Source organism: Cryptomeria japonica, chromosome 11 (genome assembly GCF_030272615.1).
Source record: "Cryptomeria japonica chromosome 11, Sugi_1.0, whole genome shotgun sequence".
In the NCBI taxonomy this organism is placed as follows: domain Eukaryota; kingdom Viridiplantae; phylum Streptophyta; class Pinopsida; order Cupressales; family Cupressaceae; genus Cryptomeria; species Cryptomeria japonica.
Window position 1 is genome coordinate 537,933,914 of NC_081415.1, and position 144,179 is coordinate 538,078,092.

The 144,179-nt window shown below is 36.6% G+C and overlaps 1 protein-coding gene across 3 annotated transcripts; it reads right to left on the reverse strand.

Annotated features, from left to right (window-relative positions):
* Positions 1-29,000: 29,000 nt before the first annotated feature.
* LOC131048703 (zinc finger CCCH domain-containing protein 63) lies at positions 29,001-109,110 on the reverse strand. Of its 3 annotated transcripts, XM_057982769.2 has the most exons (10): positions 108,785-109,110; positions 107,861-108,432; positions 107,670-107,768; positions 106,911-107,000; positions 106,694-106,795; positions 106,350-106,496; positions 77,796-77,915; positions 77,637-77,696; positions 35,372-35,469; positions 29,001-29,627 (listed from the first exon to the last, which is right to left on the reverse strand). In XM_057982769.2, the coding sequence occupies exons 2-10, from the start codon at positions 108,302-108,304 to the stop codon at positions 29,495-29,497; spliced, it is 1,293 nt and encodes a 430-aa protein (XP_057838752.2). In that variant the 5' UTR covers positions 108,305-108,432; positions 108,785-109,110; the 3' UTR covers positions 29,001-29,494. The 3 variants fall into 3 exon arrangements, with proteins under 3 accessions (XP_057838752.2, XP_057838751.2, XP_057838754.2); XM_057982768.2 differs by having other exon boundaries at positions 107,861-109,110; XM_057982771.2 differs by having other exon boundaries at positions 107,670-107,765; positions 107,861-109,109.
* Positions 109,111-144,179: the final 35,069 nt, after the last annotated feature.

The window sequence follows — 144,179 nt, forward strand, 5'->3', positions numbered from 1 at the left end:
AGGATCACATCTAGTGTCCTAAGGGGTCATACGTGGTTCTAAGGTGTCACACATGTTATAACACATGCGGGACCCCTTAGAATCGCATATGACCCCTTATAAAATTGTAGGGTGAATGACATACCCCTTAGTCCATCAAATAGTGTCTTAACACATACGTGACCCATTAAAATCGCATATGACCCTTTATAAAATCAATCTTAGTGTGAACGACATATCCCAAAACCCATCACATAGCGTCTTAAGGGGTCGTATGTGGTCCTAAGGGGTCACGCATGCTTTAACACATGCGTGACACCTTAGTAGGTCACATAGGACCCCTTATAACATCCTACTATACATATGACATTCCCCTTAGGATCACATAGTGTCATAAGGGGTCATATGTGGTTCTGAGGGGTCATGCATTTGTTATAACATATGCATGACCCCTTAGAACTGCATATGACCCCTTATAAAATCCTAGTGTGAACGACATACCCCTTAGTCCATCACATAGTGTCTTAAGGGGTCCTATGTTGTCCTAAGGGGTCACGCATGCATTAACACATGTGTGACCCCTTAGTAGGTCACATATGACCCCTTATAACATCCTACTGTACATATGACATTCCCCTTAGGATCATATAGTGTCCTAAGGGGTCATATGTGGTTAGACCCACATATGACCCCTTATAAAATCCTATAACCAAATATGACCCCTTGTAAAATCCTAGTGTGAACGACATACCCTTTAGTTCATCACATAGCGTCTTAAGGGTCGTATGTGGTCCTAGGGGCCACGCATGCATTGACACATACCTGACCCCTTAGTAGGTCACATGTATGACCCCTAATAACATCCTACTGTACATATGACATTTCCTATGTGTCCTAAGGGGTTGAATATGTGGTCCTAAGGGCTCACGCATGCATTAACACATGCGTGACCCCTTATAGAATCCTAGTGTGAACGACATACCCCTTAGTCCATCACATACTATCTTAAGGGGTCGTATGTGGTCCTAAGGGGTCAACATGCATTAACACATGCGTGACCCCTTATAACATCCTACTGTACATATGACATTCCCCTTAGGATCATATAGTGTCCTAAGGGGTCATATGTGGTTAGACCCACATATGACCCCTTATAACATCCTACTGTACATATGACATTCCCCTTAGGATCATATAGTGTCCTAAGGGGTCATATGTGGTTAGACCCACGTATGACCCCTTATAACATCCTACTATACATATGACATTCCCCTTAGGATCATATAGTGTCCTAACATACATATGACGTGTTAGATCTCTCTATTCTTGAATTTTTTATGTATGTCAAAGATTTAAATATGTACATGTACATTAGATCTCTCTATCTCTTTGAAATATATGTTATCTCTAGATCTAAAATATATGAACTCTCTCTCTCTCTCACTGAAATATTTGAAATTTTTACATGTATTTTTTGAAAATGAAAATGATCTCTCTCTCTCTGTCATGAAGATTTATATGTATATAATCTCTCTCTCTCTCTCTCTCATGAAAATGATCTCTCTCTCTCTCTCTCTCATGAAAATGATCTCTCTCTCTCTGCTTACGTATTTATTTTAACTTTATGACATGTACCTAGATAGATGGCATCCCAGGATATACCTTCGCAGGCTCCTGATCAGGATCCACCTTTGCAGGCTCCTGATCAGGATCCACCTTCACAGGCTCCTGATCAGGATCCACCTGCGCAGGCTCCACATCAGGAGCCACCACAGCAGGATCCTCCACAGCAGGATCCCCCCTTGCCCGATATTGCCACTATTTTTCATTATAGTGATCGAGAGCTGCATAGGTTGAGGGCCATACTAGATGACCCTCGTACTGATGGCGTGTACAAGAGTACATGCACATCCATTTTTGACAGTTTGCAGACATTGAGGGATCGCTTAGTATCTCATACCTCATTCTCACCTGAGGTTATAGAGGATATATATAGACAGTTGAGGAGTGAGGTGAGGGGTCCTCATTCTTTTGCTGATGTGGTGGGGGTGGTCTCGAAGGAGACCATCAAGGAGAGATGCTTCCCACAATATCAGGAGAAGAGTAAGGTGAGGGGATATCAGGTTACCAGATGTATTGACCCACAGGTTGCGTCACTGATTTACCCACGATTCTTAGCAGCCCATGGTCGTTATCCTAATAACGACCAGATTCCATTATACTTTGCACAGCAGGTATTTGCTGAGGTTCATTGTCAGATGAAACCAAACTACCTTGATATTCCGGGATATTATGGACAGGGGAGGGGCAGGATTGCTGATAGAGATGCATACCGTAGGCGTGATAGAGCTCCGCCAAGACACAGGGACCTTGTTGGCCAGAGATTTCCTGCAGTAGTCCCAGCCATGGCACCCATAGCAGATCACGTTGTGATTGCTTCTCAGAGAGAAGCAATTGATAGGATTGGACATATTGCATCAGCAGCAGCCACCATATCTTCTGACAGGGTGGGCAGATATATGATGACTCGACCACGTTCGCGATCATCCATAGATCATGCATCTTCTAGTCATGGGGGGGCTTCAGATTCAGATGATCGGTATATTTCTGCTGGCATCCCCTCCCCAGATGAGGTAGCAGCTATAGTCGGAGGTAGTAGACATGTACAGATGTCGCAGTATTTAGTCGAGGACCTGCTACATGCTTATAGTTTTATTTCATCTCGACTTGGGATACCATTGGGTGATGTTAGAGAGGAGATTCTCAGAGATGTTCAGGCTACAGCGGCATCGACGCATACCCCGAGGCAGTCACAGCATTCTCATCACTCTACGCATGCTCCAGGCACTGACCCACCTACAGATCACTCTGTTGCTGCAGAGGAGGAGCTACGAGCTGATGAGCTCCATATCACAGATGAGGGCCGGTTGGATTCATGTGAGGAGATACGAGCTGATCAGGTACATATCACAGATGAGGGTTTGGACTCATTTGAGGATCAGCTGAGAGATTTGAGCCATACTGGATTTATGGACATGCTACTACAGTCAGACACTTCATCCACGATGCCCACTCATCTAGTTAGCCCCTTGCACTCCTCAGTGATACGTACAGCTAGAGAGAGATATACTGGCACGAGTGATGTTGTTGATATGATTACGGGACAGGATCAGTCTACTATATAGCCTACTCCAGGTGATACACAGGTATGTACATGTACATGTGCGTTTAAAATTTTAGAAGATATGTATACTTACATTGCAAATTTGTACCTAATAAATCTATATATATATATAGATCTCATGTTTAATTTAAATAATCTAGAACTTTCTAAGTTTTAATTTGTAGATCATTTAAATTGATTGTGGACTAATCCTTAAATTGACAGTTAGCTCATGTCACTCCTTCCTTGAGCTCTGAGCATGTGCGTAGGAGAGATTCTTTAGATGCTGACATTAGTGTACAGGTTAGTTATGGTTTTTGGTATATATATATTTGATGTACATGCACGTCTAGAGAGATCTATATATATTATATTTAATATTTAAATAAATTCTACTTTTGCAGGACTCCCCCTCAGATGGTCGCTCAGTTCGTAGCCGACATGATGATCCCCAGTGTTGATTTGCTCCAGACTTTATAGCTCATTTACATTTATCTTTTTATATACTTTCATATTATATATATATTCATGCACGTACATGGAGTTTAGACTCTAGATTATACTTTATACCTGATTTATGTTTGACTCTGGATTATACTTTATACTTTATACATGGAGTTTAGACTCTAGATTATACTTTATACCTGGTTTGTGTTTGACTAGAGCTAGATTATACTTTATACATGGAGTTTAGACTATAGATTATACATGTTATAAGTTTTATACATGTTTGATTATATTATATTTATACACATGTTTGATTATATTCTAGATTTATGTACATGATGTTTGATTAAATTAGATTTAAATACATGATTGATTAGATTGTATATTTCATGCATGTGTACAACGACTTGTTTAGACTCTAGATTATACTTTATACCTGGTTTGTGTTTGATCAAGATCTATTATACATGTTTGATTATATTAGATTTATACACATGTTTGATTAAAGATTAGATTTAAATTCATGTTCAAGATTAGATTGTATATTTCATGCATGTACAATGACTTGTTTAGACTCTAGATTATACTTTATACCTGGTTTGTGTTTGATTGATCTATTATACATGTTTGATTATATTAGATTTATACACATGTTTGATTAAAGATTAGATTTAAATTCATGTTTGATTAGATTGTATATTTCATGCATGTACAACGACTTATTTAGACTCTAGATTATTCTGTATACCTGGTTTGTGTTTGATCATCTATTATACATGTTTGATTATATTAGATTTATACATGTTTGATTAGATTAGATTTAAATACATGTTTGATTTTCAAACAAACTTGATTTAAATGTATTCAATTATAAATGTTTGATTTTCAAACAAAAGAGTATGTATGAAATGAACAAACTAAACTAAGATAGGTCATGTATTGAATAGTTCACATCCAGTACATGTATATTACATAGGTATGTATATTTGTAGGTATGTGAGCTTCTAGGTATGTATATTGTAGTTAAATAGTTCACAACATGTACATGTCCTAATTCCATATTAAATATATCAATTTTACAAATGTACATATTATGTATTCTAATTTAAATATGCATTTTTTAATTAAATACAAATACAATTACATACAATTAAACACGTGCACATTTAAATACATCCTAATTTGATATAATGTATAAATAAACTTAAAAAAATATTTATCCTAAATAGTTTCAAAACAAGTTACTTGAGATCTAGAATTTATAGATTGAACTTTTACATTAAAATTCAATTCAAGTGGATTACTAAATTATGTATATATAGTTCATACCACATCAAGTGGTTCACAATGCTCTTCAATAACACTTAATATTTTGTCATGATCTTCACTATCTAGTCTCCACTTTTGAGTCCGCCCTCGACGTGGAACTGTTTGAAGAATTAGGCCAACAGCAATGACCAAGTGACTATACTGATATACCTTGTTATCAATTTGGTATTCAGTGAAATGAATCCCATGTTGAACAATTTTAACTTGTTTGAAATATGTCCCTTGCACTACAACTGATCCTGCATGTACATGTATATAAGAAACATGAGAAATTAAAAAAATTCACAGAAGCGATTTGTATGTATGTACATATTCAAATCAGAACTCAAACCTGTGGGAAATGACATTCCATCACTCATCTCAGATTTTGATAACTTCTTTCTCTCTTCTGTGCAACGCAATAAATAATAACTAACACCTTCTATATTTCCATCTTTTGCTATGACTGCAAAAATATCTCCTGCAATTTGACACAATTTAAATAAATTCTAAGTTATATGTCATTTTTAAGGAAATGTTTACATGTGTACGTCATGTACATACATACCTTTTTTAATCAATCCTGAAATATGATCGTAATCACCAGAAATCAAAGGAATGTCTTCAAAGTTTTCATCCTCATTTGAATCCTCGTATGTGTCAGAAACATCTAGTGGCACCATTTTCCATTCACTAACATATCCAAGCTCTTGGTTCTTGCAATCAACATAGTTTTCGAAAATGCATTCAGAACAAAAACATGAATAATCTCTAGTGTATAATGTCCATGGGCGATTATCTGTACTCATGACACAATGCAAAGATCTTGTCCTCTCCACACTCTTGCATCCATGCATTGATTTTCTATCCACATCTGTAAAATGTACATGTGTACAAGAATACATACATGTAGATCAAGTTGTTAAATTAAAAAAAAATAGAATAAAATACTAAAAGAGAACACGTACCGGTTATCTCCCAAAACACTCTATATGGAATGGGCTTATATGTTCTTGATGATGATTCCCCAGGATAATTAGGTTGTTCAAAGTGTTTCTTACACCATTCAACAACATCATGTGCATTTTCTATACGTTCTCCTGTGTACTTTATTTGATGCTTTCTTATAGCACGTTTGATACAAGCTCCTGCACCATCATGTTCACCCTTTCCATGACCACTCTCAAAAAAACTCCAAACATGTGGTATTTTGTCATTTCGATGATATCTACATAGTGCATAAAATGGCCTCGAAGATTTGAATTGTGTCGCACATCCATCAGACCAAACAAAATGTTTAACTATTGTTATGCCTCTATCTTTCAAATATTCAAAAAACTTCTTAAAGCAATGTTGTACAAAAAGTGTGTCATGCTCCTTATCATCACTGATATAGAAGTGGTACTCTTTCTTAATGACACGATTTTCAAATGTACTATCAACACCATCTAAATTCATCTGTGCATGTCGATAACACACATGCACGAAAATAGTGATTTGCTTTGAAAAATAATACTCTGATTGAATCTCTTTTTGATGCACAAAAGAGTAATTCTCTGCGAAGTCAACTACAGATAAAATAGTTCCAAGTGGGAAAGTGTCTCTTAATCTTTTAAATTGTTTTGCTTGCCACTTGGCAAAAAAACCATGGCATATGTATGGTTTTATCAACTTACGAAAATTTTCCATAAATGTTCCAATAGGTATTTCTTCTTCTACATAATCTAGTCTTGTAGATTCCTTTCCAAATTTTGTTTCAATTTTTTTGTACTTATAACTCTTGCAATTTACCATCTTCCTCATGTCAGTATCTTCATCTATCAAAGGCAATTTAGCCAAGTCCCCGCATGTTCCACAAATTCCTCTTATGCAATTTATTTGACCGGTTGCATTATCATCTGATTTATCACATAAGATGGATGCTATAAATTGACTTGTTCGTTTAGGAGGAGCATTTTCATAACCATCATTATCTTCTCTAATCTTTCGAAACACCTGATAGTACAAGTCAAATTCGATGTGATAACGACAACAACAAGTTTCGAAAACTTTGTTTAACTTCACATAATATGGCCTTAACCGTTCAAACATGGTTTGTCCAATCTTTATATGAGGGTTTGTTTTAGTAAACAATACATACAATTCATGTTTTGTTGTGTCTAGCCAATGTTTTACATGGAGATCATAACGATCAGGACCAATCCTTTGCTTGATAACATCTCTACTATTTGATGAAGGGCGAGTATTATCATTCCAAAAACTTGTCACAAAGTTCCTAACAACATCTTCAATTCTATCAGAACGAGGAGCTCTACACATAATTGCCCAATTCCCTTCTGAGGTAGTATCATCCAAAATCTTTCTCCTTTTAACATATTTAGATATTGTCCTTCTACTAAAACCAAACTCAGATGACAGTGAAGAGATTTGTCTTTTTTGAGGCAATCTTTCATTTACTAAAGATGTCAACATCACTCTTCTTGAAATGGTCTTATCTAGTTTTCGAGATTTTTTACCAATGTTCACCAAACCTTTCTTAACATTATCAACAATAGATTTTTGTAGCTGAGAATATTTCCTCTTTTGATTTGTTGTATCTATACCCAACAATTTCATTGGATCTATTAAGTCTTTATGAGTAAGTACAATTGATAACAATTGAGCTTTTTCTAGTGTAGTATCAAGATTGTTGAAATGCGACATTATTTCTTTTGCACTTTTATTCATTGACCTCCTTTTAGTATGTCTAGGTTCTTCACTGAGACGTTTCAACTCATCCACATCCATTTCAAGTAAATGATCTAAATTTTTATAAGAAATATTTCTCTTCACCTGTTTAGCTAGATCCACAATATGCTCATCCATATCAGTGGTAGGAGGTAAGGAGCCTGACCCCTCTCCTTCAAAGGTCTCCATTGGTTCAACTTGGACAATCTCCTCCCTATGTTCATCAACTATATTGTGTTCTTCAACAGGTTCATTTGCCCGTTCTGCACATAATTTAAGAGTTTGTGTAAGGTTCTTGAATTAATCAGAGATTATTCAATTAGGATTAAGAATAGGGGTGAATTTGGCTTAAAGCTTTACATGTTAAAATTAAAGCCCATTCAATTTGGTTTATTAAATTTAAATACTTTTTTAAGACCTTATTGTTATAACTCTAATTAAATTACTTGTTTAGGTTTAAAGTTCAATTTGTTCTCAGGTTAGGATTAAAGTTCAATCTCTAATTTTGAGCACTAATTTAACACATAAAATAAAATTTTGATAAATTAGAAATTCCAATTTTGAAAATTAAAAGTACAAATATTTTGATGCATGCATACGATAACTTAGGTGACCTCATATTAATTTGTTATGGACCATAATGTAAGTGGACTATAATTTGTCACATGTGAGTATATTTAAGACCTATTATTGCATAATAGACCTCCTAATCTGAAATGTTTTTGCATGTACGTGAAGTTGAATATAAATAGTTCACCTAAATTATTCAACATGTTTAATAGGAGAAAAATGCAATTACACAACAAGCAAGTTGATGGAAATTGAAATTTGCAAATACACATGTATTATCTCAAATTAATTATGTTTTCCAATTAAAACAAAATTATTTTTAATCCTATTAAAAATATTAGATAAAAAATATTGAATTCTAATTAATTGATACGTAATACATATTAAATTAAATATCTTCTTTGTTATAAATTTATGTCACATTGAAGAACTATAATCAATGTAATAGTCCTAATAGGCCTTATTATTAAAATCAATATGACCACATTTGAAAAAACATTTCACAAAATTAATATGCTTAACTACCCTTAAGACAAATATATTATGTGATATTAAAGGACCTATCACATGAAATTACTTGTACATGTAGATTAAATATTCAATATATATAATTTAGAACCTAAAAATTATGACATAATAGGTCTTATCTATTATAAATGAACTTAATTATATAGGAGAAAAATGCAATTACACAACAAGCAAGTTGATGGAAATTGAAATTTGCAAATACACATGTATTATCTCAAATTAATTATGTTTTCCAATTAAAACAAAATTATTTTTAATCCTATTAAAAATATTAGATAAAAAATATTGAATTCTAATTAATTGATACGTAATACATATTAAATTAAATAGAAATAAAATTAAAAATACATACTTGCATCATGATATCTTTGTCTTCTTTGTTCTCGATATCTTTCTTCCGTTTCGGGAGAATAATTCCTTGTAGTTTTATTTTGCCTTCTCTTCTTGTTCCCCATGCTTTTACAAAAAACCTTCAAATTATTCGCTTTCAAAATAATTTTCAAATATCTTCTCTCATCCAAAAGTGCGAATTATTTTAATCATTTGAGTGATAAAAAGCGAAAAAAAATTATAGATATTTATACGATTCCACAAATGAAAAAAAAAAAAAAAATGCGTCGGCCCGTGTTCGAACGAAAGCCGACAGTTAAAAATTGTTGGGTTCGCTCGAACATGGCAGTTACCAAAAAATGCGTGCCAAAATTTAGCTCGGGGGTTCGCTCGAACCCACTTTGGTTCGAGCGAACCCAATCCGATCGAACATGTGTTCGATCGAAACCCCAAAATTGGAAGTTTCTCCCAAAAAATTTCAGAGTTCTGAAGAATTAATGACTTCGGAGCTCTGGTTCAGTACACGAATGAAATAATCTTCATAACCCAAAAATATTAGATGGTAGTACTCGAAACAAGCTTTCCAACGGATATAATTTTGTTATATTTTGAATTTATTATGTTCTTGATTTTTTAATTTTATTAAAAGTTGGTTTTTAAACGAACATGAACTTCTCTGTTCAACGCATTGGGAAAAATAAGAAACTAATTCAAAAAAATTTTGAAAAATATCTATGCCCTTGGTATTGATGTCTTCTTTCTAACAAAAAAAAAAAAATTGAATTTCGATTTATATAGAACAAGTTATGTGTTCAAACGTAAACCTATGTTTGAATTATGACTAGTCGGACTTCAAAACTTTATAAAATAAAAAATATTGAACATATCACTATAAAACCAAATGCATGCCCTGGATATTGATGTTACAAACCAAAATTCGAAAGAATTGAGTTTTTATCATTTATAGAAAAAAAGTTATGCGTTACGGAAGGCACATCACTCTTAAAAAATGTAGTTTGTTGTAAAAAACTACTTTTCGAGGGAGATGGAAAATTTTTTAAAAAATCTTTCAAAAAAAATTGAAAAAAATGTATATAGAATCTACAAACAAAATTCTAGAAATCACTAATTTACATCATCTTCAAATTTTTAATAGTTTAAAAGTTATAGTTCTCGGAAGTTGAAGATTATTTTAAAAATGTACATCTCAGTGTCAAAAGTGGCAAAAAAGTGGGAACCATTATTGTGAGTTCACCCCCAAATGTAAAATGTATTTAGATTAATGTCCATGAAAATCCAATAATTACCTCTCACTTTCCTCAATCTACCTTTCCCCATCAAGTACTTCCCTTCAAATTTGTTAATGGAGTTGGGATCCCAAATGCGATTTACATGGATCTTTGCTGCAAACTTAGGAATATATTCAGTAATGTACACCATACTCTAGTATACCATATATCCCTCCACGATAGAACCCTCAGGATGTGCTCTTTGTTGAACCAAAACCTTCAAAAATTTCAAGTGCCTCTCAACCATCCACATTGACCTTGTATGTACAAGTCCACACAATTCAATCTCCTCAACTTGGTGTATGAGGTAGTGTTCTTGTGCATTGAAAAATGTCAAAGGAAGACACTTTTGCATTTCACACATTAGACGAAGAATTTTTCTCTTCCATATTTTATATCTTCTTTATGGATTTCTTTAGATGACAACCATCTACAAGTGATTCAAGACGCAAATATATTAATGAGAATTGACAAAATAATATACAATATATTACATAACAAGTAAAAAAAAATGGCAAATATAATATCTATACAACAAATTGAACAAATAACACTACTTACCTCATGTATTTTCCAAGATCATGTATAACTTGCTTGACATTATTGTCGAAGTGGTCTGGGAGAGAGAGAGGTAGAATGTAATGCAACAATTATAAAATGATCTTTTCATTGTTTTTCCAAAACTAGTACTAAGCATAATACAATGAAAAGTACATGCAGTATACAAATATATAGAAAATATACAAGAACATGAATTACCTTAATGAAGGTATGCCAATCATGCATTTTCATCCCTGGCCCAAATTCACTTTTCTTTGTTATGAGATTGTTTATGTTCGCAGCAAATCCTGTGGGAAATCGAATTTTTTCGTATGACCTCTTTTATAGCATTGCTTTGTTTCTCTATTAATAACCAAGGAAGGGCACTTATATTAACTTGGTCTTCATCGCTATTTAATTGAATGATATTTTTCATTGCATGATTGGATTCCTAAATGTCACTAAAAATTTTGATAATTTTTTCTTTGTCACACCTTCCATCCAATAGTTTCCATAATGTCTCTATTATATTCTTTCCAATATGCATCGTATCAAAAAAAATGCACAATTTGTAGCTAATCATAGTAGGGCAACCTCCTAAATTTTTTTGGATAGTTTTTTAGTCCCTTTGGAAGTTGGTAGTTAATGCCTTGACAACCTTCATGAAGCTTATAAGTTTAAAAAATTAATAACGATAATCATCGTCAATTACATCATGAGTAAACAAAACACTATATAAAAATATAAATTCCAAACATATCATATATGATAGATAAATAATTAGATTGAATGACATTACCTTGATGATTAATTCTATTATATTCCAACTTCCATAGGCGAGGTGTCATTCTTCGTGGTTTTGATGTAGTCTCTTTTTTCCCAATTAAAAAGATGTTTTTCAGTAGTTCGATACTTATGATTTTTGTGGAGGAACTGCCTATACTCATCAAACACCTGATTTCCTAAACTTGTTGAATGACGAGATTTCATCTTTGGACCACAAACTGGACATGCAAATTTTCCCTTTGTTTGAAGACCTGCAAGATCATGTATAATTGGATTAAATATGTTAATTTTTATAATTATATATATTGAATGGATTATTTTTAAAAATGCATGATTTATACTTTAAAAAATTAAACATTATTAAAGTGTGCAAGTTGAACATTATAACATACCACAAAATTGTGTTAGCCCTAGGGCATCATGAATTGTCCATACAAGCATTGCATAGAATTAAAATTGTCTTTGTGTTATTGGTCTAGAGACGTCATACATAGTGACACCATTCCATAACTCTAGCAACTCGTCGATGAGAGGCTCTATATATACATTCATATCTTTAACTTGGTACTTACCTAGTTGAATGAACAAAAACATTACATAATTATTATAAACATTTTATTGCAATATATATAATTTAATGTACATGACTATTAAATGAAAAAGTACCTGGAACAATCATTGCCAACATTGTGTGCTCCCTCTTTATTGACATCCATGGAGGAATGTTATTGTTGATAACAAAAGCAGGCCACACCGAGTAAATAGATCTCAGCTCTCCAAATGGATTGACATCGTTCGCTGCCAATGAAAGCCTGAGATTACGAGGTTCTTATTTAAAGTGTGACCATTTTTCCTCTATGTCCGTAAATGCAGAACCATCTACAAGCATTCGAAGAACGTCATCTCGACTTCTATTGTGTGCATGGTAATCCACAAATTGTGCCAAGCTTTCGCACCTAAATAATTGTTGCAAACGTGGAATAATGAGAATATAACGAAGAACCTTGCGAGGCACCTTTTTTGTTAGTTGATCTATTCGATATCTACTGATATGACATTTAGGGCATTCTGTTGCAAATTCATGTTGTTTATGATATATAATATGATCATTGGGACATGCATCTATTGCTTGATACTCCAATCCAATATCTTTCATAATGGCAAATAATTCTTAGTATGAGCGAGGTAGAATATTTTATCGTGGTAACAAAAAATCACTTATCAATCTAGAACGAAAAAAATAATTTGTTAATATAAATAATATTAATGGTACATATTTCACCTTTTATTTACTAGTGATGAAATAATAACAAAAATAGATGAAAAAGATGATATATATGACATACCTTAACATACGTGAGATTGTTATGTTGGATAAACCATTCATAACCTTCAAGTTCACCAACAACAATACAACAGAGAGAAGAGTTGTTTGGGAGCCTTCGTAAAGGGGCTTGTATGCCTTCTCAAGTACAAGTAAATCATGAACAACATCAAAGTCATCTTGATCATCATGATCAACTGTGTTAGTACTAAATGTGTTTTCAAGCACATGATCATCTTCTTCCACAAGATCATTATCTTCAGCTTCGATATTCACACCTCCATGTTCCTCCACTTGGAAAACCACATTCTTTGGGTCGCGGTAGTCCATATCATGTGCCCTAGGGTGCCCCACCTATATAAAAATGATCAATATAAATAAACCATGACCATGATCTCATTAACAAGTGATTTTTATGTATATAAATTGTTAAAACGATATAAACATTTACAAATGCAATCAATATAAACACATATAATGAACAACTTACCAATGGACGATAATCATGGCCCCCTCCAATGTGACAATGTTGCCTACAATGTTTCTCAGTTGTTGTGATTAAAAGTCTTCTAGTCTTTAAGCCCTTACAATTTTTGTAAAGACAATAACATTTCACATCACCTTTTCTTTTCAAGCTAGACCACAATATAGCAATTGTCTCCTTATTTTGTTCTTCGTTGATATTATCTGACATGATTTTTCTTCACAGGCAAAAAAATCAAGCTATGGAAAATTTGGTCTATAACCTTCACAAACCAAGCAAAACGATGTCGCAAGTACAGAAAACATTGTCCGCATGATTTTTTATATTATTTACTGGACTAACCCTAAGGGTTTTTTTTTTAACTTTTTCACTTTTTTGTTTTTCGTCAGAATTACGATGAACATTCGTCGGACTTCCAACGATAGTTGGTTTCGTCGAAATTCCGACGAACGTCGAGCAAGATTTTAAAATTAAAAAAAAATGGACACAAATTGCCGTGTAAGATCTGACAAAACAAAAGAAATCTCATAGTTCATCAGAAATTTTTCGTCGGAAATTTTTGTCAGAAAATGCACCCAAATGAGTTAGTGTTAATGTTTATCAACAACTTCTCTTCTCTCAATCTCTACAAAACTTGTCTCAAATGCAACATATGTTCTTCTTTTATCTTACTAAATATCAAGATGTCATCTAAGTACACAATAACAAACCCAAGAATTTCTTCAATACCTCATTCGTCAACCTCATGAAAGTACTCGATACATTAGCCAGTCCAAAAGGAATCACCAACCATTCATACAGTCCTTCATTTGTCTTGAATGTTGTCTTCCACTCATCTCCTTCTTTGTATCTGATATGATGGTATCCACTTTTCAAGTCTATCTTTGTGTAGTATCTGGCTCCACTTAAACAATCCATTATGTCATCCATCCTAGGCAAGGTAAATTTGTACTTCACTATGATCTTATTTATTGCTCTAGAGTCAGTACACATCCTCCATTCTCCATTCTTCTTAGGTGTTAATACTGTTGGAACTGCACAAGGGCTCAAACTTTCTCTGATCAAACCTTTCTTCAACAACTCCTACACTTTTCTATTCAACTCCTCATTTTCTATTGGTGTCATATGGTGTGCTACTTTATTAGGTAAACTAGCTCCAAGAATCAGGTCCATGCAATGGCTTATACTTCTCACAGGTGGTAATCTTTCAAGTACATTATCTGAAATAATGTCTCCATATTCTATCAGCTACTCTTTTATCTCCTCCGGTTGTTCCTCTTCATGTTTTGGATTTTTAATCCTCTTAGGGACTAAAGTAAAACACATATTCTCATGTCTCATCCCATCCAGGAATTTCCTTCCATCTACCAAACAAATCCTATCACTTGTACAAACTCCACTCTTAAGAGGCTCCTCCAAGGGCAACAATGTATGTTTCATCACATTTGCAACAACAATGTATATGTTCTTCCTTCCATCATGTATCATTTGTCTATCATACTGCCAAGGCCTACCCAACTGTTGGAATCAAGGAAAATTGAGAGGGGGGTGAATCAGTGTTCTTCGGGTTAACATGTTTTATGATTTAACTTTAAACGACCAGAAGCATAAGCATAAAATTGAAATGCAAAAACTCAAAACAACCAACCACAAAATCATAACACCAAAATTTCTAAGTGGAAACCCAAATGGGAAAAACCATAGTGAGATTTGAACCCACAATATTATTCCACTATGGCTAGTGGAAAAACAATATTACATAAGGGGGAATGCACAAGCATTCAGGCACAATGCCTAGAGCTCACTTCTCAATTACAATAAGGGCTACAACCCTGGAAGGCTCACTGCCTTACTGATCAATTACAATAATAAAATACAATGAAAGAACTCCAAAATAGCATCTAACAATGCTTGGATGAGTTTCGGTTAAGTTTCAAATCTCTGACTGTATTTGCTCTACAACTCTGTTATGTTTCTTGTCTCAGTCAACTACCGGATCAAGAATGCGCATGTAAAACTGCGCTACAAAGGATTGTCAATCACCAGCTCGCTAGCATATCAATAATACCACACACCAAAAAGATCTTCTGCACCAGTCTTATATATCCACAATCACAAAATAATCATTTATCAAGTCGACCTATTGATGTAACGTGTAATCATGAGCCGGCTTGACCAGATCACCAAAAACAAATGTGGATCACCAAATTAATGATAAAATGACATCTCTATGTCGGCCCAATCATCCCATGCATGATTTATAACACCACAATCACCGGAAATATTCCAGACCAAAACTGCTCTACTCAACCTGAAATGTCGGTTAACTGGCTACAGGTTCACATCCACTTCCGGATATCAAGATATGTGATTACCGGATAGGAATCTCAAGAAAAGTTGCCATCAATGACAACCCTAAACCACTAATCAAGCATCGATATCCACCGGATGAGTGCCAATTGCCAACAATATCCCCCTTTGGCATTGATGGCAACACTCATGAAAAATGAGTGTTGAAACTTGTACACCGAATCAAAATTGCTATCAAAATTTTCAAGGCTCCCCCTTAAACAAAGAATTTTGAAACCTATAACATGCTCTGTACATTACACTCTTCTACTGTACATTTTTCACTTTTACTCTCCCCCTTTGACACCAATGCCAAAGATGGGGTGCTATCCAAAACTTATATACAAAGATATCTACCAGAGACTTTACAAGTATTTGAAGATATCAGCAAAAATGGTCTTCAAAAATCCTAGGTGAGTGTCCCACCCACTCTTAAATTTGTCCAAGACTTTAATGAATGCACTGAAAACATATGCATGAATCTTCACATTCTTCAATTTAAATGGAACAGGTTGCCCCATAGCCTTCATGCAATCAACCTATTGCTCAACACGATGTCCAACCGAGGAGCAATCAAATTTCGGAGTTCACCAACTCTTCTCAAAATTTTATCCTTATCTATATTAAGGCTCGAGATCTGTTCATTGAGAGCCATTATTTGCCCTTCTCATTGTTGGTTAAAGATGCATTAGAATCAAAAGATTATGAAATACCAGCTAGTTTACCCTGACAAATACGGATCTGATTGTATATATTTACTATGAACTTTGGAAAAATTAGACAAGACTTTTATATTTTACAACCTTCTGTCAATGTATCTGAAATAATCTGCAGACCTTTATTTAATCTGACTCTGTCATCTTCTATCATTTTCTGGAATGCCTGCATTCTTACCTCCTTGAATCTATCTAATACTCGCTTAGTAGTAGACTTCTCCAAAGAATCAAAATTGGTATTTACATTATTGATCAATTGTAATAATTTATCGGAAGGGTTAGAATTAGGATCTATTTGCACACTCAGAACCACCTTTTGCAACACATCAACAAACATCAAAATAAGCTTTTTGTCTTCGGACTCTAATTTGACCAGATCCTAACTAGTCTGAGCTTGTACAAGTACTACAAGCATCATCTTTTAAGAAGGAGACATTTCTCCAAGATCTAGAGGACCATCAAGATTGATAGAGATTTGGGGTAGGATCCTTATGGCTGAGGGAGTGTCAATTGTCGGATCAATAGCTCCCTTCCCTTTATCTACCTCTGCATCTCACACCTTCGTCTTCTCAGGCTCCTTCATCTCAAAATAATTCCCTTTATTCTATGCACCGGTGTTTCCACTTGGTGCAATATCACCCTTTTGTATCTCGGAATATCTCCAGTACTATCTACCACTAGTTGATTCACATTGATCTCGGCATCAAGTGATATATGGCCTTGGTCTTTCGAATGCTCCTTGGTCTGAGTTTCATCCTTTTGATCATCGAAGACACCTTCCTTTATGTTTAGATGGGAAGTCTGAACTGCATCATTGTACAAGGGTTTGTTCTTCATGATTCTTCTCCAGATATCCTTAGTCTCCTTCCTCACCTCTTCAACCCTTCCAATCATCAACTTGTTCACCCTGTTTCCGCTTTTGAATTCTTTCTTATCAACCGGCTGACTCAACATATGTCGAACATATGCATCAAGGGTAGCACCATCAACTTCCTAACCCATTGGAAGAATCCACACAATCCTTGTCTCAATGGTTTCCATTAGACATTTATCTTTATCAACCATGAAGCAAATTGTTTTCTCATACTTCTCCACTATTTCTTTTGAGATTCTTTCTCTGTTCTTCATTATGGCTTGAATTTTTTTGAAATAACCCCACAGAATGGATATCCTCATTGTGCTATCACCAATCCTCATAATCCCTTCCTTTATTTCCATAGCAACCGGCTTTTCATAGGCCCATTGGACCTTTCCTTGAACACTGTGGATTTCATTCATGAAATATAGAGCCAAACAGATAATAAGGGTGCCAAACTTAAAGGTTTTCTTCCTCTCTTGTTTAATTTTCTTTAAATTGCTTAGTAACTCATTCAAGAGAACCATACATAAATCATACCTCTTATCTTCCTTCAACACATGATAGGCGGAGTATATTGTTGTACTAGAGACAAAGTTTTGTCTGCTTGGCTGGTATAATTTATATCCAAAAACCACTGATGCAAACCTGACATCATGCTCTATAATGTCATTGATTGTCATCGCTCTGCTGTCAAATTGAGAACCAATGGTAGCAATCACAGTGTTGTTTGATATTTTCCTTAAGCTAGGAACTTCATCGAATGCACTCAGACCAGTCACGGCCTGGATTGCTTTCTCTGTGATCTTGTAAGGCTTATCCAACCACATGAATTCATCATGAATTCTACTAAGTACATACTGGATCCATTCTTTCTCATCAAAAGTCAGAAAGTGTACGAACTGAGAGAAACCCTTGACCTGCAAATGCTAATATTCCAGCTTGAGATTCCCCAAGTTTTCCACCAGATGATTGTTGTACAAGGTCAACATGTCAGCGTTGTCGAGTTCTTCAAGATCACAGTGGATATATGCCTCGATATCATCATTATGAAGAACGTCATAGGGTACAGAGGAAAACACTCCTTCCGGATCATCCTCGACTAATTTGAAAGCATGATTATTGAAAATGGGTCGAGCCCTATCCTTGATTTCAAAAACTAACGGGCTAGGAATTCCAGATACAGATGTCATTGAGAACTTAGGGTTTTCAAAAATTGATAGCTTGAAATGGATAAATACCTCAATTTGCAATCGAGAACATAAATTTTCTTTAGGATAATTGTAATAGTTGTTTAGATTGCCAAATTACTTCTCTCTACTTCTCTGCACTTTCTCTTGATCTCATTGTGAGAAATAAAGCTTAGAAATACCTTTTTAACCTTTGAAAACCTAATTTTGCATTGTAATAAATGTTGCAACCGGTTACCTTGATTTTCATGGAGGCGCTTATCGAAGAATCAAATCTTCACTAGATCTTCTAAATAACCTCTGCATATATGATTTAAGCCTTCTACAACCTTCCGGAATTGATTGCAGATCTCCGAAGAGAGGTTTCTTAGAATCTGTATGAAAAGTTCTCCCTAAGGCAAAAAGCCCTAGTTACCGGATGAAGATCATGCACCAGATTCGAGTGCAGATTCATTATCTATCTTGGACTCATCTTTTCTAAACCACATCTTATCATTTTTGTCTCTGATCTCCTCTACCTTTGCCTTTCCTTTCTCATGTGATTTGTTCTTGTCTACCAGAGCACTCTTGTTCACATTTTTGCTTGTGCAATATTTTGCAATGTGACTGGTTTTATTGCATGCACGGCAAACAACATTTTGCATAGGTTTGAAGTTCATCTGATTTGGTCTCACCTTGCACTAGTTAGAGATATGTGCAAACATCCCACAAGCGTAGCATCTCTTATTTTTAAAATTAATCATTACTGCTTTGCACATGTTTGACTTGTGACCAAAATTATTGCATATAAAACATTGACGGGTAAAGGTAGGACCATTGTTCACATTATTCATTCCATTATTCATAATATTTCTACATTAATTGGTCATATGACCAAATTTATTGCAAGTAAAATATCTACCATTTAACTTATGAGCATTGGGTTGTCTTACCGGAGGATTCTTGTTCTTAGGCTTTGCATTGATCTGTCCAGATCCGGAGGATTCGCCTTTCTCAAATCCAAGTCCTTGCATGTCCTTTCCATGTCTCTGACTTTCCAGCATCTAATCAAGCCTTGTTGAGCTAGAATTGAATTTGTCTTTGTATTCATTTGCAGTAGCAATTTCATCTGTTAGGGCAACAATCTATATTTCAAGTTCTTGACCATTATTCCTTGATTGTGTCAACTCAAGCTTCAACTGATCATTCTCATAAGTAAACCTAAACCATTCATCTACTTTTTCCTTCAATGATTGAGTCAAATTCTCTTCATTATTCTTTTGGTCCTCAATCTCTTTAGTCATCCTCATCGCAATGGATTGCATCTTATTCTTCAATGTAGAATTCTCTCTCTCAAGCTTGTCAACTTTGTCTTGATTCTTTGTGGATTGATCTTCTTTCTCCTTCAGCTTGTCCATCAACTCTTTAGTCTTGTCTCTTGAAGTGTTCGCTTGATCCTTCAAGTCATTAATGAAGTCTTCAGTTGCATTCAGGTTTCTCTTTAAGGATGTGAACTTGTTTCTTGTTGTATCAAGATCCTCAAGTGCCACACTAAGTTGTCTCTGAAAAACTGGAATCCATTGATTCAATCTCTCATACCTTCCTCAAGCGGTTAGGCTTCCTCGGAGGAACTAGGATCTGATACCAATTGTTGGAATCAAGGAACACTGAGAGGGGGGGGTGAATCAATGTTCTACCAGTTAACTTATTTTATGATTTAACTTTAAACCACCGGAAGCATAAGCATGAAACTAAAATGCAGAAACTCAAAACAACCAACCACAAAATCATAACACTAAGATTTTTACATGGAAACCCAAATAAGAACCACGGTGGGATTTGAACCCACAATATTATTCCACTATGGCTAGTAGCAAAACAATATTATATAAGGGGGAATGCACAAGCATTTAGCCACACTACCTAGAGCTCACTTCTCAATTACAATAAGGGCTACAACCTCGGAAGGCTCACTGCCTTATTGATCAATTACAGTAATAAAATACAATGAAAGAACTCCAAAATAGCATCTAACAATTCCTGGATGAGCTTCGATTAAGTATCAAATCTCTGATTGTATCTGCTTTGCAACTCTGCTATGTTTCTTGTCTCAATCAGCTACCGGATCAAGAATGTGCACGTGAAACTGTGCTACAAAGGATTCTCAATCACCACTCGCTATCACATCAATAATACCACACACCAAAAAGATCTTCTGCACCGGTCTTTATATATATCCACAATCACTAAATAATCATTTATCAAGTCGACTTGTTGATGTAACGTGTAATCATGAGTCGGCTTGACCGGATCACCAAAAACAAATGTGGATGACGAAATCGATGATAAAATGATGTCTCTATGTTGGCCCAATCATCCCATGCATGATTCATAACACCGCAATCATCGGAAAGCTTCCAGACCAAAATTGCTCTGCTCAACCTGAAATATTAGTTAACTGGCTACAAGTTCACATCCACTTCCAGATATCAAGATCCGTGATTACCGGATAGGAATCTCAAGAAGAATTGCCATCAATGACAACCCTAAACCACTAATTGTGCATCGATATCCACCGGATGAGTGTCAATTGCCAACACCAACAAGATATGAAAAATATCCATAGGCATAATATCACACAAAACTTCATCATGATAAGATCCAATCTTCAATTTTACCAAACATTGTTCATTTACCAAAACCTTATGATCATCTTAAATCCATGCTATCTAATAAGGCCTAGGGTGTTTCAATCTCTCCAATTTCATCTTATTCACCATCTCATCTAAAACAAGGTTATCTAAACTACGACTATCAATTATAACTTTACAACACTTACTAGCTACTTTACATCTTGTCTTGAACAAATTCCTCCTCTGCAAGGGCTCTTAATCATCTCCGATGTGGCACAATGTTCTGCTCATCACCAATAATTCTCCATCTTCTGATCTATTAGTTGATCCAGTACGTTCTTCTTCCACCAATGCTACTCTTCCACTACTCTCTTCCTTCTTGCATCCAAAAGCATGATGTCCTTCTCCGCGCTTAAAGAAGGTTCCTTAAACACTTTATTTTCATGTCTATTGTCTTCTTTTCCATAACCTTCATTTCGGTAACCATCAAGTTTTCTCTTCTCTGATAAAAATTTATGCCATCCCTCTGGTATGAACTACCATCTCTACTAGCTTCCTTGTCTTTGTTCTGATCCGCACAGGGTCCTCTTCCTCCAGTATAGGTCCTTCCTCCTTGAAATATTCCTCCTTGAAATCTTCCTCCACTACCTCTTTGCTTCTGCTCATGTCTTTTGTTCAGCTTCTCTTCTACTTTCAGGGCATATTGATAAGTTTCCTCAACACTCTGTAACTTGATTAGACTGAGTTCATCATATATAGACATCTGCAACCCATTCAAGTATCTAGCAACTTGTTCAATCTCATCATCAGTATGTTCGAATCTAATATTCAACTTGTAGAATGCTTTAGTATATTCCTTCACACTAGATTTTATCTGCTTCAAGTTCTGCAACTTCCAGAATAGATTTACTTGATAATCGGCGAGCATGAACTTCGAATTCAACTTGTTAACCATCCACTCCCAAGATTTAATTTTTTATTTACCTCTTCTTTGTTTATCTACCTGCAAATGTTCCCACCAAAGAGATGCATGTCCATTCAACTTAGTGCAAGCATATCTCACTTTCTTGTATTCGGCAGTGCTCTCAAAATCAAAATACTTTTTCCATCTTCGTAATCCAGTCAAGAAATTCATCTGAATCTAACTTGCCATCATAATCTGATGGGTTAAAATGTGGTCTGGTATTTACTCTTGTCAGGGCTCTTATGAACCTCTCTTCTTTCGAATCGTTCACCAGTGGATTTTCTCATTCTCCCGCTACCTCTTCTTCATCATCGCTTACATCTTCAACATGTCGACCTCTTCTTTGGGACATTTCAACAACTTTCCATCGGGTTGCAATTCCTCTCAGCATTTTCATCGCAGCAGGGTCTGCATGTAGTGCACCTCCTAGACTTGCATTTTGATTTACATTTTGATAGACCTATTTGGACATATGATTGATGCTTAGATGGTTATTCATGACTTTATTACTATCAGAGATGAGATAGATGATGCTAGATATTCTTTATGGATTCATGCTATTTGATATTACTCGTGATGATTGATGATTTACATGATTGATGATGATGGACATATTATATGACTTATGACATTTGATGATTCTTATGGATGTTGGTACATAGGTTTGCCATGATGGATGGATTGATATGATTTATGGATTTATATGTTATCATTATTCATATGTGGTATATTTGATTTATGATGTTTACATTAGTACTAACCTTATTTCATGATTATGATCTCATGTGATGCTTTGATGTTATCTTGTGTGACTGTCTTCGTGAGTGGAGAAGATGTCATATCACTCATAGCGAGCATGATATGGCGTTGCGATTCTCTATCACTTGCCTATTTATCATGATATATGTATGTTGTATATGTATCTTGTTTTGTGGGTGCAAGATCGCAGGTACCAGACACCAACTCCACTTGGTCCCATAGGTATGAGCGTGTCCTATCCCAATGGCAAGTTGTCGGAGATGACATAGTTTCCCTCACACTCTAGGCTTAAGATGTATACCTTGTTAGTATGTCATGATGTTGCTCGTCGGTTAGTGTCTTGTATTGTTGCTTGACCCTTTTGATGGGTTGATTGAAGTTATGTGAGTAGTATGGCATGATTTATTAATGCGGACTTGTCATTATAAATATAATTAGATCATTCATTTATTTATTTAATTGATTAAGTGATATTCATTATTTATTTATTGTTTAATCAATTTAATTTAATTTATTTGATTAATTGTTTGTTTATTTATTTGATATTTATTTATTTTTAATTAGCCTTTATTTACTAGTTCTTATTGAATTATTAAGTTGTGGGGATTATATTTATTTTATTTTATTTTATGGCTTTTATTATTATTATTTATAATTATTCTTTGTGGGAAATTAATTAATTAATGTGTACTAAGGATTAGTATTTATTAACTGGATAAATAATATTATCCATGTTAATAGGTGTTGATAATATATTTTTATTAAATAGTATTCCTCCACCTTTGGTTATTGGGTTTTAATAGATATCCCACCTACCCTTTTAATTGATTGGCCGATTGGGTAAGGTAGGTAGGGAATAAATTTATTTATATGCATTTCTTGAACTTTGGGTTAATCATCCGACAAATTTTGGAAGTGGTTTTGGAATTCGATTGAAGATTTGGCTGGAGGATTTTGGATTGTTTGAAGATTATTCTACTTCAGATTTCTACACCATTTTGGATTGCAGTTGCAGGTTGGTGGATTTCTCTCTTTGAAGTTTTGTTTTCTGGAAAGATTGTCTTCCCTGTGACTGTGCAATTTGGATTCTTGGATGATGTTTGGGGATTGAAATGAGAAATTTTAATTTGTGTTGGTAGATTTTTTAATTGGTTTTGATAATGAATTTGGGAAAGGGGAAATGCATATCATTATTTGCAAGTTTTTGAATGATAATTTGCCGGATATGTTTTCCTGTGCATCCCTGTGAATGTTTGTTTTATTTCGAGAGCCTTTTTCCAACTCTTTATGTTATTTGGATATGACCCATTGCGAAGGGTCTTTGTCACAAGTATTGTCGTACTACCTTCGTACTAGTATCATACAGTATCGTACTTGTCTTCCATCTGGTATCGTACTTGTCTTCCATCTGGTATCATACTTGTTTGCCATCTGGTATCGTACTTGTCTGTCATCTGGTACCGTACCTGTCTGCCATCTGGTATCATAATTGTCTAACATCTAGTACCATACTTGTTTGCCATCTAGTATCGTACCCATCTGGTACTGTACATGTCTGCCATCGTACCACCTAGTACATCAGAAATGTTGTCGTCGGGCAAGTCATTTTAAGTTGATTTTTTTGATCTATTTGACTCCAGAGGCTTTGTTTTTAAGAGTTTGTGGTTTTGCAATGTTGCTCCAACAATATGTATGCATCCCTTACTGTTGAGGATGGGTATATGTAGCTCTAGTGAGAGGTTATGTTGTGCTTCATTATTGAAGACCATATGGTATCATTGGATTCATATCTTTGCCCTATTTATGTGTTTATGTCACTCCTAAGGCTCTCTTTATTGTTGCATTCTGATGCCTTGAACTTATGGCATGATTCTTGTTATATGGTTTTTGGTTGTATGTTGATGGCTATCCTTTATGTTTTAGATTGTATCAGATTTGTAATGGTTTTTGGATAAATTCCTTGATGAGATTCTTGTTGTCATTGTGATGTCCCTTGTTAATGTCTACCTATGGTTTAGATTCATGATTGGGAGAGTGGGCTCTTGCATGTGTAGGACCTAGGTCATGAGCATTAGATCTCTAAGGAAGGGGGTCTAGACCTATGGACCCACATGGAGAGTTTATGGCTTAATTTCAAGTGATAACAATAATAATAAATGATTAGTGTGATGGGTAATTAGGAATTAATTTAACAAGATAAAGAATATGTTGTTGTATGCCCCAATTGGACAAACCTAGGGAGGTGGTTTTGGGATCTTAGATTGGGAAGACCGGTGGAAACGGTAAACCAATATCCCTTGTTTGGCTCAAAGGTTGAGACGGATTCCACATGAGATTAGCATGTGATGACACTCATCCCTACATGTGTTCATTATCCATATGTCTCTGTCGTTGATTTTGCCTCTTGAGGTTTTATTGATTTGCTTAGCCTTGTGATGTGATTTTATTCTTATGTTGGAATCTTGTAAAGTCTTGTTCATCCTTGATTGTTAGGTGTCAACTTAGGTCTCAAGTGTGGGTTGGAACCTTTGTCATCTCCTAGCATGGGGGGTGGTTCCTTTTTGGTTCCACATAATCGGGCAGTTGATGCCTTCTTCCATTGGGATGTTTTCTTGGATGCTAGTGCACGTGGACATGGATTCTTGGATTCTTCTTCATACGTATATTCTTGGAGTTGAACTCTATGTAAATAGATAGCGTTGTATTCTTGATGGCATTGTAATTGTAAGGAAGATTATGCACTCTTCTATCTTGTAGTTGTACCATGAAGATGTAAAGACTTGAAATGTAATGTAATAAAATTATGTGATTTCATATGGATATGATGTATTAATGTTATTTATGTACATATTATGATGATCTAGTGGATGTTAATCTAAATAAAAGCAAGAACTTAGGTTAAGCGGATTCTTGTGAATATGAATCATGTTTATGTAATTGAGTAGTAGTTGATAGTATGTGTTATCTTCTTTAAGGAATGAATTAAGCTTATATGTAGGAATTGTAATGGAAGTTCATTGTAACAATGATAGCTAGGAACATTTGGTTTGGTGCTATGAGAAGAACTTAGAGGTTATGAATGGAAGAGAATTATTATGGTTGCTTGAGATGTTGCTAGTAAGTAGTGACGATGAGATACCCTAGGGAAAAGCTAAGTAATGAATGTGTAGTGGATGTATTGTGCAAAAAAAAAAAATTAGATGATATGTTATCTTTATTCCGCTTGCGTTGAATTATAGTTGCTTATGTTTCATTAGTGCTTATAAGTAGTGTAGTAATGAATGAATGAACAAGATGATTGAGAATCAAATACAAGAGATGATATGATATTCGTTATGGTTAGAATTATGCTTTAAGATATAGTGCATTCATGTTATGTGTAGAATCATTTTAATGAGTATTAAAATATGTAAAAAAAATTATCTCTATTTGTTAGTAAATTTTTGCTTATTTCTCTAGGGTATTATGGCAGGCATTACACTGCATTTCCACGCGCTCCACCACCTCTAACATTTCATCTTCGGGCCATCTTTACACCAATGCTCTGTAGTTGCAAGTCGGATCCTCAATCTGCCACCCCACAACAAAATTTATACTGAACTCTACAATCTCCGGAACGAAAACTCGCTCTAATACCACTTGGTGCAGTCACAGCAGGAGAGTCCTCAAGGAGAATGGTCTAGACCGTGCAGCAAAAATAAACACAACAGAAGCAACCCAATGAAAAGTAATGTAGAAACAGACTATTGTATCAAAGAATTCAAAAACAATCGGTTGGCAACATGCGGGCTTACAAAATTTGGCACACATACCTGATTACAAACATGCTCAAATACAGTATCTAGGCTCAAGCAAGAATGCGGACCAACTCCGAACCTCCCCACCTTCAGATTTGTCTTTTATATTCTATATGCTACTTCTATATGCCTAATTACATTGATTTATATGATATTCATAACTCAAGGATGATCTTCAGATTTGTCTTCTATATTCTATATGCAACTTCTATATGCCTAATTACATTGATTTATATGATATTCATAACTCAAGGATGATCTGCATCGACCCAAGATGAAAACTATCACCGAAGAAGATGTAACGTGCAAAACAAGAAGGTCGGCCCCCATCAAAGGAATCCCTCTGGAAAATACATAGCATGAGGTGCAGACCCCAAAGGAAGGTCAGCCACATGCCAAGGAACATTGGAAGTAACGAAATTAGCCTTTGCAAGCTACGGAAATGATCTGCAAGATTTTCCATTAACAAATAGATCCAAGCGATTCTGGTGCTCTAAGCTAGAAAACTATCTTGAATTTTGGAAGTGATAACTTGCCGAAAAAAAATCCAAACAACCCGTGGACTTAGGATAAGGTAGATGAACATGTCCACAAACAAAATCTAGCTCCACAAAATCTGGTGTGCAATAAAGAAAAACACATAAAGAAATTTTATCTTATTTTGTTGATGCAAGATTGTCAAGAAACAGGGATGTTCCTACATCACTTGACACACTTCAAAAACTTCAAAGAAATTATGACAACATAATGAAATCTATGGTGAGTCCAAGGCATATTAGAGTACGAGGGTGAAGGAGGTAGTAAAAATATGTTTTTAGATTAAGTTAAATATATATTCTCCATCATTACTTCAATCTTCAAATGATTAGATATGAAGATGGTAATGCACTTTACCTTGGATAAGTGTCATAATTCATCGATATTATGCTTGATCAAATGAAAATGGTTGTGCAACAAAAATACTCTACAAATCAATTCTACAACAAAAGTATTTAGTTAATTATCATCGTAGAATTTTGAATATAATATAAATTTTGAATTTGACGATTTTATTGTTAATGTTCAATGCAATTGTTACAATGTGTTTGTTATTTAATAGTTTGCTTGACGTGTCAAAGTTTCATTTGTAAATCTTCTTCTTTATACATCTTTCAATAACTAAGTTTTCAAGTACTAAATATATTTACACAAACCACAACCATATTTTACACACATCTCGCTATCCCCAAACTTAAGCCCTTGGTCCCTCCCTAAAACCCTATAAACTTTCTTTTTCATCAGTGAATCGAATAATTTATTACAATAACCATCCACTAAAAGAGTTGCATAACTGAGCAATATCATACTTACATGCATCATTAACCAATGAGATTGTAAAGCGGGTCTTTACTTCGGAAGGTCCTGCTATGCTTGGTGCCCGTCCAGGGTGTGCTGCGTGTTGTGTTCTTCGTTCGTTTCGTGTTTTGCCGGTGGTGCTGAATATAAAGAAACTACAAACTACAAGTTGAACTGGATCATTACCATCTTTTCTGACTTTTTATGGCTACAAATACTAAGGCTTGGCAATTCACTTTATGTCTCTAATTTTTATGGCTACTCACTGTGCATACCCATTTAGACCACAAATAAAGAAAAGGCATGTCGACACTTCATTTCATATGTGATTCATACCGTCTCAAATTTTACAATACCAGTTCTTTTGGACCACAACCAGAATTTAAAGCACGGTAGAAGCACCCGTCCAAAATACAAATGTAGAAATAACAAAGGGAGAATATTAAATATTCACGAACACAGTTTACCCCCAGCAGAACCAAGGAATGATTATGGCATATCACAACTCACCCCAACAGGACAAAGTGGAATGCTATGACCTGTCTGCTGGGGCGTGAAGGATTCTGCCAGATACACATGGGAAATCTTGGGATGGAAAAGACAATGCACAAGAAAAGAAACTAGAAATCCAGCTATGCAAAATATGTTCACTGATAAACTTCATAATTATTTAAATTATTTAATTATATAAACATTAGAATAATATACATGAGATATTTTCTAAACAAAATTATAAGATTGTACAACCAAAACCATATTTCTATTAGATATGTAGGAAAATCAAGTCGCAAGAAATCTAACTGGACTTAAGTTGAACTACAAGGGGGGAAAATGTTGAAACCAAATGTAATTTTCTCAACTCAATACCATGGAACATCCACTACACTTTCATGCAAGCCGAATTGTATATTTCTGGAAAAAAAACCTCCATTATCTGTTTGAGAAGATTAACGTAACGTATGTTATCTTTTTTGCATATTTTTAAAACCATAGTGTTGATCCAAATACAACACATAAATATTTTTTGGGGACATGGTTCAAGGTTCAACTATAAAGAACTTTCAAAGGTAAAAGCATTCTCAACTCAGAGCTCTAATAGGGTAAGTGGCCTGGTAATATTTAGTGCCAATTTGTGGCACAAATTACAGCGAAGGCCGGGACAAAGCCTAAACAATTTTTCTTTACTGTATAGAAATTCAAAATATTGAATCAGTTGACCTGAAACAATTCATTAATCATACTTTGGCAGAATAACATTTTCCCCTTGAATAGCTCATGATTCATTTAACTTAACAATATTACAGAGAACGTGACATCTTTCAACTGACTTTGCAGCCCAAACCATTGAAAAGCTCCCAACTGGCAATGTACCAGAATTAACATATCAAAAAAGGCCTCTCTTCAAAACGGAAACTCATTGCAAAACGACTTTCGCAGTATCTCATGATGCCTGAGTTGCCCATTTCCATACTTTAAGTTCACCCATTCCATCGCCTGTGAAAAATAATCCACCAGGTCCAACTTGGAATGCACGCACCTCCATCTTGGAAATTATTTTACCTCTTTCACTGAACCTGAAAACATCATTGGAGACTGTTAATATAACAAACATGAGTTAATATAAGTTTCTCAAGCACATCATGATTAATGATCTGTAATCAAATACGGAACAACATTTCAATAGTAATATACAAGAGTTCCCGGCAACAAAAATGTTTTCCAAACTGGAATCACATGAGCTTAAATATCCCAATCTTAGCTTCCACAGGAATTTTAAAGGTGGAACAAAAAAGTATTCTGTCTACTTTCCAACATTATAGATGGTACTTTTCCCAGTTCTGAACATCATTTAATGGTTTTCAATTCTAGCAATATTAGAAGGCTAGGAAATTCAAAAAAACAGATGCCACCTTATGTATGTAGAAAAAAGAAAGCATTTCCCACACCCTTTCCAATGTTAGAGTTAAGAAGACTTTTTTTCGTTGTCCATGAGACTTGAGGACATATCCAATGTGTGGGATTCATACTAAATGCAGACTGAAACTTAACGCCATTTCTAAAAATTCCCTTTAAATTATAATATTATTTGTCTGTGATTTCTTCTTTGATTACATGTTACAATTTCAAGTTCAGTTCCAATCAACTGGACCAGATGCCACCAAAGCATCTACTTGACACACTATAAACTAGCATACACCAGTGATGAGATTATAATTCGATGGTACTGACAGTTATAGAAGCTAGTATCAGATCCTAACACTTGAAATGCATCCTAATCAGCAAGGCACTGCACCAGCTTACCTTATTCTTGATAGAGCTTCCAAAACAACTGACGGTAATTCCACAATAAAAGAACACTAATGTCTTGTCGACAGGTGTGTAGATTATCACAGAAGCCATCAACAGCCTTGCAGAACTAGGCACCACTTTTATCTGTATCAGAATGGCCAACAGTAATTGACAATGATAGATGTACTGCTCATTTAGTGGCCTATACATCAATCCTTTTTAAAGTACATCTTGTAACTACCACAAGGACTGCATGACAGGTAAGTGCCTCATTCTTCACAATTTACGTTATCATACCCTCTCATATCAGTTAAAAATATGAAAGGGGAGATTAACACAAAATCCAAAGGCATAAAATTGAACTTGAAAAACCCATTTAGAATTTATCAAATCAAATGTTAACGTGGGCCAAATACCACTAAGACACAGAAAAGAAGAGGTACAAAGTACAAACAAAAATGACACTTACAAAATTGAGTCCCATCAAAGAGCATACAAGAATTTACAAGATATTACAAAAAAAAAACTTGATGACAGAAACTCTCTAGATTGGGAAGGGGCTTGCCAGATTCAAAACTCTGATACCATGTTGAAGTGAGCATCCAAGATCTTCAATCTAAAACACCAAATAACATTCCACACACAAGAAATATTCGAACAATCAAAAATACAATGCGAATACAACATTCACAAGATGCAAAACATGCAAGAGAAGCCTTGCTTATAAAGCCAAGGAGAGACCTAGCAAGGCATAGGATTAAGACAAGTGTCCATCATATGCAAAGAGTAAAAAAGAGATAAGTATCCTAAGTGTACTATAGAAGCTACCTAAGTTAGCATAACTACTAGGTGTGAATAGGTCCTAGAAAGGAACCTGTTAGGGAATAAGTTAATAACCAATGTTCCACAGAGTTTCCTGATGGAGGGATGCGGGGACAAGTTTCAGGGACGGGGTGACCAATGGCCTAAGTTTGGAGGCGGTGATGGGATGGTAAGGGGACAACGACAGAGTGGTGGTGTGGGGGCAGTGCTTATATAAAAATTGAAGTCAATTGAAATCTTAAAGGCAAAATCTGCAATATAACATCTCTGTGAGTGCCCCATGAAAGGCCAACTAGTTTTCACGAAGTTAAAGGTTGCAATCGGTATGTAATGGCATGTGGCATACAGGAAGCAACCCAACGGCATCCCCAGCAGAGGTGGTGGTGGTGGTGGAAGTGGAAGTGGTGGTGCTGTGGGGGGATGTTTCACCCAAGTCCCCAAGTCTCAGAAACGTCCCCCTACAGGGGACACAGGTTTTTTGGGGGGGGGAGACGTGTCTCTATGGAACATTGAATAAACCTTCTGACACCAACATGATGACTTTAAGTTATACTTAATATTTAACTTCCTATTAATATGGTATAATTTATATTTCAGTTCTAGTTTTACTTTATTTAATTTAATAAGGTTTTATTTTAAATTTAAATTCAAAATTTGAATTTAAAGGTTTATAAGAATTTATTTACTATAAATATCAATGTTTTAGTTTTGTTTTTATTTATTTTATTGATAAGATAATATGATCATCAATTGTTTAAATGTATTGTTCAATATCACTATTTGTCATTAAATTTCTATTCTTTAATATGAAAAAAATAATTTTAAAAATGTATATTTATATTTTTTTAAACTTAATCGCAACTTTTTACCTATTCTTTATCAGCTTACAAACTTATTCCGATTTTCCTCACCTAAAACAATACGAAGCCTGCGACCTAGCATTCCCCAATACCCACCGTCTTACTCTGCCCAGCCTAGCAATTTAAATCTTATGTTATATAATGTTTTAAACAAACATCTATACACACTTCATTGGAATCTATCGACAACTGTTTGAAACACTTCGGTATATATACACATCATTAAATTAATTCTCTTTTAAATATTCATCAGCTTTAAGAGTATGTGACAAATAACATGTAATGTGTTGTAGATTGAAGTTAAATGCAAACTATTTAGAACAGATAATGAAGAAACTTATATATCAACGATATGCTACAAATACTACTGGTCATTAATTATTGGAAGGCAGGAGAAAAACAGAATAGGACAATTCTTGAAATGGACAGAATTATGCTCATAGCTATATGGAAACATATGGACTGAGGTATTCATTAAACACGTTATATGCTCATAACAAGGCCTAGTAAAAAAGATAGATGACACCTGAAGAAGCATGGGATGGGTGAAGCCTACAATTAGAATCTTAAAAGATTGTCAAAACATCAAAACACAGCATCTGCGGATGATCCAAAATGTTAGGGGCACAAATGTCCCTATTCTATCCTTAATGGGTATGGTAGGTGATCTCCTGACTTAGAAGAAAAGAAATAATCTATACACTGGTTTATGACATTTTTTTAAACATGCCAAAGTGATGTAGACAGGTTTTCTGCACCTTGATTCAAACATAATGGAAGAGAGCTATTGTTGAAGAAAAAATAAAATGCAAAAAATCAATTTCATTCATAGTATTCCAATAGATGCCTCAGTAAGACTTGTCAAGTGGCCCTTGGCTTATTGGGGAAGTTGACTCAGAAAGAGACCACTGGAGATGAAGTCTTGCTGAGCAAAAAGGTAAGATGCTTTAAACAGATTTGGCTGGGATAATATGCCCTGGGTGAATTTAGCAATAGATTCCCCTCAGTCCTTAGCACTAAGCCAAAGTAGGTTATAAAAGAATCGGGACATCTATCCTCACAACAAAAAGATATTCAAATAATGCACACATCAAACTATCTGAAACTCAAGGATAACCAAAATTCAACAATAATATTAGCGGAAGAAACATATATTAGGGGACTTCACGGGTGCCACATGCTAAAAGTATCAAAAAATGCTATTTTAATACAGAAAATACATTTAAATATACTCACTCAAGTCCTAGTTCAACTATCGTAAACAAGGTTAGGATTGTCATAATTAACAAATTGAATGTCTTCGTTAATCAATCAACAACACATTAATAATTTAATTATATACCCTAAGTCAAAAATATATTAGATCCATAAAAAAGATTTACTTTCTTATGTAAATGCAAATCGCAGTTCAACAACAAATTATTTTAAATTTATATTAGCATAATTCAACTGATACTTTAAAGCTTTTACAGCTAAAACCAGATAAATTTCAGTCTCATTCTTACAACAAGACTAAAATTTCAACAGTTTACAGCAGAACTGGGAAAGTATGATTGAAATTTCAGCAAAATGCTACTAAAAAGACCATGAAAAAGTTAAATGCTACAGGAAATGTACTTAGAGAGCAGTAATTAATATCTGCAATTTTAAACTATAAGACGTGGAACAGATTGTGTTCAAAAATAGAAAATTACTGGATTATTTAAACAGTCAACATTTCTCTTACTCAAAGTCATGAGTTGATATCTAATAGTTTGGTCCACGCATCAGATTCCTAGTAACACAGAGTCACAGACCACTTAATCAAGCTGTAACATTTTTGTAGTTTGAAAAATAGCAGAATTGCACAGCTTAACCTCAATTTATCTAGTACTGCAGCTTGTGTTCTACCTCGGTTTGAGTCCATGTGTAAATTCTAATGTCTTTTTTGTTGGTATTATGGATGACTTCGTCATGTGTTGCATTGGTTTTGTCATTGATGTCAAAACTTGTCTTCTTGGAGGTCTACATTGTGTTCACCGGTATGGTTAGTGGCTTATGCACAGTCACCGGTATATGTTCACCAGCAAGTTATATGGTTCAACGGCAGCAATGATAACTTGGAGATCATTTGGTTACGTCGAAGACATGGATTGGAAGTTTGGATTTGGTGTTTTGCTTATTGGTCTAATTGGGTTGACAGATTTGCCTTTACCGGCAGATAGGTCTAGGTTAAGGACCAGTACATGATATCTATTCCAGATCAGCACAACACGTAATGGAGATTGTTTATTGATTGGATAATATGGTAAATGTATTGAGACGACATGTTGTATCGCATCAAGACTTATTTGTAATTGATTTAATTGTAATATCTTTAGTGAGCTGACCTATACATTTGGTCTTAGGTTTTGTATATATGATTGTAAGATCTTATTGAAGATCGGGATATGGGATATGGTATGAGTCTGTTCGAATATTGAAGAGCAAAAATAAGCAGATCCTTGTGCGAATCACGCAAACATTATTTGAAGGTTGAAGGAAGGTTATGAAAGTGTTTGACACTCATGTTCAGAGCTTAAACCGATACTGAATCCAGCATTGCAGATGCTATTTTGAGCAGTACATTATCATTGGATTTAACCATCCAATTGTGTAGTCAGTGTGACTCCTATTTTGTGATTGAGCAGTGAGCTCTAGGCGGTTGGCCTTTCTCATCTGCAGACCACATTTGTATACACTTACTATCTACAGTAGTATCATCTGATTGTGGATAAGGTTTCCCACCGTGGTTTTTCCCTTTACCGGGTTTCCACGTCAAAATCTATGTGTCATGTGTTGTGGATGTTGTTTCTCTTTTTGTTTCATGCATTAAGTTACACCGATACTGATATAACTGTTAATCTGTTTTACCGGCATTTAAGTTTGGTTTACCGGCACTAAGTTTAAGTTGGAATAATCTGTTTTGGTTTATAAATTATTGACAACTGGTTCACCCCCACCCCCCCCTCTCTCAGTTGCCCTTCCCAGTTCCTAACATTTTTGTATGTATATCGACATACATTTACTGCCCATTTTACAAGATATAGCCTGATCTACAAATTCTAAAGGCAAACCCATTCATCAATTTTTTAGGTTGATATTCTAGGTTATAGTTTATTTTCACATAAAATTAGAATTTTTGTGACGTGTGTATAAGTACAAGCATTCTTTTTAAACAAATTTAATTTATATGATCAATACCCATAGAAAATAAGTTTTAGCAGTGAGACATTGCATTTTGTAAATAAATAAAATACAACATTATTTGAGCATCTAAATAATGTCCAGGCGAGATACAATAAACTTTCAGCATGTGTAGCACTTACGATGGAAGGTCGTATAGTCGCACACTGTTGTCATTACAAGAACAAAGTAAAACTGGCTTTGCCTGTTCATCATGCATTCCACACAACGCTAGGATACCCTGTGACAAGGCAATAAGAATGTTTCTCTCAGTGAAGCGTATCTTGTTATAGTACTCATTTCTCACTTACAGGATTAACTTGTATGTCAAAATCCAAAAGAACTACATAACATAGGGCTTTGCCTGCTACATTAAAAACTGTAAAATAATTTATCAAATAAAGATCAAAAGACAAGCTCAAAGTAATAGAAATAACAGGTGCATCAAGTCGATATTTCCATCTAAGTCAATGACTACTCTATAACTACAGCTATTTTATATTAGTGTTACAGAAATAACAACAAGTTAAAGCATGGTGACAGCATATTTTAAATTAGTGTTGCATACAAGAGGAGAAGCTACTTTATATGAAAAAGACAAAAACAGTAACCTCATATTGCGCCAAGATGAGAAGCTATTTATAACTACAGCAAACACAAGCTCATGTTTCAAAAAAGCAGGTAACAGCTACACTAGATATAGCTAAGAATAAGTATACACATCATATTCTAAGGGCATGTAACCCCCCACAGACAAAATTTTCTTCTTTCCTTGAAAAACAAATGCAGATGAGACCAAAAACTAGGCGACTGCAACATGCAATTTAGTATACAGTTGTATAAATTGCCTCCAAAGTTTGCATTAGCAATTTCATTTGGTCTCACCTTCTAGTAAGAAATTAGCATTAGCAATTTTTGAATAATAGTAGTGTGTTGCTTAAAAATGCCAGTCAGCTTTAATTTTAAATAACTCATAAAATGGTAACTATAAACCTAAATGCTAGGTAGAGTTCTGTCTTAGTGTTACTAATGAACATTGATTATGAATCCCATCTTGATTCCTCGACCCAATGAGAAAAGTAAAAGATAATGCCCAGATTCAAATTACACCTACACAATACACTCATCGATAATCAGTACCGAATGGGCACACTATGTATCATCACAATGACTAACCAACTTGTATTTCTGATAGAGAATAAATACTCGTAAAAATGAGCTTATGCAACACTATAAAAGGTGATTCATAACAAACAGCACTTAATCTCACATCATCATCCTTCAGGAATCACTCAGAAACATCAACCACAAAGGATGACTTCAAAGTCTCCATCTACTCCAACAATCAATTAACACAACAATGGTTTACAGGAAGCAATTAACAGGCAAGTAGGTCCTAATACGCTGGTGACTTACAAGCATTAAAATCATGGAACAACTTAACAGTGTCAAACACATATAGTATGACCAACAGACACCAAACATTCATAAGATTAACCAAGTATAATAGAATTGTTGAAAATCTAATTTTCAGAATTTCTAAGAATCAACCATTGTGAATTCCAGTCAACTCCATCAAGCTATGGAAAAATGTGGGTGTTAATCTTACCAAAAATTAGAAACAACAGTTATACTAATTCATGGTTAGAAATGGCAGTTGGACTATTTATCAATGTACCAGGGTGCTTCTGGGATGGGCTTGGCATGACGGTAGGGGACACATTTCAGCGAGTTCAGTCCAAAGGCCATTTTTAGGGAACCCAGGGTACTTCAATATATACAAAGTTTAAATATATATAACAGTCTTTTAATGTTATAGACAAATTTTTTTAAACATTATAAAAAATTACGTTGCTACTGAGGATTCTGGTCTCCAATGTCCCCAGCCATCTCAGTAACGGCCAAACATCTGCACAGCATTTCTTACTTTTGAAACACATTTCAGATATATTTCAATGATTGAGGATTTTTGGGGACAGCTAAGGGATGTACCCTGCTGTTCTGCCGTACTCAAAACACCATTTGGGGCAGTGATGTGGTTTGAGGGCCAGGGATGTGTCCCATGGAATTCAGCTATTTGGTAATTTACAGTCACCACAGATAAAAAGTTGTACGGAAGAGCTACATGATCTTGAAACTAACAAAGTAGCATATGTCTTGTGAAGGGTTGTTAAGGAAGAGTAATGATCCCTAAAGTTATTCTGAGAGGCACCAGCGATATGAAAAGTCCAAATATAACAAGGGTTGTAATAAAGTTGTCTTCAGAGTTCAAATTAGTTTTGTCATTGATAAGTACTGTTATTTGCTTCAATTTATTAGCACTGTTATAAAGTATTGATGTCAACCAGCGTAGCCAGATACGCCTATGCCCCTCCCTGGGCACATGTTTTTCTATTTCAGCAACCCATTTTTTGGGTTATCTTCCAATGCAACTCTACTATTTTTTAGATGTTGTAAATTGTTAAATCAATTTATGATTACTTATGTAGCAATTATGTCTATATTACTTTTGAAGTAATGAAATTTCCTCTAATAGCTTAGAAAATTGAGTTAAATATGTGTATGTGTTTTGTGAATGTCATATCCAACCGTATCCATATTGGGGGTCTTCAAAAATGGTCGTATCCATATCTATGTCCATGCAACTTTGATGTCAACAAGTGATTTGTTAAGTCCTGCAGTAGCAGCCCAGCAATGGTCCTTGTGCAAAGCGGTAAGTGTCCAACATCTGGCAGTGCTTTTAGATAGAAATGGCAGAATGCAATCCAAACAAGGTGGCTCTAGAATTTTGAGGTATTCACACATCGCCCCATTGCAAATGGGGACCCCAACTTTTTCGCTTTCTAGGTTAGTCGTCTTAGCTTATTTGTTAGTTGTTGTCGGGTCTTTGCTATTAACCTTTTGTTTGTAGCTGCTCAAAAGCTGGCCAAGTCTCTCTCTTTGAGAAGAAGTGAGGTTCAACACTCCCTTTGCCCATCCAAGGCATAATCCCTTCCACTTCTCCTAGTCCTGTCAGTGGGTGCCCAAACCCAATCACTCCCATTTCCATTCCTCACCGTCGCCACCACCATTTTCACTTCTCCTCGCTGCCTTCCATTTCACTCAATATCGTCTACCCACCTACCTTTCTATACTCCATCTACCCTTCCTTCCACCCATCCCCATATACTAACCCACTTCACCTACATAACCTACCTTATATTTCCTAACTTCCATCCCACATCCTTAACCTACCCCTACCACTACCTTTACCTTTACCTCCACTACCCCTTCCATCTCATTCACCTCCCTAACCCTCTTCCCATCCTAGCATACTCACCCACTAGCCTTCCATCCTTCATTATTAACCACCTATACCGCTACCCTTCCATTTACTACAACATATCCTAAACTTCATTACCCACTTTTACCCCCATCCTAACCTCCCTACCCACTTATCTATCCTCATCTACCTTCATTCCCCAACCCCCATTTTCCTAACTCACAACTCATACTCTTTCCCCCCTATTTCCCTAAGGTTACCTCTACCTCACACCTATTGACCTACCGTCAACCCTTTCACTACCCCTTACACCCTATACCAACCCCTTCCTTATCACCTCCTATCCCCTTATAGCCTTGTTCCATTTTACTCCCCATATATCCTAACCCTTTCACCACCCCCTTTTACCTCCCACATCCTAAACCTCCTTAACCCACTTATATCCTACCTTCATCATCCACACCCTTATGTCTCCCTTTCCCCAACATGCCATTCCTTTCTTTCCCCACGTAGCAGCTTCCCTTACCACTTCCCTCACATTCCTCTCACACATGCTGGGCCCCACAAAATCTGAAATGGAGATTTTAAAAGCTTGTTTTAAGGCATACTGACTTTACCACCGTAGCCTTGATTGGGCCCAACCAAACTCTAAGGTGAAGAAAAAAGTTTTTTAAGACATTTTTTATTTTTTTTTTAAGGGAAGGCAGCCACCTCACCATTTTTTTGACCCCTAATATCCCCACCATGAGCCACGATAAGACACAGTGCAAGGTGTGGCACCAACAAAAAATAACAAGCTGACCTCTGAAGTTAAAGATGTGTCACGTGAACAAAACATTAAGGGGGATTTAAATTCAAAATTAGATCATAGAGAGAGCAGATTGCAGTCGCAGCAGTAAAGGAAAGGTCCAAACAATTATCTCACGGCATGATGCAAATCGACACAGATGCAAGTGCTAGCAGTGGAGGTGAATGTGAAGCAAGGCATTCTGCGTTTTCTACCCCATATTATATGAATCTCTTCAAAGTTCCATCATTCTGCGCACAGCCTCTCCAAAATCTGAAAATGCATACAGAAGTGAATCAGAGAAGCAGGTTACAGCAAAGATACAAATAAATCATGGCAGATCCTGAGATAAGGATATCAGATTTGAGAAGAAATTAAATAGCAGAGCAGCAGATGGAAATTTTTGCTAAGTTTCAATAAAAAGAGGGGCTTATGAGGAAGTCTATTGTCAATGATTTTGGATAGACAATGATGGTCATGAATGTTGTAAAGCTGTTTGCTAACATTTATCTTGTCTCAGTTACTTGTATCTTATTTTCATTCTCAAGTTTTGATTCGGGATGTTCTCTTTTGTGTGATGCAAGGAATACAAGATGATGGCAAACTAAGGATGGAGACTCTTCAACACAAGGGAAAAGATCTAAATGCTCAAGAGGAATTGAATGGTGAATAAAAGAGGAAGGCCATTGCAACATACAGGATTTTCTCAATAAGACAACATGAAGGAAGGACCTCACTAATATAGTGATATAATCACACGAAGGATTAAACAACAATACACTAAGGAAGTTGAAATTCACAAGCAAAGGGAAGTTCTGTTCAAAACAAAGGTGAAAGATGCCACTTTGTGCCCATAAAGCACAGAACACCGATCTGCCTGAGCGAAATAAGGTGAACAATATTGATCAAATAGGCTTACTCCTGCAAATGACGCCCCAAATACCACCTCTCTTGTGCAGTTGGATGTCAAAATGCCAAAATTCTGGTGCACATGAAGCTCAAAATGCCGACTTGATTATGCTAACAAGAGATAAAATTCAGTCATGATGAAAATTTTGTACAAAGATCTTTAAGGTTGTTGGATGCTTGTGCATAAAACGCCAAAATTCTGGCCTGTATGTGCATAACAAAGGTTAATTGCTGCCACATCAAACATGATCCAGGCAAAGGATATTAAGTCCAAAGGAACTTCATGTATATAAAAAGGTTGTAGGGGCAAAATTTGGTCAAGTATATAAAAACTTCATGTGCACCCAAAATAGAGCGAACTTCATGCGCCATCCAAGGGGAGCGAACTTCATGTCCAAACCAAGGAGAGTGAACTTCACGAGCAAGAGTAATTGAGTGAACTTCCTTCATGAGAATGCCTTTGACAGCGAACTTCATGTGCATGGCATTTGGAGCGAAATTTCCCTTCCACTGCTCTTGGCTAGGAACGAGATTAATTTTTTAAGCCTTCCTCAAGGTTGATGTGACACTTTCATATGCATAGATGGCGAATTTCCCAAAAAATGACAAAGCAGATTTACCTAAGGCGAAATTTCAAGTCACATAGATGAGGGTTGGAAAATGAAAGATGAAGCTTTCAAGTCGCATGGATGAAGGTTGATATCAAAGTCAGATTGCAAAAGATGAAAGACATCGAATTACTAATCTAGTGAGATCAAGAGAGGACGCACACACTGGAAGGTTAAAAGAGACAAATTCCAACCTGGGCGGACAGAAGCTGAAGAAATGCTTAATCACATAGATACAAACTGAGACAAAGTAATTTGATTAGACTCAAAGGTGTATTTGCAAGCTACTTCAAGTGCTCTTCATTGAGAACGAAAAGTCACTTCAAATGCTCCCTAGTTGGAGCGAAATTCACTTCAAGTGCTCCATATTGAGAGCGAATTTGTTCCCAGACTGCACATTGAGTATAATTTGAGGCACTTGAATGGATAGATTGAATTGATGAAGCAATTAAAGTGGTTGAGGGCGAGCTCAATTTTGGTTTGAAATTCACTTCATGTGGTGGCCTCCAAGAGTGAGCTTCATGTGCATGGGATCAAGAGCGAAATTGGAAGATTGTTAATAAGAACATTGCTTTGAGCCAATTTAATGCTTGGAAAGAGTGATTTTGGAGTCAAAGTGATGATGAAAGGCGAAATTTAAGACTAACTTCATGTGCCTTGGTCTAAGAGCCAATTTCATGTGCAAGCCAAGAGGAGTGAACTTCATGTGCAAGCCAAGAGGAAAGAACTTCATGCGAAAGGGTTCAGGAGCGAACTTCATGTCAACATCAATAGGAGTGAATTTCATGAGAACCTTTTTGAGAGCAAAATTCCTTATGTTTCAATGCACTTTTACGCCTTTCAAAGACTAATCAAACACATTTAGCGTCGAAAAAACAATTCAAATTCAAAAGGGAAAATATTTTTAATAAGTGGTGAGTCGGCCTCCTTTAGGGAGAAAATTCAATTTTATTTGCTCAAAGGAGACACCTATATAAAGAGACTCCAAGCATTCATTTGAACATCATCTCAAAGCAATTCATTACCCTTGCCAGCGAATCTGATCAGCAGGGCAGCGATTTCAATCAAGCATTGGCAACAAAATTCATCAAGAAGAGGGCAAATTAACTCAGCAAGGAAGCATATTGAGTGAATTTCATCATAAAAATAGCAAATTTAGTCATCAAAAGGAGCGAGCTCCTCTATAGATGCACTTATCAACCTGCAAATCACATAAAATCGAAGATTATATCAAATTAGAGATTGTATAAGTTATGTATCATGTGTGCTTAATACCTTCTTTTGTTTTGCAGGAATAACTAATGAAAAGGATGGAGAAGCGGACTGGAAGTAGCATCAAGAACACTTCAAAGGCACGGAAGAAGACTCAAAATGCTAGGACTTCAAACATTTCAACAGCTGCAACATGAAGCAAGCGCAACAACAAATGGAGTAGGATACCTTCTAAGTTCTCATCCTATCATGATGAAGAGATCAAAGGAGTGCGATGGATGAAGTCATACAATCACCCTAAGGCAAGCAAGTGAGGATAGAGGAATGACTCAATACATCAATGCTTCTCATCACCACTACTTTGAGCGAACTTGAAATGTTGAGTATCAAGAGATATCTCTCCACATCCCTTCATAATGACGAATTGAGTCTACAAGTGCAAAGTCGAGATGGCATCCCAATCACCACTCCGCCAATTAGGGAAGTTCCACATCAACATGTCTAGATCCAACGTACCTGATACATCCATGACAGCACAAACTTCGAGGCATCTACCCCTATTATCTATTGGTCGTGTCAAAATGTTGTAATTATTTCATTGGCCAGAAAAGAGTTTGTTGTAACAAACCCTAATTAGGGTTTTCATTGTAGAATCTCGGCCATTGATCTCAAATTGATTTGAGTCGTTGAATTGTATTGAGAGCATTATAAAAGGCTCAAGCTCTTCATTTGTAAAGGTTAATAGTTAGTAGCAGGAGAATTAGTAAATAGTAGTAGGAGAAGAATAGAAAATAGAATAGAAGTTAGAATAGATTAGGAGGAGAAGAAATTGTTGTTAAAGACTTGCAAATGAGATACTCTTTGCATTGAAGTTATGGTGAAATGTATTATTTCAACAAGTCTCATGGTTTCTACTTCTCATTTGCTTTCATGTTGATTAGGTTGAATGAAGAATTTGTAGAATGCATTTGTGTGGAATTCGTTTAGTCCATACCACTAGCCTCTTGCTGAATGTAAGTGTGCCTTGTGTGGTCAATTGGAATGATATGAGATTAACTTCAAATTGGTATACGTCCATTGTTTATGCATTAACTTGGATGGTAATCAATGTTTGATGATAATGATTTGAACATCTTTGAATCATCCCTTAGAAGATTGCACTGAGCTTGTGTCAAATTGTTCAAGTTGATGGTGATACCTTGCTTAGTAGGATTCCATCTAATCATTCACCTATCTTCTTACATTCTAGATCTTAGAATAGACTCTCTCAACGCTTTCCTTTTGCCCTTTTTTTCAACTCAAGCTAGCTTAGGATAAATAACATCACAAAATTGCAACATCAGATGATCAAGTTCCAGCAATTCAAGCATTCAACAATTTGACGTAAGTCCCCGCGTGATTCCAGCATAATCACATCAAACCACGAGCTTATCCACATGTCGTGACAAGTGATCCTTAAGCTAATCTTCACCATTTGAGTAACTTTGTTCAAGAGAGGATACGATACTTTGGGGTATTTTATTTTGTCTTTGCATGTGCATTAAAAACACATCAACACATTGGTATAATCATAGACCCTCAAGGACAAAATAGAGATCAAAGGGACTACTGAGAATTCAAGTAAACATGCCCCGACTCAAGACGTAGGGGAGAATGTTGCTTGTTCCAAAGGGGTTGTACCTGAATTTAACCATGCGTTAACAAGCAGGCCTTGGTTGACACTTCCGACATCACATGCCATGTCAAAATGTAAGAACACTAGGTCCATAAAGCAGAAATGTGCATGGAAACAGCAGTATGGACTATCTAGAAAGATATGGGGGAAATGGCCAACGCACAAAGGTTACATGGGTGTGGCAACCCATTTAAATTCTATGCATGATCCCCGGCAGGCATGCACCTCAGACAGACATTGTATTCATCCATTGCTCTGGTTTACTTGTTTGACAATTTCATCATTCTTGTTTCAATACTACTTTTAGTTTTGACAACCATGTTGGACCTCATGCTATGTTAGTGATTTTAAACCCATTATGCTCAAGAATTTTGAGGATTACTGTAGACACATAAATTTGTCCATTCTTGACCACACTTCACCTTATCCCATTCTAGCCAATTTAATCTTTACCCCTCAGCCTTAATTAAGTTTAACCTTCATCTTTACCCTTCACCGTTAACTAAATAACTTTACATTTATTTAATTATGTTTAACCTTATCCCACTAAATCAATTAATTGATTCATACTTAATTAACTGATTTAGGCTAATTAACCTCAATTACTATTTTTCCTATCATTAAATTCCGCCTCACCTCAATCCTTGTCCACTCAATCCTAGCCCTTGAATCCATCTACATGGATCAAGATCTAAACTTGCCATCATGTGGAAAGTGTCCCTACCCCGTCCCTACCCCCCGCTTGCTCACACATGTGTGAGCATGAAAAATCACATCACAGCAACCCTACCTATAACACATGTCATAGACATGTCACTTTCACATGCCCTCTACCTCTTACACGTGTCACTTTCAAAAGTCAACCTATCTCTTACACGTCATAGAACACTTAAACCTTATACCTCACTTCTCCTTGTGACACTTGTCACAAAGCTAAGACTCCAAATCTACAACCACACTCCCATTTAATCCTAGCCATCCATTTACCTTTTAATCTTGGCCATTGATTCTATTCATGAAAAATCTATAAACTAAGACCTCTTCTCCCATTTTGATCATCACTTCATATGCTATCCTTAAGCTATCCATTTCATCACTCAATCACCTTCACAATGCCGTCATGTTGCTAGATCAATGAGCAACCACATCCAACCATTCATCAACATACTAATCATTTTGAGGTTTGCATGTTCTTGTTTGAATAGGCTTAAGCTCAGTTACCAGTTCTTCCCTAAAATGCCCAGGTCATGGTCCTAGTTCATGCCCGGTCCTGGTCTGAGCCTAGTTCGACCTAAGTCCCACTCGGGTCCAGCCCAGGCTGTTGGGTTCCCTGTGGGTCCTGCGCAGGACCCACGGGGAACCCAGCCGCCTGGGCAGAACTCGGGTGGGACCCAGGTCGAACCAAGGAGAACTCGGGTGAACCCAAGCCCGTGGGTTCCCAAAACGGGGCCCACGGGTTAGAAAACAAATAAAAACAATTAAAAATCAAATTTTTTAATCCTATTTTAACATCTAAACCCTAATCCGCCCCTTTATGATGCATTTCATGCATCAAAACATGCATTCAACTTATTCAACTTGCATTTTTTAAGATTTTTTCTCTACAATCAGGTTTCTTAATTTTTGTATTTTTCTTCGAAGGTGACGACTACGAAGGTGTGAGACACGCATCAAAGGCGTAGGAATCACTGGAGAAGGAAGATTTAGCCATTAAAGGTAAGTGAATCTGAATTTTTTTCAAGTTTTCAAGAATTTTTCCAAGTTTTTTTCAAGTTTTTTTTAAATTTAAAAAAAAAAAATTCAAGTTTTTTTCAAATTTTAAAATAAGTCTTGTATATTTTTTTACACTTTGTATGCATAGTATGGGGTTATAATGCCGAAATTTTAATAATTTTTTTCAATAATGTTGTGCTTTCTCTTTTCATTTTAGGTGCATTATTCTGATTCATATAATCATACATAATGGCTGGAACTGGAAGTGCAAGTGCAAGCTCTAGTTCAGTTGCAAATGTCCGAACTGAAAATAACACCTTTAAAATTGATCAAGATTCACCACTTTGGCATTACACAACAATGATCAAGCAAGTGTCTGGTGGTGTGGGTTTTGTTTGGCAATGCAACCATTGTGGCACTGAGTATACCAGCTCATACTTTCAAGTGAAAGGCCACCTTTGTTTCATCCTTGGGCGTGGAATAAAATTTTGTAAGGGATCAGATGGCAAGGGGTTTGTCAAAAGCTCTAGTTTTGGGATATATTAGAGAACAAGAGGAAGCTGATAGGATAAGTAGCAAAGCAAAGACTGGTCATCCTCTTGTCCATCCAAGCTCAACGTCTAAGAGGCCTTCTACTAGCATTGGCTCCACAAGACCAGCTGGTTCACATCCTTTCATGCAAAACCCACCAGTTGATGCAGTAGAGAATCAGAATGTTGTGGCTTCATGGAAAAGAGGCCCATTGGATTTTGCCTTCAAAAATGAACTGAGAGAGATTGCAGATTCCAAAATTGGACGTTGCCTTTATGGCAATGGGCTTCCTTTCAACCTTGTTAGATCACCTTACTTTCGGCACATGGTGCATACTCTTTGCAATACACCTTATGATTATGTTTGTCCAGGGTATAAAAAGGTGAGAACCACCTTATTGGCAAAGGAGAAAGCATCCATAGAGTCACAGTTGAAGGTCATCAAAGATATATGGCAGGGAACAGGTGTGACCATTGTTTCTGATGGATGGAAAGATTGTAAAAATAGGCCATTGATCAATGTTATAGCAGTGTGTCCTGAAGGGGCAATGTTTTTGAAAGCAGTGGATTGTGAGGGGCAAGTGAAAGATGCAAGTTTCATAGCCAATATCTTGATGGAATGCATTGACATGGTGGGGCCTCAAAATGTTGTCCAAGTTGTAACGGACAATGCTAAAAATTGTAGGGCAGCAGGGACTATAGTGGAGGCTACATATGGTCACATCTTTTGTACACCATGCACAGTACACTCACTCAATTTAATCAAGCAAAAGCTTGGCACACAAATTGATTGGGTGAAAAAACTGTATGCGGAGGGCAAGGAGATTCAAATGTTTGTGACAAATCAATCATCATATGTCACAAGCCATTTTTAGGACCTTCTCCAAGTTGGAGTTGTTGAAGGTAATTTATAATTACTAATTTTAAATTTTATTTTTTAATTTTTTAGTTTTAAATTTGTATTTTTTATAGACTTACAGTTGATATATGTTGTGTATTTTGTTATGTCATGTTAGGTTGCTAAAACACAATTTGCATCTCACAGGCTCGTCTTAAGACGACTTCTGAAGGTGCGAGACGCCTTGAGTTCTATGGTCGTCAACAGCTTTTGGAGTGTTTGGAAGCAGTCCCACACAGAAAGAGCTCTAAAAGTAAGAGCATTGATCCTTAGTGAGAAATGGTGGGATGATGAGGAATATGTTTTGAATTTCACTGAGCCCATCATGAGCATGATCAGCTATGCTGATACTGATCGCCCATGTTTGGGTGAGATTTATGATGGCATGGATTGCATGGTGGAAAAAATAAAAGAAGTAATAAATAGAAAAGAAAATGACCCAACGCAAACATTTTTCAAAGTTGTGCAGAAAATTGTTGTTGACCATTGGAACAAGATGACCACCCCCTTACATCTCTTCGCATTTGCTTTGACGCCAAAATTTTATAGTGCAGAGATGCTTGGAACACCAAGGAGGGTGCCAACATATAGAGATGCAGAGGTTGCTTCTAGCTATAGGGCTGCCTTTAAAAAGATATATCAAGATGAGGAGACAAGAAATATTGTCTTGAAGGAGTTTGGCCAATTTGTATCTGCAAAAAATCATGATGTTGTGGCTCTTAATACTAGATATGGGATGGATGCTGATGAGTGGTGGTATGTACATGGTCAAGGCTCCGTTTACTTGGAGCCTCTTGCAATTAAACTTAACTCCCTATGCATCTTTTTATTTTTTATTTTTTATTTTTATAGTTTTCCAATTCCATTTGATGCTATCATATTTTTATTTTATGATTTATAAATTTCTAATTATGTTTTAACTTGTAACAGGTTGCAAGTTCTTCTTCAGCTGAGCGGAATTGGAGTACATACTCCTTCATCCACTCAGTCAAACGTAATCATTTGGGTGCAAAGAAAGCTGAGGATTTGGTCTACGTACACTCCAACCTTCGTTTGTTGTCACATAAGGACCCTGGATATAGTGAGGGTGTAACAAGGAATTGGGATCTAGCCCTTGAGTGTGCTGATTTAGATGCTACAGTTGCACAACTTTGCCAAGTCTCCATAGACGAGGCAGTTATGGAATTTGAGAGAGACATGGCTAGTGGGAGTGGCATTCCATTCGATATTGGTTCAATTGATGCTGAATTTGAATCACTTGATGACCTTGGGCTTGGGTTGGATGCTTCAGATGAAGATGAATATGGAATTTAAATCCCACAGATGGCTTGTAATTTGAATGTTTAACTTTATAATTTATTGTGTCATGACATTTTCACATTTTGAAACTTGAATCAGTTGAAACTTGAAACTTGAATATTATCTTTCTTGCAAATTATGAATATGATATTATATTTACGATATATCAATATCAGAATATTTATTGGCTTTGGCAATTATGGATTTATGATTTATGATTTATCTGTTATCATTTATGTATCATTGTATGGGAAAGTTACATTGTATGTTTCATATTTGTATGTTTGGACTGTAAACATATATAATTTTGATGTTTGAAGTTTGAACATATATATATATATATATATGTGTGTGTGTGTGTGTGTGTGTGTGTGTGTGTGTGTGTGTGTGGACGAACCCGTACCCGTACCCAAGAAAAAAACAAATTTGCCGAATCCGTGAATCCGAACCTGAATCTGAACCGGAACTGGTAACTTAGGGCTTAAGTTATTACATTGGCATGCATTCAATTATAACCTGATTGGCATGTTAAATGGACTTTGTTTTTGGTTCTAGTATATGGGTTCAAGTCAGTATACCAGATTTTGCACTCCAGATCAAACACCTAACCTTTGTGATAGATTACAAGTAATGTTTGTGAAGACTATGATTGTAAATATTGACAAGATCACTTATTTTACCGATTCAATGAATTACTACTGTCATACAACATACAAGGCTGGAATTTGGATGATTGACACAACAATTAGCTACTACATTCAGATCTGCAATTAGAATTGAAAATTTCAAACAATATTTACTCCCCATATGAGTTATAGTTAGAACCATTGCTCCAATTACAAATCTGTCAAGTGTTGTTTCTAATCCATAAAACCATTCACCCCAAGATAATTACAATGAAAATTGAAAAACAATAAAGGAAATGAGTTCAAATAGAAAACACATACAAAAAATCTATAATGGGAAAACTTTAGGCAAAAACGACTACTTCTTGGGCTTGGTATTTGTTGATGTGTGTTTTGTGACACCTCGAACATAGAATAAAGTATTGAATACTCTATCCTCTCTTGAACAAAATCTTCCCAAATGCTGAGTTAAATGATCACTTGAGGTGATTCCAAGGTTTATACTGTCAGGTCTTGACATGTGGATAGTCTCAATGGTTGATATTAATTGCCGGTAATCCAAGGGGGCTTACATAATAGTTCTAGGAGATGATCACTTCAAAACAAGGAAAATGCCCTATGAGTCTAATTGTATTTTTCAAATGATTTTCAATGCAATGCCTTGCTTACTACCACAAATGACATGTGAAAAAGGAATAAGGTTTGAGAGAGATCCTAATCTAATCCTAGAATACGAGGGATGATGAATGACTTAGTGAAACTCAACCATGCTTTGTTTTGCCATGCAATGAACAGCTAGGCAAAGCTGGTGCAATCTTGTAAGTAAAGCTTGATGATATTCAAATTACAACTAACAATCATCAATCCATAAAAGGTATGCATATCAATGAGAGTGAAGAAATCAAAGTTAAGCTTATTTTGAAGGTTTAGACTAACCATGCACTACAACTTATTATCAACAAATTGTAAATGGTATAAACATAAGAGTTCCATAATAAACCATCCATAATAACTTTCATTCAACTAAAGTAACTTAAGCAAATCTAAATTGACTTGAGAAGATAGAAAACCATGCAAATGCTCCAAGAAAGCATATAAAATCACCAAGCTTCAATATCTTATATCAATTTGGCAACACTATAGCAACAATTCTCCAAAGTCCCTTATGAATTACAAATGAAATGAGCTAGCTTGTATAGAGCTCTTATTACAAATGAAGGGCCAAGATTGATCCAGAAACAATGGCAAGGATTAAAACACCTTAGCCTTAATTAGGATTTACAAAAAATCATTAAATGCTATACAATGAAAATGGAATATTCTCCCCATCACGAACCATGAGCAAGAGCCAATGAGAAAATCAGATGACACCTAATCATCTAATAAACTATCTTCTAGAATCTGATTTCCCTTATCTCTTCCCCTGGTTCCATATGCAATGAAAGTCTAGATTAATTCAAGCTCATCCATGGCGACATTTGGCAAGGCATCAAGCTGCAACTCTATCATGTCCAATTCTTTTGTGCATGCTTTGAAAAGCTTCTCACACTTCGCCTCTGTCTTTGGAGATGATTCATTAAAATCATGAATGAAAGGATTTCATTCGACTGGCTTTCCTTGATGGACTCTAACCCCTGAAAATAGGTGGCCTTCAATTTCACCTTCAATTCCTTTAAGTTCAAACCATCATCTTCACTCATTTCCGAGCCTAATAATTCCTCCAAGGATGTAAGGATCTTTGATTGTATCCACTTGATGGATCCTTCTATCTTTTCACATTCTCCTTTCACTCTATCAAGTGTTGCTTTTCATTAAGGAAGTATACCAAGAGTGGAAATCATAGATATTTCCTTCCTCAATTACATCTTCTTGTATGAATGTTTGGATAGGAATCCCCCCTCAATACCTTGAGACAAGGAATAGTCTTATCTTGTGCCATCGGAAAGTCTTCCCACTAGTTTTCCATACTTTGGACTCTCCCTTCAAACAATACTATCTCATCATACATTTCGATTTGAACAAATCCTTGTAGAAACTCTTTCGCTTGCCTTGAGATATTTTTCATCCACTTCCTCGCTTCTTGGTTTGTGCTTCCCATGGCTTCAAGACTTTCAAATGATTCTTGTGGAATGGAAATAGGTGGGACAAATATATCAGCCTCTTGCCTCACTAGTTTCATTAACCGTTGTATGAACTCCTTTAATCTCATATTTTCTGCTTCTAGATTATCTTTCTTTTCTTTTGTTGAGTCTTTGTTGGATTGTCATGATAGAATCATTCAACTCCAAGAACTCTTGCTCCATTGTTTGTTCAAGGTCAAGTGTTCTAACCTCATAATCCATTGGAGTGATTTCCCCTCTTGGTTTATCAACCATGGGAACTGCCACTTGTAGAATGCACAATCCTGATTCGTCTCTTGTGATGTGGGATAGCAATTGTACACCTTGAGTTCATTTACTCTTCTATAATGTTCTTTTGCGTGCAATTGCAAGTGTGGATAGCAATTGTACACCTTGAGTTGACCTCTCTTAAGTCCTACTTCACCTTTACATATCAATCCTTTATATCTTATGTTCCCGGCCAACCTGTATACCACATAGGAACTCATGTGGAACATTCTTGTCCTTTCTAAGTTCCTCAACTACACATCTAGGTTCTCACATACCACATAGGAACTCATGTGGAATATTCTTGTCCTTTCTAAGTTCCTCAACTACACATCTAGGTTCTCACTAATCAGCTTCGCCCAATTTATCATCTTCAAACCTAGAGAAATCTCTTCTATATAGTAGAACATCCACGTTTCAAGCGCTGCTCCTTGTGGACTACCCATGATTTTGTTTAAAATGATCACCTTATCGCTATACTCATCCTTGAAGTTAGTGCACATGAGTTTCTTTGGAAGCTTGGATTGTGGTCTCTTTGGTCCGCTCATCCAATCCAAAGTCACAAAGCCCATACATCTTCCAAGTGCCTTTTCAAATATTGTTATCAATTCTTGAATTGTTATGTTCACCATCCCATCATAATGAGGAATACCAAAGGTTTCCCTAATTGCTTCTTCCAAGAGAAATGCAAGAGCTACTATATTAGGTGCCACTATCGTCCTTGTTTAAGGATCATAATGTCTTGCACATTGACCATCAACTCGTTGCATTGAACTGCTAATGAGAAACCAGCGGCTTGGTAGATTCCATCCTTAACCATGTTGTTTGTCAATGTGGATGGCATTTGATCTCAGGTGCCAAACATCCTCCTCTTGAGCTTGACTATATCCAGTTTTTCCAAGTTGGTATCCCTAATTTTCCTACATCTTGATGAAATTTGTGACTCTGAGAAGAAACTTCTAAGCACGTTCAGCATCTGAATTTTCCTTGCGCTACCTCCAATCTTTGATCCTAACTTGTTCCTATCCTAACTTGGTTTGAAAATGAATAATGATTAAACTAGCAATTGCACCTTGGTGTGCAATGGGTACACCGAAGAGGTTTGGAAGATCAATTAGAAAATTGCACGATAAATGAGGTCAAGTGGTAGGTAATTTAGCAAATTATGTTGTCTATGCAACAAAGGCCTAGAACTAGGATTACCTGTCATGTCCCTTCCCTGAACATTATATATATAAAGCCTAATTGAAATAATTATTTTTAATTAGTATAATAATTATTTGAAATTTATTAAATATTATTATTTAATTAATATTTATTATTAAATATGAATAAATAAGTTTTAATTGAAGTTGAAAATTATAAGCATGCACTGTTTATTCACTTAGTAACGGCTACTGAAATCAAAGACAATCAAGTTGATGAATATAAAAGGAGTTCATCGAGACCTTTTCCGAGCTTGCTCCTCCATTTGGAATTATGATAACCATTCCATAAAGGGCAAGTTCGTATAAAACATGATCAAAGAGCAATAAGATATATTACCAGCAATGTAAACAATGATCTGTCAAAGTCCAAAAGCAAGGGCCACATGTCGAGGGAAAAATGTAGAATGATTCAGACTTGATGCACACATATTCATTAAGAATCGCATAAGGTGAAAGACTAATGATCTCTTATTACTATGTGAGACCAAACTAGTATCGAGTGTTCAAAATCAGGCATTCATACTAAGCAAACACTAAAGAAGAATACCAAAAAGGAGATCGCTATAGGCGGAATTCAGTATTCCAATATGGACGATGGTTTTACTCATATTCATCTTTTGGGGCTAATGTGCTAGAGGTGTTTTCGATCATATCAAACAAATATTATAAGATTGATTTCAAACTAAGTCAATGACATTTCGTAGATTGGGAGCATAACGTGCCATTAGTGCTTAGTACTGTGATGACCTGGCAACAGGAGATTATCGTTTGAGTGAAAACCAATGATTAATTATTCAAAGGGGTGTGATGGAGAGAAGAGACACGTCCTTCATACTGTTCGATTAGTCAAATAATTATCAATTCATCTTATAATAAGCAAATAACTAATATTTATGGAGGAGTGGGATTTGGATAACAAGTTGATTAGTATGAGTAATGGAAGGATGCGATTAGGAAAGGGATATATCTATTCCAATCAAGTGTTGCAACCATTCCATACCAAAGGTATTTAAGGAGGGGCAACCATCAACAAAAGAAGGGGGGATTCCAGTTTGGGAAAGAACACATGGACATTATCTGACAACATCGATCAAATCAGGTCAGAACTGTTATTAAGTTACAGGCAGTGACAACCTTGTCCTGAGTGGTATGCATAGGGGATGTGTTTAATAAAGACTGCTTCATATATAGCCTGATAATGTTTGTATGCAGATTTTAATAATAATAATATTAACATAAACTACAATATTTATAATAGTAATACTAATATAAAGGGATTCAAGCTTAATTTCACATACTGTAGCATGTCAGATCTGTCTGCCACTACAGCTACTAGGTGTAACAATGATTGGTGTTTAGTAAATGGGCAGTGTAGTAATTTATATTATAGGGAATATAATCTGTTTTATGTATTTATATATATACATATAAGGGTTGTTCAGTCAAATAATATTTTACAAAGAACTACTCTGCAATAAAACTTATAGTGTGATACTATCTGAACTTAGATAAATAAATATATATAGAAACTGTAATTTGAATGAACAAGTAAACGTGAGATTATAAATCTGATTGAATTATCAATTCAATATCAGGAAGAAGATTATGTTATCACTGATTGAATTCCGGTTAAGATGGTTTTGTCTCCTAATCAACGTAGTTTAAGTCATAAGTATGTTGCGATGGATTAATTATGGTTAAAACAGGCCTAAACCTAGTAGGGAACATTACATTACCTTACGTCTAGAATAAGGGGAGAGGGAGAGAGAGATAAGCATATAAAGAGGAAGAGAGAGAGAGAGAGAGAGAGAGAGAGAGAGAAGGGCAACAATATATATAGTGATTTAGGAAGAGGGAGAAGGGTAGAGATAGGGGAGATAGATGGGGAGACATGAAGATATAGGTAGATATAAAGAAATATTGAGGGGGAGCATATAATGAGAATTAAATAGTGATGAACAAAGGTAAAGGGAGATATAAAGATTGAGAGAGACAAGGAGATAGAGAAAGATAGAGATAGAGAGGAAGAGCGATGGATTGAGATATGTATATGGTGAGATAGAATGATAAAACTACATACATATAAGGAGAGAGAGAGGGAGAGAGAGAGAGAGAGAGAGAGAGAGAGAGAGGGAGAGAGAGAGAGAGAGAGAGAGTGGGATAGGAAGAGAGAGTAGGAGGAGGAGAGGGTGAGAGAGAGATGGAAGAGAAATATAGAAAGGAGTAATAGGGAGATAGGAGAGATAGAGATAGAAATGGGAGGATATAGATATATATCTTTGGAAAGAAAGAGGGGATGAGAGAGACAAGAGAGAGGAAGGAGAGAGAAAAATAGAAGTGGAAAGAGAGAGATAATGAGTGAGGGGAACATGGATAGATAGAAAGATAAAGATATAGGAATTGATATATAGAGAGTAGAGAGAGGGATACAGAGAGAGAGTAGGAGAGATAGAGAGAGGGGAGAGAGATAGAGAGGGAAGGAGAATGAGAGAGAGATATGGAGATAGAGATAGGGGAGAGAGATAGAGAGAAATATAGAGATATCGATTAAAATTAAGACGTAGAGAGAGAGAGAGAGAGAGAGAGAGAGAGAGATAAATCGAGTGAGAGGAGAAAAGGATAGAGGTATTCATTCAACTAACTAATGTTTCTCATATCATATAACTCCACAAAAGGGGAAATTATCTTCATATCATGATTATGGTGGACAAGAAATATGTCTAGATGATAATTGTGTGCACATCAAATTGTTGGTTGTCGAAAGGTGTAGTTGTGTTTTTAATCTCAATGCATGATAATGCCTCATGGAACATGATTATTAAGATTACACTGAAACACTAACCAATGACAATGAAATACACTTTGTAGATATAGATGATTAGATAGATTCAATCATCTTGCATAAGTAAAAATTCCACCATCATGTTAAATTCAATGTCAAAAAATGATAATATTTGTTGTTTTCAATGTGTCTTTTCTTGTTCTTTAAATTAAAAGTAATAGTGTATTGAATAAATATAATTTATATAAAAAGCTACAATTAAAAGTTTAAGTCTCGGATCCCAAATCACCCATACTTGTCTTGGAACCCAAATCACCTATACTTGATAAAGATTTTATTTAATTCCTTGACTATTTCATACCCTTACTTATGAGTAAAACATTCTCAAATTGTTGATGTTATAATGAATAAAATTCCCTAGCAGGCGATAGCAATGTATAGAGTGAATCCCATTAGAAATTGACTATATATTTACCCTACAAGATGCTCTATGGAGTTCTAGTTTATGCATTGTTAAGGTTGCAGGTATCATGGAATGAAAGAATTAACATAGGGAAAAAAATCTAGTCCACGTGGGGTTTACACTGAAATGCATGATATACTTGTATTTATGCTCATTTTTTACATCATAGATTTAGATGAAAAGTAGTGAAGAGTCAAGATAAAATATGTATTGTACAACCTTTATTGTTGAAACAAAAATTGAACTACTTTGGTGAAATATATAAACACAATTTAATTTTTTTTTTACCATTCAACAAAGGAATTCTTCTAAAAAAACCTTTGGAGGGTATAATTTATTTATGATTCAATGTGTGTCAAATGTGTATGTCATGGTGCATGTGCAAATACTATGCTGCAAGATATTAAACTCATAGGGTGAAAACTACATTTGGTATAGGTGTTACTATATAATGGATATGTATGGTACTAATTGTCAAATGTATGACTTACTATGAAACCTACTGTATTTTGTGTCGTATACTTCATGAAATGATCTTCTCATGTCTTTTATAGATTTTGTGTTCTATGAAATGTTGTTGTAGTGTTGGCATATCTATTTGATCATTGAGGACCTTCCAACTATTAGGATTAATTTTATGTTTTGAGGATATGCATGATTTTCATTTACTAGAAATAACTGAAATCAAAGAAAATCTTAACTAATTAATTCATCAATGTTACTATATAATGGATATGTATGGTACTAATTGTCAAATGTATGACTTACTATGAAACCTACTATATTTTGTGTCGTATACTTCATGAAATGATCTTCTCATGTCTTTTATAGATTTTGTGTTCTATGAAATGTGTTGGTGGATTGTTGTAGTGTTGGCATATCTATTTGATCATTGAGGACCTTCCAACTATTAGGATTAATTTTATGTTTTGAGGATATGCATGATTTTCATTTACTAGAAATAACTGAAATCAAAGAAAATCTTAACTAATTAATTCATCAATGCTACTATATAATGGATATGTATGGTACTAATTGTCAAATGTATGACTTACTATGAAACCTACTGTATTTTGTGTCGTATACTTCATGAAATGATCTTCTCATGTCTTTTATAGATTTTGTGTTCTATGAAATGTTGGTGGATTGTTGTAGTGTTGGCATATCTATTTGATCATTGAGGACCTTCCAACTATTAGCATTAATTTTATGTTTTGAGGATATGCATGATTTTCATTTACTAGAAATAACTGAAATCAAAGAAAATCTTAACTAAGTAATTCATCAATGTTCTAATCTTATATTCATTCTATAAAATAGAGTTGTGTATTTTTTAGTAAAATTAAATTATTTTAATTATGTTGGGATGTGAAAATATATTAGTTGAATTAGTCTAATTTACTTGGCTCTTATCTAGAACAGTTGATTTAACTTGATGACTTGAAATAAGAATTTACTCTGCATCGCCCTACTTTCTCATTGCTAGTGTATATTGCAATAATCGTACTCCACATCATCTCATTCTTCTTACTTTCTGGTCAAACAGTTATACGTGTCCACCAAAATTCTACTCTTCACACATGTAAACATGCTTAATTTTGACAAGTTACTATTACTTTTTTGTTTACAATTCCAATTTGTTTACTTTATTGTGATGGAAGATAACCAAATTGGAGGGAGCAAAGTCCTTACCACGACAATATTTATTTTTAGTATTATATATTAAAATATATTTTATATATTCACTATATATTAATTATATTTATTTAATAATTACATATATTAATATATAATATTGAAGTTAAGTAAATATATTGTGTATGAGTTTTATTTATTTGTTCATGAATTTATATATTAATATATTACATATTTACATTATCAAACTACAATTAATTATATAAATACAAAGAAATTTTGTATTTTAAAAATATTTCACAAATCTATTTATCATTTTACAAAAACAAATTAAATATCAATCAAAAATTAAGTTAGACAATTAAAAAGAAGGGGAAAATTTCTTGATGGGATGGAAAGGTTAGTGAGCCTTGTTGTAAATATAAATGTATTTTTAAAATAAGATACTAAAATTCTACATTAAAAATTTTATTTATTGTTTATTTTATTTTATTTTTTTAACAAATCCTTAAATTAAAATAGAGAATACTAAAAGACAACCTCATTTCTTAAAAATAAAAAAGATATTTATTTTATGTAAACATTTTGAAACTTAAAATCCAACAAAATTTTATAAAAAAAATACATATATACTGTATAAAAAATTGAAATTTTAAAAATAACATCATATTAATATTTTGTATTCAAAACTATAAAATATTTAATTAAATAAAATTTGAATATAATAAAAAATGAGCTTATCAATTATACAATATTGTATTTTAATAAAATGGATGATATTAATTTTGTTATTTATTATTGACCGCTCAAAAAATGAATCTAAACATCAATTTTAAAAAGTTGTTTGTTGCCACAAACCAAGTAATTCACCAATCAATATATAATTTGCACATGAAAATAGGTGAAAAGCAATGGTTAGGTTTGTGAAATAACATGAATTTTCACTGACTTGTCCATAAACAAAAGTTAATGGGACCGTTTATTTGTTCACACATGTAGGTAATGAGTATTTCACCCTCCCGTTGCTTGTGAATGACAAGACGAGTGGAAACGATGACTTTGCGAGCAATAAATTATGTAGTTGGGCCATTTGGAAATAAATTCAGTGAGTGTGTGAAAATCAGAGATTCACTGGTAAAATACAATGTCTATTAATTGAGAAAAGATTACAATATATAGGAATTACAAAACATTGTAGATATTAATGGAATCAACTACTTCTAACACCCTACTACTGTAGACATTTAAGATGTCTAACAACTAATTACATTATTGACCATTAACAATATAAAGAAATATTATTCTAACACCCTCCCTTAATGGTCAATCTATCAAAAACACCAAGTTGCCCCCTGAATTTTCCAAACTTATCCGAGCTTCAAGACTTGGTGAGAATATCCACAGTCTAATCCGTTGTTGGAGCACACTACAACTTAACTAATCTGTCTTCTACTAGCTTGCGGATGTAGTGACAATGAAGCTCGACATGCTTGGTAATTCATGGATGACTAGATTTTTGGCCAGTTTGAGCACCCCTTGATTATTAGTATACAAGGGAGAAGGACCTATTTGTGGCATCTACATGTTAGAGAGCATCCTCCGGAGCCAAACTACTTCACATGCGGTGTTGATTGTTCCCCAGTATTCGGCTTCGGTCGAGGAAAGAGCCACAGCTTCTTGCTTCTTGCTACTCCAAGTGACGACACTTGTACCCAAACTGAATACGTACCCAAAAGTGGTTTTTTTATCATCCACTGATCCTACCCAATCTGAGTCAATATAACCAATCACCTTTGGATCATTGCACCTACTATACAGAATGCCATAGTCTAAAGTGCCTTTCACATATCACAACACTCGCTTCGCTGCAATCCAATGATTAGCTTTTGGGGTTGTCATGAAGTGAGAGATGTAGCTGACAACAAAACAAAAGTCATGTCTAGTGGCAGTGAGGTAGATAAGGTTGCCTACTAGTTGCCTAAATTCGGTCTCATCTACTGCAGGTGAATCAGGGCTAATAACTTCAGCCCTTTCTCCATAGGTGTGGAAGCAAGTTTACAATCCTGCATTTGAAACTTATCAAGCAAACTGTGGGCATAATTGGACTGTGAAATAAAGATACTATCATCAGTCTGCCACACTTCGACACCTAAGCAATAATAATAAAGAAGCCCCAAATTTGTCATGTCAAAAGCTTGGCACAAGTCCTTTTTGATGGTTGTAATCAAATGTGTTGAATTCCCAGTAATGATCAAGTCATCCGCGTAGACAACAAGAAAAAGGATATCATCACCGAAGAGTTTGGCATACAAATTAGTGTCAAAGGGACTATGCTGAAAACCATGTTCAACCAAATACTGATCAATCTTGAAGTACCAAGCCTGAGGGGCTTGCTTTAGGCCATAGAGGGCTTTTACCAATTTGCAAATTTGATGTTCCTTACCAAGAACCTTAAAGCCAGGAGATTGAGTCATATAAACTTCTTGCAATTCACCGTTGAGGAATGCACTCTTAACATCCATCTGATGAAGTTTCCATCCAAACTGAGTTGCAATGGCAAGAAGAAGATGAATGGTGCTCATCTTGGCAGTAGGAGCAAAAGTATCCTCCTAGTCAATGCCCTCCCGCTGTGTAAATCCCCGAGCAACCAATCTAGCCTTGTACTTATCCAAAGTACCATCTGCATGATACTTCACTTTATAAACCCATTTACAACTGATAGGTTTCTTCCCAGGAGGCAGATTAGAAAGAACCCAAGTGTTATTACTCAAAAGACTATGGTATTATGTCTCCATAGCCTTTTCCCACTTAGGAATGCCTTTAGCCTCGGAATATGTCTAGGGCTCATGGATGTTGTCGATGTTGGTTATAAGTGCAAAGTTGACTGTATTTTGCTGCTTTCTCTTTTGGCGACCTATTTTATCCTCAAGAAACTCATCATCACAAAGATCTCCTATTGTCTTGGCCCACCATTTAGGCTTGAGGGTAGAAGTACCAACATCTAGCATTGGAGGAACAACATCCCCTGGAGTTTTCGGAATAAAGTCATCTAGATGCGAATTCTATGAAAAACCAGGTGGCGTGGATCGGTAGATTCCTCATCTTCAAAGTCGAAATGCTCTGAAAGCCCTCCCATCATGGGAACCAAAAAAAAGATGAACACCAACATCAGAAGTCTGCACAGACTGAATCGCAGGACTAGGAGTAGTAGAAGGCATAAATGGACCAATAGTATCATCAACCACAACATCATGACTAAAAATGACACGATTTGTCTCCACATCAATCAACATGTAGGCCTTGTGGTTGTGGTTGTCGTTGTAACCAATAAACATAAGTCTTTGGCTCTTTGAATCCAACTTAGCACACTTGGCGTCTGGAATCCATACATGAGCAGTAGAACCGAAGACTTTCAAATGGCCCACTTTAGGCTTGCGTCATGACCAAACTTCTTCAAGAGCCATCTTATTAACAGCACGTGTAAGTAACCAATTCAGGAGGTAGACTGCAGTGTAAACTGCTTCAACCCAGTATTTCTTAGGAACATTTCTATGCTCTATCATAGAACGAGCCATTTCAGTAATGGTGTGATTTCTACGTTCAACGACACCATTCAGTGGAACAAAAATCCCCCCCCATTATCTGACCTTAGAGTGACAATCTGAAAACCAGATTCTTTCTCAACTAAGGCCTTAAATTGCTGAAATGTACTAAACAAATCTGATTTATTTTTCAGAAAATACACCCACATTTTCTGACTGAAATCATCAACAAATAATAAGTACCTGGACCCAGAAACAGATGGAGTGTTCATTGGCCCACATACATCAACGTGAACCACTTGAAGGACCTTGGAGGCTCGCCAAGAATTGCCATTCGAGAATGGTGTCCGATGCTTGACAGGCTCCACATACTCCATGATTTTGAGGGTGGATCTCAAGTAGACCAGCAACCAAACCCTCCCGAGATAACTGAGAGAGATAGTGCACGTTTAAGTGCACATAACGTTGATGCCAAAGTGTTCTGATGGATGTACTCCTAGCAGCTAGAGCATGAACCTGAGAATCGTCAGAATCAGCAAGTCTATACAAACCATGATCCTCAAGTCCCAAAGTGATTGTAGTACGAGACTCCCTATCAACAATGATGCAAAGTCCCGCATGGTAGGTGAATTGGCTTGGGCCGTGGGTTTGCTCCCCATTGGTCTCGGGTTCGATTCCCTACCAGGTTATCCCGACAGATGGGGACTGCGGGCAAACTCATCCGCCTCCAGAGGACTAGTCTCCCCTCGTCTCGCCTCTCCCCTGACCCCAACTTGGCTCCCATAGGCCCAAGGTAAGGCGGGGTTGTGTTGTGACCATTTCACACATCGCCCCATTGCAAATGGGGACCCCTACTTTTTTTTTTTAGGGTTTGTTTTCTAGGTCTTTTAGGGTTTTGTCTGTTAGCCTTTGCATTTTGAGTGTCGCCAAGGGGATCACATGGATAGCAAGTCTGGCTTGAGTGATGTCCTGATCCTGAAATTTGACTAAGTCTGGAAACTGAAAAACCTCAAAAAACTAGATTTTGCAATATAACTCCTGGAGGTCTGAAACCACTCTCAAACATCCTGAAAGTATATATGGAATATAACTTAAAAGTATAAGAAATTCTTCTTTCTTATACTTAAATGTTATATTCCATAAAAATTATCCTGATAGAGAGTTCAAAAAGTCAAATTTCGCTCCTGACCCTTCCTGAGGGTCCAAAGCAGATTTCGCTCCTGACCCTCTCAGGAGGTCCAAAGCGAATCTCGCCCCTAACCCTTCCAGAGGGTCCAAGGCGAAAATCAACCTAGGACTCATTCCTGGCCTTATTCGACCAAATTTTGATTTGCAAAGCATTTTGTTTGGACTTTGGAATTGATTGAACACCTTGAAGAAAATTATGAATTTTGGCCAAGGAAGGCAATTTTGCTCTTGACCCTCTCTGAGGGTCCAGAGCGAAATTCATTGTAGACATCATATGCCAACACGTTTGAATTTGAAACCTTGTTCCTGGCCTTGAAAATGATCTTACCTTGCCTTGTGAAGTGGTTTGAAACTAAAAGATTGAGCAATTTAGCCTAGATTGTAAATTTCGCTCCTGACCCTTGCTGAGGGTCCAGGGCGAAAATGTTGTTCAAATTTATTTCTCGCTAATTTTGGCTAACTCGTTTTGTGCAAGGTTTTCCAGAGAGAAGATTGGACGTTACTGGATGCATTTGAAAGTTTGAAAGTTTGAAAAATGGTGAATTTTGGGCAACAAACACAAAAATCGCTCCTGGCCTTCACTGAAGGTCCAGAGCGAAAATTTCAAAGGCACAATTTTCTTGCAAGGACAAAGCGATTTTATGATTGAAATGAATGAGGAAGGGTGTGTTTTGCCCATTGAAGATAATTTGGAGGGCTAACAAAAGATGGATAAGCTTGAATTTTCAAAATCGCTCCTGACCCTCACTGAAGGCCCAGGGCGAAAAACCTAATATCCAACCTTTTTCTCCAAAATTGAGCAAAGCTAAGCCTAGGCACAAGTCAGAAACGGTGTTTGAAATGCCTTGAAGTGGAATTGAGATGCTGAGAGTGCAAATTTTGATGACAATAGGGAAAATCGCTCCTGACCCTCTCCAAGGGTCCAGGGCGAAATTTCCAAGAGTTCTCACTTTCCTTGTATTTCGAGATGGTATTTTGTTTCCAAGACTCAAAAGGGAGTGAAGAATGATATTCTACGCCTTGAGGGTAATTTGAAGTTGAAGTGATCAAGAATTTGTGCAAAAGACTCAAAATTGCTACTGACCCTCACTGAAGGTCCAGGGCGAAAATCACAAAACCAACATTTTCCTCCCAAGTTTGTGCTAAGGTAGAGAGGGTCCTCCAAAACGTGATGAACAAGGATTTACCTCCAAAACGTGATGAACCTAGCCTAAATTGCAAAAGTCGCTCCTGACCCTCACTGGAGGCCCAGAGCGAAAATCTTTGAAGCCCCTATTTTGCATTGCAAAAGCAAATCAAGCATGCATGGAATGAGTAAAGGAGATCATTGCTTACCCCACAAGGAGAATTGACAATTAAAAGATGAAGGATTAAGAGCAAAATTGAAAAATCGCTCCTGACCCTTGCCAGGGCGAGATTAGTGATATCCTTCATTTTTACATTATTTGAGCGTGATATTCTTAAAAATTCACCAAATTTACTCACTTTGAAGCCTTTGGAAGATTAAATCAAATTCACATTAAATTAAAGGCATTTCAATTTAATAAATTAATTTTGTACCTTGAAATAATCAAAATAAACATCTTAGAGGTATTAATATTTATTTAAATAATTAAAAGATTAAAGGTTGAGCGCACAAGGCATTATTTTGTCTTTATTTATCAAGTCGGCCTTCTTCTTGGTGGTTTTTTTTTTAAGGCTTAATTGCTAGGTCGGCCTCAACAAGAATCAAGGTAAGCGCTCTATATAATGGGAGAGGTTCTTTAGCAAATTCAAATCATTCCTGCATTATCTCTCATGTGAACTTGAAGAGCATATTTTGAGGAGCGAAATCCAGAAGATTGAAGGTGAAATTAAGCAAGTTTGAAGGTGAATTTCCAGATTTTGGAGAAGCTAGTGGAAGGTGAAGCTCTTTTGAAGGCTAAAGGAGGCGTACTTCATCCAAGGGAGGGCTATAAGTCTTGCCCAACGAAATCCAGTCTTCTTCCTTCATTTTTCAAGGTTTTGTACTTAAGTACTCAAGGGAAGGTATGAAGAATTACTTTTTTGAAGATCTCATTCAAGACTTATTATGATCCCATTGCAATTTTGTAAAATCTAAGTCTTGAAAATCCAATTTCCATTCATGATTAATTTGAAAATGTATAGTTCTTGATTTATCATGACTTTTTTCAAATTAATATCTTAAGTTTTACCTTTGAAAGGTCTTAAATTTCATGCTTTGAGGTTTGATGCTCAAAAGACTAACTTTAATATTTTGTGTAGGCATCAAATGGAGATCCCGGAGTTGGAAAATCAAGCCAGATCAACGACGGTCTCCTCCAAGAAGATCAAGCAAGGATAAGGGCGACCTCCTCCAGTCAAGCATTGACAAGGACGGCCTTCTTCGATCCGGCATCATCAGGAATAACTTCTTCCAATCCAGCATTCCAAGGCGAGATACATCATCATCCTGCAAAATCAAAGACAAAAGAAGTCAGAGCAAAGGGTTCGTTGAAGAAGCAGATAGTTCCAGAAGAGTTAATTAAAGCTAGCTTCTCAGCAACATCAAATTGGCATCAACCAAGTGTCAGATGAGGTGGCATCCCAGTCACCACTTCTCCAATTGGATTGGTCCACCTCAGCATGTCCAGATTCAATGTACCTAACTCATGGGGGGTGGCACAAACTTCGATGTACCTACCCCAACTATCTATTGGTCGAATTTTCCAGAGAAGACATGTGTCTTAAAGATATAATTTTATCATTGGTCAAGCATTAATGTTATGTAATGGTTGTAACAAACCCTAATTGGGGTTTTCATTATTGAATCTTGGCCATTGATCTCAAATGGATCTGAGCCATCGAATTGTATTCAAGGCACTATATAAGCCCCGACTCTTCATTTTGTAAAGGCAGTTAATAGAAGACAGATAGAGAGTAGTTAGAAGGTGATTAGCTAGTTGATAGAATAGTAATTAGAGTAGAGTAGAGAGAGAAGGCAAAGATTGTTGCCAAGATGTTGTTGTAACAGACTTGTAAAACTTCATTGAAGAAATGGTGAAATTTATGGGTCGATTCGACAATTTGCATGGTCTCTATATTTCTCATATTTGATTTCATGTTATTAGATGAGTGGAAGAAATGTGCTTGATTAATGGTGAAATTCGTATATCCATACTACTAGCAGTTTGTTGATTGCAGACTTGCCTTGTGTAGTCAACTGGAATCATTCAGCTTAAGCTTAACTTCAATTGTCGCTTCTTCATTGATATGCATCAACCTGATGGTGTCTATGCCTGTAGTGATGATTTGAACACCATAAAGCTTTCCTTCGAAGATCGCACTAACCTTGTGGAGATGGTCCTGGGATGTCAAAACAAGACTTAGTTAGAATTTCATCAAAGATCATTCATTGCTCTTACATTCTTAGTGTTAGGATTAGATCCTTTCCTCGCCCTCGTCTTTTTTCCTTTTTTTTCAAATCTAAGGCAGTAAAATCCTGTGTTCCAGCAATATTCAAAGCAAATCAGAAGTTCAGTCATCAAGTGTAAGTCCCCTTGTGATTCCAGCAAATCACATCAACGACCACTGGTGCTTGTCCACACGTAGAGATCCTACAGCGAAGAACCTTGAAGTCATTCTGATTGATCCTTTTGCGATATCTTCAGCATTCAAAGACTTTACTCAAGAGAGGATAAGGTACCATTTGGGTATTTCATTCTGTGTTTGGCAGTGTACAAAATACACGTCAACAGGTTGGTCGCTGGGACGAGACGCGGGGATACCTCTGGGTTACCAAAAAAAAAAAAAACCAATGATGCAGGTGGACGAACTGAAGACAACATCTAATTGAGGAGAATGCCTCATGATCTGGCTGACAAAGAGGAGGTTATGTTCCATGCCTGGAACATAGTAGACATCAAGAAAAATTAAATTTCTACCTCCGGAGTGAATCTGGACATTGCCCTTACCAACAACTGTGTACTCTTCTCCTCCTCCGAAGATTACTGAATCCGAGAATGGTTCAAATTTTGTAAACCAATCCCGACGATGAGTAAAATGCCGCAAAGCCCCTAAATCAGTATACTAGGCAAAAGAGTATTGGATTTGCTGTTATCTTGGCCATAAAAGCATAGAATGCAGATTCTTTCTGCTCAAAGTGCTCTGCGACATTTGCCTTCTGTTGAGACCCTCTCTGCTTCTTTTGTTGAGAAGCCAATCAAATTCGACACTCGGCCTTCATATGACCAAACTTATGACAATAATTGCACTGAATGTTCTTCTTCTTCTTCTTGTACTAAGAAGAACCAAAGCCTTTCGACTGAGAAGATGGAGCCTTCCCTTTGTTCTTAGCAGAAGATTTGGCAGAGAACGCTTCCTCGGTGTAGGTGGAACTAGTACTACTTCCAAACTATTGTAGCCACCGATCTTGCTGTAAAAGCTTGTTACAAAGATCGGGAAACTTCAAATCGACGTCAGTGGAAGTGATATTGAGCGTTTCGATGAAATGCTCATAAGATATGGGCAAACTCTTCAAAGTGATAACAACCATGTCCTCTTCCTCCATTGTGCGACCAATCGCCTCAAGTTGGTCATGGATGTCCTTGATCTTTGTCAAGTGATCCTGCAAAAGTGTCCTCTTGACCATCATTATCGAAAAGAGCATGTTCTTCAAATGATCCCATATCTCCTTCGCAGTTTTTCCGGACAGTACTTGAGGTAGCTGCTCATCGATGGCAGAGAGTTTAATGAGCTTGACCGCTTCTCGGTTGCGCTCATCCCATTTGTCTTGATCTTTCCGGCAGTAGTTGGACATTGAGACATGCCCAAAACAACTGAACCAAGACATCGGTACTCAAAAATTGTCAACATGCGCTGCTTCCAAGTGTCGTAGTTGCAGTCGTTGAATTTTTGGCTACTTTAGAGCATAATGTTTGTCAGAGAAGCCATCAAGTACCCCAAGGTTGAACTGGTGAAGGCACGAATTCCAATGCACGAAAACCAGCAAATGAAATCAGAGGGCTTTTAAAAAAATTCTACAAGTTGGATTCTAAGGCAAAAACTGAAACCCTAGCACGGCAGATATTTTTTAGGAGTCCCAAAAAAACTGATGACGACCCAGAAAACTTTATGAAAAAACCCAGCTGATAGTTTTTTGAAAAAAAATTCAAAAAACTCTAGCCACAAAAAAAGACTGAGGGTTCGAAAACCCTAGACGGCTGTAAAAGATTCTTAAGTTTGGAAAACCCTTGCCACGGCCGCAGAAATCCTAGTCGGGGCTGTAACAAAAAACCGCGGGTTTGCAAGAATAAACCGCAAAATGCACAGAGAATAGAGAAAACGAGAACAAGGAATCACGCTTGAACAAAAAAACGGCCAGCAATTTGTATAGAGAAGAACAAACCACGAACACACAGAGGGCAGACACGTCGCGCGGGAATACATAATATAGTCGTCGCCACAAAACAAAACATTAGATTGCGCGAAAGAAAAATCGCGATATTTGGAGAGAGGTCGCAATTTATGCCGAAAAGAGGCGCAGATGGTGGTAAAAACGCGAGTGGAGTCACCAAAAACGCGAACAAGAGATCGTGATTGTTACAAACCGCAATCCAAAACAGGCACGAATGTCGCATGGGAAGGGATGGCACCACGAACAGACCCTTGAGCCACGACCACACACAAGCACCTGACAGGTAGCAGAAAACTCTAGTCGAGTTTTTGAAAAAAGCACGAAAAAATTCTTTATGAAAAAATTTCACTAAATAAAAATTTAGGATTATAAAAAAATTTTGCCTGTGCTCTAATACCATGTGAAAATCAGAGATTCACTGGTAAAATACAATGTTTATTAGCTGAGAAAAGATTACAATATATAGGAATTACAAAACACTGTAGATATTAATGGAATCAACTACTTCTAACTACTTGCTACTGTAGACATTTAAGATGTCTAACAGCTAATTACATTATTGACCATTAACAGAATAAAAAAATATTATTCTAACAAACTGGCAGGGAAAAACAAGGGGAAATCTAATGGTTGAAAATGGTTCGATCATCTTGCATGATCCTTCACTACTATGAACCGTAGATCTGGAAAAACGGCTTGTTATTTTCAAGTAAAGAAACACCTTCGGTGTAAAAATGCTTCCAAGTAGTCAATTCCAGAATTGCTTAAGTTCTGATTTTTTGCTTGCAAATCTTGAATTTAAGTCCTAAAATCAGAATTTCAGGCTTTAAATGGCAATTCCAGGAATTGAAATATGCACTTGACAATATTTAACAATAAAATTCCTCACAAGTGACTCTTGAAAAAGTGCAGATTTTAAATCAGATTGCTGAATGTTTTGCTTTAAAGTTCAATTCCTCTCCCTTGGTAGAAGATGATTTGGGCTTTGATCTTTGATCAGCCCTCTTTAATTTCCTCTTCCAACAATTTTTTTCCTTCAACTTCGCCTCTCAATGCTTGGCAAAACTTGCTTGAGTTTTGAATTCCACTAATGCTGGCTTCGATTTATTTTCCTCTTCCTTATGCGATCTTAAAATGCTCTCCTTGGTGCTAGTTTACTTAAGCAGACTTGAATTTGATTTTAAGCACTTTCTCCTTGTTTTATATGACTTGAAATCAAGGATCGCACCCTTCAACTCTCTCTTCTAGCTGACTTGCTTAATAAAAAGGGTTTTTATTTGCTTGTAATTAATCAAACTTCACCTTTGTTTTGCGATTACTGATCAAGTCGGCATCCCTTCAAGCGGTTTCACAATTAAATAATGTGTAGCGCTTAAGTTTATATTGCAAATAAAGGGTGGAAATTTGTCTTGAAGGAGGAAAGGGTGGAAAATCGCACCCCACGAGGAAGGTTTGCTTTTGTTCAAGTTTGCTTTTAAATCACCTTAAATTGCACAAATGTAGAGAGTGGAAAAACGCTATGCACTAGGAAGGTGTGGAAAATTGGGATGCACAAGTACGGTTTTCATCTTGAAAGCTCATTAGCTTTTATCTGGAAATTGACCACGCACGAGGAAGGTGCAGAATTTTACTAGGAAGAAGGTTTTGCTTCTTTAAAATTTTCGTTCAAGGCTTGATCCAAAATGGCAATGGAAAATCGCACTCTACTAGGAAGGTTTGATTCAATGCCTTAGAATTTTATCTTCTTCCATTCATTGTTCTAATTAGCAAGGGTGGAAAATCGCCATGTAGGAGGAAGGAGTGGAAAATGACCACGCACGAGGAAGATTTTGATTTCCATGTTTTTCCACCTTCCTTGATCCATTTTTTACTTGTATTGCTCATCTTTGCTTGAAGAAAAGAAATTCGACCTCTAGGAGGAAGGAGTGGAAAATGACCATGCACGAGGAAGATTTAGAATTCCTTGTTTTTTGACCTTCATCATTCCACTTATCAACAAATTTTCATCTAGAGTGGAAAATCAACCTCTAGGAAGAAGATTTCACCCCTACTCAATTCCTTCTCTTAAAATTTCTCAATTACTCAAAGGAAGATTTTTACCTTCACAAAATTTTGCCTTGAAAATTTTGACAACACATGAGGAAGATTTTTACCTTCACCAAAGTTTGCCTTGAAAATTTCTTCTTGGACTGGAAAATCAACCTCCACTTGGAAGATTTCATTTCCTTCATATTTTGCACTCAATTTCCAAGAGTGGAAATTCGACATGCAGAAGGAAATTTCCAATTTTTGCCAACTAAACTTCATCGCTCAACACCTGATTCCATCAAAAGGGTGGAAAATCAACCCTTGGAGGGAAATTTCTAATTTTGCTCACCTTGAGCACCCCTGACAATCTTGCAACATGACAACTTGACAACATATCTACAAAATTGACAACATTTGACAAAATTTTCAACATTGTGTTTTCGCTTCTACCCTTCAATCTTGAGGACCCTAGCTCAAAGATAGCTCAAATTACCAACTTCTGAAAGTGAATTGCTCTGGAGATCAAAATTTACTGATAAAACCCTAAAAAGAACTTGACGCCTAAGCAAAAAAAATAGGGGGTCCTCATTTGCAATGGGGCAGTGTGAGAAAAAAGTCACTACTGTGCATGGCTTCAATAGAGCAAGAGACAAGTGCAACTCGGCTATGGAATGAATACATGCCTCTCTTACCATGGACTGAAGCTTATCTCTTGGCAAATCTCATATATGATGCTTACTGTTAGCTCCCATAAGCTTCGCTTTCTGCTTTCACCTTCATGATTATGTATTGAAACTGAACAGTAGAGCAATTTGTACTGTAAACCAATGAAAACAATTATTAAACATTTCTTAAACCTTAGCCAGGAAGGAGTAATTTAAGGAATTATTATTACAATCATTATAGCCACAAGGAGACGTGAGGGTACAACAATTACATAGGGGTGGCATTCTAAATCGCAGTATGTGCTACATTAGTAAGGGGACAGCCACAACATATACAAAAATGGTCACTAAACAACGAGGAGGGAAATGTATTTCTTGTCCCTACACTAGTGTTTCCAGCCTACCGTTATTTACTATGTCACTGGTTTAACTAAATGCTAATTTAGTGCAGATAACTACCAAGTCTGTACTATAATAACAGATTATCTCAAGCAAATCAGACAATAATATCAAAAAAAACTTGATGCTGTTACAAATGAATCACAATGTTCATAAATTATAAGCAATGTCATAGTTTGCTCCTTGGTCTTACCTGGACTCTTTCGTACTTTGAGCATACAGGTAACGGCTTCTGACAAATAGAGGACCAGCTAATGCCATAACAATAAACTACCCACCCCTTGAAAGCCTTTTTGCCCTTAACGAGTCCAGCTTAAAGAGGTTGAAAATCTACTAACTTGTATCCTCTAGTAGTTTATGAACAACTTAGTAAAATACAACTTGATACTTCTCTGTTGTTTTTTTTGTCTAAAAAACTGATTAATTAGATAGGTGTATTGGATCAACATCTTCCACATTCGTATTAGGAAAGAACAATAAACCAACATAATGTGCCATGGATTGTGAGGGCAAGAGTTTGTCACAGGTAGTCTGCAGGAAAAAGGGGTTTTGGGAATTGTCCTCATCCTAGATCTGTTAGTACTGATCATGATGCAAGTGCTTTCCATTCCGTGTCAGCCATGAGGAAGGGTAAGTTTCCCAACTAAGTTATCAGTTCAGGTGCAGGATCAGACTTCAGCTACACTTATAGCACTTTAGCCCCCATAATTGAAAACACAGTTGATAGTGATAAAGATAATTAATAATTCTAATAATGAAACCATTTATTAATCAGGTGTAAAAAAACATTTGACCTTATTCAAGTCGTATGTTGGATGTTACAGATACTCTTGCTATATATTTGAAGTCAAGGCCAGTTGCCCCACTTATGATATAGGGTCATCTAATGTCTATGAGCACATAATAATGTTGGGGAATAATTTTTTAAATTAATCATTAGGTGTGAAATGATAATTAGGGACTAAGACAGAGCCAATTTGATAAGTCCAAATAAAAATTACATAAAACATCAAATTGACAATAAATAGCAAGCCCAAGAGAATGAGGTTCTTGGCATATGAGGAGGCATTATCCTCAAAACAATGGAACGAAATCACAATTAATTTAGTTGCTTATTGAATTCAGTAACAATCCCTACACAAGAATTCACTAAATTAAAAGTAAAGAAATGCCAACCAATCCAATTAAATGACAAAATAGTTTAGATCTACTGACATCCAAGAAAAACTATATTGAAAATGAAGGGATCATCATCATGGGAATGGGAAGGGAAAAATAAGGCATCATTAACATTCTGTAAAAAGTATTCAAGCATTATGGTATCATGATTGAAAGCCCTAAGCACTACATAACTGCCCATCATCCTATTTCCCAGCTACATTAGAACAAAATCCAACAAACCCATCACACTAATATACAGCATAGCAGCATCCCACACATCCTACCATGCCATGTTCCTCTTTTTGCACTTCTTCAATGCCTCCACAACTGTTTGCATTGCCAATTTCAATTTCTTCATCAACCAAAAGGTACTCAAGATAGAAAGGTTTTGCACTAACCAAACTCGTTCCCCATCCCATCTCTCTTCCAAACCCATCTCGTTTTGTATAGAAATGATATCAAAAATGAAGGAATTGGTAACTTACTATTTGCCAAATATTCAAATGCCCTAATGTAGGAACCTTGTTAGATGAAGGAGGTTCTCGCTCTATCTCGACATGAATGTCAAAAAACATCTATCCAACTTTGGGGGCTAGTAAGATATTGATGAAAAATGCTCATAAAAGAAGAAAAAATCCTTCTTTGACCAATGCTGATGCGAACTCCCCTCTCCCAAAGTTTGTTCTTCTTTTGTTCAGTCTACAATGGTTAGAGCACACATTAATAGATGGTTCTCCTATGTAGACATAGAAGACAGGATTATGAGTGTTTGGGGGCTAGAACTACATATCTTTACTCTTCCTAAGGGTTTCTTAATTCTACATCTCCCCTCAAATGAAGAAAAGCCAAAGTGTTGTTGATGTGTTCAGCAATAACAGATCATGATGGTTTTTTCACCTTGGAAGTTGTACCTTGTCTATCCTCTTTACCAAACTCCCTTATCTACAAATTGGGTTCAGTCTATGTTCCCCAAAGTTTCAAGGACGAGGATGGGGATGGTAGGGAACAGCGAGACATGTTTCTAATATGAGGGTCCTTTTGGGCCATTTTTTTAGGGGATGGCAGTGGATGGCTGCTAAAAAATACGGAAATTTTACAAATTTATAAAGAAATTTCAAATATTCATAACATTGATAAAGCATACATATTCTATAAGAATTATAACAAAATATCCAAAGGCTCCAAGTTTCAACTATAAAATGACAAGTTTCAATTGGAGCTTGAGCTTGAATCACCGATAGTATAAGGAGCTGTCTTAGGCAAAGCAATCCCAAGTCCCAGAGTCTCCAAAATGTTTCAAGGGCGAGGATTGGGGTCCCCAGGAAAGGGACACATCCCCGAGGAGAATTGAGTTCAATTACATCCCCTAGAATTTGGTGTCAACTGTTTCAAAGAAGATTGGAGTTGATCTTAGCAAGTTGGTGTAGGTCTGTATCAAAATTGGAGCTTGAGCTTGAATCACCGATAGTATAAGGAGTTGTCTTAGGCAAAGCAATCCGAAGTCCCAGAGTCTCCAAAATGTTTCAAGGACGAGGATTGGGGTACCCAGGAAAGGCACACATACCCGAGGAGCATTGAGTTCAATTACATCCCCTAGAATTTGGTGTCAACTGTTTCAAAGAAGATTGGAGTTGATCTTAGCAAGTTGGTGGAAGAAAACCCTAAAATAACCAATAAATGCCATACAATGTATGCCAATTTAAGAAATTGAAAGACCCAAAACTACCACTCCCAAAACATGTTATTCCCTCTTCCCCTCGAGGGATGTTAGTTTGAGAGGCTGATTATGAAAGCCTCCCTTCTCGGTGCTAGAGATGTCATAAGGTTGGGTATATTGATTGATCTTGTAGACTGACTTTTTGCAAGCAACTACCTAGTGCTAAACTTGGCAAGAAGGCTAGGAAGCCTAAAGATGTTTCTAAGGTGCAAACGGCATCTTTTTCTTATAAAAATCATGGTGGTTTTTTTTCAACCTTCCACCCCTCTGCAAATCTTTCCTCAAACTATGACACAGGCCTTCATCTAGTTCTGAGGTTGTTTATGATGTCCTCCTTGGTATTTTGCACAAAACAAGGAAGTTTTTTCTGATCCCAATGCAAGAGCATTGCCTAAAGAAAACTATTATGTCCCCTTTTTGAAAAAGGAATTAATAATAAAATTAAAATATAAAAAAATAAATATAATATATTACAATTAAAATTTAATTGAGTTTGATGAAGGGTCAAAAGGCATGAAGTGAAGATTTGCGACTCCTTCAAAAATGTGATGTAAAAGGGAGAAGGGTTCATTTGAAAGGGTATATGAAGAAAGGAAGGAAAGAAGAATGAAGCATGGGAATCAAGGAAACATTAATGGAAGAAGAAAGGAATGAGAAGAAAATAAGTGACTCTTTCAAAGGGCACAAATGATGAAGGCTTGTACTCTTTCAAAGGGTGGTAGTTGTGAAAAAGTGTGACTATTTCAAAGGGCAGACTGATGAAGGGTTGTAATCTTTCAAAGGGAGGTAATTGTGACAGATTGTGACTCTTTCAAAGGACAGAAATTATGAAGGGTTCTACTCTTTCAAAGGGTGGTTAATGTAAAATGTTGTGACCCTTGGAAAGGGCATATATGATGAAGAGGTGTCACTCTCCCTCGCATTGTAAGATATAAAGGGGAGAAGGTTACATTTGAGGAGGACATCCATGGAAGATCATTTTGGAAATTAATTTATTACTCTCAAAGGCAAAAATGAAAAATGGTGACTCAATTCTTATGAGAGGTGGTGACTCTTCCACCAATAAAGTGTAAAGGAGAAATTGTTCCAAGCTATCAAGGATCACTTATCAAATCAAATGCCTCACCTTGACAAACAAGAAACCCAATTGATAACTCCACAACAAAGAGTGTTCAAATGGTAACAATTGTGAAATGTGTGACCCTTGCAAAGAGCATACATGATGAAGAGGTGTCACTCTCCCTCACATTGTAAGATATAAAGGGGAGAAGGTTACATTTGAGGAGGACATCCACAGAAGATCATTTTGGAAACTAATTTATTATTCTAAAAGGCAAAAATGAAAAGTTGTGACTCAATTCTTATGAAAGGTGGTGACTCTTTCACCAATAAAGTATAAAGGAGAAATTGTTCCAAGCTATCAAGGATCACTTATCAAATCAAATGCCTCACCTTGACAGACAAGAAACCCAATTGATAACCCTTTGCATATCTTTCTCTAGTGGTTGTTGTCATGAAGGTTGCTTGTGAAGATATTTCTCCCCAATGCTGCACATCTCAAAAACCATAAACCTTCAGATCCTTCCATTTTTGTCAATAAGTGGGGTCTTAGAACATTAGTGTTTAATATTATAGTAAAGTGTCTCAGAGGTTTTCCATCCTCACAAGATGATGATCTGAAGCATCCATAATTTCTGGTGTTTAACTGCCTAATTACTATATAATTCACTGATGGGAACTGCAACTATATCCAGCCAAAATTATTTAATTCCATCATTTGTGTAATATAACCCCCTATTTTTTTGGAACATTTTGCCGAATAAAATGATTGCATAGCAACTGGAAATTGAAAGTTTGCTGACTGGAAACTCAAATTTAATTTTTTCAATAATTTAAACACATACTTCTCAATGCTAATGAATTTTTTGATACCTTGAAGCAACAAAAGATTATGAAATATAAATACATTGAAACTAGCAGTCCATAGGACTGCAGTACCTCAATATGGAGCAATTACTTGATTTAACAGACATGTAGCAGCAATTTATTGAAAAGAACACTCTACAGTCCACTGGAATTATGTGTTTCACAGTCTTTGTGAGGTATAATAAAGAACTCAACATTACAGTTCCTTTGTCTCATAAAGAACTCAACATTAGGACTGAAACATACTCAGAAGTTTCTGCAACAACAAGCTCCAAGGGCATCAATGGGAAAATCCACACTCCCAAAGGGAAGTTGCCTATAACCAATCAGACTTAACACCAGCTTACTTAAATGATAAACAATCATTCCCAAGGCACAAAATTAAACTTACTAGCTATAGCTATCTAGGCACTGTCATGTACAGAGACGATTAGTAGAGAAATTCAAATGACCTTCTTCCACCACCCGAAATGCCAAGAAACACCTGCTGACACTTCTACTCACATATGCACCTCAAAAGGTGATATTTTGCAATCATTAATAGCAGGTTTAACCCTTAAAAAAATCCCTCACATGCTACCCAGCAGCTATATGGCCCTTTCCAAGTGAGCGGCTTGAAAATCAAATGTGGACAAACTCTTGCAAAGAACCAATGCAAGAGAAATCCAATGCAAAAATACCCATAAAGATTAAAAAATCAATCTTGAAGATATGAGCAAACATGAATTCCAGGCAGGCTGGAAATGTACAACCAGCACAAGAAAAGATACCTAAAAGTTGCAAGTTTGAGGCAATTCAAAAAACCACTAATCACATCAAAATCTGCAATCCCAATTCAAAATACTTCATATATCTTCATCTTCATCAAACCCTTATCAACAAACTTCAAGCAAACACTAAAAACTCTATCCAAAAATCAACAACCAGCTAGGGTGGATCTTGCACCACCAAAACCAAGTCAATTGTATAGGGTTTTCATCCTCAACAATATTTGAAAGAACTCTCTACGTTCATTTCAACAGCATCTCATTATGTGTGCACAAGCATTATATAGACTTGAAGGGAGAAATTAGGGTAAAGTTGAATATTCAAATATAATATTGCATAGAAAAAGGCCCCTAAATGACTTTTAAAACACAACTCCCCAGCTAGGCGTCCCCTTTTTGAGACAATATAAAATATTTATCACTTTAAGTTAATAAAATTAAAGTCACTTTTCGAACACTTAAGTGAGAAATACAAAAACATTATTTCCCATCACCTTAGAAACTCCACTACAGCACTAAAAAAGAGAACACTTCACATAGAAGTGGAGAGGAACTGATATCGAGGCCTAGTGCCCAAAACATATGCTGTCGAAACACGCTGAAACTACAAGCATGAGCTCCCCACAAAACTCTTAATCCCTTAACCAACTCTGAATAGCCTACGGAAACCCGTGAATAGGCTAATGGGAAGCACAACTGACTAGGTGTGAGAATGGAACATTCAGTATCTAACTGAAACAAAACTGACAATGCTAACTGGGAACTAATTTACCTAGTTCCAGATGAAGACTGAAGACTTGGTCTGAAATATGACTTATCTGTCAACAGGACCTTTATGTCCTAACTACTTGCTGACAGAAACTTCATTAAGCACTCAGATTTAAAAGGGTACATAACAAGTCCTCCCTCCTTGAATTCACTTTCCCTCAAGCATACACAGCTAGGTGATCTAGGATGACAGACAATTCTCAAGCAGGATCATACAACACTTTCTACAATGCCTGTTGATGTTACCTCACCTTTAGCCCAACAGTTTTTCTTCTTTGTTGCACTGAAGATTTCTTCCAGTGACTCAATGAGGTCAACATGTTTGCCAAAGACACTTGAGAACAATTCATCAAGTGGATGAGATAAAGTCTTGGTTTTAAAATCTAAAATTCAAATTTTAAAATCACTCTGGCATTTTAACTGCCCAGTTACCATCTCATTCCTTGATGAGGACTGCAACTATGTCACTCAATGGTAGTTAATTCCACCATGAGTGACAACTAACTGAATATCTAACTGAAACAAAACTAGCAATACTGAGTGGGAACTGATTCACCTTATTCCAGCTGAAGACTGAACACTCAGTCCTATATCTAAGTTACCTGCCAACAGGGCCTTTATTTCCTAACTACTTGCTGACCGAAACTCCATTCAGCATTCAGATAAGAAAAGGCACATTACAAGTTAGTTATATGCATATTGGAAATTTTAATCCTGGTGTTCCACGAGGAGATGGTGATTGGTGCAAATAATCGTTACAGATGCTATGGCCACAAATATGCACGTTAAATTATTGAGCAAACAATGAAAATAAAATATCTGCAACGTTTAATAAAACCAAAAACATAGATGACGTACATGTTCTTCATTATGAGTGTAGGTCACTTCAAGTAAGCCACTTGACATCGCAACCCAAACCTGCATTAAATGAGGTAGAAATCTACTGTCAGCATTTTCAAATTATGCATATCTATATATTGCAAAGAGCATATAATAATATCATACAAGCTTCCCTACCTTCACTGTGTTGTCCAACGAACTTGACAAGAGAAACTGTTCCCACAACAGAAGTGACATGACAACCGATGTGTGACCTCTAAGGGTTTGGATACATTGAAATGTACCAAGGTCCCAAACCTGTGAAATTGTTTACACCATGTCAAATATCAAATAACATATAAATGTTACTTTCCAGTAGAGCAACACATTACAAACCATCAAAACTTGAGCATACAGAAGAAGTGTATATAGCATATATGTATTTGTGAGCATAATATCATTTCTAAACTTAAACAGATAGGGGATAAAAGCAAGCATCTAAATACTGCAAGGTTATAACATGTCATTTTTGAAGAATTTCATAGGTACATCTGAGGATTAATTTATATAGTCTGATTAATCAGATACATTGTGATTGGAGTAACCTAGAATAAAATTTAAATGTCTATGCAAGCAGAAGTTGACAATAGAATTAAGATGTCCACTAGCATTGACTGATGGAACAAATCTTTTCTTCTAATAATTCAGAATGTTGTTATACAATATTACAGCATGTTTATCAGAATCGGTGACATTTGCATTCACAAAATCATAATATTATCCCAAGAAGGGGCTTAAAGATTGTCATTGAACAGACCACCAGATCCTTTATAACCAACTTTTAACCTGCTCACAGTGACTAAACTTTAAAAGCAAAAAAAAGTCAACTCTGAATAAAAACCAAGAAAATGATTTAAAGTTTGATCAAACATTTTAGCTAGAAGATGGAATGTTTTTTGGATGAACTTAAAGTAAATTTCTACCATGACACCTTTACAACCACACTGACAGAAAATAAAGTTCTTTTCTAATTCTTCTCAATGTCAGTGTGAAATATATGCAGTTACATATATGAATCATAAAGCAATCAGCTGTACAAATCACCATTAATAGATTATAAACTATAAAGCCAGCAAAGGTGAAAAGACAAGCTAACCTTTCAAAAAATATATAAGAAGAATTGAAAGAAATTATCTTGATGTCTGCAAATGACCAAATTACATCAATGGGACTTAAAACTACATTCCATAACATTACAAAAGTTGCACATATGAAACTTAGCTATATACTAAACATTAAAACAATGAAAATGTTGCACATATGAGTCTTTGTGGTCATTGATGTCAAACCTATTGTTGTAGTCTGGGATGTCAATCTATTTGCTCTGGTTGACTTATTGGTGGTCTGGTTATTGGTCAAGTTGTTGGTTTGGTCCGATTGTTCGTGCTACTAGTCCAGAAGTGATATGATGCAGAAGTATATGGTCTGACAATGTATTCTGGTTAAGTCTTTGATATTGGTTGTCTGGTTGTTGGTCTGAATGTCTATCAATTAGTACTATTAGTAATATGATGCAGAGTTGTATGCAGATTCTTGTGAAGAGTGATGTGGTGTTTTCAGGAATAGGTGGATATGCTATGTTAACTAACTATAAGTTTTCCGGATGGCTAATGTTGTTGATATGTTGTGTTTCTAATATTAATGTCTTTTATTTAGTCCGGAAACTGTGTAGCTATCTCTGATGACTGTTCTAGTGAACACTATCTTTCTCTGGAAATGTATGGATGTACCGGATATGTATCAGATGGCTATTAGAATGATTATGGCAGACTGATCTCAATTTCTCAATTGGATGGATGTTTCTTTACGAGCGTTATTTATGTCAGTGATCAGTGTTGGTGCAATTTCAAGACTTTGTGAAGGAATGTGTTGCATTCCTCGTCTTGTTGTTTGCTTTGAGCTTGTTGTGAATCATTGGATATTGTCCCTAGCACGTAATGCTTCTTTCATGGTGGACTGAATATTTTATTTTTGGGTCCGGTTTAAAATATTTTGGGTAAAGCAAATTGGTATGAACTAGCTTATATGTTTTGGTACGTGCGGTTGTGTGTAGAACCTTTATGAGGATAATTGAAAGGTGTGCTGACTTGGTGTGAATCTTCACACGTCTTCTTTGCCTTCCGCATGCAATGTTTTGGGTCGATGATGAATATACACACTACATCTTTAAGTTGACCTAATTGAAATTAATGATCCAGTGGATACATAAAGATAGATCAATTAAGCTATTTGGATATAGAACATATAGATCAGATGGACAGAATGTGATAAGCAAATGTATAAGCTATGAAGTGAAGTAGGATGAGAATATGATGCGAAGTTTATGTGATACAAAGGTCCAGATGTGTTACAGAGCAGAGATGAAAGATGAATCAGATGAGTATTAAGCTATAAATTGTTATCTGCATGTTGGTAGATGCCCTTTTGCAGCTCAATTTCTTATTCTCATTGTATCAAAAAAAAATGTTTTGTATCTTGTCCTAAAGAAGTGATCTTCAGTTGTGCAAGTCTCTCTTTTGTATCTTGCTCTAAGGTTGTGCACCTAAGCCTACAAGTCTAGAGCAGTGAGCTCCTTAGCCTATGGCCTAAATCATTGTAAACACTTATTATACATTGTGAGTTTGATCCTCACCGTGGTTTGTCCCAGTTTGGTTTTCCACGTAAAAATCTTGGTGTTCTTTTGTGGATGCATATACTGTTTCAGTTATTTACTCTCATGCACATGTCATAAATGGTTGATGTCGAATAAATGTTTTAATCTAATAAGTGTTAGTATATGCTAATTCACCCCCCCCCCCCCGGCATCCGGTAGTGTTCAACACAAAATATAAATTAAACAAGTAAAGCTAAAGAAAACAATCACAATGCAAATAATTTAACACAGATACAAATAAAACAGCACTCAAATTTGGAACAAAATAATCTTCACCATCAGATCATAGGGCTCGGCCTCAGTAGGCTAATTTTTGTCTCAAAGTCAGACTTAGACTAAGCAAATTTAAATAACCGTGAAATATAAAAAAATTTAACGATTTAAGAAATTGCAGCACTAAAAGCTTGCGGCCTCTGTACTCCATTCGCTGGCCCCTTTTCATTTGTAGATTTTGTACCCTTCAATGCGCCTTTCTCCTAGTTAGCGGCCAATACATAGACACGAAAAAATGGTGGATTCAGCGGCGTGGACCGGTTTGGAGGCTGGGAATCGGGTGAGGAATGGTTTGCTATCCTTAGAGGCAAGTGATTTATGGTGCCTCACCCTCACACGAATGTGCAGTGTTTTTGGCTATCTATAGGCAGCATCCGACAAGCAGCTTTAAGGAAGTTGTGGGTCTTGGTGGTAAAGCTGATTTTGGAAATTGAAGGAGCACTTCAGAAGTATAGGCTTTCCCCAATGGCGGTGTTGTTGCAAGGCTGGGCTCCCCCTTTCATGTTTGCCCTCTCCCACAGCTCCAGAAGTGTGTCTGGACAATCTAGCCATGGACCGGGAGGATTTTCTGCACAATCATTCCCTGATCTGCAGATTCACAAAGATTTGGCCCATGTTAAGTGACCTACATTCTTGGGTTTCTGAAAAATGGAAAGAATGCATGGAGAGAGAAATTAGTATTTACCCCTGTGCTAAGGGGTTTTTCATCCTAGAATTTGATTCTCAGGAGGTTAAGGAACTTGTGCTGGAAAATGGTCCTCAGATCTTTCAAGGATATTTTTTGTGCATGAAACCCTGATTTCATGCCTTTGGCTCACGAACAAAAATCTTCACTATAGCATATTTATGGGTGTGATTATCATATCTTCCCATATAATTCTGGGAATTAGACTATTTGCGGGCTATTGGCAATGGTCTAGGGAAGTATCATTGCTCTTCCAAGGAAACTATCAACTATCAGAATTCTACTTGTGCTTGAATATGTGTTGAAATGGATTTATCCAACAAACTCTCTGCTAAGATATTGTTGAAGATGGGAAACAGGAGCAAGTGTCAATTATGAAAAAATTACCTTCAGATGTAGGAGATGTTTCTCCACAAACCACTTTACATCCCAATGTCATAAATGGCAAGATTTGGGGACTCCAGCAGCAGCAAGCAAACCATCCTGTTGGCTTGGGGCTGAGCCTCAGCACTATGTCATTCCTACCAACACTTTTTAGGAATCAGATCATCTTCAAGCAACTCCTATGTACTACGGCTTGCCCTACTCCTTTACCAGCTACATGTACACCGGTTTTGCCAGTTGCCTGCCCTAAGAATGTCAATTTGGTGGACTTCACATTGCAAAAGATACCCGTTTTGAAGTGTACAAATCAGGAGCATTCTCCTGAGTCACAAGTGGTATCTATGATGATGGGTAGTGAAATGTGTAGAAGGTGAGAGCAACCTTCCAGAGGACCAAGGTTTGACAGATGTGAAGAGGAGGAAACATAATCCTCATCTTCACATGACATTAAGGTCCTTCAAGAAGGGGAATAATGTGGGTAAATTATTTCACCAGCAGAGCCATATGGGTTGGTTAGTAGATTAAGGCCTCTTGCTTAGGAACAAGAGTGTTGAGTAGAGTAGCTAATATGGCACCCCTATTTGAAGGGTGTACAGCTTTTTTTCTTTGGCCCTATGTGGCCTTTTCTTGTGGGCTGTAGGTGGGTAGGGTTATGGTTGCTGGTCCAGCAGAGTAATTCAATTGTACTCATGAACAATGTGTATGAAATCTAAGAATATGATATTATTATATGATCTCTTATATGATATAGGCAATAATGTGTGATTTTTATATGTTTGTTTAAATGCCGCAATCAACGTTAATAGGGATAATAGGGAAATACGAGGAGGGGAAACAATTATGAGGCCCTCTTCTAAGCACGCCACCTCATGGTGATGACTAATAGTCCCATGGGGCCAAGGGGGTGCAAGGAGTGCCCCACCCTTGGGCTTAGAAGGGAAGGATGTTCCAGACACCTTATTGTAGTTTCTCCCAAACCTCTACCAAGGTTGACCATTGGATTAGAGAGCCCCAATCATAGGGAGGAGAATAAAGGCTGTTGAAGAGATGAACGGCTATAGAATTCCTCACTAGGTACACCTGCTGATGTGTTTTTTACGCACATGCGAACACAGAATAAAATACCTAAAAGTATCTTATTCTCTCTTGAACAAAATCTCTCAAATGCTGAAGATTAGCTTAAGGATCACTTGAGAAGACTCCAAGGTTCGTGAATGTAGGGTCACTACGTGTGGATAAGATCAATTGGTTGATGTGATTATGCTAGAATCACAAGGGAACTTACATTTGAATGCCTAAATGCTTGAATTGCTGGAACTTAGATAATTTGATGTTGCGATCTTGTGATGCTTTGTTTTATCCTAAACTAGCTTGAGTTTGAAAAAATGACAAAAGATGAAGGGTTGAGAGAATCTATTCTAAGGCCTAGAATGTAAGAATATGGGTGAATGATTAGATGGAATCCTACTGAGTGAGGTCTCACCATCAACTTGAACAATGTGACACAAGCTCAGTGCAATCTTCTAAAGACATTTCAAAGATATTCGAATAGCGATTTGAAGTTAAGCTCATATTACTCCAGTTGACCACACAAGGCACACTTACAATCAGCAAGAGGCTAGCGGTATGAACAAAACGGATTCCACACAAATGCACTCAACAAATTCTTTCATTCAAACTAATCAACATGAAAGTAAATTGAGAAGTAAAGACCATGCGGGTTGTTGAAGCAACATGTCAAATTCACCATAACTTCAATGAAATCAATTGTTCTCTACAACAAGGTTTGGCAACAATCTTTGCCTTCTCCTAATCTAACTCCTATTCTAATTGCTATTTTATTCTTAACTCTATTCACAATTCACTACTCTATTCACTATTAGCTAACTAGTAACCTTTACAAATGAAGAGATTGAGCTTTATATAGAGAGCACATTTACAATGAACGGCCAGGATTGAATCTCCATCAATGGCCAAGATTTTACAATGAAACCCTAATTAGGGTTTGTTACAACAAACTCTTCTTAGCCAATGAGAAAATTGCATTCAGAGAATGTGGACCAATAGATATTGAGGGCAGTTACATCGGAGTTTGTGCCTTCATATATGAGCTTGATTCATTGAACTTGGACGCGTTGATGTGGACCCCTCGAATTGGTGGAGTAGTGACTGGGATGCCACCTCAATCTTGCACTTTGTAGACTTAATTTGATTCATCAACATGAAGGGATGTTGAGAGATATCTCTTGATACTCAACATTATCTAGTTTGCTTAAAGTGATGATGATGATGAGAAGCAAACTTTGATTAACTCTTCTAAAACTATCTGCTTGAATACCTTGATCATGGAAGTGCAAGGTATAAATCTTAGTTTTGAAGTATTGATGAACTTCTGATGTCACTATTGTCTCTCTCCTTCGGAATTCCTTCTCTAGTGACTCCCTTTATGTCGTTGATGTTGTGGATCATGTCTTTGTGTAAGTGAATGCTTTTTTGTGTGATCTCCTTATTTCTTTCTTCATCTCCTGCAAAACAAACAAGCAAGTATCAAATACACTTGATATATAGACATAATAAGAGCATATAAAGAGAATTCGCCCTCATGAAGAGACACTTGAAGTTGTTTTTTTTCTCTTGGAGAGGAGCTCTTGAAGTTTACTCCACCCTTGATGTTCATTAAGTTGCCCTTGTCCTTTGTGTTGATTTTAGCAATCAGATTAGCAGTAATTAACAGAAAATAAGAATGCAAAGTAAAACAAACACATAACACGATGATACCCTAGGAAAACAAACCTCTTGGAGGTGAAAACCCAGCAACTAATATCTCAGACTGAACCAATCTCAATGCCAGATATACAACTTGGACAACAAGAACAACTTATCTTGTTGTAGATGCCACAGTATGCTGAAGGTTTTATCAATTCACTGTCATAGCAATGGTTGGCCCGCCCTTCAAGATGATTCGTCAACCTGGTATAATGTCCTCCACTTCTCAACAAGAATTCACTATATTTGGATGATTATCCAAGTTAATTTGTTGTCCTAGATCGCTGATAATGTGCAGAACAGACTCGCTGATTGCAGCTAGGGAGATAACTCACTGAATGAGATCTCTAGATGGGATTTGCTGGCACCTATGATCAGATCGCTGACTTTGTCACTGGGTTCGCTGACTTCAGAATGTAGTTCGTTGATCTTTGGAGCAGAACAAATCACATTAAGGCAGATGATATTCGCTTAAGATATATTTCTCGTGACCTCAAGTCACTTCCTTTATATACATGCCCTTAACCCTTATGCCTAGATCGGCTTTGGCGCCAAATTACAAATTCACAAGTTACATTCGCCATTATAGGGTCAGACCAATATCACAAGTTAAATCGGTTAGGACCTGGCCAATAACACTTTACAAGTTACATATTAATAGGTCCTGACCTATTGAATTTACAAGTTACACATGAGGTGTGCCCAAATAGGCCTAGTTAAACAATAAATTTTAAGGCTGAAGGCCACATTAAAATTTACCAAGCTAGGTCGGCCCAATCAAGGGATACGACCTAGCTACATTTTCAACACTCCCTCTTAGCTAGGGAGGATCTCTTGATCAATCAAGTCACATAATGACTACTACCATGGCTACTCGCATGGATGAACAAACTCATCATGGAATTTCATCCATGATACCCACCATGCCTACTTGTAGAGGGTGGAATGAGGGCTCTAACCTCAGACTTCTCCCAGAGAAGATTACAACACCACCATGCCTACTTGCAAAGGGTGGAACGAGGGCTTTCGCCCCAACCTTCTCCCGAAAGATTGCCTTAACCGAGGGCTTTCACCTCAATCTTCTCCCGAAAGATGGCCTTAACCAAGGATATGGCTTCCTCTGAAGTTGAAACAACAAACAAGCTCCCTCTAAAACTAAATACAACAAGCTCCCTCTGCAGCTGAAAACAACAAGCTCCCTCTGAAGCTGAAGCTGATCATAGAATCACCAACTAAGCTATGTCTCTTAGTCTTCAACTTGTGATGCTTCCTCACCAGATGTCTCAAAACCTTCCTCTCTTGAATACAATCATCATCTTTATGCTCCTTAGTCCGTCCTGAAAGCATTTAAGAGAGGTTACTAATATTTCAAGACTATCATACATGATTCACTATCCAATGAATTGATAACAGCATGAAAAATTCAAAAAATACTTATCTCTTATAAGTTAGTTTCCAACATAACCATCCACTTAGATCACACTGAATCATTTGATGATGGCTGCGTGGCCTTCAGCCCTCGCCATCACTCAGAGTCCATTCTCATCCATAAGCACTTCATAAATACCCTCGCCACAGGAGTGAGAATTTAGTTTTAAGTCTGGACACTCCATGACATTAGCAACCAATAGTTGTGAATCATTTCCCAGTATGTATGCGTAGAGCGATAAGCCTGATAGAATTGCATTCATGCTAGTCTTCTTCAACACTTCTCTGTGCTACCTGCTCTAATTTCTCAGTCTGCCAAAAAAAAAAGGACACAGGATATACCTTCAAGCTGTTAGGCTTTATAGAAGGAACCCGCTCTGATACCATGTTGATTTTAGCAATCAAATTAGCAGTAATTAACAGAAAATAAGAATGCAAAAAAAAACACATAACACGATGATACCTGGGAAAACCTCCCTCTTGGAGGTAAAAAACCTAGCAAATAATATCTCAGATTATATTGAACCAATCTCAATGATAGATATACAACTTGGACAACAAGAACAACTTATCTTGTTGTAGATGTGTTGATGTGTATTTTGTACACGACCAAACACAGAATAAAATACCTAAAGGGTACCTTATCCTCTCTTGAATAAAGCCTCCGAATGCTGAAGATGTCGCAAAAAGGATCAATCGGGATGACTTCAAGGTTCTTTGTTGTAGGATCTCTACGTGTGGATAAGCTCTCTGTGGTATGATGTGATTTTGTTGGAATCACAAGGGGACTTACACTTGACGACCTAAACGTCTGATTCGCTTTGAATATTGCTGGAACACAGGATTTCACTAGCCTAGATTTTGAAAAAAAAGGAAAAGGATGAGGGCGAAGAAAGGATCTAATTCTGACACTAAGAATGTAGGAGCAATGAATGATCTTTGATGAAATTCTAACTAAGTCTTGTTTTGACATCCCAGAACCATCTCCACAAGGTTAGTGCGATCTTCGGAGGAAAGCTTTATGATGTTCAAATCATCACTATAGGCATAGACACCATCAGGCTGATGCATATCAATGAAGAAGCGACAATTGAAGTTAAGCTTAAGCTGAATGATTCTAGTTGACTACACAAGGCAAGTCTACAATCAACAAACTGCTAGTAGTATGGATATACAAATTTCACCATCAATCAAACACATTTCTTCCACTCATCTAATAACATGAAATCAAAACTGAGAAGTATAGAGACCATGCAAATTGTTGAATCGACCCATAGATTTCACCATTTCTTCAATTAAGTTTTACAAGCCTTATAACATCTTGGCAACAATCTTTGCCTTCTCTCTCTACTCTACTCTAATTGCTATACTATCAACTGACTATCCACTAATAGCTAACTATTCACCTTCTAACTACTGACTAACTATTTTTTATAGCCTTTACAAATGAAGAGTCGAGGCTTATATAGTGCCCTTAATACAATTCAATGGCTAAGATCAATTTGAGATCAATGGCAAAGATTTTACAATGAAAACCCTAATTAGGGTTTGTTACAACAAACTTAATTCTGACCAATGAAATAATTGTATTAATTGGACACATCTTCTCTGGAAAATTCGACCAATGGATAGCTGGGGTAGGTACATCGAAGTTTGTGCCACCTTTAATGAGTCGGGTACATTGAATCCGGACATGCTGAGGTGGACCAATCCGACTGGAGGAGTGATGACTGGGACGCCACCTTGTCTGATACTTGCAACTTGGTATAAATCCAATTTGATGATGTTGAGAAGCTAGCTTTAATTAATTCATCTGAAACTATCTACTTCTTCAACGAACCCTTGCTCTGACTTCTTTTGTCTTTGATGTGCAGGATGATGGTGTACCTCGCCTTGGAATGCTGGATTGGAAGAGGTTATTCCTAATGATGCTTGACCGGGGAAGTCGTCCTTGTCCTGACTTGATCTTCTTTGATGAGGGTCCTCCAAGTAGTTGATCTTCCAACTCCAGGGCCGCCATTTGATGCCTACACAAAAGATTTAAAGTTAGTCTTTGAGCATCAAACCTTAAAGCATGAAATTTAAGACCCTTCAAGGGTATAACTTAAGATATTAATTTGAAAAAGACATGATAAATCAAGAATCATACATTTTCAAATTAATTATGAATGGAAATTGGATTTTCAAGACTTAGACTTTACAAAATTGCTATGAAATCACAATAAGTCTTGAATAAGAACTTCAAAAAATTCTTCATACCTTCTCCTTTGAAAACCTAACTATACAACCTTGGAAAATGATGAAAGAAGACCGGATTTTGCTAGACAAGGGTTGAATTGTGGTCTTCCTTTGGATGAATTATGCCTCCATAAGCCTCCAAAAGAGCTTCACTTTCCACTAGCCTCCAAACACTTAGCAAATTCTGGAAATTATCCTCCAACTTATCAAGAAATTCGCCTCCAACTCAGCTAGGATTCGCTCTTCAAATTGCTCCTCAATTTCGCACTTAGAAGGATGAATGAATGATTTGAATTTGTCTACAATATACCTCCCTTATATAGGGCGCTCACCCTACCTCTTGTTGAGGCCGACTTGACAATAAGGAGATAAAATGAAATAAAACCCCCTTTTGAAGGATGGCCGACTTGGCAAATAAATGCAAATAACAAATATTGAGCGCTCATTTGTATTTTTAATTTAAAAATTAATTTTAATGCCTCCAAGGTGAATTTTTTAATTATTTCAAGGCCTAAAAATTAACTTATTAAATTAAAAATGCCTTTAATTAATGCGAATTTAATTTAACCTCCCAATGTCTTGAATTTGGCAAATTTGGCAAAATTTGGGAATATCAAGGTTTGATTGAGGCTTAGTGAAGTTTCTTCAAGATTTCGCCCTGGACCCTCTGGAAAGGTCAGGAGCGATTTTTTCAATTTAGGCCAAAATTCACCTTAGCTTGATCGTTGAACTCCTCCAATGCAATCCCCAGGGTCCATTTCCTTGCATCACTGAGCTGGCTCATCAAAACTTTGAAGGAAACATTGCATTTTGGGAATTTCGTTCTGGACCCTTTGGAAGGGTCAGGAGCGAAATTCTCTCCTGAGCTCAAAATTCTCATTTTTTGAAGGTCTAGATTTCTTCAAGGCATTCCAAATAGGTTCTTTCACTGTAATCCAGGCTCAGTTTCATTCAAATGTGGAGGAAAAAGGTGACTTTGATGTTTTTCGCCCTAGACCCTCTGGAAGGGTCAGGAGCGATTTTTAGGTTGTAGGCTAATTTTCCAATCCTTTCGTCCTCAAATCACTTCCATGGCATAAAACATCTTGCCTTACTCCCCTTCAAGTCATAAAAACCAGAATCTCATCTTGAAATGCAAGGAAAATAGGAGGATTTGGAAATTTCGCCCTGGACCCTCTGGAAGGGTCAAGAGCGAATTTCCCTTTGGGCATCAAAATTTGCATCTTTAGCAATCCAACCCAACTTCAAGGCAATTCAAATGTCATTTTACACCCATGTCCAAGCTTGGCCTTGCTCAAATTTTGGAGGAAAAGATAGGTTTTAGGATTTTCGCCCTGGACCCTCTGGAAGGGTCAGGAGCGATTTTCAAGTTTTGAGCATGTTCCTCTATCCTTTCAACTTCAATTCACCTTCAAGGCTAAAAACACACTTCTCCTTGCATGTTCAACCCAAGTTTCACTTGATTTTGCCAGGGAAAATAGGTGTTTGAAGAATTTTCGCCCTGCACCCTCTGGAAGGGTCAGGAGCGAATTTTGAGTTTTAGGCATATTTCCTCATGCCTTTAACTTGACATCACTTCTAAGGCAAAGAACATCATGCCTCCCTCCCATCCAAATCATGAATAGCAAGATCTTGTCTTAATTTTGCAAAAAAAAAAGGGGAGAACTTGGAAATTTCGCCCTGGACCCTCAGGAAGGGTCATGAGCGATTTTCCTCCTTATCCTTAAAACCTTCATTCTTAACAATCCCTTTTCACTTTAAATCAATTCAAACATCGTTTCAAGCTTATCCCTAGGCCTAACTTCACTCAATTCTGGAGGAAAAGTCCAATTTCAGGTTTTTCGCCCTGGGCCCTCAGCAAGGGTCAGGAGCAATTTTTCCCTTTTGGGCTTGGTTGCTTCTTGTTGGCCATCCAAATTATCTTCAAAGGGTAAAACATGCCTTTTCACATCCACTCCAACCATAAAAATCATTTTGACCTTGCAAGAAAAAGGTGTTTTTGAGAATTTCGCTTTGGACCTCCTGAGAGGGTCAGGAGCGAATTTTGCAATTTTAACCAAAATGTTCCATTTTTCACTTTGAAACCTCTTTGTCAAGTAAGATCTCACCCTATGATATGCTATGAATATGATTTCATGTCCAAGAGAGGTAAAATACTGTGCTTATAAAGAATTTCGCCTTGGACCCTCAGTAAGGGTCAGGAGCGAATTTCTTCTTCTGGACAAAATTCCTTCATCTTCAAGCGAATTAGGGGCTCTATTAAGTTCATTTCACTATTCATCATACCTTTGGCATTTCAATTCAACCAAAACTGAGGAAAAAACATCTCCCACAAGATTTTCGCCCTGGACCCTCAGCAAGGGTCAGGAGCGAATTTTAAGTTTTCAACAAAATCCTTCACTTTTTCAAATTGACACTTTCTCAGGTGGGTAAAGGGAGATGTCTTTATTTCACTCATGTTTTAAGACTTGTTCTTTTTCACTACAAAATAAGGGAAATTCAAAATTTCACCCTAGGCCTTTAGCAAGGGTCAGGAGCGAATTTACCTTTGTTGCCCAAAATTCACCATTTTTCATGCTTTCAAGCCTCCAAATGCATCAAGTGACATCCAATCTTCCTTCCAAGAGACCCTGCACATAAAAATTTAGCCAAAATTAGTGACAAATAAGCTCAAATAAGATTTTTGCTCTAGACCTTCTGGAAGGGTCAGGAGCGAAATCTTCATCCCAGGCTAAACTGCTCAATGTTCAAGTTTCAAACCACTTCACAAGGCAAGGTTAGATCATTCTCCAAGTTAGGAACAAGGTTTCAAGCTCAAACAAGGTGGCAAATGAAGTTTATGATGAATTTCGCTCTGGACCCTCTGGAAGGGTCAGGAGCGAAATTCCTAATCTTGGCCAAAATCCTGACTTCATTATCACATTTTTCCATCCAAACAAGTGTTTTGCCCTCAAAGATGCCTGGGAACAAGTTGGTTCTAAGTTTGGGTCAAACTAGAATGTCCTATGGAGATTTTCACTCTGGACCCTCTGGAAGGGTCAGGAGCGAAATTTGCTTTGGACCCTCTGGAAGGGTCAGGAGCGAAATTTGACTTTTTGAACTCCCCATCAGGATCATTTTATGGAATATAACATTTAAGTATAAGTGATTTCCTTCTTTTCACTTATACTTTAAGTTATATTCCATATATACTTTCAGGATGTTTTAGAGTGGTTTCAGACCTCCAGGAGCTATATTGCAAAATCTAGCTTTTGGAGGATTCTTTAGTTTTCCAGACTTTGTAAAATTTCAAGATCGGGACATTCCAGACTTAGCCAAATTTCAGGATCAGGACTTTCCAGACTTAGCCACTCACCAACTTGACCTAACTCAAGCAGAACCTGCTATCCAGGTGATCCCCTTGGCAACACTCGAAAGTTAAAGGCAAACAGACAAAACCCTAAAAGACCTAGAAAACAAACCCTAGAAAGCAACAAGCAGGGGTCCCCATTTGCAATGGGGCGATGTGTGAATACGGTCACAACAAGATGCCACAGTATACTATAGGTTTTATCAATTCACTGTCTTAGCAATGGTTAACTTGGTATAATGTCCTCCACTTCTCAACAAGACTTTGCTATATTTGGATGATTATCCAAGTTAATTTGCTATCCTAGATAGCTGATAATGTGATAATGTGCAGAACAGACTCGTTGATTGCAGCTAGGGAGATACCTCACTGAATGAGATCTCTAGATGGGCTTCGTTGGCACCTATGATCAGATCCCTGACTTTGTCACTGAGTTCGCTGACTTCAGAATGTAGTTCGTTGATCTTTGGAGCAGAACAAATCACATTAAGGCAGATGATATTCGCTTGAGATATATTTCTTGTGACCTCAAGTCACTTCCTTTATATGCATGCCCTTAACCCTTGTGCCTAGGTAGGCTTTGGCGCCAAATTACAAATTCACAAGTTACATTTGCCATTATAGGGTCAGACCAATATCACAAGTTACATCAGTTAGGACCTGACCAATAACACTTTACAAGTTACATATTAATAGGTCTTGACCTATTGAATTTACAAGTTACACATGAGGTGTTCCCAAATAGGCCTAGTTAAACAATAAATTTTAAGGCTGAAGGCCACATTAAAATTTACCAAGCTAGGTCGGCCCAATCAAGGGATACGAACTAGCTACAATTTCAACACTCCCTCTTAGCTCTCCTCCATTTTCTTAAACTTGGCTCATACCCATGGATTCTTGAACTTTGTTGATGTATCTTATTTCCTAAAGTTGTCTATGTGTATTGATTTTTGAAGTTGGCTCTTCATGTTTTAATCTTGAAGCCGCTCATATACCTTGACTTTTGAAGTCACTCCCCTTACTGAGAAGTTCATTCGTCCTCAAAATGTAAAACTCACTCATATACCTTGACTTATGAAGTTGAAATATGCTCTTGAGGCTCTCTACATGAAGTTCGCTTATCTCAAACATAAAGTTAAAATTCGCTCATGTAGCTTGATTCATGAAGTTGATATTCGCTCATGTGAGCTTGAGCATGAAGATCACTCTAAGTGGTGTGCACATGAAGTTTGTTTCTCTTGTTGAATTTAATACTTTCAGATTAATATAAAACTCAGAAATCAGAATTTAGTTTCTAACTAAATTGATTAGCTGAAAGATTTAGAGATTTCTAGATTTAAGCATAACATAGAAATGAATGAAAATAAGAACAAGACATGGTTACCCTGGGAAAACCTCCTAGGAGGAAAAACCCAGCCAGAGAAGATCCTCGGATCTGATTATGGATTATATTCATTAAATGATTACAACACTTATCTCAAGTACTTGAAGATGTCTGAGATGTTTGCTCTTAGGGCTGATGAAATCAATAACAGGTCTGCACTTTCATGAGCATCAGGGCTGCCCCTTTAACACACCAACCAGCACTCAAGCTCATACCCTAGATCTGCACTTTTAGTGCATCTTAAGTCTGCCCTTTTGCTTGAGACTGGACTGCAACCTTAGCGACTTGAATCTAGAATAGTTCGCCCTCCTTTATGATGGTATTTGCTCTTAATGTTAGCACCTTCGATGGCAGAGATAATTCGCAATTATTCCTTCTTCAAACTTCGCATTAGGCAGATGTATAATTCGCATTGAGAGATCTTGTGTTAAGTGAATAATGAGGTGAAGTTGTCATTTATTTATATGTGGTGCAAGAACTTAGTTAGGTCGGCTTTTGCTTTATAATTAACTTTTATTTATTAATTTCCTTTTGAGTGAATTGCCTTGATAGAATAGGGTCGGCCGTATTTTATGGGAGCACGTTTGAGTGTGGCGTGAGGATTTAGGGGTGCCGTGAGAGATAGGGCGCAGCCCTAAACGTTGAAGGAGGGGCCAGCCCTTAAAACTCAGAAATCAGAATTTAGTTTCTAACTAAATTGATTAGCTGAAAGATTTAGAGATTTCTAGATTTAAGCATAACATAGAAATGAACGAAAATAAGAACAAGACATGGTTACCCTGGGAAAACCTCCTAGGAGGAAAAACCCAGCCAGAAAAGATCCTCGGATCTGATTATGGATTATATTCATTAAATGATTACAACACTTATCTCAAGTACTTGAAGATGTCTGAGATGTTTGCTCTTAGGGCTGATGAAATCAATAACAGGTCTGCACTTTCATGAGCATCAGGGCTGCCCCTTTAACACACCAACCAGCACTCAAGCTCATACCCTAGATCTGCACTTTTAGTGCATCTTAAGTCTGCCCTTTTGCTTGAGACTGGACTGCAACCTTAGCGACTTGAATCTAGAATAGTTCGCCCTCCTTTATGATGGTATTTGCTCTTAATGTTAGCACCTTCGATAGCAGAGATAATTCGCAATTATTCCTTCTTCAAACTTCGCATTAGGCAGATGTATAATTCGCATTGAGAGATCTTGTGTTAAGTGAATAATGAGGTGAAGTTGTCGTTTATTTATATGTGGTGCAAGAACTTAGTTAGGTCGGCTTTTGCTTTATAATTAACTTTTATTTATTAATTTCCTTTTGAGTGAATTGCCTTGATAGAATAGGGTCGGCCGTATTTTATGGGAGCACGTTTGAGTGTGGCGTGAGGATTTAGGGGTGCCGTGAGAGATAGGGCCCAGCCCTAAACCTTGAAGGAGGGGCCAGCCCTTTGGGCGGATTCCAATGTTGCCTAAGGCAATTGGAATCCGCCATTCCTTCCTAATTACAATCAACATCTCTCACCTTGCTTATTAAGTTCACTTATCTTTCTCAACTCATGAAGTTCACTTGTATGCAATTCGCTCCATTTCCTTGACTCATGAAGTTCACTCCTAAATTCGATTCATGAAGTTTGTTTGTGTATTTTGTGTAAAATTCACTCCATTTTGTCAACTTATGAAGTTCGCTCTCAACTTTTAACTCATGAAGTGCATTCATGCTTCTTAATACACTTGAATTCACTCTTCTACCTTTGATCATGAATTTTGCTCCAAATTGTTAACTCATGAAGTTCACCTTTGCATAAAGTTCGCTCCATTTCATTGATTCATGAAGTATACTTGTAAAGTTCGCTCTAAATGTCTCAAAAATGAAATTTGCTCTAACTTGTCAACTCATGAAGTCGCTCTTGATCATCAACTCATGAATTTCATTTCAAATTGAATTCATTCAAGGCAAGTGTTATCAATCATCCTCTATTTCCCTTTCAACTTCGCTCATGTAGGCTCACTCATGTGTGCTCATTGATGAAGTTCACTCCAAAAGGTGAAGTCATGAAGTTCGCTCCAAAAGGCCAAGTAATGAAGTTCGCTCCAAAAGGTGAAGTCATGAAGTTCGCTCCAAAAGGGCAACTCATGAAGTTCGCTCCAAAAGGCCAAGTCATGAAGTTCGCTCCAAAACGTAAGTCATGAAGTTCGCTCCAAGATGCCAAGTCATGAATCTCGCTCTTGGGTGTTTGATCATGAAGTATTCTCAAATTTGCTTCATTCCTTTATTTCCAACTTCGTTCATGAAGGCTTGAAGGTGAAATTCGCTCCAATATCCCAACTCATGAAGTTCGCTCCAATAGTGCAACTCATGAAGTTGAAATTCATTCATGTGTGCTCCTTCATGAAATTTACTCCAATCTTCCAACTCGTGAAGTTCACCTTTGCACATTTGAACATGAAGTGCTCTCATATTTCCTTCATTCTTCCAATTTCAACATGAAGAAGTTCACTCCAAATCCTGAGTTCATGAAGTTGAAGTTCATTCTCCTAACCTTGAAGATGAAGTCTCTCTTGAGATTGAGCTTATGAAGTGGATTTCAAATCAAGACTAAACTCTCCTTTGCTCACTTTCACTTACTCTCTCAACTTCAATACTTGATAACTTGCTCAACATGAGATCCTAAAGTGAGTCTTTGCTTTGTGGGAGAAGTGTAAGAAATTCGCTACACAAGGACTGTTCATGAAGTGAAGTTCATTCCTTTAAGAGGAGCACTTGAAGTGACCTTCAAATTTAGCAATCCTTCCTCACTCGTGGTTGAACTCATGATATCTAGATGCAAGACTACCCATTTGACTCTTGACTTCTTGACGACCTAGATCCCTCTAATGCAAAGGCTAACAACAAAGGACTCTAACACTATCCTAGAAAGAAAGAAAAAGTGGGGGTCACCATTTGTGATGGGGCGATGTGTGAATACCTCGCAACAACACCCCCTCATATGGATGGCAAAGGGCCACATGAGGCCAAGAGGGATGTGTTGATGTGTCTTTTGTACACGACCAAACACAGCATAAAATACCTAAAGGTACCTTATCCTCTCTTAAACAAAGTTTCCCGATTGCTGAAGATCTCGCCGAAGGATCAATCGGAGTAACTCCAAGGTTCTGATATGTAGGTTCTCTACGTGTGGATAAGCTCTTTGCGGTACGATGTGATTTTGCTGGAATCACAAGGGGACTTACTTTTGACGACCTGAACGTCTGATTTGCTTTGATATTACTGGAACATGGAATTTCACTGGCCATTGATTTTGAAAAAAAAGGAAAAAGGATAAGGGTTGGAACGGGATCTATTTCTAACACTGAGAACGTAAGAGCAATGAATGACCTTTGATGCAATTGTAACTAAGTCTTGCTTTGACATCCTAGGATCATCTCCACAAGATTAGTGTGATCTTCTAAGGAAAGCTTTATGATGTTTAGATCACCGCTACAAGCATGGACACCGTCAGGTTGATGCATATCAATGAAGAAGCGATAATTGAAGTTAAGCTTAACCTGAATGATTCTAGTTGACTATGCAAGACAAGTCTACAATCAACAAACCACTAGTAGTATGGATATAGGAATTTCACCGTTGATCATACAAATTTCTTCCATTCACCTAATAACATGAAATCAAATTTGAGAGTATAGAGACCATGCAAATTGTTGAATCGACCCATAGAATTCACCATTTCTTCAATGAAGTTTACAAGTCTTTTGCAACAATATCTTGGCAACAATCTTTGCCTTCTCTTTCTACTCTACTCTAACTATTTCCTACTCTCTGACTATTCACTATTAACTACTAACTATTCCCTGACTATTAACTATTAACCTTTACAAATGAGGAGCCAAGGCTTTATAAAGAGAGCCCTTTACAAATTGATGGCTCTGATTGTGTTAGAATCAATGGCTAGGATTACAAGATAGAAACCCTAATTAGGGTTTGTTATAACAAACACCTCAGCCAATGAAAAAATAACATTTTAGGAGTGGGGACCAATAGGAAGCAGGGGTAGGTACACCGAAGTTTGTGACGTCCTCGATGAGTCGGGTACATTGAATCTGGACATGCTGAGGTGGACCAATCCGACTAGAGGAATGATGACTGGGATGCCATCTTGTCTAACGCTTGTGACTTGGTTGATCCTCTATTTCTGCCGTGATGAATGATGTACCTCCTTTCCTCCCAAGTGCTTGATGAGGCTTTCTTATCGTCAAGTCTTCCTTCTCCAATAGCATACCTTGCCTTGAAGTGTTGGCGAAGCCTTTCTTTGTCATCTTGCGGTTCCTTAGTGTGACAAAGTGAAGGTTTTGGAGGTAGGTGGCAACTGCTAGAACACATGTAGTCCACCTTTATGCCTTTGGAATGTCCTTGATGATGATGGACTAGAACAGGTCGTCCTTGTCTTGGTCTGATCCTCCTCCATCTGCAAAACAAACCAAAAGATGATTAAGGACACATGATATATTTATCCAGCATTTTCTACCTTAAATCATCAACAAGAAGACATCAAAATGAAGTTCGCTCAAGATCCTTCCCAAGGATAGGCCCTATAAAAATTTTGCTTTGGACCCTTTGGAAGGGTCAGGAGCGAAATTTGCATTTTAGCTCAAATTTCATCATCTCCTTGCCTTGAACTTCTCTTGACCTTTGAATCGCTTTCTCCTGAAGACATCATTGATATGACCCCCAAAAAGACCAAAAAGAGGATTTTGCTCTGGACCTAGGCCAAGGACAGGACCTATAGAGAATTTCGCTCTGGACCCTTTGGAAGGGTCAGGAGTGAAATTTGCATTCTAGGACAAAATCTCCACATTTTGTGATCACAACCTGCTCAAATGCATGCCTAAAGATGCCTCTAATCTCAATCAATACTAGGTTTGATGCAAAATTGGGGAAAAAAAAGAGGTTTTAAGGATTTTGCTATGGACCCTTTGGAAGGGTCAGGAGCGAAATTCCTGATTAGGCTCAAGTTCTATCATTTCTCCACTCCAAAATGCCTCCCAAGGCAAGCATACACTAGTCTTCTTTCTACCTAGGCTTAGGAATCCATAGCTTGACCTTCATCATAAACAAATTAGGTGAAATTGAGAATTTCGCTTTGGACCCTTTGGAAGGGTCAGGAGCGAAATTCAAGTTTTAGACTTATTTCTTTACTTCCTTCACTTCAATTCACCTTACAAGGCAAGAATACCTCACTCCACCTTCAACCATGCCATAGGAATCAATGTTTTGGCTTCACACAAGGAGAAAATAAGTGGTTTGAAGAATTTCGCTCTAGACCCTTTGGAAGGGTCAGGAGCGAAATTCTCCTTTGAGGTTGATTTCTCTTACTTAGCTCCATTCTTCTCACTTTGATCTACCTTGACTCTCTATTTGGATCCTTCTCCCATGCATGCAACACTTGCTTGACCCTCAAAATGGCCAGAAAGGAGAATTTCACTAAAAAACATGGCCAGGGACAAGACCTATTTAGGATTTCGCCCTGGGCCCTTTGGAAGGGTCAGGAGCGAATTTCTTGTCCTAGCTCAAAATCTTGATCATTGGTGGCCTCAATCCATTCTAGGGCATGCCTAGGGGTCCTTCCAAGCTCAATCTACCTTGATCCACACTTAGCTTGACACAAAAATGAAAGGAAAAGGTGAATTTTAGGAATTTCGCTCTAGACCCTTTGGAAGGGTCAGGAGTGAAATTCACCTTCTTGAGCTTATTTCATCATTTTTCCACTTCAATTCACCTCAAAAGGGCAAGGACATATCAATCTATTCCTATCCAAGCCATAAAAACCAAGAACTTGACTTGTTTTGAAAGAAAAATAGATGTTCTTAAGAATTTCACTCTGGACCCTTTGGAAGGGTCAGGAGCGAAATTCTCCTTCTAGGCCAAAATCTTTCACATTTGGTGATCACTAGCAACTCCTTCTCATGCCTTGGACATACTTTGTTAGGCTTCCTTCCATCATGATCATGTGAATTTGCTCTTCAAGTTGACATCCAGCTCAAGATTTTGTGAAAAATAGGGTCTTACAAGAATTTCACTTTGGACCCTTTGGAAGGGTTAGGAGCGAAATTCACATTTAGGCTCAAATCTTGACTTCATTTCCCAGGAATGAGTTAGTTCTAAATTTGGATCAATGTAGAATGTCCTATAGAGGAATTCGCTTTGGACCCTTTGGAAGGGTCAAGAGCGAAATTGAAATTCGCTTTGGACCCTTTGGAAGGGTCAGGAGCGAAATTTGACATTTTGGTCTCTCCGTTAGGATTCATATATGGAATATAACATTTAAGTATAAGTAGTTATATTCCATATATACTATCACGATGTTTGAGAGTGGTTTTGGACCTCCAAGAGTTATAATGCAAAATCTAGTTTTTTGGAGGATTCTTCAATTTTCCAAACTTAGTCAAATTTCAGGATCAGGATGACATTCCAGACAGCCAAATTTCAGGACATTTGAAGATCAGGATGACATTCTAGACTTCATCACTCACCAATTTGACTTGACTCAGACCTTCAAAGATGATATTCACTCACCAAGCTTCATTGACCTCCTCAAACTCAAACAAGACACAATTAGCAACAAGAGCAAAACTTTGTCCTAAGGAAGACTTTCAAAGATGACCCTAACCCGGAGCATCCACTGACTCACCTTTGGCTAAAACATAGCTTGCTATCTTAGTGATCCCTCTGGCAACACTCAGCATGCAAAGGCTAATAGACAAAACCCTAAAAACCTAGAAAGCAAACCTCAGAAAGCAAAAAGTAGGGATCCCCATTTACAATGGGGCGATGTGTGAATACGTCACAACAGGATGGAACATCCACTATTGGGCCTAGGGTAGAGGATCGTTTAGGCACCCTAACATGACTCCTTATCTTAACTCCCCTATGGTTGAATTCCATTAATAAATTAGATATATCTTATGATTGAGTTAATACTTAATATTCCTATCCCTAGTAGGAAAGATCTATGCTTTTGATTTTAAAATGTTTTTAATAGGGAAAATCTATTTTATGGATTATGTTTCAATGATTTCCTAACATGTTTGTTGGTTCTCACCCGGTAAATGATATCGCTAACTCTATTCCATTTCTTGTTTTATTTGGAATTGTGATTTAAGGCAAAAACTAGGGCATTTATAAAAGGGGGGCGTTACACATTACGGAAATGCAGCACACCCACAGCAATCAAGGAATGGGCATGCTGGCACTAGCATAAGAGATAAAGATGAACGCTACTTCACTTCCATACACTCATTTGTGTGAATCTAGCAAACCTAGAGATCACCCAATCCCTCTAGCAATTATAATGGCCTCGTGCTGAAAGGGATCATCTGTTAAGTTATCAACTGAAATTGGCTGCCTTTCAAAGAAGATAGGCCAAGCAGCTCTGATTAAAGAAGTGAAAGAAAGCAGACAGAGAACCACCTAAATGCATATATAGACAATAACACCTCCCCAAAAAATCATAGTAGCAAAAACCATAGTATGCAATACAATTGCAGCAAAAATCATTCTAGTAAATAAATACTTTGCAAAACCATATGATAACAATTTTTCAATTTATCACAAAAAAATTCAGGTTAGTGTTAAGAAAAAATAGCCACAGAAATCAGATAGAAACCCTAATGTTTTTACGAAAAATTGGATTAAAAAAATGTCAGTTTTTCAAAAAATAAAATCATCAAGAAATTGCAATTTTCCAAAAGATTTGTCAGGCAGTAAATGGCCATTAATCCAGATTAATTTGAATAAATGGTTGATTTTTTTAACTATGAACAAGGCACCTGAAAATAAAGCTATCTTCTGTTTCTGTCTCATGGAGGTAATAAACATGCTTCCACAAAGCAGTTATAAAAGATGCTATAATTTCTTCCTAATATATTATATGCATATATCTGACAGAATTTGAGTTTACAAATTCAAGACATCAGCAATTTTTAATTTTATCAATCCGTTGCCCGTAGTGTTACAATCAATAACTAGCTTCACTTGAATTAGGTTGAATATTGAAAACATTAGAAGTCATAAACAAGAATAGCACGTACAAGAGGCAATCAAAATTGATTCTAGATTCAAAACATCCTCACTGATAAGACCCTGATTTAAAAACATTGTAATGCATTCTCAAAGACATTTAATGCAAACTCGGGTTATGATAAAGGTTATTTCAAATTAACTATTTAACTTCTACATCAAATTTTGGGCTTGCTAGGAAGATTTTAAAGTTTAAAGAATTGAGTTTTTGCAAACCCGACCTTAAATACAGTACAAAGTTTCTGCATTCCAAACCTACCACTCGACAATAGGACAAAGTGAAATACATCCAGGAAGTGGAAAGTACTCACAAAAAGGACAGAAAAAGTTGTGTGCACTCTCACCCTGACAATGAGGTTGATGAGAATAGTCGCATTACAGCCACTTGATTTTGTGAGTAATGACAAAAAAGATAGAAATATTCACAATCGAGAACTGAAATCACAGTACAAAAATTGAAAAAAAAAAATCTGCTTCTTACATTCTTTTAAAATTTTATGACCTATTTCCAAATCATTGCTATGTGAGACCCGAGTGATCTAAATATATTGCCAATAAATGTCCTACATAAAAGCTCCTTTGGTAACACTTTCCAAGGAATAAGACAAGAAAATACATCCAAAGACTGTAGAAAAAGGGGGAGACTATCATAAAAATGTTAATGAACTAGAGAAACAAAAAAGTCTGAGAGACAACATCAGCATAATCCAGATGAACCCAATGAAGCAACCCAATAAGAAGAGGAAAGCACTAAATATGGATATCTGTCCCAACCTGATTCATATCACCCATGAACTTGAGCCTGCAACAAGAAAATATGAATGCTCTCAAGGTGAAAATGCTAAGCCACAAACTCAGGCAACAAATGGGGGAAAGGTGGTTGACAGAATTCATGGATTAAAGATAAATAATTTGAACCCTCTCAATCTGCCACCTGTCCACATGCCCAAAGCTGGGGCCCAAATCTCAGACCAATAAAGAACTGTAAACTCATATTTGTAGGAAACTCCTGTAAACATTTGCATTCCAAGAAAAATAGGGAGCCATGTCCCTAACAATGTCATGATTGAGCAATAGGTCTAATAAAAAAAGGCGCCAGTGAATTGTAATCCCATGTATAGATAAGTTGTCACCTCAACAATCTGACCCTTATAATTGGATAGAACAGATTTGGTTGTACCCAACTATAACCTTGATCTTTCTAAACATAACCGGCAACTAATGGTGATCATAAAACTGGACAACAGTATCTAATTGTCTCTATGACCACATATGCCATATTAAGGGCAATATAGCAATCAAGTCATGATGTAATATGTAACCACCATCTGCAAGAGTGTTTTCTAGAAATATTTCCAAGCTTGCAGATATAGATCCCAAAGACAGTGAAAGAAGGACTATCTGCTTTAACACCAAAATTAATGCTGACCCACTCCAAGAGTCCATTGGACATCGGAAACCAACAATCAAGGATTTAATATAGTCACATGATAGCAGAAATAAAGAGATCTAAGATGCCATGTACACATAACCTCTGCTACAACATGTGCCAAGGCACCACATCAAAGATCTTTCTTAAGTTCACAAAAAACTCAAAAGCCTTTAGAAGAAAGCTTGCAAGCCTGCTAAATATTTGTAAAATTGCAATCCATAGTAGGGAACCTCTTGCTGAAACCTATCTTCCCCCTTGCTCTACAATAATCCCACTCTGGGTGATCTAACAGCTTCATATCCAACACAGCTAGGAAAATTGTATGTACAATCATGATTCTCCTATATTTGCTTAGTGTGAGAACTATTTTCAGACCTGTCAAAATAGTGGATGATATGTTGTATCCAATATGGAAGAATATCTACACAGACAACATCATTAAACAATTCTGCAATGAGGAACACAAGATACTAATACTATATTTGAGAAACTATACCTGAAACCCTACACGATGAGCTGGTTTTCCATTACATAGTTTCCTAACAGCACGTCAAATGTCTCTTTGGAGGAAGATATATCAAGAAGTTGGAGGAGGGATAAACTTGGACTGTGGACTGACAGTAATAGAGGAATAAACTTGAGTATTGGACTGATCAGGAGCATTATAAAGAAATGAGCATGAAGAAGAACATGGAAAAGAATAACTCCCATACTAAGAAGTCACTTCAATAGCAACTTCTTACGTTGCAAACTCAGAGAGAAGCAAGAGCACAAGATCAAAGAATTAATGGATTGAAGAGGAATTTGAAGTTGAAAAATATGTTACAAACATATTTATAGCTAGATAGGCAGAAAGGAAAATTAAGAAGCAACAAAAAGAATAATTGTTAAGAAAGTTGGAACAGCTTCAAAGATAAGTAAATTAGCCAAGACAACAAAGTCCTCCATGAAGAGAAAAAGTTAAGAAACTGGGTATACTGAAAGGCACTAAGTACAACAGCTATTACTTCTCTACTAAATTTGCTTGGAGCTTCAGCTCCAGCATGCAAGTTACTAAGACAGACTACAAGAAGTACCCCTGAAAAAATTATTCCTATACAGAGTCCCAGCAAAAGTACACATAAAACTTAGATATCACTAGGATCAGGATGAGAGGGGGCACAAAGGAGGGATGACACCCCAGGCACGTGCCACACAATGTTTGGCCCACTTTATTCTGAGCTATGTTACCAGAAACATGATGGAAAGACTCTGTTGTGCATTTTAACGGATGAAACACTGCTTCCGTCGGGAACCATTTCTAAGGCTGCCATCACATTTCGACACATCGTGAAAGAATCAGTGTTTGTCATTCCTTTATTTCTGCATTTTCCTGAACTGCATTTCTTTGTTTTTACATTTTCACTAAAAAGTTTCTTTTTCCTGCGTTTTCCATTCTTGCATGATATTTTTATAATGTTTTTCTAAGCAATTTAATTTTGAACAAATGTTTTTTTTAACTTTAATATATATGTTTTAGAAGATTGTCTAATAACTTTTTATTTTATACACATTTATTTTATTTTTAAAAATATATTTTCCTTGCCTTTTTTTAATTACATTTTATTTTGTTTCTATTATTTAATTTTTTTAATGTTTGATTTGTATTTTTTAATCATGTTTTTTAAAGTATACAGAATTTTGTTGGCATTTTATTTTACTCTATTTTTATTTTAGAAACTTTAATTTATGTGCATATATATTTATCTAAGATAACATATATACACAACTTTCATATATCCCATTTCTCATGACGTTGCCGTTGCAATTTCCATTTCTGGTATCATAGATTCTGAGAAGCTTTGGCCCAGCTGTTTCCTGGCAGATACGAACCAGGGTCTTCATCATGGTACTTGCTCCACCTTATCACTCAATCACACTGGCCAAGCTTAATGATGCATATGTTAGCCATAACTTAAGTGATATTTTTCTAATTAGGAGTTTATCAAATAAGGAGTGTAGCCTTATATACATTGTAATAGTTGGAATTCAATGAAATTAATGTGAGTGCAGTTACAATGAGCTACGCATAAGATATAATTACTAGTAGTTGGTGAATGGTTGCTTCCAACAGTTGTGATGGTACAAGAAACTATACATCTTAGATCTACATGAAAGTCTGCATTCAAAACTTATGTAATTCATCAAAAGAGGACTATTCAAGTGCCAACGTTTACCCTTTGCATGGGTAATAAACCTGCACTCCATGTATTAATCTTATTTATATCAATAATATACAAGTATATTAATTTATGTGATTATCCATTTACATTAAATGTAATTGTTCTATATTTGCTCGCTTAACCAGCAATTCCACAAAATAGACACTCTTGAAAAGTCTACCTTAACAAACAATTTAGTTTAACGTTCACCTCGTTTCACGAAGATTAACAGATATAAACCGAATATAGTTGCAATTATCAAACTTTAGCATGTATCTACAATCAACAAACCTAAACTTTCTCAACCCAAATTCAGAAGATTGATACAGACCTATCCTGAAATTTCCCTAAACATCTATTACCTGTTTTTTAAAGTCTATTATTTTAATTTCCACAGAGTGTAATCATCCTGCATTCTAAGTATTCAACTTCTATCAATTTTATTTTATGTTATAAGATTCAATTTTACGATACTGTGTTTACATTAAGTGTTTTTGTTTTCCATGTACTTGATTTATCAGTATCTGCCAATGAATTCAGTCTCAGGAAACATCCCTACTCACAAAAAAACTTTGTTAAAAAAAATTCATTTCACCAAGAATGACTAAAGTAAAATCAATCACTCGCAGGAGTACAGTTAGAAATTATTCATTAAATGCCATAATTAACGTGGATTGTAGCATCTTAACCCGAGCATGGTACAAAAGAAATATTACAAATGTCATCAAGATTCTAATTTTCTAAAACCAAAGTACCTAGGTTTCCCTTCATTTCACCAAGAATGACTACTAGTAAAAACAATCAGTGGTACAGGTAGAAATTGTTCATTAAATGCTATGGTTATCCAAAGTTCCGAAACCAAATTTACTACAAATTTCATCAAAGATTCAAAAACAAAAGTACCTCAATTTTCTCAAACTCAATTTATTGGGAGATTGATACAGGCCTGGACTACAACTTTCCTCAATTTTTGCTCCCTGTTTTTAAATCCTTTATTTTCCTTTATAGTGGTGATATATTGCAATCACACACTATAAATCCAAATTCTAAACATTCATTTGCAATTATATATGTTTTGAAACCCACAAACCCCAGTAATTATAATTGTTTAAGAATCTTCATAAAAAATCAATAAATTTATTATTAGGGCCATAACTAGACATGGCAACAGAAGCCACTGACACTTCGAAGTATTTTATCATTAAAGATCAAAACAATCTGCCTCTGTTCCTTTTTAACTCTGTCCACAGTACAGGTAGGAACAAGAAAATGAAGAACAAAGTTACATTGGTTTTTAACAAATGCATATTATCAGGTTCTTGTGTTCCCTAATCATGTTTGGAAAAAAAGAACCAAAATGATTGTCTCTATTCCTCCCAAGGGTTAGGGCTATATGATTTATCTCTGTAAATGTATAATGATAATCTTCTGCATTAGTTATAATCAATGTATATATGGCCTGCTACAATGATAACTTCAAAGTTAAAAATGCCTTTTCTATAGGTAGTGGCACTTCCTAATCTCCCTTACCTGAAATATGATAATAGCTTTAGTTACTAAACCATTCCACCTTACAGCAAGATGCCTATAATTTTTTCTATTAACACAAATATGTCTTGCAACTAAAGTAAAAATTTAATCCAAGAACATTAAAGATACAGTTAAAACTGTAATGGACAGGAAATAGTGCTTTGAAATCACAGTACAGCATTTCTAAAACAAATCAATATTCTGAAATTATACAAAATGTTGATTATTTGACACAAAGACAACTATAACACTAAGCATAACCATATAAAGAATTGCAAAGCAAAAGAGAAATAAAGAAATTTACTCTGATTGTCTCATCCATAGAACCAGAGTAAAGTCTTTCTGCTCCTGAAACTAATGTGACCACAGGCTTTGTATGGCCAGCAAGTGAAGCTGCAGGCTCAAAGGAATTAGATATGGGACTAAATTTCCAGGCCAAAATGTTGCCATCCTGTGTAATCAAACAAGAAGCTATAAAAATTGCAGACCGTAAAAACTAATATTCTAAGATCAACTATTGTCCATTACAACTAATAAACTTTGTAGAACACTGTCTATGAAAGAAAGTATGTTTTATAAACACAATGAACTGCTAGTACTAATGTTATGATTAACAATAAAATACTATAACTGCACCACGATACATACATGTACTCCTGCTAAAAGCATGTCATTGCCAACAACAAGTGCATTCACTTGACCACCGGGACAATTTAAACACAACTCTGTAGAAGTTAAAATATTCCAAGCCTGCAGCCACATTTTTCACAGGTATAAAGAATGCTGCATGAATAAAGATTGTATTTCCTGATAAATTGAATGCCATGAATCCAAAGCAAAGTTTAAATTCATTCGCTTCAATTACCTTAACTGAATTTGGAATGCCAACAAAAAGCCAAGGACCTTCACTAAGTAGGCACCCAACCTCAACACCCAGCTTGATTACACTGCTACACTGTGACATGCAAAAAAAAAAAACAGTATAAAATATTTGAAATGCAAATTCTGTCAAGTGGACCACAGTCTAGCATCAAGACAGAGCAATTTCCATGACGATGATATTGGATCAAACCCTGCTGAGCATGCCCCCTGTGTCAAAGCAGCATCACACTCATGTGGGCAACAAGGTGCAAATTCCAGGTTATTTTGACAGAATAAAACCCTCCAGTGATGGCTTTAAGCCTATGGTGACTAATAGATTGATGGTGTTAACCAAAAGCGTGTGGATGCAAGATTGACATAGTAGGGCGTGACTTCCAAGTCTAACATTGATCCATTTGTTTTAAGAAATCCAAGAATACAAGATTGCTGATAAGGATGAGTGATACAATTTATTTGGGAAAAAGACACCTAGCAACTATTAGATTATTGCAGTTGCTTCTGGATTAGATTGTGTTAAAAAAAATTTCAATCAACATTTTAGATCACCTGTGTTCAAGAATTTTTGCATCAATGTTTTGGATCACACTCCCTGATCCAAAATGTTGATGCAAAAATCTTGAACACAATCTAATCCAGAAGCAACTGTAATAATTCTATGGATTGTGGAAACTTGATATCATTAACTATTAGATTTCCTAATTTTATTAATGCATTAGAGAGTTCAACTCGAAGATTGAAATACCTGACCAGTTTGACAGTCCCAAACTCTTACTGTTCCATCCTGGCCTCCGGAATACAGTTTGTCTGAATTAGAAGGCAAAACAATCCCTCGAATAGCCTGCTATAAGCAAGTATCCAAACTATTAGCAATCAGACTCAATGTCAAAGAAATCAATCTGCCAAAATTGTTCCCCGCAAAGCACATTTACAAACCTTTTCATGACCAGCCAACAGGGTCAAAAAGGTGACATCTCCTCCAACAACAAAAGAGTGCAAAAACTTGCAATCCTCACCATGCTTGCAACTACCAGAAATCCAATAATTGCATACTACATCACGAACCTTCTGCTGCCGCTCATCTGTCATAATTCTACCACCTAGTCCTCCTCTGCCCCATTTGGCAGAACCATTCCTTCTCTGTCCTCCAGAAGGTCCTGGTCCTTGTGCATCTTCTTGTAGATGAAATGATCGCTTAGGAGCAAAGCCACCGTTTGCTCCAGTTTTTTTCGAAGTTCCTGGCTCTCCGGCATGGAGAAAATTGCATGGGTCTCTGTTGCATCTACCTTCCTGATAAAATATGCATATTTGCTGCGGTCTCGCCACGCGGTTGAATGTTCTTTTGTTCCCTGCCGGTCTGTCCGAGATTTCCAAGTCCATGGCTTTCAATGAAACCCTAAAAAGTGCTCCTCAAAACTTTAGAGCACCCAGAAGTGGATTGGCCAAAACGAATGCCTGAACCAGAGGAGCTGGTACACCAAACAAATTATTTATTTTCCTGAGCCGGCCTGTCATAAATTTCCAAGTCCGTGCTTACAATTAACACCTAAAAGTCCTAATGCCAACCAAACTATACAAATTCGATGATCAGACTAAAGCCTGGGCCAGTCCACCAGACAGATATGGTTATTGTTTATTGCAATAGTTTCCCTCTCCCTCGAATTTCAAACCCTCAATTAAAAAAAAAAATCTACCGCGCAGAAACCTATTTTCAAAAGCTTTCGTGTACTGTGAATCCAATCCAAAAAAAATCCGGTTCGACAATGGTAAGCTAAAACAAGAGAAATTTCTAGGTGTACAAGCTGAATCTAATAAAACTGTACACCTTTCGAAAGAGCTAGAGAACAAAAAGAACCTTACAAATATCATCCAAAACCACCCTCCAAGCTGATTTGTTGCTGCTCTTGTCCACATTAAATCATCGAACATAAGAGAAACATTGCATAATCTTCATATTTGATCTATTACAGCGTTTTCCAATTGTGTTCCAGCTATAGAAATACAGAGCAGAAGCTACTGAAGACAATAATTTCTTTGAAACCAAACCTCTCTGACAGGGACTAAATTTTAAGAGGAATTTTCCTGAGTTGCTTGCTTCGAATAACGATCGACTACAAACCCTCGAATAAAAAACAATAAAAAAATAGAAATAAATTTAAGGGAAAAAAGCAAAATGCAACGGACATCCAAAATATGAAAAGCTAAAATTTAACTAAATACGAAGGTGGTCGTGTTGCGTACTTTGTCTCCCGCTTACGTAAGCTCCACGGTTGTGGATTATTTTTCTTCTTTATTTTATCTTCTATTTAAAAACAAAAGGTATTTAATTATAAAAAAATGATAGCCCATTTTATTGACAAGTATTTAATTTTAAAAAGGATAACACATTTTATTAACAATTTTTACCACTTCGTTGTTTCTTTTATGAGTTTTAGTCCCTCTCAATGGGAGGTATCCAAATGATTTCTTCTGGTTTTTTTTAAGTTTTGTGTTCTTATTAGTACTTGTCGTTAGGCAATACTATTGTAATGAGTTTTTTGTTTTTCTAGTTAACTAGTTATTAAAAAAATTAATTTGAACCAATCACAAACAAATTTTAACTTTTGATTTTTTCAATCTTTTTATTTACCAAAGTTTAATTGTACAATTTTTAAAATTATAAATTACGAAAATTATTTTTTTGTACACTTATTGGCTAAAATACAATTTAGCTGTTATATAGCAATCAAAAGTTTGATGAATATGAGGCATTGTGCTTTCTATTAGATACCTTGTTAAAGAAGGCACAATAGGAGTAAGAGCATGTCATTGTGTTGGACCTCAAAAGTAGAGTTGTTGGTGAAATTGAGACATTGTGGTCACATTGCTAATGACTAATCTGATGGTTGTTGGAAAGGGCATGGAATTTGTGTTCAATCTAAAGATTGAAAGGTTCTCTAATTTGGTATTTGGTTTTTTGTGGATCCAAAATGGTATTTGACTAATTTGAAAAGTATGAGGATAACCAATGATCTAGATATTTCGAATATTAAGAAGGTTGTGTCACTAATAAAGTAAATGGCATAGACCAATCAAAAGTATCCACTAGGTTGGATTGTGGATGCAAGTCTGGAGGAGGTTGCTGCCAAGATTTATGCTACAAGGTATATCAAATTTTTGATACCCAATTTATTAGTGTGTTGATTACCTTTTCTAATCTTTTTTCATTGGATTGCTTGTATTTTGTTTTAGTCCATGTGATGTATTTTTTTATAACCAAATTGCTTATGTGTTGATTGTCTTTGGTTTCATCGTTTTATTGGATTGATTGTATTTTCTTTCAATATACATCGTGCAAAGTATACCATTGTCTTTTGATTGTAGTATTATGAATCTAAAGAATGAGTTTATTTGTGATAATTGCTTTAAGCACTTTCTTTTATTTCTTAGCTTCGTATAGAATGACATTGAAATATTTTACTACATATTCAAGAGTTTCTTTTCACATGCTTTCTCTTGACATGATGAAACCACACATAGTAATGTGGAGTATTTTACTAGGTAGATCCATCAAGAGTTCATTGGTCAATATTGATCTTCGTATGTTTGTTATTGTCTTGTTAGGATTTGTAAGTTATTTATACATGTTAGGAACCACCTCTAAATATATAACACTTGGGTGTGGATTTGATTGTAAAAGATTAAATATTTCATGGTTCCTATAGTGGTGGATTCTAAGAACAAGGCAATTGCTATTGTTAAAACAATCTATAAATTGCTAAAAAGGGCAAATGTTGGATTCTCAACATAAGCTAGAGTTTAGTAGATCAAAATAGTCAAGCTATTTTTTCTATTGTTAATAAAATCAAGGATGAACATCACACAAATTTTCTATTCGGGGGTGCTTTGATTTTGTATGTATTTTCATCTTCATGTATTTATACAAATCTAGACAAGAATCTTGTGATTACACCCCAAACAAAATAAATAAATAAAAAATAATTTTATGGTATGATTTAGAGAACTTTTATTGTATTTTTAGGTTGTGCTCTCCTCTTATTTGATGCTCTAATGTTATGCATATGTTACTCGATCATATACATGACTAAAAGATACCATTGATGTAATTTTTTTAATTTGGAGGATAAACATCTAAAACCTTTTTTTGTCCCTAATGATATTGGGTGTACAAATTAGCAACCTCCTGATGGATCTCATAATTATCACCATTAACTATATATATTTCCTATTTTGTGATACCATTTTCTAGACATCCCCAAACTTTATGTTCAATATAAAAATCACTATACTTAATTATGATGGTTTGATAAATACTCTGTATGTTTATATGATTATTACTAAAATGCAATATTATGTTATGATGAATTGTGTTGATTATAATGTATTAGTATCTTGGAAGAAACTAATTTATCATGCAGTACAAGGAAGGAGGAGCACATATTTGATGGACTATTGTTAGATTGCAGCTAAGAAAATGGGTATCCACATTTGAAAGACTGTGAATTTGTAGCAATGAAAATAAAAACCTATAGCCCAATGAACCCACATCCAATGGGGTCAAAACATGTAAATATGATCTCAACCATCTATAATTTTTTATATAGAAAATGAGAATAAATATATGATAATAGATGATGGTAAAAATTATTTATTGTGGGTTTGGCACTTATTTATGCATACCTACTGTCATCATTAAATGTATATCCAAATGAAAGATTTTAAATGAATTGTTCAAACCCTCAAATCTACATCAAATATGACCTCCCATTAAGCAAAAAGATTTGAAATGCATAAAAAATAAAATGAAATATTTCCAAACAACTCAAATATTTGATATGTTCATGAAAGATAGAGATACGGTACTCGCACGAGCAACATAAAGATACTTGGATTCGATATCCCTCTTAAAAAATGGCTAAGCATGGAGATATTTACATGGTTGCAAGGATGAATATCAATGATTGAGATCAAAAGAGAGATCAATGGCTAAGATTGAGTTGTTTGGGAGGTTAAGAGATGGAGCATGAAGGATAAATGGGCTTGATTAATTTAAAGATTGATTTTTGGGTGATGGTTATGAGATGTGTGGAGAGAAAAGAAATAATTTATTTATTTAACTCATTTTACGTGGTTATGTGTGGAGAAATGAATTAATTAAATTAATTAAATCACGTGGAAAGAGGAGTACGACTTATGAAAAATGGGAATAAAGTCTTGATAATTTAATTTAATGAAGTAAGACTTGAGGATAAAAATTGTCTATATTTTGCCCCTCTTTGAGATGATGTAGCAGCTAAAACAAACAATGTCATTTCACAAAAGAATGAAAACATAGATTTGAGATGAGAAAGGAATGAAAACAAATGAGGCTCATAAAAACAAGGATAAGATGATGCCCCCTTGAGAGGATAGGCGAGTATGAAGGGCACAAGTAGGCTCTCAAAAAGGTAAGGAAAGAGGATAACATTATGTCAAATAGTGTGAGTAACCTAGTGTTTTCTATAGCATCTAACATTATGCACCAAGATATAAAGTCATGGTGACAATGTTTCAAATGCACGGGATTGAAGGTCCCAAAAAAACATATGTTGATAACACCATGGTATGAAAGAACATGATGTTGTTGTCATGGGTATGTTGCAAGGACTGATGAAACTGCAAGATATAATAATAGCATACATGCAAGCAAAACTAGCAAGAATGCATAAAATGATGTAAAGACAAACATGATGTTGCTCCTAGTCTATCTAAAAAATGATATTGATGATGATAACATTGTTTATTTGGGAACAATATAGCCTAGGAACAATGTAAGGGTGTTGTTGTTAGGATTGGCAATGATATATCACCATGATGATGGTTGATTGGATTAAGTTGATTAGGATTTTACATCAAATTCCATAGGAAGAAAAATTTATTGGATGCTTTTTAGGATGATTGCCTAGAGCATTGGCAAGATGTGTAGATAAGGATTGCTTGTAGTAGATTAACTACTTTAGGATTGTGTTAGATTTCTTGTGTGAAAATTGACTATAAAAACTTAAGAATTAGAGGCCAATTGAATAGCACAAGAAACAAGAGAGAGCAATAGAGACAAGAACAAATTGTATTCTCATCAAAATGCAAATAGCTAGATGAATAAACAATGTCCATAAGCCTGCTTATATAGGTCAGGCAAAAGGATATGAGAGCACACAATAATGACATGTGGCTCAATGAAATGCAAGGGTAGGTAGGAGTTAGTTAGAACTCAACCACCCAACACAAATAATTATGCATCCTAGGAAAGGATAAGTCCACCTAAAGTGGAAATGTTCCAACTAATCTTATGCAAATCCCTAAGTAAGCTTAAGTAAAGTGTAATTATATCCTAGGAGATAAATAAAATAAATTAACTACAGCAAAACCCCCCCTTAAGTTCAACTTAGTGGAATGTAGACTCAAGCTAATAATCCAAGATGGGTCCCCACTACTAGGTCATGTTAGGTACCCATGTACAAACGCAATGCAATCTCTCACAAACAGAGAAAAGGAGAAAACCCAGTGGGAAAACACTCCCCCCCAAAAGAGAGATGAGCACACAAAATAACTCTCAAAGAAGAATGAGAAGGACAAAACATCAAGTGAGGAAAAAGCCCCCCCCCCCCGGTAAGAGAGAATGGAGAAGTCAATTGACCCCCCTTGATGAAATATCCTACATCCCCAAGAGAGATCACAACTAATGAAACATACTCTTAGTGAAGGGTTCGGTGAAGATATTTTCAACCTACTATGTTGTAGGACAATACTACAAATCAATGATCTACTCTTGTATTAGTTCCCTGATGTAGTGCATATAGATCACGATGTGTTTGGTCTCATTGGTGTAATTAATTTATTTTATTTATCTCTTAGGATAAAATTACACTTTAATTAAGCTTTCTTAGGAAATTACATAGGAGTAGTTGAATCATTTCCACTTTAGGTGGACTTATCCTTTCCTAGGATGCATAGTTATTTGTGTCGGGTGGTTGAATTCTAACTAACTCCTACCTACCCTTACATTTCATTGAGCCACATATCATTAGTGGTTGAGTTCAAACTAACTCCTACCTACCCTTGCATTTCATTGAGCCACATGCCATTATTGTGTGCTCTTGTTTCCTTTTTTCTTGTCTATATAAGCAAGTTTATGTACATTGTTTAATCATTGAGCTATTTGCATCTTGATGAGAATACAGTTGGTTCTTGTCTTTATTTTTTTATCTTGTTTGTGTTATTCAATCGACCTCTAGATCTTGGGTTGTTATAGTCAATTCTTACATGGTATCAGAACCTATAGGGTGCTATTGATAGTCATCTTTGGAGAGATCTTGGTGCATTTGAAGGTCGACATATTGAGAGATTTGGGGTGCAATGCATTTTAGGAGCATCCTACACCAAATTTGAGCCCACGATTGCATCTGGGAGGCCATTTCCATGAATTTTGAGTATAAATATGCCTATGTTTGGTAATATGAGAGATTCATGATATCATATCCTTGGAGATAAGCTACTAAAGATAGTGATAATTGAGATGCCCAAACCACTCACGTCATAACTTACTTTCTAAAATTTAATGAGTGCACAAGGCTATAGAAGAAGAGTGAGGCACAAAGTGGGAGAGCGAATAAAAGAATGTATTATGATTGGCATGCCCCACTACAACCAAGGCATCATCCTTAAGTTCTTTGACCACAACTGAATTAGGTGAAAACTCAACTTTCTTACCATCTCCAAAGTGAGTGAAGTAGTAGATTGAAAGAAGGTTTATGCTCAAGTTAGGAACATAGAGAACATTATCAAATGCTCCATCATCCATGTCAACCAAACCTTTCCCTTCAACTTTCACTTGAGTATCATCACCTATGAAAATGTGAGGTACCTTAGATGGCTCCAATGAAGAGAATTGTTCCCTTGTAGAACACATGTGATGAGAGGCACTTGAGTCAAGTATCCACTACTATGAAGAACCTGTACTTTCTAAAAATGCTTGCTCTTTTCCTTTTGACTATGAGGAAGTGGAAGGAGATGAATCCTTCTTCTTGTATGCAGATGGAAAATTAACATTGTTTGTCAACTCATCAAATTGTTTAGAGTGGCAACAATGCTCATTATGACCAACTTTCTTATAATATGAATAAGTTGGTTTCTCCTCCTTGGTTGAATTTTCCTTCTTGTAATAAGAGGAAAATTTTCCTTGTTGTGGAGAGGATGATCATGTTCTATCCTAGTGTGGCTTTGGCTTAGATTGCTTTTAGTTCTTTCCTTTGCCTTGATTCGTTTGATTCCCTTGATTAGCCACCGAAGAGACTTGGAAGACTCGAGAATCCCCATGCTTATCAACTTTGCTTGCTCAAGCATTAACATTTATGTGAATGCATCAAATGATGGTGTAGTGAATGAAGTATCTGAATTCAACCAATGGGTTTGAAAACTAGAAACAATGCCTACATACTCTAATGGGATTTATCTAACAAATTGTAGGCCAACAGTGCACCATTCTTATCAATGCCACAATCCTTGAGTTTTACTCTTAGCTCAGTTACTTTAGTTACATAGCCTTGGATCGTATCAAAATCCTTGGGATCCGACATTGTGAGATCATTGTCATGCTTGTAGCCCCTAAACTCATCCAATTGGTCATACAATTAACCAAACTTTTTCCAAGCATCTTTAATTGTCTTACACTTATCAATGTGAAAGATAAGATCATCTGATACATATTCCTCAATGTTACAAGAGCCATGGTATTCTTAGTGAGTCATTCCATTTGAGCATTTGGATCAACTTTTGGATTAGATGTTGCTTCAACTGTTTCATTAATATAATGAGTTAGTCCTTTTTCCATTAACTTACTTCAAGATTTGACTTTCCAAGAAGCATAGTTATGTGGAGTCCAATGTGGAAACTTAGGAGAACCCATAACTGAAAACAAAGGAGCACAAGAGATAGAGAGAGGCACAATCACACAAGATACCCCGCAAATTCACTCAATCAAAGAGTTACCTCCTTCAGAAGGATGATTGGGCACTTTATACTTAGTGCGTGTACAATGGCCCAAGGCAAAGTGGGCTTCTTTCTAATTTCAATGATTAGAACTACCACAAATAGGCTATAAAAAACTCATATTATTGATGCAAAAGACCTTATTGAGATCTAAGCATGACATAGGCCAAAATAGGCCAAAAAAGACTAAGTTATGAAAGTGATATTTCTACTCTCAATGATGAAAAACTGATAGCACCATGGAAAAGTAAACAAAAAAATTACGGACTTAAAAAAAAAACATCGAAAAAGGAGCCTATATGAGCCCAAACGAAGTCTCCAAAGTTGCAAAAATGAGGATTAGATAGGTATAGTTGTGAAAAACTAAAAAAAATGGAAAATCTGTGCATCAAAATTAAAAACCACCTGCACCACATGTTGATTGTGTAAAATATGATGAATTGGCAGTCAACTTGATGATGTGATAGTCAACTTGATGGTGTGGTAGTCAACCACTTGTAATTATTACGTTCGTACAACCGAGGAGGGAAAAAAATTCCTGATGCACCCCGGGATCAATTGTCACCTAATATAGGCAAATTTATAGTCAAAATTCATGAAAACAGCCTCCTAGATGCAATGTGGGATCAGATTTGGCATACTATGCTCTTAAAATGTGCTTCACCTTGAATATCTCAATATGCCAACCTTCAAATGCACCAAGATCTCTCCAAAGATGACTATCAATTACACACTATGGGCTCTGATACCATGTAAGGATTGACTATAACAACTTAAGAACTAGAGGCTAATTGAATAGCACAAATAACAAGAGAGAATGATAGAGACAAGAACAAACTACATTCTCATCAAAATGCAAATAGCTGCATGAATAAACAATGTACATATTTATGTTTATATAGGCAAGGCAAAAGGAAATCAGAGCACACAATAATATGTGGCTCAATGAAATTAAGGGTAGGTAGGAGTTAGTTAGAACTCAACCACCTGACACAAATAACTAAGCATCCGAGGAAAGGATAATTCCACCTAAAGTGGAAATGCTTCAACTTTTCCTTGCAATTCCCTAAGTAAGCTTAAGTAAAGTGTAATTATTTCTGTGGAGATAAATAAAATAAATTAATTACACCAACAACATGGAATGATCACATTGAATTGTTATTGAATTATGACATTGGAATACTTTTAGATGTGATTATTGTCTCTGTATGATAATTAATTACAAGGGAACACCAAGTCTAAAAACAAATATGTGAGATAGGTTGATCTAGGATAAGGGGACTAATGAATAGATGGATGGATCAAAGGATTGATGATAGTAAATAGAAGGGTAGAGTGGTAGATTAAAGGATTATCAATAACAAATATGAAGATGAATGTGTTAAAGGATTAATTATAGAGGATGGGAATGGAGGATGTGGATTTTAAGGACTATGTCACAAAGGAAAACATGCCCCTACTTTGTAAATATTGTTTAGGATGTTGGGTTAAAGGGATACAAGGTATGACATAAGTTCGATAACAATGTGGGTAGAGTATTTATTGTAGAAGGATGTGATATTCCAAACATTTATTAAATCATGTAGTAAAGTCATACTTCAATTCTTAACAAGATTAATGTTCTTATCAGGATGAAATTTAAATAGGGCCAATGATGGGGAATGATAGCAATGGATACATGGATATAATGGATTAGGATGAGAAGGAAGATGATATGAGATAGATGAGACAACTTGTTCCCAAGTGAGGGAATCGAGAGTGACATACGAAGATGAATTTTTAACTTTAACATGATTGTCAATGTCTATACTAGGACAATGGTGAGTATTATGATTGGAAGCCACCATTGTTTTATAATACTCAGAGGGTTGTGGATTGGATTTCATGGTAACTTCCACAACATTATGTGGGAATTTCAAACATTGATAATAAGTGGAGAGGATGGTTTGCATGGAAAGAATCCATGGGTGGTTGAGGAGAAGATTGTAAGGAAGGTCAAGATCAACAACATGACTAACATTTTGTTATAACACAAGTCCCACTTAAATAAATAAACATATGATTCCTTTTGACTCTCATTCTACATTGCCATAAGCCTTGATTGTGATAACATGTTCTAGGTTAACTGCAATGCATCCCGACTATTTTGTCAATCTCAAAGTACAGAATTTTAAGCCAAGCCCATTATCTAATAAGACTCTCTTGACTTTATGTTTAGCAATAAGGAATTAATTCAAATGGATTTTGTGTGTGAACAATCAATGGGTGGCATATCATTTTGGCTAACTAAAAGTTGGTGTGTGGATGAAAGATGATCAGCAAGAGCTTGAAATTGAGTGGGCTCAATATTTTTAGGCACTCAAGATTCTTGTAAATCTCAATCCAAGATCTTTGCATGCACGAGATAATTTTGAAGCAACTCTAGGATATATTAGTGTAGGAGTTTTCCCTAGGTTCTCTTAAAGGTTATAATCATATTTAGCTTTAGAGATGGAGGATAGAGAGGAAGGAGCTACTTCCATGGCAACAAGTTACATGTCTTGCAATGACTGCACAATCAAAGGCTTTAGTCTTAATACTGGAGAAACTTGGGTATTGTTTGGTTTAATATGACCTACAATATTGTTATAGGAATAAGGCATGTTATTATAATAATTACTATTGGTTTGATCTTATTTAGATGTGGAAGACTAAGATTGGCCATGCTTAGGAAAGGGATCTTGGTATATTCCCAATTTCTCATTTGGTGAATTGGATGTGTTACCTTTAATTTCAATATCTTCTTGATCTACTGGATCTTAAATATAGTTTTTCAAGATCATGCATTTGCTTGTAGAATAACCCTTAACATGGTGATATTCATAATATTTTTTATCTCCATACCATGTTGAATTTGATTTATTTTCATCGAATAGTCTAGTAATGGGAAGCATAACCATGTTTTCGTGTACCAGTTTGTGAAACACAAACTCCATTGGTTCTCCAAAGGAGTTGTAATTATATCTAGGAGTGGAATTTTGCTTTTGTTATCCAAATAGAACTGTGATGCTAGTAGGTGTTGAAAATTTTGGATAATTTTTTATTCAAAAGATGAAGGTATTGCTTGACTGTGTTTTGAGTTACATGTATCTCATCACTAATGGATTTCTTATTTCTGGCCTAGAATTTTGATTTATCATTAATCGAATCATTTGCTTTAGTGAAGATTTCAACTAGGCCTTTTACAATAAGAGCCTTTTCAAGAGTGAATCCTTTTTCTACGATCTCATCAAATGTAGAAATACAATGAATTTGAAGATGAAAAGTCATTTCCTAGTTGATATTTTGGACAAAAAGGTGAACAAATTATTTATAGGGGATAGGCCAAGGTAATTGACTTGTTAGGTTTCACCATCATTGTAAACAAGTAGAAAAAATTTCATCATTTTGTTTCTTAGAAGTACACAGTTATATAATTATGATTTCATGTTGGACATTATAAGAGAAGTGTGCCACAAATTTCCCAAATAAGTCAGCAAATTAAGTGATGGGTCCTAGAATTAGGTGAACAAACCATTCTGATGCTTGGCCTTGTAAGCTTCAAGGGAAAGGTATTAACAAAAATAGACGTTGATATTAGAGACTTCTTGACATGTCATAAATAATTCTTCAACATGATCTGTAGTGTTGGTATCTCAAATACATTAGGAAAAAGTGTCATTGTGATACTATGATCAAATAGATACCTGGGCATAGGTCTTCAAATTTAAATCATTTTTGTTGGCTCAACATCTTGATTTGTAATTTTTAATTGTATCTCTCATCTCCTTCTATTCTTGATCGAAAGAAGTTGGAGCCACATGTGGATCAGTGGGTATGTAATTGATTGACCCAAAAGTTGGTGGTTGTTTCAATGTGGAGAAAAATATATTTGTAGATAAAGAAGTTGGATGATGTGTGATTTGATATGATACTAATGGCGGTGCTGCGATTTGGAGAAAATAAGTATGATAATATATCATTGGTTGAGATTGATTTGAATGATGTAACACATACGGTGATAGTAAGATTGCATTGGAATTATTTGGGGAGTTGATAATGGTAGAAGTGAATGAACAAGATTAGATATGGATGGAAATGAAGATTGAGGTAAGTGTGAAAGTGAATACGGATTTTGTTGGGACATAAGAGATTAAATGATGTTGGATGAATTTGACAAAGATTGATTTTGATAATGTGAGGCTTAGAGTGAAATTAAATTATCTTGATTAATTTTATGTATATTTTGACCTTGTTGATGTGGACCAGAAGATAATGCATAGACATAAGGAAAATGAGGTGGTATAAAACCAACACTCACTTTTTGATTCATGAGATATGTACTATGCTCATGAGTGGACTCAGGAACATTATCCAAAGAATTATCATGTGTATGTTGTGAGGAGTCTTGACAAATGATGGATTCTAATTTTGTCTTACCAAAACCTTGAGGAAGTTTGGCTTCCTTAGTAAGAAAGTGTTTTAATGGGAAATACAAACATCCATATTATATTGATTTCTAAGTAAGAAAATTTTAAATATAGAAGTGAACTCGATTTGGTTAACAAGAAATTCAACCTCACTTGTATTATCAAAATCAACATGAATAGGAGAAAGTTCTACATGTGAGGTACAATAAATATTACATCGAAAGGGATTTTTATCTTGCAAATCCATATTCATTTTAGATTGGGATCTCATTATGTGAGGCATAGAAAGAACAAATTTGATGAATTGAAAATATCTTGGATAAAATGATAAAGTTTTAATTGGAGAATGTGAAGTGATGGCAAATAAAAGGTTTGATTTGGACTAAACTAAAACTAGATTCAAGACCATATTCGATGCAATGGATGGGAAAAAGATGTCTAAATTGAGACATGCAAGTTCTTAATCCTGACAAGGATGATGAACTAGACTTAATATAGGCTACATTCTTAAGTACGCTACAATGGAGAGATGATGATAAAAGAATAATTCATGTTTAAACCTAGATGGGTGAAACTATGACAATGTGGATGTTGATTGGATTGGTCTCGAAAATATGCAATTTAAGATAAGTTGTGAACATAGTTTGGGTAATGCATGATTAATTGAACTTGGTTTCAACCTATTGGAAAAGGATGTTATAATATTTCCAAAGTTTGGACATTTGATCAAATTGGTTTGACTCTAACATTTGGTAATGATGATTCAAATGTTTATTGTAGAATATGATGTAAGAAGACTCAATAGACACAATAGAAACACTAGTTATTTGACAAGGTGGAAAGATAATCATGGTATATCACATGAAGAAACATAAGGCACATTAACAACCTATAACTATTCAATTAGGTGTGTTACTTAGTGTAGTCGCATACAATAAAACACCTTAATATAGTGTAGACTAGCTATTTTTCAAGAGTCAATAGACAGGGATCCAATGGTGTCAGGGATCACCTTTTCCATTTCTTTGGAGACCCTCAATGCTCAACCCAAAGAATGTACATCGTGAGTAACTTTATGCATGATATTGTACCTTGCACCACACTAGGAAAATCATTGAAAAGTCTTAGGCTACTAATTACAAGCTCTTTAGGGGAATCTATGAAGAGTCAACCTATCTAAAAATGTATTAGAGTGGGAGAGTCTCTCCCTACTCATCACCAAACAACTCTTAGTGGATCAAGGGTGTCGTGGTTTCGCCAAATGATGATGGTTACGCATTGAGGTAAAAAAATTCCTCTCCCAACTTTCTATACCCCAACAAAAGACATGGTTGAGGTCATCCTTTAGGGTGATGGAATCCCTGAATAGAAATTTTATAGGAAAATGAATCTAAGTGTTTCTAATCTTTAAGATCACCTTGTAATGCGAGGAAAGAGCATACATAATTTATACCATTGGGATAAGACAACAAAAATTAAACTAATAAAGTGCTTATGATCTCCAAGATCACTTTTCAATGCAAGGAGAAAAAATACACAATCTAATAGATCTCAAACACAACAAACACAATTAATTCTATTTACAAATCAAAATATGCTTGATTTAATAATTTTTTAGACTTTGACAGTAGTGTTACAAAAAATAGATTAGTGGTTTCAATTGAATTGCTCTTTGACAAGCATAAAATCTACGTGCAAAAGATAGTACAAAATATGAACACCTTATAAAAATCCAAAATATATGTGAGAACATAAAAGAAAATAAATTACCAATGGATTCTTTTAGAATTTTCTATGAACAAATCACTAAATTTTGACTTAAAATGCAAAAGGTACAAATGTTTAAAGATTGCATAGAAAGACTATATTGAAATTATTAAACCTCAAAAATCCATGAAAATATTAGCAAACCATTTTTAGCATTGTATAGTGCTATGAGCCTTATTTCCAATGAGTATAGGAATACATGAATCTAATATGTGAGCAAAACGTTATGCGTGTTTTCCTAAAACTAGTATGTTAACAATTACAAGGGAGAGGGGGTTTCTAGCCCCCATAAGTCTAACATCTAGTCACCCACGTGACTAAGAGATGAGAAAAAGGTGTCGGGCACCTATATATGCTCTCAAATCCCTACAAGATAAAAATAAATATAAACCAAAACTTTAGCAACTTTAATCAAAGAAAAATGTATCTTTAAACAAACACTTTTTGCATCAAAAGGAAATTATCATAACTAAATTTAAATAGATCTAATGGGATTCAGGGTGATTTGAAAGATCTTTGTGAAGGTTATGAAGGAATTCTAATATGTTTTTGAGAGTTTTTCAAAGGTTTTTGCCAATGAATTTTGAATGAATTGTTATTTTTGTGATGTCGAAAAATGGGATCGGGTAGTTTAGGACCTAACCCCACTTTCCTCCACACATTGGAATACGAAAGTTCCTAAGGAGATGATTCACTTTGACCACTTCTTGTGTGAGAGAGAGAGAGGATCAAGGAATATCTTTAGGGTTTCTATTCCTTTGTTGTAATGTAGAGGACATGTGCAAAATATGATGCAATGACCAACTATGCTAGGAGATGAACAATGAAGCAAACATAAACTAAAAAATGCAGAATCTGACTGAACTGAAACTAAGAAATTGAAAGAAGAACTGGAAAATGAACTTAGGGGTGCACTTGTTACTAAAATTTAATGTTGACTGTGCATGACGAGGGCACCACACCTTGGTCCTTGATGTAACAGAGGGCTGAACTTCTGGATCTGAGGTTCTGAGACACAAAAATGCAGAACTGCCAAAAAATGTTGCAAAACGGGGAGGACCAGGGCGCCACGCCCTAGTCCTTGGAAACTAGGATTTGCTTCCCAAGCTGAGTTTATACCTGTGTGTTCTGTTGATCCTAAAATTCATGCATTCGCTGGAATTCTATACCTGCACCTGCAACTTGAAAATTGGTGTCTAGGTGGCTATATAGGGTTTTTCCTTAATCAAACCCCTTGTTTTGGTGGTTTTTGTAATGTCCCCACTTCTCTAGTTGCTATTCAGATGCATAGATTTTCTTGTCAACCATTTCCGCAGGCAAACTCACAATGTAGGGGATGATTGGTTAGCTAAAGGGGACCAATACTTAGTCAAATTTTGCTTTGGTGAGCCATTTATATTAAAACTTTATAATATTATGTTATAAAGTTACTTTTTTCTAAATTTAGAAAAGTTAATAAAAAAATGACTTTATAAGTTACTTTACCTTGGAATAAGTAACTTTAATTAAAAGTTACATTACACACTTCCCTATGAGGTTTTAATAACTTAAAAGGTGGTTAATAATTCATGATGAGACCCCCCCTTAAGATGGTGCCACTTTAAGGGAGAGGTAGATTCTAAGGAATCTTTAAAAGATGCCACAAGGGAGTTCAATTTAGGGTTAAAGTGATAAAAGAGATTGTACGTATCAATTGACATCTTTCAGTGGTATCAGAGCCAAGACCCTACCAACTTATGGTATTCTAAGGGATGGTTATAGAAATGGAAGAGTGGGAAAATGAATTAGTAGCCATCAAAATTGCTAAGTGGTATAACAAATATAAAAAAAGGAAGAATCTTCTAAAATTTCATGAATATCAAATTTTGTCAATGTTTATTCCTGTGAATGAGGAGGTTATCATAATTTTTTATGAATATTTAAGTGAACCTAAGGAGGTCAAGGCTACCAAATCTTTTGACAAATATTACAAGAAAAAGATGCTTGTATCAATTGAAGATTTGCCACCAGGGTATGACCATAATTCTGAAGTTCATAACAATAGTGATATAAATTCTCTTCCTCAAGGTATGACAACCTTTGGTCAAGAAGACAATAATGATTTGCATTCTACATTTGAGGGTACACATGGTGCAAGCATGGGTTACGATGACGTGAATGATTCAACCCACCATAAATCAAATTTTGTGCATTTTGGGACAACTGATATAGAGCAATCCCAGAGGATGAATGAAGGATGGTTGGCAAGAGATAAGTAAGACAAGTTGATAGCTCATCAGGCCAAGCTTCAACTTCAACACATTCATGATACTCATAACCATATTGGTAAGGAGAAACAAGAGCTATATAATTCTGATTTTTCAGTTGATATTGGTTATCCTGTACATGGTGATGATGGAATTGATAATGAGGCTCATAGTGAACCAGCCACTAATGAGTTATCCTTGATTGGCACAGAAGGTGTTGTTGACTCCTAATTTTATATTAAACGCTAACAGCCTTATGAGAAATTCAGTGATGGGGGACCTTTTGCGCGAGATTCACTAAATAACCTTCGGGTTTGAGAAGCTGACTCTTCATACAATTGGGGGAGAAAAGGGGAAGAGGAAAACTTAAAAAGCTACACTACTTAGGCAATACGCCATAATATTTTTAGGACACTGGCAGCATATAAAACCCAGATACATGCAGTTTTAAAGCTCATTCAACAATCTACATGCCCAACATCGTTAGAGAAGAAGATCAAACTAAACTTCATTCAACATAATATGACATTCACCATTCATCCAACAGATAACAAGTCCTAAAACATAGTTTAATTTGTAGAGTCTCACAACATATATCATAGAAGTTACTGAATCTGAATACAACAATTAAGTCAATTTACTAAGCTTCAAATAAAACAACCATAGAGGCCATAGGCACAATCTGATATGTCTATCTTTCACCTAATTTAATTAACATAAAGGCTTTTCAATGAGCCAAAGTCTAATCAATTCTCATGAAAGTCTGAACCCCCTAAAAAGCAGAAAAGAAGGCCTGTATAGAGACCTCGGCCTTCAAAAAACAACACAAAAGCATGAGAAAAATCCTAGCAACTTCTTTGGATCAAGAATTTCCCAGCGTGCCACTCCCTAAGATGCTACCCTAGCGAAAATAGCCTTTAATGTTGTTCGTCTAATTGCATCATGGCGACCCCTGCACCTACCAAACAGGAAAATCGTAGTGCAAACAACATTTTGGTTCACGAACCATCAAAGAAGACATGCAGCGACTCGGGGGAGATCCAAAGTCGAGTGCAAAAAAGAGAACCGGAAAGTGCAACACGGGGATACCAAGTGTTGCTGCCAGCACACGAAAGATGGTGGGACCAGAAAATATAAGTCAAAGAAAATACTTGCGCCACATGGCAACTTTGTGTCCTCTCAACACCGAGAAAGAAGAGTGAGCCTCTTAGAGAAACGCTAAGACACCGCTTGGCACACGCGCGAGTGATCAGGAAAGTGGGCCAAAAATTAAAGGAAGGGGCCGAAACTTTACCAAAATGCTGCACATGAACCACTCTGAAAGAATATTAACATTTCTTGGTGACTAAACGGGGAATTCTGCCAGTGGAATGCTAGGACCCAAAATTGTTGGTTCGGAGACCAGACTTCATGCTTGAACAAGAAAAAGAAGATCGATCATCTTTCGAGGGTAACACCCGAGCTTCCAAATTCTAACAATTCTGATCCAAATAGGTCACTTCATCAAATGGCAAGCTCGTCGGTTCATCATGGACCATCTTTAGGAGCGCGTAGAGATGGGCCAAGGGGTGCAAGAGACGCTCAAATTCCTCTATGGAAATAGGACTACTAAGGTACTATAGGAAAGTTCGATCTTGCTTCAATTGAATGATTTGATTCATAACTTGCTCAATCCCTAGCATGAAGCCATCTGCGGGAAAAGGTGAAGGCAGACCCAGAAACACAAACTTCTCCACATGTGGCTTGATGTCTAGAACTGAAATCCTCACGGACTCAAGTGTTGTTGATGCTTGCATGGTTGCTTTGTGCTGGTTAATGAAGATTTTAGCCTTCCGGATCAATTGTTTGTGATCTACCACCCCTTTTGCTTTTAATTCCTCATTTGAAGCAACGCACAACAACTGAATCAAACTATGGGCCATGGGGAGCTTAGGACCAATGAAAAGCATAATGTTGTCAATAAGAGCACCTGCTTCGACACAGAGAAATTGTGCCTCACCCAGGAACTTCAACACAGGCTGCAGCGAAGGGCAATACTGCTTGATCTTCTCCCAATGAGACACACATAATTTTTCCACGACTGGGGATAGATCCCGAGGAACTTCTAGAGGGGGAGGAAGATGAGATAAGCGCGTGATTTCATCGTCCTTCACTCTTATCTGATTCTAGAGATTTGTTCATCTGTCTTGCTCATGGGACACTTGATGTTCCAAAGTGAGGATCTTAGTACCTCCATCTTGAAAAGCTTTCTGAAGCTACATTGTGCGATCCTACTCTAGTTGTGATAATCTCTATCCTAGAATTTATTCTCAATCTGTTCTAGGTTACTCTGCATCTTGCGTGTTTCTATTTCAAACTTTACTCTCTCCTCAGAAAGCGTGACCTATGCTTTGCTCATATTCTTCCTTCAGGCAGACTTCCTCTCGCAGCTAAGTATGAATCTGGGTAGCATCTCTGGAAGCTGCTTTCAACTATTGTATCTCTTGCTCCCTCTCCTACAATTCTTTCAGTGCCACATTCCTCATTGCTTCTTTCCCTTTCAATTGAGAACTCACATTTTTCAAGGTGGATTGCAAAGCCTTTTTCAGAATTAGCTTGAGTTGACAAGCCCTGCAAGCGGTTTATCTCAACACTTCTAGCTTTGTCATCTTTCCTCTGAGTATCCAAATATTCTTTGAGGTGGATGATCTCTACTTGCATCTTGTCCAGATGACAACTCTTCTTGATGAAATTCGAAGACACCGCCTTCAAAGTTTCTTCCATCATTTCTACTTTATCCATAGTCGTGGCATTTGAGATATTAACCCCGATATCATGTCGAGTGTAATCATTGGGCTTCACTTGGGCCTTTGACTTTTTGACCTTTGGTAACATGGTTACAAAGAAGAGATTATTATTTTCCTCGCTGAAATGCGTATGCACATGTGGTCGGGCTGGCTTAGCACCATCTTTCTCCTTTCTCTTGCATACTTGGCTAACCCACGCAGATTTAGAATAGGTAATTTGCTGATAAAAAGTATCTGGGACTGGAATGGCTTGTCCTGCAAACGCTGCACCAAGAGGGATGGCATAGGGGAAATGGGAAACATGACCAACGAAAGTGGTTTGAATGGGATGCACTAATATGGTCAGAGAGAACAATGGTACAAAGGGAGAGGCTCCTAAAAGAGCAGGACCAATGGATGTTGTACTGACATTTGGGGGAGGAGTTGACTCTCCAAAACCAAGCCTACACGATACAATGACTATAGCATAAATATGTGGGAAAAAATTTGCAAGAAATACGACATCAGGGGTAGGGAGGGAAGAAACAACCTGCGATGATGCAACTTGAGGCTCAATCAATGTTTCGACGGGGGCTAAGGAAAGAGCAGTAGGGACCTGAAAAGACATCGATGCAACTTGGGGAGCTGAGGAAACCATAGATTGAGCAGAGAGGAAGGGAAGAGTAGAGCGTACCTGACCCGTAGAAGCCACCGGTTGCTGAGGGACTAGAGGAACCATAGGGACTTGAGAAGATGAACCCTTCTTCGTTGAACCCAAATATTGTTTCTTCTTAGAAGGGGAATTGAGTGTTTGCTTCTTGGCAGATTGGGAACGGGGCCTTAGAACTAAGCTAACGAGAGAAACTAAAATGTCGGCTTCGGCACCTTGCTCTTCTATATTTATAATCTCATCCTCTTGAGGTTGGACCTCCTCAGGGGAGGAGTCATTACGCGAGGACTCGTCACTTGTCTCTTCTTTTGACTTGTTATGATTACGCCATTCTTCCTCAAAATACTCATCAAAATGGGCATTCCCCAGATTAGCCCTAGGTTTATTAGTCTCTTGGTGGTAGATCCATAAATCATTTCTCTTCTTTTTCAGCCAATGATCATTTTCCATGGCTTGCCACATGTTCTGAGGAATAGGTTTAGTTGGATTGTGCCTTTGAAAGATATGGTAAAAATCCAACCATGGGGGGTGCTCAAGGACAGGAAAGTCACTAGGACCCACATAAAGTCTTGGATCATTCACCAGCGGGAAGATGCGTCCCTCCCATGAGTTCTACAACACATGCTTAATAGCATTTTTCCTATGTTTACTGGACAGACAGTCGTTCAGGTCATAGCTTCACACATCATCCAATGCTACCAAGCTTAGTTGCACTAACTTGGAGGTCAAAACCATCTCAATGATGCATCTTTGGTCAAGAATAATAGGGCCAATAACTTTGTGGTCCTCAGTAATAGATGTATCATGCTTTCTCAAACTTATAGCCCTTTCAACTTCCACCAGCTATCATGATATCTCGAAAGCTAAGGTTCTCTCAGTAACATAAGTAAGAAGGCGGAAGGGCTCTTCAGAGAAGCCATGCACTCGAACAAAACATAAATCCTTATCCAAGAACCATTCACAGTGGGGGCATTCATTAATCATCCAATTTATTTGGATTTGAAAAAAATGAGTGAGAGGCTCCTTGGGAATGACACCAAAATCAAGAAGGACGAGAGCCAGGAAACTGTCTGAAAATTGGTATACATCATAAGTGGCTAATAGTATGGGGGTCCATGCAGACATAGGCATTATGTTTCCTAACTCGTCATGAGTAGCCAATGGCATGAATTGACTAAAGAAAATGATGTTTTGGTGTACGAACAAATGAACTAGGAATGAGTCAAACCTGAACCGCCATGATTTCTCAAATTCGACCAACCACCTCACCATTTCTCTTACCATCAACATAGAGAAGTCAAAATGGAATGACTCCTTCTGCTTCTAGCATTTGAACAAGAAACCCATCATAGGAGTGGTGATCTCTCGATCATTGTCATGATCACACATGAATGCAATGGTAGAGGAGATATCTTTGAGATCATCGTTCCTTAAATCACTGTAGTGGATAGGGAGCTTTGGAGGCTCGACCACTGAACTCTGGTTCAGATTAGCTTGACAAAATGGGAGAATATCATGTCTAGAATGCCAATAGTCTTCTATAGCGTTTTATCAAACACCTCTGAATTCTGGGGCAACACAACATGTCCCAAATAGCTTTTGAGGTTATGACGATCTGTAGAGAGGAGCTCTGTATCGAAAGAGAGTCTGGCATGAATATGCTTGCGCATGCAGCCACAAATTTTAGACAATGTGGAACCATAGGGACCACGAACTGAGGAGTGCCAGAATTCCAGAATTTGAACATCGTAGACTGCGTCTCATTTTTGTGATTTAGCATTCTTCCAAACGCAACCTCTTTGAGAGCTCTTGGTTGTTTGTGTAGTTCGGGCTCAATGACCTCTTCTAAGGAATCAATCACCGCCATGGAATCACTAGGGACTATCTTTCATTTGGGTTTGGTTCTAGGATATTCTGGCTTGGGGGGCATGGTGTGGGATGAGTATGAAATTTCCTCATATATATCCACCCACATTTCACCCTAGGAAGGACTTGATCCTATGGTATCCATCTCCATTTTTGCAAGTGAGCTTTTCTGACACTATAACTTTTGACACTGGGAATGCAAACTGCAAATATGACATGCACTTTTGAAGCTCTCTTCCTTAAATGTATCGCATGCCTAGATATGTGCATGAAAAGAAAGCATTCATGATAAGCATCTGTCGACACATATGCCACTTCATTTTCCAGGCAACATTAATGCTAAAAGAGGAAGAAGCGTTGTCACTTGCATTTTTGAAAAGATGTTAGCCCACTACATCGTCATTCCAATCCACTAGAGATAATTTACCTATCAAGACAGATCTCCTTAATTAAGAGAAGATACATAGCTAGTGACGCTCGCATGAGCCAAAATAGACCCGCAAACTACTGGGTTAAGGCACAACGTACTCAAAAATACGCATGGCATTTGAGTATACTATTTTTCTTTTCGAGGCTCTAGACAAGACATACGCAACCTTCAAGCTCGACTCCATTCACTTATGTGAGTAATGAGAAACGACAACCACATCGGAGATTGGGGGTGTTGGCTCTTAATTTGATTTTATTACTCAGAGCTAGAAATTAACTATAAATATGTCTTTTCAGACATTACTTTGCACATAAGTTAGCTCAATGACGGAGTTTCTTGAGTTATGGATACTCCCGTCAAGCTTACTAGCAGCAAGGCACAAGTCACTTTTCTTGGCAATATTTTAGACCAGAGGTTGCAAGGAATGACGCAACGGAAAAATCTGTTGATCATTGCTGCAATTAAATGGGTGCTCGGGGAAGATTTTATTGACGATGTTGACAGATATTGTGTCAACACTTATATTCGCTCTCTCTTCATGGATTCATTGCTAGATGCTAGGACAGGCGACTACCTGTTGATGGAGCTGACCAAGATGCTCTTCCCAACAGAGTATCTGGGTGGCCTTAAGGATGTCGCAGAATACTTTGTCCCTTTCAAAGGTTTGCCCTTGGCCTCAGACTTGCAGCGTTTCATCACCCTCAAAGAGGAGGTGTCTTGGTATCCGCTTATAGGCAGCTTAAAGAGTATGTCATTGTGTGCTCATCACCTATGCGTAGAGCATGTTACAGAGTTCCTCCTTAGAATCCATCTAACAATTCCCACTCCAGCCAACACAACATGGTATACCAAGTTATGCGACTACATCTTCCCGCAAATCCTAACGCCGCATATTCTTCTGAACCTGGTGCTTGTTTCGATATCTCAAGAATTCGACAGTGACTCCGGACATGAGTGGATGAGAGATGATGATGTTGAAGGTGATGACTCAAAATTTATCATGGACGAGAAAGACAACTGAAAGACTGCCACCTTGCTACTATGAATGTATAGGTTGCAAGCCTTTTTATGCATTGTATAAAGATACTGATATATATAATATAACAAATCTTTTAGTTGTTTACGACATATCTTATGATTTACTTCTTTTACTTACAATGCATGAAGAAACATAATTAAATAAATAAGGCACGTATACATTATTTACATTGGGGGCACTAAGCTTTAACATATTAGTTTAAGATGAAACCCATTAACCAAGATTTCGAGAAATTCCTCTTGCATATTCTCGAGATCGAATGAATTAAATTCCTTACAATTCATGATGCGAAAGAGTCCCTCCCATAAACCATCAAACTTAGCGTGCTGACCTGGCTTGGCCACCCTCTCATTATATTTTAAAACAAGATCACCTAGTTTGATCTCCGGGTCAGAACTCTTCTTGTTATCAAACCACCTCTTAACGGTTTGTTGGTGGTTCTGAAGACACTCGAGCGTCGCTTCCCTTTCTTATTCTATCTCCATAAGCTCTGCCAACCTTACCTCCATGGGCTCATTTTTTGCCACCTCAATGGATTTGAGGAGATGCAAAGTGGGGATCTCCAAAGGCATGGGGAATAAGGCATCTTTGTCGTAGACCAACTTGTATGGAGAGTTCTTTAAAATCTATGTAGGCATGATCTGGTCCGCCCATAACGCACTTCTCAAGTGGTGATGCCACTCCCTTTTGTGTTCAGACCCCATTCTTTTAATGAGTCTTATAAGGTTCTTATTGGTAGATTCAACTAGGTCATTTCCTTGAGGGTAATAATTCGAGGAAGTCTTCAGATATATGCCCTAGCGGAGAGGAAATTGAGTTACACAGGATCCCATGAATGCACGTGCATTATTCAATATTACAGTCTTTGGCGAACCATACCAGCATACTAGCTCCTCCAAAAATGCTAGTATTTATGTTTATTGATGAATTCCTTAGGGGTATAGCCTCAAACCATCTGGTGAAGTAGTCAATGGCAGTAAGGATCCACTTGTGTCTAGCTGAGCTAGGTGGATTAATCATCCCTATGAAATCCAGACCCCATTGAGCAAAGGTTTCTTCCACCATTATTGGCTTGAGTGGCATTGCTGCCTTCTTGCGCCTACCACCATAGTATTTACACTCCTTGCATTCTCTTACTAGAGCATGTGTGGCTTTAAACATCGAGGGACATAAATACCCAGCACAGGTAATCTTGATGATGGTGGTTTGAGGTGAATAATGACCCTCCTAAAAGGCCATGATGAAATTCGTGTAAGATTTTACGAGCTTGGTCTTGGTCTATGCAGCGGATTAGAATCCCATCAAAATTCCTTTTAAAAAGCACTCCTTCAACAAGGCGGAAACCGCTATTCTACATCCTATAGAATTTCCTCTTTTCAGGAGAGATGTTAGTTGGGAATATTCTAGTCTCCATGAAGTGTCTTCGGCTCTCGATCCAACTTGCTTCCATTTACTTAGAGGCGAACATCACAACCTCTTCCACAGTAGTCTCAACTTCTTGAGGGTCAAACTCTTGGGCTATATATTTGCAAAGTCCTTTTCCATGGATTACCTTAGTGGGCCTAACATCAATGTCATATTCTAAGATCTTGGTAATCCAGTTTGCCCTTTTCTCTGTAATGTCCACATACACAGTATTCTTATTGCAGGCAATGAAATGCTTGAACTTTTTGAGGCCTTTGACAATGGTCAAGGCTTGTTTTTCAACAAATTTGTATTTAGCCTCATACTCCTTTAGAGTCTTGGAATGAAAGGCTATGGGATGCTCACCCTTTTTGTTTGCATCTTTCTGGGTTAGTACCACGACAATGTTATAATTGCTAGAGAAAACATACATTATGAAATCCCTAGATGTATCAGGGTTTGAGAGTACTGGAGTGGAAGAGATGGTATCTTTAATTTTCTCAAATGCCTCTTTTGCTTCAGGAGTCTATTTAAAATGTATTTCCCTTTTAAGCATTAGCGTGATAGGCCTCACCATTCCAACAAACTCTGAGATGAAACTGCTAACAAAGTTGACCTTGCCTAGGAAGGATTGAACACCCTTCTTGTTGATGGAAAGAGGAAGCTCTTTTATTGCCTTCACTTGATTTGGATTGATGGAGACTCATTCTTTTGACACTATGTGTCCCAATAATTTCCCTTGCGAGACCCCAAAGATGCATTTCTTTGGGTTCAATGAAATGCTGAATTCCAAACACTTTTGGAAAACTAGCTCGAGATGATCGAAATGATCTTCTTTACACTTTGAAAACACTGTCAATTCATCCAAGTAGATGAGGATTATTTTATTAATCAGCTCCGTAAAATCCAAATCCATAGCCCTCTGAAAAGTGGCACCTGCATTTGATAATCCAAATGACATTTTCTAGTAAGCAAATGTTCCCCATTTGGATGTGAAGGTTGTCTTATGTTGGTCTTCTGGCTTTACCAACACTTGGTTATAACTCGAGAATCCTTCCAGCATCGAAAACATCTCCGACCCCGCCACACTGCTTAACAACTTTTCCATTGGTGGCAAAGGGTAATGGTCTTTTAGAGAGGCTTGGTTCAAGTCACAGAAGTCCACATAGAGTCGGATATCCCTATTCTTCTTTCTGATTGGTACCAAATTTGATACCTATATAATATGCTTAATGAGCTAGACAATCTTGGACTCTATCAATTTCTTCAGTTTCATGCGCCATGAGAACCTCAATCTTCATATTGGCAGGTCTCTGCTTCTGTTGAACCAACTTGGCCCCATCGACAAGCTCAATGGTGTGTTGGATGATGCTAGAATTGTAACCTTTCAAATCCTCATATGACCATGCTAGCATGCTCATGTATTCATCACAATATCAAGCCAACCTTTCTTAGTCTTCTGGGGGAACTTCCTTTCCAACCTTAAGTGTTCTCCCATTCCCTACTAACATTTCAGCGTAGTCACCTTTATTGGCCATGAATTTTTGCTTATCATTTTTAGCATCATCATGGTCAAATAAATTCTCCGGGGTGATCAATCCATTTGGGAGCTTGTTGGATTTCAATTGAATGATTTGATCCCTATAAGCCTCCTTTACTTTAGACTGTATTTGATCAACATACTCTCTGGAGTTTTGAATGAACAAAGCAATTTTCTCATCACTCTCAAAAACTTGCCAGTGGGTGTCATTGTCTAGAATAGCTGGTCTAACGATTATACAGACGGCCTGAGGGTTGACAAGCAAATCCACAGCAGGGTTGAATCACAACCCAATAGTGGCCATTTGATCAGCGAATGCATTTGTCTTTTGAGGATCCTCTGGATGTTGAAAACATCAAAGCTTTCAATCAAATCATATGTCCTATGACGGTAGGACCTCATGCAGACGTGCTTGGAACTTGAGATTCCTCAGACCTAGTGCACTATCATCTCAGAATCACCCAAAACTTTCAACTGTTTTATTCCCATCCTTTCTACTTAACTTAGGCCTTGGATCATCCCTTTATATTCTGCTTCATTATTGGAGCAAGCAAATTGCAAGTTGAAAGATCTCAGGATTTGTTCATCGGAAGGCGAAGTAAGGCAAATTCCAATGCCTGAACCTACCTTGCATCTTGCACCATCAAAGTGCAAGGTCCAGAGTGCAGAAGACAACTATTTCTTGGTTAGTGGACCCTTAGTTTTGGGATAATCTAATCCTCATAAAAAACACAGTAGGTACCAAGACCTATGGCATGGTAATTGGAATATGGATCAGAATTTGTGAATTTGTTGAGAAAACCTTCTTGCTCTAGTGTAATATCCCTAGTCACCTCTTCATCCTCTAGAAGTTCTACCATTTTTCTCTCATCATTAGAGATGGAGGTATGAGTAGGCTCAAAGTTGAGCATAGCTTGATTAGCTACATGCTCAGTGTGTAGGGGTTCTGAAAGAATTTTGAGCTTAGCACCATGCTGGGTCCAGAGGATAAGGTGGGACCAATCTAAAGATAGGTAACCTCCTATCTTGGTAGTAAAATCTCAAGAGAGGCAGAGGCCAAAAATAGGTGGGATGTCAATAACTACTACTTCTTAGGACACAGTGACACTAGGACATGCGAACAATGTCAACGGAAGGCTTTTAATAAGACCCATAGTCTGGACTTTATTTCCATCTAGTTGCATAATACCCCTACTTAGAGGGTCGTATTTGATGTTCAAAACATCAACAATTTGCTTAAGCATGACGGTAGTGCTAGTACCAGAATCTATCATAGAATTATGTAATAGCTTGTCTCCTACTATGAGGTTCAAATAGAAAGGGTTTGGTTTAGGCTTACCTTCCACTTGGGATCTAGGTGGTGTGGCCTTATTTGTCAACACTATCGGCAAGCGTGATTGTGCTGCGGGGGTCACAAATCTTTCTTCATTAGCCTATGAAGAACTGACAACATTCCTATCAATAGGTCTCTCCACCTCTAATAGAGCTTCTTTTAACCGATTCTTCTGCTCTAGGATGCTAAGGATATCCCATAAGGAGACATTAGTTGGGGATTTCTTTAGCTACTCCACCACGTCCAATATTGATGGCACTGATGTTTTTGCTTCTCTCAACTTATAGGGAATAAAATCCTTTCTCAGATATGTGGTATAAACCGTGGGTTTTTCAGGAACTTTATCTGAGATGAACCTCTCTTGCATGCCTACATTCTCTCCCGTAAAATGTCTTTTTGACCTGAGGTTGTAATTTGACTACACTTGAGGAGCTCCCAAGCTTGATGCAATTGTGCCATTTTTTTAGTACAACGTCCTCATCCTCCATCCAAGAGAATAAAGCATGGTCTGGAGCTATCTCTGTTTCCTTCTCTATTGACATACCTTGCATTTGTGCAATGAGAGCTGCATTGTCCATGCCAGGGGAAGCATAAACCAAATCATCCAAGGCAACACCTTGACTTCACTAATCTGCAATTTGTTGTTGCAAATTGTCATTTAGGCAGTTTCTTGGGGTGTGGGCATTGTTACATGGGAAACACCAAGAATTGATATCATCCGCTAGATTATTTTGTCCTATGGTCAACCCTTTATTGGTGTTGGGATAGACAATTTACAAAGGATTGGGCACTAAAACTATTTGGCCATTTGACTGACTTGAGGAAGCTCGGTTATTCGCATATTGGTTTTGCTGATATGTGGGTCTATTCCCTTGGAAATTTTGTTGGAAGGGAGGTCTAGCAGGGGGGATTTTGGATCTTTTCAAATTAATGATTTCATTTGAGAAATATCTCAACAAATTTTTCATATCGTTGACTTCCGCAGCCAGAGATGAGGGGAAGGACGTGCTTGCTTGTTGGGATCTAGGATATACATACATAGATTGGGGTGCAGATGTGCTAGGCACAGTTGGCTCAGGAACTTGATTTGATAACTCAGGGAAGACTAGCATGAGCGGTCATAGTGCAGGCTTTCCAGTGTCAATTAAATTGTTTTTTGTTTGGACCGCCAAGTCATACGCATCTGGGAGAGTATTTCCTCTTAGAGATTGAATCATCACAAATATATCTGAATTGAAGGCTTTCAGATAAAAAACAAACGTCATATATGTGGGAGAATGAGAGAACAACGGTATCCTCTTCTTGAGGATCCCTTTTGATGGTATTTAATTGTTGCATTAGAGATGATCTATCAGCCTTGTCGAAAAATCTCTCAAAGAAGTGGTCACCCAGTTGGTCCCAATCGGTTATAGAGTTTGGACCAAGAGATTTTTACCAATCTAAAGCTCTTCCTTTGAATGAAGCTACAAGCAATCTTAGAGCTACATTTTCCTCTATAATGTTATGGACGGTGTAGACATCAGTCACATCTTGAAGGTGTTCCCCCGACGTCTTGGAACATTCTTCGGTGAATTTAGGGACAACTTTTAGTGCGAAGGTAGGAATTGGCCCCCATATTGCAATTGGAATGAGATGGATGAGAGGGCTACCACTATTCCAAGTCACAAAGTTTCTACGAGGAACTTGAGCCATTACTAAGGGAACAGGTATAACAGGGATAATAGGTGGATTCTAAGAAGAAGTAGCTACAGGTGAATGGATGCTTACCAGGGGTGGGAGAAGAAAACTAAGATTTAAAGTTGTTCGACTCCTTGTAATAGATCTATGGCTCATAAAATTTCTTAGGCTTGTTCAAAATTTGAGTCTGACCGGGCGTGCCAGAAAAAGAACTATTGACTCTTAATTTTACATTAAATGCTAATAGCCTTATGAGAAATTTAGTGATGGGGGACCTTTTGCACAAGATTCACTAAATAACCTCCAGGTTTGAGAAGTCGACTCTTCATACAATTGGGAGAGAAAAGGGGAAGAGCAAAACTTTAAAAAGCTACACTACTCAGGCAATATGCCATAATATTTTTAGGACACTAGTAGCATATAAAACCCAGATACATGCAATTTTAAAGCTCATTCAACAATCTACATGCTCATCATCGTTAGAGAAGAAGATCAAACTAAACTTCATTCAACATAATATGACATTTACCATTCAGCCAACAAATAACAAGTCCTAAAACATAGTTTAATCTGTAGAGTCTCACAACATATATCATAGAAGTTATTGAATCTGAATATAACACATAAGTCAATTTACTAAGCTTCAAATAAAACAACCATAGAGGCCATAGGCACAATCTGATATGTCTATCATTCACCTAATTTAATTAACATAAAGGATTTTCAATGAGACAAAGTCTAATCAATTCACATGAAGTCTGAACCCCCTAAAAAGCAGAAAAGAAGATCTATATAGAGACCTTGACCTTCAACAAACATCACAAAAGCAATAGAAAAATCCTAGCAACTACTGATGAATAATGATGAACAATGAATACTCTAAATGGTACTGAGAGGGGGGGGGGGTGTGAATTAGTATATACAAAAACTTCTCAACAACTTATCAAGTTAAAACAATGTTAACCGGTTGTCTTCATTACTGAACTTAACGATGGCAATATCAGTTAAACACAGTAAGACTTCAGACAACATAAACAAGTAAAACTGAATACTTCAAATACATTCAATACTTGATAACTACTTCACCCATAAACATATGCATGTGGTATATTAGCAATACCATAACCATTAGCTCTGCATTCATAATCACTTAAACAAAGAATACTTAATCATCACATGAAAATGCACAACTCATGACACACATATTTTTCATGTGGAAACCCAAATGGGAAAAACCATGGTGGGGATGAATACCCACAAGCTTGTTTTGAACTCTTTTGAAGCTCACTCTATTAGGAGCCTAGTCCGATTAAAGAATTTACAATAAGGTTCTGCTAGTAACCTATCATGTTAAAGATCACTTGGTCAAGGGATGGCTATATACCTTGTTAAAGGTTGAAACCCTGTTAAAGGTTACCTTGCTAGAGGATTTAAAAAACTCAATGAACTTGAGTCACCTGGTTAGAGGATTTACAGTAAGCCTGTTAAAGCTACCTGACAAAGGGATTTTCCTTTTGTTGAAATGGTTAGAAGACAACAAGTAAAACTGTGATCTGATAACAACACTATATGCTAAGGCAGATCCTTTTCAGTTCCTCTACTCTGCAATCACACTCTATAGTTTTCTCTCACTGGTTTGGCAAGTATCTCTTCACTCGGATACATACACAACTTTTTCCAACCAACTTACAATAACAAACATCTTCGACCTTATAGATAACAATTAGGTCAGTAGCATAAACTCTAAACCCTAAGCATTTAGGTTTACAATTACAGGCGGTCCAATCTTGACCATCCAAACACTTTTCATAGAATGAAACAATCTCAAACAGATCACAAGTCATTATGCATCATCCATTCTTCACCGCACATAGAAATTAGTAACCCATCACGCTTTCTTCTCATACCGCTAAGAAGAATGCTCATTCCCGAGGTAGACATTCAATGCAGTCGATCTTCACATGCAAGTTCCTCAAGGAAATCCTTCACGTGCACAAAACTGACATGGCATCTCGATCTCATCCTCATTTCTTAGCTAACGCATCACATAATATCATCGGTTGCATTGCACAAGCTAGATTGCCAAACCGGAAACCCTAGAGCTGAGACTACCAATCGATAGTCGCACTTAGTGAAACCCTAACACCAGTTCTTCAACTTGATCATCAATAACAACCGCTTCCAATCTTCATACCGGTTGACCTATACTTATTGACATCAATGAAAACATATATTATTATCATATCATCATGTGCCAACATACTGGTTCATCAAATGCCAACAAGCGTTTCTGATCAGGAATCTCCCAGTGTGGCACTCCCTGAGACACTACCCAACGAAAATGACCTTTAATTTTGTTACTCCAACCACATCATGGTGACCCCTGCACCTGCCAAAGAGGAAAATCGCGGTGCAAAAAACATTATGGTTCATGAACCAACAAAGAAGACATGTGGTGACTCGGGGGAGACCTGAAGCTGAGCGCAAAAAAGAGAATCAAAACATGCAATGCGGGGGCACCAAGGGTTGTTGCTAGCACATGGAAGACGGTGGGGCCAGGAAACATACGTCGGAGAAAAGACCTGCGCCACGCGGCAGCTTTGCGTCCTCTCAACACTGGGTGAGAAGAGAAAGCCGCTTAGAGCAATGTCGAGACACCACTTGGTACATGCGCGAGAGATCGGGAGAGCGGGCCGAAAATTAAAGGAAGGGGCCAAAAATTTACCAAAATGTCGCACACAAACCACTCCGAAAGAATATTAACAAGTGTTCCCAATGTACCTTTGATTTTGTCACCTCTTTCATATGATAGGGCAGTGGTGTACTTATTAATTGGAGATTCAATCTTCTTAGATATTTCATTGGGCTTTGAGGATCTGAATGTAAGGGACTTCATTGGTTGCATGGATAAACAAAACATTTACTTAGAAAACTCCAATGAAGGCACACTAACTTGTGAAAATATAGGGAAAATAACAGCAATTGTTTGGAGGTCTTGGAGAAGTATTCATTGCACTTTCCTTGCTGAAGATTGCCTCATTTATGAATTCCTAATAGTATTGGTTGTTGGTAGCAATTGTGGCTTCATTTGGAGTGAAGTTCTCAACTAGTTAGATGATGTACATGTCCACAACAATAGCATAATGAGTATTGACATGATGGATGGATATGACAGCGCAAAGATTTGAGATCCTAGTATTGACATGTGTGGTGCACTTCTTTAGTGGATCTATGATGAGTTACTTCACTTGGGGTATACAAATATTTATATCAGAGTAGCACAACAGTTTGGTGGAGCAATGTTTCTCAGATTGGTATGGGATCCTGGAATTAGTTGTCATTATGCAGGTGCAGATTGCTTGAGGACAAGCAATCTTTGGGAAGGGAGGACTGTAATGTCCCCAATTTTTAAAAGTGACAATTAATTAAATTAATTCTTACTAAGTTGTCCAAAATAAATATTATTCAAAATGATGACTTATTATTAATTAATTTAATTATAAAGAAAAGAAGGTAAAATAATATTATGAAATGTCACTTTCGCTATCTCCATAGGCAAAATCAGAGGCTAGGAGATGATTGGCTAACCAAGGGGGACTTCAGCATTTATTTGGCCTTGGTAAGCTTATAGGGTAAAAACTTTATAATATTTCATTATAAGTCACTTTTTCTAAAAATAAAAATATTTTATAAAGTGACTTTATAATGAAGGTTAATTAAATGAGAAGGATAAATTATAAAGTTGAAATAAACTTTATATTAAAATGGCCCCATTTAATGATGATTTTACCCTCAAATTGGATGCTCAAGATGAAGGAATATTCTAAAGGGAATCTTAGAATCTCGAGGGAATCTTAACATCTTGGAGCCCTAAGTTGGGTGTGGGTTTTTGGGAGACAAAAGCGATGCATGTGAAAAGTTTTATTTCATTCTTCTTGTTCATTTTTTGGAGCTCTCAGCTAATTCTTAGATTTGCACAGCAAAAGAAGCTTTGGAGAAGTATTGGGGATGAAAACCTCTAGTATTGTGGTGTCAGGATGAAATCCCTCTCACCAAATTTACAAATTGGTCATTCAAGAGACTATTTTTCAGGTCATTGAGGACCAATTTCAGTGGATTTTAGAGTTTAATCAGTAGCAGGGTGCATTTACAGTGAATTGGAGAAGGTTTGGTGGTTAACTAGAGCAAAACATACATCATTAATGCCAGTCATACCTTCCTTAGCTAAATCGTACCATTCCCATCTTGCTTGGAGTTTGTAAAAAATAAATACAAGGGTTTTAGGTCTGCAAATTACATAAATTCTCATTATTGGTGATAAAGAATAACATTGCACCATTTATTTACGAGGAATAAGGTCATTTGTGATCAGAATATTTAATAAATCAGGGAAATTCTTCATTCCTAGAAGGGTTCACTTGGCAAGAAATTAGAATTCCATCTGGGTTAGCGTAGTATTACTCAAATTGTTTTTGGTAATTATATAATCATTTTCTTGAATTTGTATTACTTGCCAACAAAATAAAACTGAAAATACATACCCTGCTGGTCTGTTGCAACCTTTGCCCATTCTGGAGCAGAAGTGGACATGTATTTCAATGGATTTAATCACTGGACTCCCAAGGTGCAAGGGAAAGATTGCATATATGTAGTAGTGGATAGGTTGACTAAATATGCTCATTTATTTCCCATAACAACATATTATATAGCTTCACAGGTTGATGATGTATTTTTCAAAGAGGTATTTCGGCTTCATGGTCTTCCAAAGACTATTTTCAGTGACCGTGATAGCAGGTTCATGAGTTCCTTCTGACATTGGCACATGTTGAAAATAATAAGGAATAAAAATTGAGACGAGGGGGGGGGGGGGTGAATCAATTTTCACCGTATTAAACCAATTAAGCACAATCTCATATCTAATCAACTGCAACAAAAAGAAAGATAACAACAATAACATTAACACATATAACACTAATATTTTTGACGTGGAAAACTCGGTTAAGGGAAAAACCACGGCGGCAACCTACCCACAATGAGATGATACTCTGCAGTAGCATGTGTAAATATTACAATGGGGAATGCACATGCATTCAGGCACACTGCCTATAGATCATTGCTTAAATTACAATGACCTAGAAGGCTCCAACCCTCGGGCAAGGTTCACTACCTTACAAAAAGATTTGGACTACAATCTGAAAAGAATGAACTACAAAAATAGCATTTGTTAATGCCTGATGACAATTTTGGTTAAGATCAAATTTCTACCCTTCACCAATCTCTGCTCAACAAACCACACCAAAAGATGATTTCACTTGATCACACATACACCACTCTCTGATAATGCAAACTCCACCAACGACACCAAATTACATGAATATTACACCCATTCATACAAATCATCAACCTTGACTACAAGGTCGGCTAAACCCTTATCACCTAATTACAAAATTACATCACACGATACATAAATCAACCACTGAACCAATACAATGTCATAGACATCATAAAATGGACCTAAATCAACTCTTCAAATATGCACCACCACCGTAAATCTTGCTAAGATCAACTGCAACAAGTTACACCACCAAAATACTACGTAACACGAAGAATATCACCGGACCAAGAAGATCATCAAGAACTCGCACAATAATCAATGCAGACTACCAAAACAAATAGGACATGATTAGGAAACATCGACAAGCACGTTAAAACCATCCGCAATAGCTGCACCAACACCACTTATGCAAATCTCCATCGATCAACACACTAACATTCAAGAACACTTAACAATAGCAACTCAAATAAGAAAGATAGCTTCCAGAGCACCAGATAATTGACCATCTGAAATGAAGATACACACAAACATCCCAAACACTCCCAAATCCGCAACACAAGATATGATCATATCAGAGCACAATGGATCAAACACCGGAACACTGCAACACTAAACACTGAAAACAAGTCTCCATACTGGAATCCACAACTTGACCAAATCATCACAAAGCATCATGAAAACGTATCTCTAATTGATTCAGCATCCCAAACGGATAAACCAACCAGATCAACTCACGACAATCATTGGATCATCAAAACAACTCTCTGCAACACCAAAACAGAGGAATATGTTGACATCAATGACAACGACATATCCTAGCTTAGTATTACTCAAATTGTAACATCTATCTCTAGGAAGGGAGGACTGTAATGTCCCCACTTCTCTAGTTACTATTCAGATGCATAGATTTGCTTGTGAACCATCTCCACAAGTAAATTCACAGTGTAGGGGATTATTGGTTAGCTAAAGGGGACCAATACTTAGTCAAATTTTGCTTTGGTGAGCCATTTATAATATTATGTTATAAAGTTACTTTTTCTAAATTTAGAAAAGTTAATAGAAAAATGACTTTATAAGTTACTTTACCTTGGAATAAGTAACTTATATTAAAAGTTACATTGCACACTTTCCTATAAGACTTTAATAATTTAAAAGGTGGTTAATAATTCATGATGAGACCCCCCCAAAGATGGCACCACTTTAAGGGAGAGGAAGATTCCAAGGAATCTTTAAAATATGCCACAAGGGAGTTCGATTTAGGTTTGAAGTGATAAAAGAGCCTGTACGTATCAGTTGGTATCTTTCAGTTTCCACCTCCATAAATAACCGATAATATATTGAAAATATATGTGCAAGAATCTTGTGCGTATGCAAGATCCTAAATGAATAAGACAACAGATTTAGAGTTCTACCCTACACTTTGGAGAGCAAACCGTAAATGATTGTAAATGCTTCAAATCACAAATGCATTAATGGATCTAAAGCACAAATATAAATATCAAAATGATTATTATTAAGCTCATTCAAAGACATGAAAATAACATGAAACTATACTAAACTCTAAGGGAGAGGTACAAGCCGATCAACAATTGGTGATCTCCTATTCTTCTTCAATGTCTTCAAAGCTCCTAATTGATGTTGAAGATGATTGATGTAGATTGGATAAATGCTTGATGAATGCTTTATTTTCTGATTGTAGATACCACAT

Coding starts and splice junctions, on each gene's coding strand:
- LOC131048703 (XM_057982769.2), bottom strand. CDS start 108,304: ATGGACTTGGAAATCTCGGACAGACCGGCAGGGAACAAAAGAACATTC. Junction 77,916..106,349: donor CTATGGATGAGACAATCAGA/GTAAATTTCTTT, acceptor ACAATTTCACAG/GTTTGGGACCTTGGTACATT. Junction 29,628..35,371: donor CGACTATACGACCTTCCATC/GTAAGTGCTACA, acceptor TGATGTTTTCAG/GTTCAGTGAAAGAGGTAAAA.